The sequence below is a fragment of the Ursus arctos genome, unplaced genomic scaffold, assembly GCF_023065955.2.
Source record: "Ursus arctos isolate Adak ecotype North America unplaced genomic scaffold, UrsArc2.0 scaffold_15, whole genome shotgun sequence".
Taxonomy (NCBI): domain Eukaryota; kingdom Metazoa; phylum Chordata; class Mammalia; order Carnivora; family Ursidae; genus Ursus; species Ursus arctos.
The window spans coordinates 38,761,322-38,905,500 of record NW_026622819.1 but is presented as its reverse complement, the minus strand read 5'-3'; the positions used below and the strand labels follow the sequence as shown (position 1 = coordinate 38,905,500).

The window sequence follows — 144,179 nt, the reverse complement described above, 5'->3', positions numbered from 1 at the left end:
AGTTTGTGGTTCTTTGGCTGCAAGCAACACCCCAAAAACAGTGGAAAAACTGACTTCGGCCAACTTCAACATAAATATAATGTATTTGTAGGATGGGGGTGCCTCGCAAAATGGGACAACACCACCTGCTGAATCCATTGGTTTGGAGGATGCAGGGCAGCTGGGGAGGTGCAGGTGCCAGGAGCAAATAGACATTACACTGGAGTGCTGCTGGGACAAAGAGCCACAGTCATTTTGTTCATATCCCAGTGCTTCTCGATAGTTCCAAGCCTCTCTGAAACTCCTTTTTGGGGATGTTCGCCTCTGACCTTATGCCCATTGTAATGAATAGCTCCGTTGTGACCAACATTCTTCCTTTGTAGTGGATTTCATTTTTGGACGTAGCCAAAGCTGTTCAGAGCCCAGTCTAGCCAATAAGATGTTGATCAATTTGGGCAGTGCCCTTTTGGTGAAAAACAAGTTGCATAAGATATCAAGAAACAAGTAGGAGTAAAATTCGGGCAGGAAGGAGTACCCTTAGAGAACCAAGAAACTCACTCCATGGTCTTGGGGATTTAGGAAGTAGGGGCCCCCTGCAGGTCATTTGTGTTACTGGTGCTTTGGGGAGAAGCACCGAATGTGTTACTCAAGCGTTTTTGCAGGTTGGTTGAGGCTTCTTGGTGGATGGAGCAGAGGCACGGCTAGGTTCAGATGCCACAGGAAGGAGGCAAGGGCTATAGTGTTGATGGCAGGAGATCGTCACAGTTTGTGGCTCGCTTTACCTATGTCGTAATCTGAGCGATGATTACTTGCTTTTTTTTTCTTAAATGACTATTTGACAGCTAAGACAAAAACATTATTATTCACAGTCGCTTTAAGGCAAAATTGTCTTTTTAAAAACCCGGTTATTTAACATCAATGACTTTTTGTTCTTCATCTTGAAATATTACTTTTAAACACCTTCTTCCTTTTGATCCTACCCAATGGTTGCAATTTGTGCTCAAACAGGAAAAACGTACATGTACACATATCGAGAGAGAGAATGGGAACATTCGAGGAGTCTGGATGAAGGGTACGTGGGAATTTTTTCTCTTCTTCATTTTTTCCATAAATCTGAAATTAAGACAAAGTAAATGTTCAAAAAGGTGGTCAGTGATAGTTTGGTCAGCATTTCCAAGCTGCTTCCTTGACTGTCTTTTTTCGTTTTCTTTACAATGATTAGATCAACATAACACCTATTAAAAACCTTGAAAAGTTATCCACTCTTAGGAAATGTGCTCAGGGTGGTGACCACCCTCTTGCTTCCAAGGCCCTGAAAGGCACTACCTCTCTATCTCTGAGTCTGCAGGGGGCCATGACACCCCGAAGTAACAATAAAGACCAAGACTGCATCATCGGGGGACTAGAATACCTACTTTTTGCCGGCGGAGGGCAGGTAGGCCAGCGAGTCAAGACAGCTTCGACACCTGCGGCAAGGCAGTGATTAGAGGAGGTGTCCACACTCCAGTGAGACGATCGTTGGGGGCTGGGAGGTGCTAGGTTCCTCTTAACCCTATCTATGGTCATTGTCATTGTCAAGTACCACCCCTGGTCAACGTCGCCTTCTTTTATTTGTGCCGTTATTTGCCAGGCAATAAAGGATGTATGCATTCAGCAATCCCACTTCTGGGCATTCACCCAAAGAAAATGAAAACACTAACTCCAAAAGATACATGGACTCCCAGGTACACTGCAGTGTTATTTACAGTAGCCAAGACATGAAAACAGCGTAAGTGTTCCTGGATGGATGAGGAGATAAAGAAATCGCAATACACACACACACACACACAAATATTATTCAGTCAAAAAAGAAAATGTTGCCATTTGTAATAACATGGATTGCATGGATGGATCTTAAAGACATTATAGTAAGTGAAATAAGTCAGACAGAAAGACAAATACTAAATGATCCCACTTATTTGTGGAATTCCAAAAGGAAACAAAAACAAAAAAACCTAGCTCATAGATACAGAGAACAGATTGGTGGTTGCCGGAAGTGGAGGTGGGAAATGGGCAAAAGTATAACGGATATGTAAATGTAATATATAGAAGCGTATTCTATATATTATAAATATATAAATATATTTATATAATAAATATAAAGGATAAAGGTGGTCGAAAGGTATAAACTTCCAGTTGTAAATAAATAAGTCCTAGGGATAAACACACAGCGCGGTGACTTTAGCTAATAATGCTGGATCGCATCTTCGGAAGCTGCTAAGAAAGTAGATTTTAAAAGTTCTCGTCACAAGAAAAATAAACTTGTAACTAGATGTGGTGACAGATGTTAACTAAAGCTATTGTGGTGATCATATCGCCATGTATGCAAATATTAAATCATTAAGTTGTGCACCTGACACTAACATAATGGTATACGTCAATTACGCCTCATGAACTATGTTTATTTGTTCCTATTCTAGCAAGATTAATACTCCATTTTCAGAGATGAGGAGGTTTTAATAGATGGGGCGCTTACTGCTCTATTTACGTATTTCCATCTTTCTGGGTTGGTGGCTGTGCTGGCCCTGGGCTGGCACGTCAGGTCTATAATTCTGAAATTGTGACATTCAGGATAAACGCGAATTTTGACTGCTCAGGGGGTGAACACTCAGATGGGAAAAGCTGGATCAGATGTTTCCACCTCTTCCAGCGTGTTTTCTTTCCCTTGAGTGCTGCTCTCATGGAGTTTTTAGGTATTCTGAAGTAAAGAGAAAAGGGAGAGAGGGAGCCAGTGGCCTGGGGAAGAAAGCGTACAAGGGCACTGGGCGAAACCTTCTCAGACCCCATGTTTAGCTGTCTCCTGATGGACAAGGGGGCTGGAATGAGAGCGGCTTTGGGGTTTCTTCTTTGAGGACATTTTCTGAGTCTTTTGGAATGACACACCTTGGCTGTGATGAAGTGAACTCCACTCATCGCACTGTGGGAAAAGTTTTTCCTGTAATGACTCAAAAACATGGGCTTGTTATTCTGAAAAAGCAGAGCACATCCTCATTCCACACAAACAATGTGACACAGACCTGGAGCCAGGCCAAGGTTTTCTATGAATAGAACTTCGCAAAGAGAGTGTTAGAAACACTTTGGACTCGCATGCCAATCCTGGCTGCCTGATCCCAGCAAAGGAAAGGACAGGCCTGCTCTTCAAAGGTGGAAATTAAAAGGATTCCCTCTTGAACTCCCACACATCCCTGGACCGGGGCTTCCGGGTTAGTTCCTGTAGATGTCTATACCATTGGGACGATGCTGGTGCCCGCCATGACAGGCGTTTGCTTTTGAGTTGCATTTCGAGAAGACGGGTTTCAACAGAAAGAGCACACATAAACGAGATGGCCCGGGGGCAGTGGATGGTGTCAAACAGGGAAGGGCCATCTGGTCTGGCCAGCACTGTGCTCTGCAAAGTCTGTGTTTTTGTCTTGGCTTGTCTGATTACAAGAAACAGAAATCCAATCACAAGGTTCACGTTAAAGAAAGGGGGATCGTTATTTTAAGAATATAGAAATCTTATAAAATTAGCTGGCCCTGTGGGAATTGAGAAGGCATCTGGAGTAGAGACAACTCCTCTCTCTCTCTCTGTGGTCAGTATTCTCATGACTTCATTCCTAATCTTGTTTGACTCTTTATGGACCAGAATGTCTGGTCCGTTCTCCTTTCTGTCAGTTGGCTTCTTCTGGCTAACAATAATATTAATGATCATAACATAATACCAGTAGTGGCTAACACTTGTTGTGTGTTTATTCTGCACAAGCCATGTTCTAAGAGCTTTTCATGTATTAATTTGTGTAGTCTTCACAATAACGCATGAGGCAGATACTCCCTTTATACCCATTTTTCAGTTGAGTGCACTGAGGCATAGCAAGGCAGATAGCTTGCCTGGGATCACACAGTTGGTAGGGGCAGAGCTGGGTCTCAAACTCAGGCAGTCTGGCTCTATTCTCATTCCTCCATTACTTTGGCTTATACAAGGCATTACTATGTTTGGACAGTAATTCCTACTCCAGCCCTGCGTAAACTTTTTTAATTTCTAGAGCCCCAGCCCACTGGTTGACTACAGGACAGTCTTTGGGTGTTTTAGTACAAATTTGTGAGAGAAAAATTGTGCTTGGTCACAGGCCAACCAATTCACCTTTTCTAAAAAAATGTATCTATCATAGCTCTTTCACCATGGATTCAAGTCCTTTTTTGGTGGCAAGTGACAGAAACTCAGTATAAACTCATTTCAATTAAAAAAAAAAAAAAGGAGAGGTATTGTCTCTCCTAACTGGGCAACCCAGAAAGTGGGTCTTGCCAGCTTCAAGACTGGCTTAATCCAGGGGCTGCACTTGTATTGTCAGGATTCTGTCTCCCTCCCCATCTCTCAGGAGCAGGGGGTCTGGGGTTGCCCATTTAATGCGGTGGCTCCAGAAATTCCCCAATTAACTAGAGCAGAAAAGTCCCAGGAGGTGCCTTGGTGGGATAGTCTGAGTGACCGGGTCAGGGTTGGGAGTGTCCATGGAAGAATCTTCCACAGTCACAATGAGTTATACCTGCAGGTGAGACAGAGCATAGTTCACATGCTACCAAATGAATTTAGGACCTGAACAGCTGGAGGAAGTCTCTAGTAAGAGGGTATGGGCGGGGCAGTGTGGTGACACATGCCTCACACAGTTGGCATTGAGACAACCAAATAGTTGAGTTCTGGGCAGCTTATTGCAGCACCTGTCCTTAAGAGAAAGAAACACTTAAGTGCCAAGGACGTGACTCTGGTCCATGTTGCATGACTAACTAGGGGTATGGCATTCAGCGGGTAACTCATTTCTCTGGGCCACAGTCTCCTCATCTGTAAAATGAGAGTCTTCACTGATCGACCTCTAAGACCCCTTTCTATTATCCTATCTGAAAATCTTGAGTTAGACTTCAATCCTGGGGGCTGTGGCAATTCATCTCATTGCTTGAGAGAGAATCGAGAATAAAGTCTGAGTCCAGGGAGGATGTGTGTATGTGGGTAGATCTATGAGCATACTGCATGATTGGCTGTCCATATAACACAATCCGAAGACACCAGAATTGTCACGTGTCCTCAAATCTCTCCCGGTCTAGCAAAATGCCTGAAACTCCGGTACTGATATATTTTTAGGTTTGGGGTCAGAGACCCAAGTTACTTGCACTACGCCTGTCCAGCTCTCTCTAATCACACGGGCTTTGATGCGTCTTGTTCTCTTGCCCGTAATGTCCCTGACTCCCATCCTCTGCTGAGTTAACTCTTAGTCATTCCTCAAATTTCAACGCAATCATCCACTTTTGGGGGAAACATTCCCTGGATGCCTTGACATTTATCCTCTCGATATAAACCCTTAACACCAAGCATCATGTAGAATCCAAAGACTCTCTTAAGAGACCCCAAGTTCAACCCTCATTTGGCAAGATATGAAAACCAACTTGCCTCTCCTGGAGAAGGCTGAATTCACATACCCAGGTCATGTTCCTTGTTAACGAGTGTTCGGTGATCGAAGACAGAGCTGGTTGTTGCTAATAGCGGCAATGAGAAATGGAGCAGAGCTTTACTGTATGCCATACATCTCTTCACTGTGCAAGAAAGACTGTCACCTTCACGGATCCTCGGTACCTGGGCCGTGCCATCTGAAGACCAGACACAAAGGCAAAATAGGATGCTAACACTTGAGTTTGCCTCATTGCGTCCCATTCTCCTCAGGATCTAGGAGGACATCAGGTCTGACTGTGTGGTCCTGATGAATCTGCAGAGATCCTCATGGCTCTGGGAAGCAAAGAGAGTGCTAAAGTGGAGAGCATTGAGAGCCAGTGCAGAGGACCATCCGCAGCTAGGAAGGATGAATATGGTTGTGCAAGTCTTCGGTGGGAACTCCAGTGCTATCCAGAGACTCCTTCAGAAATGGAGGACCTACGGCCCATTTGCTGGGCAGATGCCCTCAGCTGTCAGCTTCTAGCTTCTAGCATTGCTTCTGCTGAAGAGAGTCTTTCTGAGGGGCTGTCTGCATCCACAGACTAACCAATATGGGTGTCTAAAGACCCAGTCCCAGTGCCCTACTTGCTATAACTCTTAATGGTATTTCAGCTTCAAAACTTCTAGCAGGGTTCCCTGAAGTTTCCGTGGAGACTCCGTGACAGCTCAGGTTTCCATCAGTCCAATTCTGTTCCCTTCCCCTTTCCTTCCTTTCCCTTCCCTTCCTTTCCCTTCCTTCCCCTTCCCTTCCCTTCCTTTTCCTTCCCTTCCCCTTCCCTCCCCCTTCCCTTCCCTTCCCTTCCCTTCCCTTCCCTCCCCTCCCCTCCCCTCCCCTCCCCTCCCCTCCATTCCCCCCCCCCCCCCGCCTGGTGTTGCTCCTAGAGTACTCCCTAACAAACCACCTGCACATTCATCTCCATCTCAGAGTTGGCTTTACAAGGAATTCAAGCAGGGACAAGGACCCAGCCTAGAGGGTTAGTGGGGGTTTCCACACAGACCCACGTTCGCTCACCAAGGTGCACGTGCTTTTTTGTGATCATTCAGCTTGTGGGAAACTTCTCTGGAACTCTTCTGCCTGAAGGGAGCACCTCTGTGTAATCCATCGGCTGGGAGGAGCCACCTTTAGAATTCATCTGCCTGGTTGGTCACCTTTCACAATTTTCATTAAACCACCAGAAAGTGTCTTTTGCCAACCCAAGCTTTGTATCACCAGAGTGCAGGCCTATTCTTTAAGTTCGGATAAACTACAAAAAAGATAAAAATATTTCTGGGGGGAAAAGAATCAAGGAGGAAGTGAAATATACTGTCTTGAATTTGAGGAAAAAACTAAAAGGAAATTCCACAGGTAGTTCTTCAGGGCTCAGGTCCTTGGGATTTTATTAATACGAAGGAGAAAAATGCAGAACGGAAATCACGCTTCAGATTTAAAGGCAACTCCTCAGGTGGCAGGAAAATGGCTGAGGAGCCACTGCTGTTTGCTATTTAGGCACAATCAAAACATATTTTCTCGTGTTGTGTGGCATCTCCTGGGTATTGCGATAGCTCACCACTATACCCATGGGCTCTTGGCAAACAATAGACAGGAACCAGAGAAAAGGCACAATTCCATCAGGACTACTTACATTTAATTTTAGGCCAAGTAAAAGAAACTCTAGATGAGACATCCAAAGTGACCACATAGTAAAAATAGACAAAATTCCTTTGTAAGTAGCACTTGGGACAATAAGTTAGGTTTGAAGATTTGCCTTGAATTGTTATTTGTATGTGTCACTACCCTGAGCAGAACGTAAGCTCCTTAAAGACAGGGGAGGTCATTTCGTATCCTTGATAAGCCTGGTCCAACATTTCACATATGTTAGAGGAGCAGTAAGCGCTTAGATGTGAGTGAATGGATGAATGAATGAATGAACCAGCCCCTACTGATCAGTCCTGGTCTTTCACAAGGTATGTTTTCACTAATTTATTCATTCAATAAATTTATTAGCTGCTCTCTATAAACTGGGTCCTGGATCTCCAAAAGAGCTCACAGTTCAGGAGAAGGACAGACTCTTTTACAGAGGGACGACACACCGGGCTAAGCTCCGAAGTAAGGTGTGTCCTGGTCTACCAGCGCCTCAGAAATATCTCAGGAAAGGTCAATTGAGATCTGTAGCGGCCCGCTGAAGAACAATGTAGGTCGAGGATGTTTCAGGCAGAGAGAACAGTGTATGCAAAGGGCTGGAGGTTTGTGAGATCATGACACATATGAGGAATTTTAAAGAATTCTGTGACTAATGTGTCTAGGGGATAGAGAAATTCAAGATGAAGCCGTCAGGGCAGCCTCCAGACAGGGAGAGCAAGGTCTTTAGCGCTGTACGTAGTGAGTCGATTTTCTCCGATTCTGTCCACAATTGTCTAATGATGAATCCAATTCTGTGTGTGCACCAGTGGGACAGACAGAGAACGACAGGTGCAGAAGTGTTCTCTTAGCTTTCTCAAGGTACATGCAGTCCAGCAATGAAACAATGAGGATGGTAAGTACCAAGAGCCGGAAACGACCTGTCAGGCTGTTTATGACGTGGCGGGATGACCTCACCTCCAGACCTGGATAAACACAAATAGTATCCTTGCATGGGTAGAGAATTCCCAGTCCTCAAACTCCTCTAAATATAACACCATGTGGATCCCTACCCTAGACTAGGAGATAGGCTGAGACAGCGCTATTCCAGACTCCCCAGGGGGAGTGAAATGGCAGATCTAAAAACACCAGTGGTTTATGGCAGATACCTTCTTTCTATAGAAACTTAGAGTTGCCGAAAGTGATCCGTTTACTGGAAAGGCAGAGATCTGCAGGTGGGCCTTTCCACACTGTTAGTTAATCATCTCTGTGGAAACTCAGACCTACTGAGGAACAAACCTAAGCAGGAGGTAGGGCCCGGTAAGGTGACCTTGAAGAGGAATGGGTGGGGCATGCTTTGTGATCGCTGATTTACCTGGTACCGATACTTAGTCATCTGCAGCCCATGTTCAGTTTTATTGCATCTGGCAAACTTGCACAGTCTTCTTTAGCAAGATTCCAGAATGGAGATGGAGAGCCAACAACAGTAAAGAAAGCAGTAATCCAGGGGAAGAATAAAATTCTTCATGAAAAAGGAAGTGAGTGCTATTGGCTCCAAATTCTGCTGTTATGTTTAGAGTTTGTTCGCTTGTTTTAGCACTTTGTACAAATGTGACGGTTAGCAAAGTAAAAAAAAAAAAAAAAAAAAAGTCAAAATTTTAAATATATTTGGGGTATTTATCCTAAATATTAGGATAAATAAAGACTCACATTGCTTTTGAGTGCTTTTTATTTTTATTTTTCAAATGGAGTGTTTGCCAAAGGAATGACTGCATTTTAAAAAGTTTGGCCCAAAGATCCATAGATAGACATATTTTGAATTTCCTATCATACAGTTTAAATGGAAAATCTTGCCATATATTTTTGTGGCTCTCCAAAGCAATCATTAGTTTTATACTTACTATGTTCAGCCTGGAATTTAGTTCATACAGAGTGTATTGCCAGGACAGTCCTTTATTTTATGCTGGATGTTTGTTTTTTTTGAAAATGGAATATATTTATGACTTAATAGTCAAGAACCAAAATTACTGTAAAACCACATTGCCACCAACATTTTAAAAATGTCTCCAGAAATAACAAAAGCTTAACTTCTCTTCTTAACAGAAGAAAGAAAACACATTGAAAATTTTAAATTACAAAGTTATCTTTTACAATTTAAAATGAGTTCCCATTTCATATTTTCTACCAGTAGAGCTAAGATTTAAAAGGAATGTGTTACTTTAAAAAAATTTTAAAAAGTAAAGACATTTTTCTTCTTTGTCCTTGAATAGCAAAAGTATTGAACGACTTCTGTCAAAATGTCTCAACAGTTCATGTTTGAGTAATGAAACACAGATACTGGGAAAATGAAAAAAACACAGCCAGATTAAAAGCAAGATAAATGCCCTCATGAACAATCCTCACGAAATGGAAGATGCTTGAATGTGGTGAGCAGGGCTAAAGCCACGAACCTGCCCAGCCGTATCTGGGTTGGCGCTGAGGGTTGCATTTCTGCAGGGGTGGTGGGGACAAGGAAGCATTTTAAAAGGCAGGCGAAGAGGACTCAGGCGCGCTTGAAATGACGAGACCAGGTAGGCTTCCACAGACGTGGAGGGATGTTGAAACCTCTGCCAGAAGCTGACTGAAGGAACATTCTGAACCGGGGAAAACCTGCCAATGTAGTTCTATAAGCCAAGATGCCCTTTGACTGGGAGGATGAATCTCTAGTCTCTCCGAAAACCGTACTACAGAAACTCCCTGGCCTGTTAGGTTACGAGCAGGCCAGTGGCGTCTGATAGAGTCAACTACAAAACCAAATAGGCATGGGAGCATGGAGGAGGAAGAGAAAGAGAAGAAAATCCCACAAAAACAAAATCCTAAAACTTTCCATTCAAAAATAGGCCTCGACTCCAGAATTCCAAAATACATGCAAAGAAATCAACAATTAGAGCATGAATTTTCCGAAAAGGAAATTAATTTTACAAGGCCTGAGGCCCTAAATATACATTTAAATTTTTACACAGACATACATACACGCATGCAAATAGAAAAGAAAGAAATGTATTAAGAATAGATGGCTTAAAAAAATCAGTTAGAAATCTTGGAAATACAAAATATATTTTACCCCAGAGGGTAAAAATAAAAATAAATAAATCCACACTGAGCTACAACTTAGTGAAATTGCAGAATATTAGGAATAAAGACCAAAAAAAAAAAAATCTGAAGTTTCCAGAGTGAAAAGAGAGATTACTTTAAAAAGAATAACAATTGGTCTGGAAGGGTCGTTGGTCTGGCAGGAATTTCCTAGTGGCAGCAATGGATGCCACTAGAAACTGGAATTACATGTTCAGGGTTTTAGGGAAAATGACTATCAGCGGAACTGTAACATCCAGATAAACTGTCACTCAAGGATGAGGGCAAAATAATGGTATTTTCTGACATACAAGACAGAAGGACTTTACCATCCATAGGCCTTTCGTGAAAGAAGAGCTCCTGTATCTATTTCAACAGAAGGAAATTTGCCGAAGAATAGGCATGGAATTAAAGACACCACTGTGAACACAGAAATAATTTTTTTAAGTCAGTAAGTTGAATTAAAAACTGACAGGGAAACGATCATTGTGTGTGTGTACATGTGTTCAAAAATAGGTAAAACTGAATTTTGACGATATGACAATAACAACGTTGAAAGAGTTCAGATCTTTCATTTGTTCAGGATATAATAACTTCAAACTGAGCAAGAAAAATTCAAGCCGTCCAAAAAGCATACATACTTAAGAGTAACCACAAAAAGTAAAACTAATAATTTCAAAACTCACTGAGGAAATAAGGAACAAATAAAGAAATCTTACAATCTTTTTTTTTATTGTTTCTGCCTTCCGTTGGATTTATGAGTACAAAAAACGTGTAAAGATAAAGGAAGAAATGAATTCAAATAAATGAGGAAGTTTAATAAAACGTAAGAGGATTGCCTCCCCCTCCATTAAGAAAACAGAAGTTAGGGGGCGCCTGGGTGGCACAGCGGTTAGGCGTCTGCCTTCGGCTCAGGGCGTGATCCCGGCGTTATGGGATCGAGCCCCACATCAGGCTCCTCCGCTATGAGCCTGCTTCTTCCTCTCCCACTCCCCCTGCTTGTGTTCCCTCTCTCGCTGGCTGTCTCTATCTCTGTCAAATAAATAAATAAAGTCTTTAAAAAAAAAAAAAAGAAAACAGAAGTTATTGGATTGGATAACAAAAAGCTGAGATCTATTTGCTTTCAAAAGTTGTACTTTGACACAAAGTGATATAAAAAGATTAATAATAAAGAAGTGGGAAAAATATATTTTAGGCAAATCTGGAAAGTAGTGCTTGCATATACATATACTTTAGGATTATTTTAAAACTTCAATGTGAAAATGAAAGTACTTCGATAACCGCCCCCCCATATCACCAATGATGGCTTCATGTATAAAAGAATGTGTTCTTGGATTCACCAGAAAGCCACACAGGCCCTAGCATACACCACACGATGCAATAATGGAGATGCAGTTTGTTCATACTGTCTCAGAATTGCTCAGTGTCTAACAGGGATTCTGAGAGCTAAGTTGGCAGCAGCCGTGCTGGGGTCTGAGGCCCCATCCGCGTGCCCCCACGCATCCACTCATTGAGAAAAACATCATCCATATGAAATCTTAATATTAGGAAGACAAAACACTTATCCTGAAAACAAAGGGTATCGGGCAGTGTTTTGCCTTATAGTAGATGTCTTTCCCCAAAAGCAGAGCCTGGGATAAAGTCTTCCATGTATGTTTAAGTACTCACAGGAAGTGGGAGAGAAGCGAAGAAAAGAAAACAGGGGAGCAGGGAAAGGCATTATTAGAAGGTGTTATCAAGCTGGTCAGTTGGGGGCAATTGGTCCTCCATCTATGGGCCTCGTTAGAAACTTCAGGAAATGTATCTCAGGACAGTAGTCCTGACAGGCGACAAGGTGAAGCATTCATGCCTCAGCTCCTATCTCCCATTAGTGAAGGGAGACCCCTAGGGGTAAACTCCCCGACATTTCTAGGTCCTGCTTATCCCCATTTGCATGGAACTTCAAGGAGAAGCCAGAAGCCACAGAGTGAGGGGTACTTAGCATGGATCTAAGGGAAGCGAAGAAAGTTGTGCCTCATGAAGTTTGTCAAAACCCCAGTAGAACACTTTGCGTTTCAGACAAGATATCCTCAAACCGTCTATGCAGCACGTGCAGGTTAACGGAGTGAAAATAGAGGACCATTTTGATGGCTGAGAGCATTAGATTATCTACCCAGAGTCTACAGCTAGACTCGGTTGCCCTCTATTTGAATAACGAGAGCCCACAGTGCTGCACACACTTTAAGTAAACAGAAAAACACAGTCTAGGAGGAGGTGGAAGATTCAGGTCAGGGGTAGGAAAGGAAAGCAATCAGGGTGGCTAGATTGTGCCAAAATTAGATTTAAACCGTTTCAGAACATTCACTCCCTTGGCCGATTCCAGCATTTGCTTGCCTCCCAAAAAGACTCAGTTGGGATACTGTGCCACCATTCAACACGCAGGGCCCTCGGTAGGCAGAATTAGCGCACACACACACACCCCAAGACTGGCTTTCTCCTGTCGCGCCCATTTGTCCTTGCCCTTCATCTGGCTCAGGCACTGAGCTCTGTTCAAATCAGCCGTGGCAACATTTCAGTAGCTGGCTTGGTCTCACTCAGTGGCAGTGGTAAAAATTATAGCTACTTGGGCAGAAAACTGCCATTTAGAGCCTCTTTCCCTAAACGGGATGGGGTAAGCGGTAGGCACGCCAAGGCTCTGTGACCTTCCCAGTATACTTTGGCTTCTCTCTCTAGCTCCTGACATGGCCAGAGCATACTGATTGCCCGCCCTGGCAGACTGTCCCCCGCTAACCCTGAAGGAAGCCTGACGGGGGTGAAAGTGTGATTAAGTAGGAAATAAGACTGGTGGCTATTGAAAATGTTACTAGTGTAACATCTGACACCAGAATTTCCCTAAGGGAAGAATCAATAGGTGGAAAAAAAAAAGGAGAGGGGGGGGTCTCCACTGCCTGGAAACTCTTAGGCAACAGTGAATTCCTCTGCAAGAAGGAAAGGAATTGATGTATTTCTCTAGAGGGGGGAAGACAGAGGGTCATTTGATTTCAGCTTCATGATCCTGGGCTACTTCTCTAATTGTCCCTGAGGTCTGCTACCTTCCATTTTGGAAATAGAGATGCTAGCAAGTCTATCTAAGCAATGAAGATAATATTCCATCTTTTTAGACCGGGTAGGGCTGGAGAGAGGAAAGAAAAGGAGAGAGAGGAGCCAATAAGATGGCAAGAGGCTGAGACCAGGTAAGAGGAAAGGGCATGAAGCTCAAAGTCGCTGCTGGGTGAGCTGGGGACCTTTCAGGGACGGCGATGTCTCTGATTTAACGTGCCATTGTTTTTGCTGCTTTGTTGTAAATGTGCTCTCCATCACCTGCCAACAAACCCAAAATCCTCAGGAGAGTCTACCACACTGTCGAATTGTTTTCTCCTTCCTCTGTGCTTCCTTAGAAGGTCGCTTGTGGTCGTCTTAGGTACTTGTCATATCTTTCCTTGTGTTACCGTTATTTGCATGCTCGCCTTATCACCCCTCCTCGAGTGTGAGCAGCTCAAGAGTGGAGACCATTTGGTTCACCTCTGCTTCCCTCCCGGCGCTGTCCGGGCCTCGCACATGGAGTAAGTGCGTGTTAAATGGAACTGACTATACAAATTCAAGAGGGAAGAGGAGATCAGCTTATATTGGCACATGTCTTCCGTGTGCTAAGCTCTGGGCTAGCACGTTAAGTGCGGTAATGTGTGCAGTCTTCCCAGTATCCCGGAAAGCCGGCAAGTTGCACGTGAAGAAACAGGGGAACAGCAAGGTTAATTACCTGCAAATGACAAATTTTATGCCGGGGAAAGAGAAACTGTTGAAACTACAGAGCCATATTCTGGATCGTCCGACAGAAAACTTGGCTCTGTAATGACATTTAACATCCCTCTGTCTGTCTGTCTGTCTGTGTAAATCTCCAGGCAGTGGGGAGGAACAGCAGCGGTGTGCTGGAAGCCTGGTCAGAGATTTGTTGCATAAATGCCTTGGCTGGTATCATCCTGGCAAGAATTCCATTTCATGAACTTAAAAATCAATCATTCTTTCATCAACAAGGAAATCCTTCTCCTTAGAATCAAATCTGAGATGACCAGGTACAAAAGGGATAGAACAAAAGTTATTTTTCTCTTTGCTTGGAAAAGAATCTTCTAGTGAAGTTTCGGTGGAAAAATAGAACCAACTGTGTATAAATTATAAATGTTCTATTTGGATAGATGTTTCCCCTCCCTTCTGTCTCATTACACTGTGATTTTGTTTATTCTGTGATGCTCATGTTTATGTTACTTCTTATTGAAGAGTTTTGAAAACAATACCCAGATTAGGCAAGTTAAGTAAGATCATATAAATTAGATGACCTTAGTTTCTCATAAGGAACTTCAGCGTACGATGTCCAGTGGCCCTGACTGGCCAAGATTTGTGGGGTCTTGGACGAGCATTTTAATGCTGAGCATTGATTTACTCATCTCTGTAACAAGGTGAAAAACGCTGATTGAGCATCTTAGAGTTGGCGATGAATTGACGTGTCCAGTTTTCCTGGGACTTTCTATACATTGAGAAAATCAGTGGTTCAGTTTTCTTTCCACGTGACTCCCAGATGCTGTGGCCTTCAGAATCTCACATAGGGCCAATGGTGTAAGATAACTAGCGTCGACAGCCCCTTGCATTCGTGGTGTGCTCTACGCTCACCTGCCGTCATCACACCTGCCATCCCACGCAGCCTTCACGGCAACCTGTGGAGAAGCCCTCCTTTTGTAGAAGTGAGAAGTCATGGCTCAGAAAGGAGAAGTCATTTGCCCAAGGTCATAAAGCTCAAGGTCAGTGGCAGATCCAGGACTGAAAATCTGAACTAGAGGCTTTTCCCTCATTCTTCTCTTTAGCAAAGTTAAGAAATCAACAGACTGGAGGTCTGTGGATGGGGAGATGGGCAATAAAATTTGAGAGACCCTAGATGGGAAGGGCTCCATGCAAAGGGCAAACAGATCATAAAGGTAATTTTCCAACAACTGGCTTTAATGTCCACCTAACTGTGCACTTGCGTTTCATGCTCAAAAGGAGGGGAGAAGAAAAATGAAGAAGCATCAGGCAGATTGTCAGGTGGCCACAGTAAGCACTCTTTCCCCAGGACACAATATTGCAGTCCTTTTTTTATATTCCTGGCTCATTTTTCAGGTTTACCAGATCTATATGCTTTATTAACTTGTTTTCAAAATGAAGGAAAACTGAGTGGGCCCAAGGAATGCAGAGAGACGTCGGGTTTAAAAGGCCACTTCAATCACTGGAAATATAAAAGCGGAAAGGCTTCAAGCCTAAGTTTGAGGTTTAGCTGCAGTTTCCCTTAGTAAATGTTCATCTCAAAAGGTAGTAACTCTCTCGTTACCAGATTTTAATGGCAGTTGAACCTTGCTGCCCAATGAGAGAAATGTTCAACAATGTATGCTTTCTAGAAGATAGCCTCTAGCTGCATGTAGCTATTGAGTGGCTGAAACATGGCTAGTGTGGCAAAGAAACTCGATTTTTAGTGTTTAATTCTGATTACCTTAAATTTAAGTAGCCACATGTGGCTAGTGGCCACGGTATTGGACAGTACAGTTCTGGAAAGTATTTGCTGATGTCAGTCTTCAGCTCCTGTTTTGTAAGCATCTTGATATAGAAAAGAGGATTTATAAAAACACCTGTATTTCCTGAATGTTTTTGATGATAAGGATTCTTGTTTTTCAATTAAAGTGGGCCCTGAAAATCACGATAAATATGTAGTTAAGTGACCATAAGAAAACTTTTGTTCTTATCAGATCATTCCAAGTTTTGTAAAGTCTCAACTCAGTAATTAAGTAATACAGGTTTTCTACTTTAATTGGCACAAATACTTCGGCTTGTGAGAGTTCTAATCTATACTGATTAGACTATTGTTATCGGGCAGGTGACAATTTGGATTCCTGTGTTTTAAAGCTCAGAAAAATCAATTACTTCTCATTGATAAGTTTTTTGAATTGTTTTCTATTTTAGTACGGGCTCTTTCTAGACTGTGGAAGTTCTCCTACATAATGTAATACACATTCACTGAGATAACTATCTGCAGCACGTGGGAAAGCGGAGAGAACAAATGAATGATAACCAATTGTCTGTCTATACAATTCCACAGCGTTGGCCTGGCCAGAGTGTCCAGCCCCTGATGAAAACACATTTGCGAGGTTCCCAGATGATATCCCATGACTGTGATAATTGTCACGTGCCTATTTATTTTTCCCTTGAGAAACTGAATGAGTAAAAAAAAAAAAAAAGATCACAACTAAACAAAAGTATATCAATAACAGGAAACTGTTGGTGAGAAATACCCTGATGTTCCTGTAAATTCACGTCACCAGATTCCCCAGGGACAAAGGTGCATGAACTGCATGGGTAAATAATTATGATTTAATACAGAGACCTTGCAATGCTGTTTACAGTAAAACAACAAAAAAGAATTGTTTCTGGAGGCGCAAATAAGCAAATAATAGAAACACATATCAATATAATCAGGAAGTGGTGATGTTATGTCTAGGTCAGCTACTGAAAACAATTTGTAATCTATCAAAGTATCTCCTTTGCAATTGCAAGCAGTACAAGGTGGGACCTTAAGAGGACGAATCATCCTCAGGGTGATTAAAAATGGTAGACAAAAATGGGAAATCCATCCTGGAGAATTTCTGAAAAGATTTCTGCATGGTGATACCTGTCTGTTTCTAGAGTTTTATTCTCATAGATGATAAGAGAGAGAATGAGCGAAGATTCTCCCTTCTTCTTTAAGAGGATTTCCAACCGGAGAGCAATGCGCGCCTGCGAGAGCGTGCCCACGGGTGCGTGTGTGTCACAGCTGAGAAAAGAAGTGGGTGGTGGGACTTCGACTGCTTGACTGTGTTCCTCTGTTTTTATTATAAATGATGTTTTCCTCGACAAAAATGGGAAACCCATAATTTTCCACTCTTCCTCAGAATTTACTTACTATAAAAAGCATGAAGTCATTTGTCTAGTAGCCTGAAGAGAAACTAATGTTTTACTGGGGAGTCTGGTTGGAGGCAAGAAGGGAAAGGGCCAGTAATCCACACCTGAAATCTCTCTGCTTTGCTTGGGTGATAGGATAAGACTGTGAGTCTCATTCTCAGGGTCTAAGAAATTTTTAAAATTTACCCAGCTATTCAGCCAAAGGTAATTTCATTGTGATGTACCCCACTACCATTTCTCCATTCTTAAAAGATTCTGTGGTGGGCAGGATAATAAAGCCCCAAAGATATTCACATGCTAATCTCTGGAATGTGTGAATATATTACCTTACACGACAGGATAGACTTTGCAGATGAGATTAAATTAAAGTCCTTAAGATGGGGGCGCCTGGGTGGCTGAGTGGGTTAAGCGCCTGCCTTCAGCTCAGGTCATGATCCCAGGGTCCTGGGATTGAGCCCCACATCAGGCTCCCCACATCAGGCTCTCCACTCAGCAGGGAGCCAGCTTCTCCCTCTCCTCTGCCCCTCCCCCTGCTCATGCTCTCTCTCTCTCTGTCAAATAAATAAATAAATAAAATCTTTAAAAAAAAAAAGACCTTGAGATGGAGAGATTATTCTGGATTATCAGGATGGGTCCAATATAATTATAAGGGTCCTTATAAGCATCTGAGAAGAAAATGTGACAGTGGAAGCAGAGAGAATAAGAGATTTTGCAGATATTGGTTTTGAAGATGGAGGAAGGGACCACAAGCCAAGGAATTCAGGTGGTTTCCAGATGCAGGAAAAGACAAACAGATTCTCCTTTAGGGCCTCCAGAAGAAATGCAGCCCTGCTAACACCTGGAGTTGGGTTCAGGAAGACCCATTTTGGACTTTTGATCTCCAAAACTGTAAGATGATAAACTTGTATTGCTTGAAATCACTAAATTTGTGGTAATTTATTACAGCGGTAATAGGAAATTAATATAGACTTAAACTGTGCTTTTTATGTTCAATGGCAGTATTAGGTCTGTGAAATTTTTATCCATTTTCTAGTTTTAATATTAGACTCTTAGGCTGCACATTGGAATCATTTTGAACACTTAAAAAATACGGAGGCCGGGGTTCCATCCACAGTAACTTAGATTTAGTACATCTGGAATGGAGGGGGCACACTGGTATTTTTCGGAGCTGGCAGATGATTCTGATGGTCAGCTAAGAATGAGAACACCATTGTTAGAGGACTACCTCCTTTGTATGATCTGTCGGCTGTTTAAGCTCAGGGAATAAGCCTTTCATCAGTATAAATGACAGCATCATTTTATTCCCGCCCGCACAGCAGAAAGTGTAGTCTAACTTCTTTGGTCTTGAACATTGCAGTTGTTTTTTGTCCCCATCTGAACATAGTGCACCCCCTGGGAGTAGATGTCTGAGAAGCAAAGCCCCCTCTGTCTCCACTTCTTCCATGTCCTCTGGGTCTCAGTTTCTATTCAGAAGCAGTAAAAAATGACTCCCCCAGCCAGGAGCCCTCCCTCACAGCAACAGTTCTGACATTTACGTAAAAGAGGTATTGAGTGGCCTGGAGTATGTGGCAGGGCTGGTGTCTCGGGATCGAGGGAGCGATACAGAGAAAGGAGCCCACTCTCCCCTGCACTTGTGTATTTCATGAGAGAAAGATGGCACTATGGCTTGGATATCCACCCTGGCCGCGTTTCCAGTGAACATCATAGTGGAGAGGAACTTGAACTGGTACCAGGCCAACTGTGCTCCAAACCTGGCACTGTCACTTACGTTAATAATACCAGCTCCTCCTCACTGGCTGCAGGCGCCGGACTGAGTATTTCACACAGGGTTGATCTCACGTGATCATCATCCATTCATATCTTCATTCATCCAGCAGACGCTGGACTCAGTATTTCACACAGGGTTGATCTCACGTGATCATCATCCATTCATATCTTCATTCGGGTGGTTCAGTCTTCAAAGAATGGTCACAAGTGGTCTCTGGGATCTCTGCATGTGTTGGTCATAAGTTGGAGCTGTAATTTCAGATAATGGAAAATGTACACGAGGAACTGTCTTAGTAGAATTTTCTATGCTTTGCCATCCTCTGGTTCTATACCAGTCACCTTCTGCCATCTCGTAACAGTAGCTGACTTCCGTTGGGTTTTGTAGTTGTTTGGGTCGAGGAAGTAGAAGAAGGAGTAGAAGCCGCTGGCCCATGATCCATCTTTCTCTACCCATTACTGCGGGGGGGGGAGGTGCCCCCAAGGGGAAGACAAGAAGGCAGGTGACCTTGTTGAATCTCTTTGTCAACATGATAACTGGACCTCTGGTAAATAGACTAATGATATTTTCTAGAAGGAGAGTCTTTTTCTGTGGATTGCTCTTAACAGGATGTCTTTGGTTTGTTTAGGGAAACATAGCTGGAGTCTATGGATTATGAAGCATTGTTCCCTGGAGAGTGTCTTACAAGCAATACAATTTTCTTGGTTATGAAATGCTCCCTGCTATGTAAGGTGACCTATGACTGTCAGTTAGAGACTTTATCTACACTGGCCAGAAAGCATCACATCTAGTGTGGGAGGAAGGACCTGGGGAGCCACATGGGATAATCCAGACCTCCCTCTGCTTTGTGCTTCCTGAACGTTTGTATCCTTGCATTGGGTAAGATGTCTGATTCATGTGAGTTTGATTGGAAGATCTAATTCTTTGTGTTATCTCACTCTCCTATTAGAATATGTTATCTCACTCTCCTTCATGGAAGGCCAGAACTATACACAACTGATCTTTGTGGGCATGGCATTGTGTCTTTAATATGGTAGCTGCTCAATAAATAAATACAAATCAATATATTAAAGAATTGATGGGTTATAAGAAATCCAGAAGGTGAAGAGCCAATGGAAGATGTAGGAATATAAATATATACGGAGCAAGGATGCCCTTGCCAGCACTCTTTTTTCGGACCATTCTCTCTCCTCCAGGCATAATGTCTTTTAAATGTAAATATAGTTTATTTCCACATTAAACTCAACATTTCTTTATGTGAGTGCAGTGAAAACTGTAAGATGATTTGGGTTTTTAAAAGTTTTTCCACTTAAATTGAATTATAGGGTTTGTAGACCTATTTTGAATGCTGCTTGACCATTTTGGTTCATAACAGCTCATCAATCAGTGGTTGTATCTAGTCGTGCCAAATTTGACTTCCCTCAGCTTTTACCACATTCATCATTTGCAGTTCAGATTGATCCCCATGGAGAAAAAGTAGTTTATAGCTTTCCCTACTGAACGAAGCAGCTTGTTCAGACCTAGGACCTCCACGTGTCCCACTGAGGTTGTAAGTGTAACTATGGGAGGGCACACGCTCCTCTTCACGTGGGGCAAAAGCCTGTACATAGGGGTTTACATGGGTGTCTGGGGTATTTATAGACGCTATATGCCTTACAGAGTCTGCACTGTGGACTACAACTGTGCCACAAATCACCAACCCTACTGTCACCCTTTTATACCAAGGGATTCTTCTTCATTTCTCTAGAAGGGGCATCTGCAATCACTCAAGTGTAATCTAAAAATGGCAACTTAAAAATACAATGACTTGTTGACAGATAGAGTAGGTGATATCTTTTTGGGGTTTCCCCCAAAGGCAGACACTTACACAAAGACTCCAGTGCAGCCGCTTTTCTGGGGAGTGACTCCAGGAAGGTGGGCCGAGAGAGGGGAGCCCAGCTGTCTCCACAGAAGCTCTTTACCTGCCTTCCACTTCCCCTCCCCTCACTTTTCTTACCTCCTCTCTACTCCATCAACAGATTAACCTTTTTCTAGCAGAATTCACATCATTCTGCTTTCCTGCTCAAAAATATTCAGTGGGTTTTTTTTTTTTTAGGGCAAACCAATCTCAGCTCAATTTCCAAGCCTAGAAATCAAGTTTTTTCATAATATGGCCCCAGCCCAACCGTATTATGTTTCCCATTATGTCTCACGGTTGCCGCCACATTAGATGTTCCAACAAGCCTGAGGGCTTTTGACTTACAGTCTGTAGACTTTGTTCAGTTTGTCTTCATTACTAATTTAAATCACTGATTAAGATTGTTAATTATCGCTAATTTAAATTACTGATTAAATTATTGCCTGCCTTAAATTACTAATTAGTTGTTCACATTTAGACATGGAGGCATTTCACGCACACAGAGATGTAGATTTCCAGCTTGTTCTGAAACATTGAAAGATGTGGTGATACTGGGTTCACATCTCTTCAAGGTCACCACCAGCTGGATCTTAGTAGCGGCTATCACTTTTAGATCACCACAAGAACCACAGTGTGCCCCAGTCCCCCACCCACTCATGTCCCTTATTTACATAACCTACTAAGCCTCTAAGGGTACTTGGGTCCCTAGCTCTAAACATGGTCCAGTTCCTGCCCAGCTGTTTAATTCCTTGTTCTCCAAGGAAGCCCTCCCTTTTTGAGCACCTGCTGTCAGCACTCAGCTGTATCCCCTTGACACTCATCGTTCGCTTAGATATCAGTGACTCTCTACCGGGCTCATTATGACTCTTCTGGAGGGATTCTCTGCTCAGGAGCACGATCAGCCTACACAGAGAGCCGGCAGAAAACCAGAGCTGATGCCGCTAAGAGCAGCTCACAAGCAATGACAAGGAAAAGCAAACGGAAAATACCCCAACTTCTTCTTCGCGCTGCAGCGAGTGAGCCTGTGTCCTGTGCTGTCTGCAGTTTGCGGTCTCGCAAGGCTCTCCGGAGGGATCAGCTGCCACCGAGGTGACCTGCTCATGGGACACACCTCAAGGGCTTCTTTCCCTCCCTCTCTCACTGCCCCTCTTTCTACTGAGCTTCTTGGGATCACCTTCTAAACTAACCATTCTATTCAAATCCTTGTCTGGGATCTGCTTCTTGGACAACCCAGCTAAGGTGCTTTTCTGCACTAAACCCCCATCACCCTTGTCCTAGCTAGAATGCCCCTCTGTTTTCCCTTGTCTTACAAACTCCACTCCATTTCCACACCCCGCCAGCACTCTGAGTTGGACTCAAATGTGTCCTCAGCCGTGAAAATTTCCCTGACCTCTCTCATTCCCAATTTACGATCCCACTTCCTTCTCTGAATCCCACAAAGCACTCGGCTTAATGTTTTCCTAATGGCTCTTATATTTTACAACTTTTTATCTATATCTTCATAACTTGTACCACTATCCTCTTTACCCTTTTTGTCAATCAGTCCTTGTACACCATTTCACATCCCCTCTTCCGTAACTGTCTCTTGGTCCAGTTTCCAGCAAGTAGTCAGCTCTGTGAGGGCTGGGAGCAGCTCCGTGAGGGCCGGGAGAGACTTTCATACGGGTGCACTGACTGGATCTTTCCTCATGCTCATTGCAATCTGCCCAGTCTTCTGCTGTGGGGTTTCCCTGTGGCTACTAAGCACGGAATGCTCATGAACTTTGCTTAGAAATGGTGCAGTCACAACCTAGAAGTGAGGAAAGCGAATCTTTGGCAAATGGAATACAAGAGTCAACTGCCTATCTTTCCTCCCTTGGATCAACTGTTCTGTGATATTATAAGGCTTCTCAGAGGATGATCCCGTGGGATTGCTCATCAGTCTCATTTAATAGCAGCTAATTCGATGACACGTATTGTGCATTGGCTCTTCTTTCTTCCCTGTGAGTGTCCCTTGTCCCTTACCACTGCCCCTGGACTTACATTCCCTAATACTGTAGTAACATATAAGCCTTTGCCTCAAGACTCTTGATTTCTGAGCCCCCAGGCAAAGACATCTACTATCTTGTTGATAAATACAGACAGCTCTTTGAGAGAAGGAAAAATGACCAAAGCTCAATAAGAAAACTGAGGTTTGTGGCATTTTTAACATACCCTATTCTCACGCCCTGTTCCCCCAACTCGGTGGCAGCCGGGAGAGTCACAGCCTGCATGCCTAGTGCCAGATAGAACAGAATAAAGCCTGAGCTCTTTCAAAGCCTCATTCTCAAAGAACTGCCACTCTTTGATCTGTCTGATGGTGCCCTTGGACACCCCAACCAAATGACTTCCTTTATTTGACCTGACTTGAGATCCTCCCCCAAGGCTAAAAACCTTTCCCCTGGATCCTTTGTTGACAGCATTTGTAGGTTAATTACAGCTATCTCACAGCTGCCCTGAGAGGATGGGTAACAGTTGGGACAAACAATAAACAAAAGCTTAAAAGGAAACAGTGAAGCACGAAGCATCCAAAGCATCCGTAGTTGCATTGAAATGCCCCAACATATTTCTGAAAACCTAGACGACCACGTGCATATGTAGGGCTGTGTGCATGCTCACGGCCCCAAGCTGTCACCTCTGGTTGACTTTAAAGCTCTGTGTATGTAGGAAGTGAAGGTTAAAGCGGAGTTGTAGACTGAATGTCGAAGGCATGGCCCAACATGCACCCAGAGCCCCACGGCAAAGGCTGCAAGATTCATTAGTTCCCGGCATTCAAGAAAATCTCTGATCATTAGCTGATTGTAAAGCCGAGTAGAGACTTCAGTGATAACACATGACAAAGAATATATATTTTACAGAATTAGTTAGGAAGAGTCACTGAATAAACAACTATAATGGGCAGCAGTAAATGGGGGAGGGCTGGGGGAAGAGGTGGATCTGATTTCCAGCGTTGGCACATTACATTTTCTGAAATGTACCGGTTTTAACAAAGTTTGTGAGACACACAGAGAAACAAGAAAGCCTCACCCATATACTGAGGGGGAAAAAAGCAATCAATTGAAACTCTCCTTTTGAAGGGGGAGAAAAGCCGGTTCCTCCCTGTCAATTTCAATCTTTTGAATGTAAACCAATTATCTCAGGAAGAGAAAGGGGAAAGTCCCTTCCCTGGAGTGCAAGCACGGGTTTGGTTCCTGGGGAGGTAAGTTTTATTACCCTATGAGTGGGGACGTGTGGTTTCAGATCTAATACCGTTTAATTTCCAAGGTTTGTCCTTTAACACAGGTTTTGCTTTTCTTTGCCTGGAAAGCCCTAACTGTGCAGAAAGAGGAAACTATTTTCTCTACCGTACCACAGTGAGGCTAAGATGAGGGCCACCAGAAGAATGCCTTAGGAGACATAATAACTGGATGATCTTACTTCTTGGCTTGCCTCAACAGCCCCAGTTTATGCCCATGGTAGCTCAGTTAATGCTTGTTAATGATTTGTTAGTGCCTACTTTCACTGGCAAAATCATCCCAGGGTGATGATTAGTTATGCCATCACCTGACCTAAAGCACCACTGGCGCCCTTTCCACATGGAAGGGTGGAGGAAAGCCAGAGGGAAGGGGATGGAGCCTGTGGGTCTTGACTAATTCGTCAGCTGAATGAGTCACACGTGCACAGAGGCTGATGTTTCATTTTATACCGCCAGTATTTCAAACTTGACCCCATACTTCCATGGCAATTAATAAAACGAGCTGTTCATGAAATAACCGTGCCATATTGAATTGAATAAGTCACCCAGTAGGGGAAGTCTAAAGTTCAGGAAATTATAGAAGGTAGATAAGCTTCAGCCAGAGACAATAACAAAGGAAATAGCACAAAATAGCATAGAAATGAGCCAGCCCTGAATCACAGGTAAAAAGAAAAAAATAGCCCTTGGTCCGTTTCAGAGATGTGAGACAGAGGAGAAAAAAAAAAAAAAAAAAAAGAAAGAGAAAGAAAGAAAGAAATGGTCCCAGAAGAGTTTGGCTTTCAGGGAAGCCCAAGAGTCAGTGAGTATCGACTCTGATCTGTATTTTTCCTCGGGAAACACTTTGATATTAATGATACAGTGGAGGTATATTAGATTCTTTGTATTATCTGAGCTAAGCTCCGGTGTTGCTGGATCCTCGGGGGTTCTGCTCCTGGGTAGTGGAAAGGTATGACATTGAGGAGCTTATCCCAAAGCTCTTTTGTCCATGGATTTCCTTCATAGATGCATAAAGGATTATTGGGGCAACATCTCTGTGAGGCTCTTACTAATCTCCTTTGCTTCTTGGCTTCCCAAGCATTTTACCCAGACATCTACTGCAGATTGATCACTTTTCATCGTTTATACATAGCATGCTCCACCATGAGGAGCCTCCCTGACCAATACACCCTGTACGAGATCTCCATTCTGTAGCTAGTTTTTTTCTGTGTGTCAGTGAGAACAGTTGTCATTGCCTCCAGGCTGACCTGATTCCAACAGAAAGAGAGATTCCTTCTCTCTTTGTCCACATATCAATGTGAAAACAGCTCCAATTATCACTGACCAGTGGCCCTATTCCTGGACCAATTACAGTTTCTAAGATGATGAAATGGTGTGACTTAATGGTTGAGTATGAATTCTCAAGCCAGACTGTCTGGATTCAAATCTAGGCTCTATCATTTTCTGCCTGGAATACTTTGGACTGGCCACTTACCTTCCCCATGCCTCCATTTATTCATTTGTCAAATGGGGATAATAACTAATACATTTTGCATTACTGTGAGGACCAAATGAGTTAATATATAGGGTTAGAACAGTGACTAGAAGAGTGACTTACACTTCAGTCCCCCTGGGTCATCTATGACTGTGGCTAAGAATGTCTACATGCTAGGAGATGTTGTAATTGAAGGAAATATCAGAAGTAGAAATGTTTTGCAGTTTGCAAATTACTTTTTATATCTATTTTCTCATTTGAATTCTTGCCTCAGTCCTGCAAGGTGGTCATAGAGGACACAGAGGCTCAACTAGCCCCAGACCACACAATTCGTAAACAGCAGTGGTGAATCTTGAACCCAGAACTTAGGAGCTTTCCAAGGTACGCTGAGTGGTATGGACAGAGAGGTGGTGAGTGCAGGCATGGGCTGGCCTGAGCAGCTGGATAATGCACTGGATAACACAACCCTTTGCTATCTGTGATTTGAAGTCATCCTCAGGAAGTGATTTACCCGATGCTGCAATGCAAGGAGCATTCTCTGTACTTCAGGGAGCTGACATCTAGGGGCATGAGGCACCATGTTCTGCTGCCATCTGTTGTGGTGCTCATGGGCTTGATGTTTGCTGTAGCCATGGTGTTTGATCTTTGGGGATATTGCTCAGTGTTCATAAGTCTACAAAAAGAGTCTCATTAACTCGGTAGCACGAACAGGTTGCAAATACAAAATGACCTGGGCATAGAACACAATCCCTAAGTCAAATTCACCTTTGTCATCTCTCTTTTTTTACGAATCTGAATGCAGCTCATTAATGTCATTTCATTTACACATAGTATCTGGAGTCTTTCAGCAAGCAGGTGTAACACAAGTTAGAGCCAAGAACTCAGGTACCTGACACAGATTTGGTGTTTGGTTTTTGTTTTGAGGACCAGATTGATTTTCCTTTAGGCCACATGAGGGCAAATAGACTTAAAACACCAAAGGCGGCTAATATGCCCTGATTGGGCCTTGAATTTGGGATGAGGAAAGGGGAAAGTTGCTTGTAGAGAAGGTCTGAAAGCTGCGTGCCAACAGGAAGTGTAGCAGAGTCTCCACATAGAGAAGCTGTCCTTCCTTCCTTCCCTGTTCACACATGCTGCTCCATCCACCGAGAGGTGGGGTCCATTTCCCTTCCACTTGAGTATGAGTCAGCCTTGTAACTTACTTTGGCCAATAGAATGGGCTAAAGAACACGTAGCCAATTCTAGACCTATCTTTAAGGAACTCAACATCTTTTACTTTCCCTCAGGAAGCCAGATGCCATGCTGTAAAGAAATGGTCTAGACCAGCACAGGAGGAGTGATTGTGGGGAAAGAAGCCACATGAAGGAGCACGGAGGTCTTCCAACGTTGTATGTGGTCGCCTGTCTTGTATGTGTGAGTGAAGCCCTCTCGGAAGCCCAACATGGCTGCCACCTAGAGGCAGCTGAGTCAGTGACAGAAGCCAATGCCTTGCGGAGTTGAGCGGCCCAAGCAAGTCCTAACTCAGTATCAGACTCACAGGATTGTGAGAAAGAATAAATAATTGTTGTTTTAGCCAGTGAGTGCGGAGGCGGTTTGTTACAAGGCAATAGATCTTCTTGAAACGTGAAGTATCCCTCAGTTGCCCCTGAAGGGAAGTCAACCTGGTCTATATACTTGACATGAATTCCAGAATGATGATGACACTGGAAAGTTAACCAACACAAGAAAACGTTACAGAAGGATAGGCATACTTTCAAAGATGGAGCCTTAAGGATAATAGCCTCTGTCCATGTTTCTCTTCTGAAATAGTATCTTCTGATGATTGGATAATGGCATTTGCTGAGTCTACTGAAGTGAATCCAAAATCTTCACTCAATTCCATTTAAAAAGTACTGTGAGCCCCTTCTTTGCAGCAGATTATCTCATGGGAGCTGGAGGCTCAGTACTGGACATGAGAGACAGAGCTTCTGCTCTGATGGAGCATAGATTCCACAGGGGAACCTGAGGAGAAATGACAAACACAGTGTCATAGAAGGTACAGGGAGAAAAAGTGGGAAGATTTCTGTGAGGAAGCCCAGTCTAGGTTGGTACTGGATGAGGAGTGGAATCTAGCCAGGTCCAAGGGCAAAGGGAGGTGAAGGGGCAGGGGAGGGCCAGGCAGGGGTAGCAAGAGCAACAGAGACTGTCACTCAGGTGAGAAAGAGTGGGGCCCGAATCTCCAGAGCAGAATCTGTTGTCACACAGACTCGCACAGGTTGGACTGCACTGGGCAGCCATTTCCAGGTACTTCTTGTTCTCACTCTCATTCCAGAATCAAGGCCCATTCAGGAGCTTGAAACAGTTGTGTGGCTGTTCCTTTCTTTCTAGTTCAGTCCTCTTTCCCTTCCAGATGTAGGTTCTGTTCTGCTTCTCTCATCTCAGGAGACTTGGTTTGTCCATTCAGGTGGTGTCCCATGGGCTCTGTCTGCAGCGACGCTATGAGCAGCTTATTCTTTGGCCCTGGTACTTAAACTTCCATTGTTTCCTTGAGCTCCTGAGCTCCGTCTCCTTCATGAATCAGCACAAATGGATTCATTCTCATTCTCTCTTTATCTCTCTCATTCCCTTCACACACACACACACACACACACACACACACACACACACACACACACTGGTCTCAGCAGTCTCTTTTCAAGTGAAGAGTTCATGCTCTCTCTTTTTCTTTGTAAACTGCTACAGTTCTCCTCTGGAAAGGTTACAGCGCTCTGGAATTTGTTTTCTCCCAGAGTCATCAAACATGGACTCTACCACTTATCCAAGATTATGAATCAATAGGTCACCTTTCTTATCTAAGATTCAGTTTCATCACCTAAAACTGGTAAAATAATAATAATAATAATAATAATAATACCTGCCCCTCAGAGATTTTGTGAGGAATAAATGGATTTATACTCATGAAAATAGTATTCATTACTCTTCCTGGGCAGGGAATCCAAAGTCGCCTGTGTCTGATGACAGCATGAATCATGATATTGGAAAGGTTAAAACAACAACTGCGAGAAAACACATCAGCCAAGTGGAAGCTGCTGGTCCCTGTGAAAGGCAGCTTCAGCCTTAGGCAACCATTCTAGATTACTTAGTGAGCATCTAAGTGATGGGACCACTGGCCAGTATGCTCACTGGGTGGTCAGAACAGCATTGCACAGACGGTGGGAACTTAACAAATCCATTCCGCGCCTGTGGCTGTTGATGATGGAGGCGATGATGATGGCCGTATCAAAGGTCAGCATGCGTAGGAAGATTGGTGCATGGAACTGCTGCTGACAATTGCAAAGATTTCCCCATTTTTGTAATGATGCTCTCTGAGGTCTTCTCATATCTAGATTCACTGATGACTGGGCAATTATTTTCCACAGATCTGGTTTTACCCTTTGGCTTTCCAATTTGCTGCCTGGCTGCAGAACTAATCAGCGGGTATTTGCAGTGGAGTCTTGCTGCTTGGCTGAACCCTGGGCCTGACAGCTGTGTCTGGGGGCCACGGGCAATTAACCACACAGCTTTCTTTCAATGAACCAATTTTCCAGGGACTCGTGATGGGCTGATGTCTTCTGAAATAATCTTGTGGGTTTGGACAGAGGACGATGGGCCACATTTCATGATTCAAGACACATGACCACCTTGACTGTACAGTCAAAGCTCCAGGCAATGATCAGAAGACTTTTGGGGGAAAGCTAGGGGAAACAGGATAGTCACCGCATCAAGTGATACAAACCTGCGGTCTTTTAGACATCTCTGGTGGCAGTTAAAGCTCCTGGAGAAAGTTTATTGAGCTTTCCATGCTGCCAGGGGACAATTTAGTAAGCTACTGCCATGTTTCAATAAATTAACTCACGTTCTGGTGACGATTCACATCTGGAAACCCGTTGGATTCCTGTCTTATTTTAAAGTAACCTGTACTGCCACAGACCGAAAAATTATCCTCTATTTTTTTTTCCTGGGCATCTGGGATCTGACATGTGATTCCCAGTGCTTAATACTGCCCCTCCCACCTCTTTCCCCCCTGTTGGGCTTTCCAGTCTCTGGGAGATGAAGCTGCTTGGTGTCTTGACCAACAGGGTGGTCTAGGAGTCAGAGGCAAGGCTTATGTTCCAGGTCCGCAGCGTTGCCTTGGGTGACTGCCCACCTGGCCCCTCTGTGCCCAAGGTTGGTTCAAAGTCCCCTTCTCTTACGCTGTATGTTAACTAGCTGGAATTTAAATAAAACCTTGAAAAGGGAAAAAACAAAACAAAACAAGGTCCCCTTCTCCTCTCTTGACTGCTTGCCCTTGGCAATCTCACAGCTAAAGCTATTAGTCTGCATCAATAATTCAACATGCCTTCAACTAATGTTTAGTGACTGCGCACCACGTGCCAGGCAGTGTTCTTAATGCTTGCCGAAACACACACACACAGCCTCTACTGTCAGGAGATGGACAATAAACAATTAACAGTAATTTAGTAAGCAGAGAAAATATGCAGAATGTCAGAGGGTGATAAGCCCTGGGGAGGAAAAAAAATAAAAAAACAGGGCAAGGAGAGTCGGTCAGGGGTGGGGTTACTGTCACTTGAAAGTGAGGGGTTGCAGGAGGCCTTACAGAGAAAATGATGTTTGAGCAGAGTCCTCCAGTAGAGAAGGGAGTGAACCACAGGGGTGAGTGGAACAGAGGCTCTCACAGGAGAAGCAGCCCGGGCAGAGGCCCAGGGTGCGGGTGGGACTTGCGGTGCAGGCTGGAGGCTGGTGTTGCTGGGGCTGGGTCAGCAAAGCAGGCGGCGGTGGAGGGTGAGGTCTGAGGATGCTGCCGGGGCTGCTACCCATCATGTGGGGCCCAGCAGGCTTCTGTGAGGACTTGGGCTTTTACTCAGAGTGTGGAGGGAGGCCATGGCCCGGCTTTTGCTGAGGAGCAAACCGAATGCCATGTTAGAAGGATGACGTTGCCTGCTGTGTTGAACACAGGTGGGGGGCAAGGGGGGGGGGCAAACACAGCAGCAGCCAAACCAGTTAAGAAGCAACCACGATAATCAGGACGGAAAGCATTGGTGGCTCGGACCAGGTGGTGTGGTATGAGAGGGAGTGAAATTCTGGATGATGTTTAGGTCACGGCCAACAGGATGGCCAGAACAATTTCCAAATACACATTTCCAGTTGGTGTGCCTCCCGGCCTCCAGTCCCGAGATTTTGAGCTGGGACTGGACAACTCCGTCTGGGTGTCGTTGTAGCGCTCCAAGTGTATCACGCCCCTCCCCCTCCCCCCCCCCCCCCCTAACCGCCTCGCCTCTGAACAGCTTTTTGCCCTGGACGTAGACTCTTAGAATCACGTGAAACTCTTCCCCACTCTCACATGTACTAGTTGAGAATTCTAGATTTTTTCGGCATTGCCATTTGAATCCACACTTCCCTTCCAGCCCTACTGCCATAACCGTAGGCAGACTTCCTATCTCCCTCTGGAAGGTATAATTCCACACATACTGAGTGCCAGTGATGGGCAAGGCCCTGCTGGAAATGCCGGGAGAAGTTGGATGTGATCCCAGCCCTCCAGGTGGCTGGCTGATAAAGAGAGGAGACCCCAGCGAGATGGGAAGCCTCCAGCTGGTCACGCAGCAGCACCGCAAGGCTTAGAGCCCAGGCCCCTGATAGAACAGGGGAGGGGCCGGTGCTCACACCACCCACGAAGCTGAGCTGGCAGAGGAGGGCTGGAGCCACGTCTCATCACTACTCTGCCCCAGCGCTGGCTGAGTGCTTGCTTGGCCTGCAGCTTCAAATCCCACAGACATTACCCCAGAAAGACAGGCCTCATTGTAGTGAAAGGAGCATAATCTTTGGATCACATACTCAGAGCTTGAATCTCAGTTCTACCACCCATTCGCTCCAGGCCTTCGATGAGTTGCTTAATTCTCTCCAAGCAAGATTCTTGGAGCTTAAAGATAATAAATATAAAGGGGCTTGCACAGAGTCAGCATCGGATAAACAATGACAAATATCAGATGCCAATTTTTCCCCCTTCTGATTAACCTTTACAATACTACTAGATTCATTTTCCTAAAACACAGCTCTTGGCTTGTTACATGGCTTGCAGGATCATTTACCTTTAAAAAAAAAAACAAACCCTGAGAGGGGTTTAATACGTGTGTATGTGTTTTAATATTTATTATTGGAGTATAGTTGACACACAATGTTGTATTAGTCTCAGGTGTACAACATGGGGATTTGCCCATCTGTACAGTACTCAGTGTCCCCAGGATAAGTATAGTCATCATCTGTCACCCTACAAATTATTACAATATTATCAACTATATTCCCTATGCTGTATTTTTCATCTTCGTGACTTTTTTATGGTACACACACGTACACACGCACAGTGGAATATTACTCAACCATAAAAATGAATGAAATTTTGCCATTTGCAACACCATGGATGGTTTCATGCTGAGGGTTTCATGCTGAATGAAATAAGTCAGTTAGAGAAAGACAAACACCATAAGATTTCACTGGTATGTGGAATCTAAAAAAAACCCAAAATAACAAACAAAAAACACGGACTCATAAATAGAGGATGGGGGACTGGGCAGACTAGGTGGAGATTAAGAAGGACAAATGTCCAGTATGGGCGTGTTTTTAAACTTGAATCCATATTTCAAGTCTTTGACATATGGAGAGGAGGAAGATGGCAGAGGAGTAGGGGACCCTATTTCAACCGGTCCCCTGGATTTAGCTGGATATCAACCAGACCATCCTGAACACCCACGAAATCAAGTCTGTGACATCCTCAAGCCTTTTCACTAATAGAAATCTCCTTCTTTTCCTTTAAAGACAAGCAAATGGAAGGAAACTTTCTTCATCTTCTTATTTCTCTTTAGACAACTCAGTAAATTTGGAAACATTAATTATGTGCCCAACATCTTCCTGGGCTGGGCAACAGAAATTCCAAAGATAGAATATTTGTTCCTTATTTTCAGGGGTCTTATAGTCCCGTGGGGAAAGCTGGATTTGTATATGAAACAATTAGAGCAATATAATGGCAGAAGAAAATTTAAGAAACGAAATGATCATTTGGAAAAATAAAAGAAAGCTCCATGGAAACCACGGACCTCACACTAGATTGGGCGAGTTGGAAGGTGGGGACAGGAAATTCCAATCGGGATCAATGCCCCTCTGTTCTGTTCTCTTTAACTCTCTGTCACGGTCTACTTCCCTACTGTATGTCTCATTCTGAAAATGCTGCGTGAACACTGATACAGTTTCTTGAATTTGAAAATCCACTCTAGAGCCTTCAGACACTCTCTCCTGCAGGACGCCTCCACGGCACCTCGTTCAGGAATCCTAGCCTTCTCTCGCATCTACTACTAGTCCCCGCTGAGATAGGACCAGCCTCGGGCAGACAAACCTGAGAAGGAAGCTGAGGTCACATAGCAGCTTTTCTTCTCTCTGGGAGTTTTCAAACCCCCAAGCAAAGAAAAGTTTTCCCCATGGAAACCGGACAGTTTCGATTTCCAGTTTAAAGTCAGAAGGCTCCTATTATGCAATTTGTTCCCACTATATTTCTCACTTGCCATTGGAATGTTGATCTTAAGCAACTGTCTCTTCTACAAAAATACACAGGACATCTTTTAACACAATATCTCTTTTTATTTCATTTGGCTGGGTAAAGGCAGCTTTGTAAAAGAGAATTTAGAACTTGTCAACTGAATCTTGGTTAATCCCACTTGAGTCTAAGGAGACTAGATTACAGTCTCCCTTCCGTTTCCTAGAAGTGAGACCTAAACTCAGTTTTATTTCATAGAACTCGTTGGACATAGATTGCGTCCGAAGACAGCACTTCAACGTAGCAGGAAGTTCTTTTCTTGAAACCTGATGGCGCCCTCAAGTGGCACATCCCATTTCAGGATCCTAAGTCTAACGACAGCCCTTTCGGAAGTTTTGTTTCTTAGAAATTGGAGAGATTATTTTTCTAGTGATCAAAGCTAACGGTTAGGTTTATTAACTTTTAAGATGACTATCCAAATTCTCCCTTATTAGCCTTTGATCCCTGGAGCACTTGAGATATGCCTCGCTACCTGCTGCCGTCAGAAAAAAACGTTTGGAGACATCCCCGGATGTTACAGAGCATGGCTGACGGGGCCGCTGAACATTCTCGTGGGAAGGGTGAATTTGCTCTTATAACTAGAGATTCATGCTGAGTTGATGTTTGAGTAACATATTTTACCCGAAAAAAATAAGTAAATGCTTTGAAACTGAGCATGGTGCGGACCTCTTCCTCCCACATGTCGAGTCTCCAGAAGCCACCGTGATTTATACTTGACAGGGTAGTAAACAGTGCTTCATTCTTTGGTTTCCTCAGAAGTATCAGTGGTCAAGTTACCGGTGGGATGAAGGAACCACTCTGGTCATTATTTTTTAAGGCTGACTGAACATAAAATCTTTGAAGAATTCGAAGTTGTTGGATTCCAAGCTTCCCCCAGGTTGGCAAACCGTTCACCAGACCTCTTCACAACCCCCGCACAGTAGGAATGCGGCAGCTGATATGAGACTCGGGAAGCCAAGGTCCGTGGCTGGACAGTTCAACTGCTGTTGCATGGGTGTTTTATTAGTCACTTGAATGAAACAATCAGCCCTCTAGAGGCTGGGAAGCACAGCACCCCGCCTCCCTCATTCTAGCAGGCTGAGTGGTTTGATCAGAGGTCCACCAGAAGCCTAGCTTGGCGTATTTGGACATGGTCTGGGTACTGGGAGAGCAAATTGCTTCACCCAACATCAGTCAGAAAAGAACCGAGCATGAGTCTCAGGCTTACACTTTCCCAATAATTTCGGCGTTTTATACAGACTTCACATAAGGATCAAAGTCATTATCTAAGAGCCTAAAAACTACAGAAATAAGAAAGAAAAGCTCTAATGATGTCCCTTCACTGTTTTGAGAATGGAGGGTCAATTTCAAGAGGGTGTCATAGAGATGTACTGGCAAGTAAGGAGGTTCGTTGGTTTCACAGACCCCAGAAGGAGGTTGCTGTTGTTGCTAAGCTCATTAACATTCCTAGGAGAGCAATGAAGGTACCACTCTTCTGGTTTGGGGAGTACAAGTCCCCACACTGACTTGGTATGTTTAGTTGGCACAAAAGAGAAAGAGTTCCCTGGTTGTCATGCTCCGTCTTCAGGAAAGGGAACCTTTGTATCTTTCTCTTGCCACACAAAGCTGTTCCCATAAAATTAACAAACTGGGGGATTAAAGGAGCCTCATGCCCCATGCTGTCACATAAATTTGTGTGCATGGGGGAGGGGACAGTACCTGTCCAGGGTAGGACACCCCTTGCGGCTCTTCCACTGGCGGTTGAGCAGACAGTGGGGAAAGGACTGAGACCTGGGGACACCCGTTGGATTTAGGATCCTGAGATTCACAATGGCCACTGGAGGGCGCCCCTGGGACTTAGTCTCAGGATGAATCCCTTCCCAGCAACGCCCACGGCACTTCTAACCATACAGGTGCAGCTCCAGATGTATTCACAGGGTTTCTCAGCATCAGCACTATTACTCTTTTGGACCGGATCACCTCTGTGGTGAGGGGGCTGCCCCAAGCAATTGTAGCATGCCTAGCAGCATATCTGGCCTCTAACCACAAAATGCTGGTAGACCCTGCCACCTCTCCCACCAGTCAAGGCAAAAAATTTCCCCAGACCTTGCCAAATGTGACCGGGAGACAAAATCACCCTCACCTGACAACCCTATGCGGATTGAATGTCGGGTCTAGGCATCAGTAGTCCATTGTTTTAAGGCTCAAATTCACTTTCCCCAAACTCTTATTTAGTCTGGGGTCAATGGACAACTCTGCATTAAAAAGACACAAAAGTTGTTTTGGTCCACATCCGCAGTCATTGCCCAGTTAAACCCCAGACGCGGAGCTCCCAGGCTGATATGACATAGGTGTTTATTCCACTTGCTGTCTCTGCACCTGCCTGTGCTCTCTCTTCAGAGCCTCTTCCTCCAGCTCTGCCAAAAAGCGCAGCCTTCCAGGAGGTGAGGCGTTTCGTACACTGAATTACACCAAGCTTTTTCTTCATCTGGACTACTTCATCACACTATCACACTGAGGAGCACGTGCGTCTAAACTGAGGGAATTGCCGGAAACAGGGTGGGGTTTAAATGATCTCTAAAAGCAGAATTCCAGGCACCATGGAATCTGTAAAACAGGGATATTAATAGTATTTATCTTATAAAGGTATAATGTGGATTAAATGAGTAAAACACTTACAGCAGTGTTTGTTAAAAAGCGAACACTCTCAAAATACTAATGTTTGTGGTTATGATTAGTAATTATTTTTATCAACCCAAAAGACATGTTGGGAAGAGAGGTAGAGTTTACAGCCTGAACCAACTTCCCATTAAACTATTCTTGTCTCCACGACCTGACCTGCATGCCTTTTCTAGACACCTGGAATAGACCCATGCAGATAGCAGAGCTCAATGTGGAAAAATTCATCCACCCTGAAATCACCCCCTTTGAAATCACTTTTTAATATTCCACCTGGAGTCCAGAAATCATTGAATAAGTGAGGGAGTAAACTATAGAGAGAATGGACACGAATATTTGTGAAGCGTCTACCCTGTGCGAGGTGCCGTGAGGCTATCTAAAATACTAGATCTACTCTAACTGTGCTTTATAATGACGATGCGGGCACTCAAGTCATCAGGACGCAACAGAGCTCAGGCCAGTGGGGGAGCGGGTAAGGTGTACGGTGTGGCGTGACGAGGAGGGACAGGTGACCCACACACAGCGGTTTGCTGGGAGGGCATGTGCCTGGGTGGGGGAGGAATGTTCTGAGCCTTTATTTTGGGGCCCTGCAGTGTGAGTGTGTTACCAGGAAGCCACTGCCCCTCAATCACAGAGTCTATGCTTGGCGCACGGGGCGGGGCGGGGGGGGGGTCACTCATGTGCCATTCGCAACGCAGCATTTGTGGGATCTGAAACCCCAAACTCACACAAAGAGCCTTTTCTGAACCTTCCAGTCATGCGGCCAGCACTCATGTTCTCTATGGTTTCTGGAAAATGCTCCGTGGAGAGTAAATGAACTAAGTCACGAGTTTTGCTGAGCCAGAGAAATAGGAGCCTCGCAAAAGTGCACACTTTGCCTAATTTCCTCTGTCCCTTCCCATTCAGGCCGAGAAGTGTGTGGAAGATCTGTGTGCGTGTGTGCGTGTGTGCATGCATGTGTGTGTATGAGAGAGAGAGACAGAGAGGGGAAGGGGAAGGAGGGAGTTATGAGTGCGAGGGAAATAGAAATAGAAACGGAGAAATTGATGGCTAGTGCTTTACACTGGAAGGAAGGTGAAAGCTACCCATGAGCGAAGGGCACTGGGGTTTCACTCCTGGCAAGTAGTGGCAGAGTCAATGATATATCGTCTTTAGATTAGTTTACTTTAAAATAATTTGTATGAACTATACTTTTAAAAAGATTTTTTATTTATTCATTTGAGAGACAGAGAGCGAGCAACAGCACAAGCAGGGGTCGGGGGTTAGAGGGAGAGGAAGAAGGAGACTCCCTGCTGAGCGGGGAACCCAACGCCGGGCCGATCTCAGGACCCTGGGATCGTGACCTGAGTTGGGGGAAGACACTGAACTGACTGAGCCATCCAGGAGCCCCTAAACTATAATTTTTGTGTACAAGTTCAGTCCACGCTTCCTCCTAGAGGTGGCGAGGAATTTTTGAAAACCACAGGGTTATTAGTTATGCAGAATGCTAAACAGAAATTTAAACCCCAGGAGTCGATTTCAGGGCACTTAAAATATTCTTATTGAAATAAAACCTAAAAGGAGCATGTTAATTAGTTTAAGGGATGTCAGATGATTGTAAGTATTCAGTTTGGTGGTGTGAGAGAGAGTTCGATTTCGATTCTCTGTAAGACTCACTGCCCTTGAATGAATGGTATTTAAAATTCTGCAAAGCCCAGGATTTTAATAATTGGTTTCCAGATCTAAAATCCCTTTGGACCTGCTTCTGCTGGCTACAAGGAGGACGTTAACACTGGGCTTAACTACGAAGATGGGCGCCCACTCACTCATGTGAAGCCAAGTGTGTGACATGGGCGGATATGGGGCCTCTTCTCCCCCACACAGGAGAGGGGACTGAAATGGGACTTCGGGTGGAATTTGTCCCTCTCATTGTTCCACCGCCTGGTAGTGGGTTATGGTGAAGGTGGTGTCTTCCAACCCTGCCCCCCACCCACTTCGAATCACCAAAAGATCAGTTCCAGTATTGACCAAAAAAGCACCGGACGTGTGCTGATGGTCAAAGAAACTTAGGCTGGTTTGCAACAGTGTAAGCAGACCTTTGACGGCAGTTCAGGGGACGGGGAGCTGGTCAAGACCTCTCACTTGAAAGTCTCTTTTGGGAAACCAGGCTTCGTGAAGAGGGGGAGACACAGGGTTCCCCCACGTTCTGTGGAATGAGTAATGGAGTGAGTCACCACCGGGAGGATCTCTCCAATCCCCAAAGTTTCAATGAGGAGGCACAGGGCAACAGTCCCCCAGAACACACACCGTGGCTGGGTCACAGTTGTTTCCTGAATACCGCTCCATCAGGCGACATTTTCCAAGCCCGTGCCTGCGGCCACTCTCACAAACTGCCTGGCTCGGTGCTGAGGGTATGGGAGCCAGGGTGGCATGGCACCTAAGGGCCTTGGCTTTAGAGAGACTTGGCTTTTGGTCCTGACTCTCTTACTGGTAGATGGGGAGGAGATTCATCACTCATCCCATGGGTTCTTTAGTCACATTTCCCTCTAGATATGTGTCTTTCTCTCTTGTGACGTAAAAACAGAAGCTGTCGCCCAGTTCCTTAATAGGAAGGAGAGATGGTGGGGTTAGAGGCTAGAGGGAATGCAGAGAAATGCAGATACATCGTGATGCTGTCACCTGGAATGCCACCTCTCGGTTTCAGCAACTCTTCGGGCAACTGTGAGGCCTACAAGGGACTTCTGGGCAGCTTGTGCTGAGGGGCTCACCGGGAATCTAATCGTGGGTAAAGGAAGAGTCTCCCACCGCCTTGAGTCTCCAGAGCTGACTCTGAGAGGAAACAGAAGAAGGTCCCCACGGGCCCCTATCTGTTTTCACCTTTCTTCCATCATTTTAAGGTCTGGCTCCCAAATGCTCTGGGAGAAGAGTCCTTGAAGTGGCCAACGGTGATTTCTACTTCCGGGTGGGAAATCTCGGCTCCTATCTTCAGCATCGGCTTTCATTAGGAGAAGTCATGAAGACAGCAGAGGAACAGAAAGGCCCCAGGGCAGCAAGGGCAGGGCTGGCAAAATGGCGTGTTAGGAGGTACACCTCACTGACGTCTAAGTTTTTTCCGGGGCCTCTAAATTCTGCTGCAGAAGGAATTCCTGGTTCTCAAGTATTCTCCCACGAAACAACAAACAACTGGCAACTTCAAGTTGAAAAAAAAAAATACTTCAAATTCATTCCTTCACCAAATATTGATAGAACACCTGCTATGTGTCAGCCACTGTTCCAGCCCCTAGGGGTATGTCGGCAGAGATGACGGTGACAAGCATGGGGGCAGCAGCAGAGATGGAGTGAGGCAGGCCGACTTGGGTCATGTTTAGGAGAGATGCCGAACTTGCGATGTGAGGAGAAGAGACGAATGAAGGTTGATTCCTAAGGTTGGACTTGAACCACGGGGTCCCCATGTGGTTTTAGACACAGAGATGAGGGAGGACCAGGCTGGGGGGGCAGAAATGAAGGGTTCTACTTTTGTCACATTAATTTTGAAATGTCTATTTGACCTCTGAGAGAGGAGGCAAGTAATCTTTTCTTAGGTAGCCCCGGGCTGCTCTCACAAGATACCATAGGCTGGGTGGGTTACATGACACACGTGTATTTCTCAGAGCTCCAAAGGCTGGGAAGTCCAAGTTCAAGGCACAAGCAGATCTGGAGCCTGGCGAGGGCTCGCTTTCTGGTTTACAGATAGCCCTCTTCTATCCTCACACGGCCGAGAGCAGAGACAGGAAGACGAGCTCTCAGGTCTCTTTCATAAGAGCACTAATCCCATCATAAGGGCTCTGCTCTCCTGACCTAATCACCTCCCAAAGGTCCCATCTCCTAACACCATCACGTTGGGGAGTAGGATTTCAACACACGGATTGGGGGGAGGTCACAAACATTCAGTCCTTGACAAGGCTTTTGGCAACACGAGTAAGGCTGAAACCCAGGGGGTACATCAGAACTAGAGATACGAATTTGGGAGTCATTTCCATGTACTACTTCAAACCAGGGGATGGGAAAGAGTTTGCAGACGGAGAAGAACGGAGGAGGCAGGACCGAGCTCTGGGGCTCTGCAGGGGGCAGAGATTGCTTGGAGCACCAGGAGCCAGCAAAGGAGCCGTGCAGGTGCAGGGACTGAGGCGGCCCCCAAGCCAGGAGCTTGTGCTGGATGGAAGCCAGGAAAGGTAAATGCTTCAAGGAGGGAGGAGTCAACTTGAACGCTATGGGTGGGATGTTATGAGAACAGAGACATGCCATCGGATGTGGTGACCAGAGACTGTGATGCAAACACATGTTGGGGAGTTGGGATGAGAGACCAGGGGAGAGTTGGCCATAAAGAGTTTCCTTTCTCTGTTATAGGAAGGAAGGTGTGTTCGGCTATAGAAACGTGATGAAATTTGCAGTCAGAAGACTGAACCCTAGGATTAAGACTCATCGGCTGGATGATTTTGAGCAAATACTGTTCCACATCTCAGCGTCGATCTGCAACGTCGGTTTGACAATAATGCCTGCTCCCCAGGGTTCTGGTTTTTGTTTTTAAATATTAATATAGTTTTTTATACCCTTGATCACAGAAACTGAGCATAGCTTTCCTGCCCAACAGATTTTCCGAGTGGGAAAGAGGCAACTCACCTACTCATATCTTAAGAATCAAGATTCAGTTACTCTCTTAGAATATCTCCCCAATTTGCCCATGAGAACTTATCAAAATTCCATGAAAACAGTCACTCTGTTAATATTCTTAGTAACCTATTCATTTATTTATTTATTCATTCATTCAACACATCGTCATTAAAAACCCATTATGGCCCAAGCATGGTTATAGATACTGGAGCGAGTGCAATGACCAAACCAAGTCCCTGCCCCATGGAGTCCACATTCTAGCGTGGGAACGCAGACAATAACTAAGCACGCGTGGACAGCAGGTGCAGTAATAGACGCTACGGAGGGAAGCAGAGCAGGTTAAGAGGAATGGGAGTTACTTTCCAAAGGTGACCAATTAAAGGACATTTCAGCAGAGACCGGTAGGCATGAGAATGCAGAAGTGTCACGAGCAGAGGAAACTGGGAGTATCAAGCCCCTGAGGAGGGAATGTACTAGTCAGGTGGTTGTGTAGTGTGGAGTCAGCCTTTCCTTATCACTCCGCTCCAGACATAGCTGGCGTCTTGCTGTTCCTTAGAGCTCTGGGTCTCACAAACTGCTACTTAGAGAAAGGAAATAACGTTTAGTAAAATGATAGGTTGCTGAGGTTTGACTAGGAAGCATTGTAATCTCTTTAAAAAGCACACAATTGCCACTCCTTCCATGTGGCCTTTTCATGTTTGCTAATTTAGGGCCTACTATATTGCCCATCCTCTGGCGATCCCTAGATTTCCCCTCTAGCCCAAGGTCCTGCCTAGCCCAAGGCCCCTCCGTCTCCGTCTGTGTATCACAGAAATCCCACACCCCTCCTTTGGCATAAGGCCGCTCTCGGGTGGTGGTAGTTGGGGTCTGTCTTCGGTTGTAAAACAGTCTGTAACTTTGATGTGTTAAGGATCTGGGCTGTGGTGTTCGCTGAACTTCTAGGCACTTCCCTCCTTCCTTCCCCTCAGTGCAGTCCTCACATAAATTCTGAGGCCATCTTCTTTGCCACAGGGGAATAAACAAGAGAGAAGGGTGGAGGGTCAGAGGTGAGCACAGGTCATATGGGCCTCAGAAGCCTTTGTAAGGATGCTGGCTTTTTCCCTGAGAAATCCCTAAAATCGTAAACTTTTCTTGTCTCCTTACCTGTAAGTCACAGAAGCAGCATTGATCGATGTTATTGTCCCCATGCTGCCCAATTGTCAGAACTTCCGGGTCTCATGAAAAGCCATCCTTCTACTCCACCTACCTAGAACAATGCCAACACTGGATCAACATTATACTTTACCTCCTCTGTGTCTGATGCAGGAGTCTGCACGACAGGAGAAAAGAACACGGTTGTCAGGCTAATGAAAGACCAATCTCTCTCTCTCTCAAATATACAGTCACCGTATACTTTACTGATCCAACTGGGACACTATAGAGATTGAATGCTTACTATGAATAATTACACCATGACAATAGACATAAACCAGTCCTGTCTTGGACACACCAGGAGTAATGTCAATGTGCATACAAATAATTTTACATAACCAAAGGGAGATAGGAAAGCTGAAGGGACTCCATTTTAGAAAGGCTCCACCTCTGCTATTTTCCTGCTAGACCCTATTTAGTCATGTTCTATATTTTTCCTTGCATCTGAGTAAAAACCACTATGTTCCCACTCAAAGGAGGAAGCAAGAAAGTGAATCATTCTCTGAGAGTCTCCGAGGCCCCAAACACCTAATAACATCTAAGAAGAGCTGGATCCCAAACATGTTCCAGAACATTCGCCTTGAACACACCCTGGCTGACACTGGCATCAGTGACTCCTACCTTCAATGATTTATAAAATAACACCTAGTGTGCACCTGTCACTCTCCCCTGATGAGACCCGACTCTGGATTTCTGAAGGAACATGTGCCCTGGACCCCTTTCCAATATAAACCTCTAGCCCCAAGCAATGAAGAGACTCTCCTTTCCTTTCCGAGTCTCCCAGGTACCCCGTGTGCTATTCTCTGTCTGTCACTCAAGCTATTTAATATACTGTGTTTTCACGTTTTTTTGCTCAAGTTTGATTTCTATCCTGTGCAAACCCAGGGAACCTCTTGGCTGGTCCTGTGGGAGCCCCCTCAGGGTCCTCGGCCCCAGCCTGCCTACATCAAAAGGAAGGGGAAGAAGGATCACACCAAGGATAATTCTAAGTCTTTCCGGCCCATGTGGACCCACCTATACTTAGCAGACACCTTTCATCCCATTTCATAGAGAAAACTGGGGCTCAATTCTCTGTGTTCTGACTTATACACTTGCTATATGTCCCAGTTCATCCTCCCCGCCTCTCCTCTTGTTCCAGACCAATGTGAACTTGTGTCTGGACCCCATTTCCTCCTGCCTCTTCCAGGGCCTACTTCTAGCATCCCTCTTCTAGGATGGTCCATCTCTCCTTCTTTCCCCACCTAAAAGCAAGCTTGAATTCTAAAACTCCCTTTCCTGATATTATGTCCCCCTTATTCTTCATCTCCCTTCATTCCTCCTCTTCGATCCAAACACTTGAAGCACCATCCACACATGATGTCCCTTCTTTGTGTCCCACCCACTTTCGGCACTAACATTGCTGTCTCCCACTAAGTTATTAGAGCTATGTGCATCAAAATTAGCTTTATCCAAGTGGCCAAAACCAGTGGACGGTTTTCATCTTTATCTTACTTGACTTTTTTTTTCTTTTTCGCTGCCTTTAGCCCAGTTGAGCATTTGTAATCAACACTCTGGATTTCTTCAACCCCCGTGCAACTAGAAACCCCCGGTCTCTTGGCCTCTCTCTCAGGCGGCTCCTATGTGGTCTCCTCCAGAGTCACCTTCACCAGTACCTTACCGATGAACTAATACCAGAGGAAGACAGAAAATACTTGGCCATTTCTACTTCCTGAAGGTGGCGCCAGAGACACAAGATCACAGGCAGGTGGGCTGAGACGGGGCTGTGCAAAAGTTGCTGCTGCTCCTTATTTCTGCCTTGAAAATACTCAATACTCAGGGCTCTCTATCTGGAGGAGCCGCGTGGCCGAGGGGTCTCCTTAGGGCATGTTTATCTTTCCAGGCTCACCAGTTGGGGGTGGAGGTGGGACTGAGTCATATGTATAACTTGCCTAAGGGGGAGGCCAAGCGCAGCAGTAAGTAGTCTTTGGAAAGCATAGTTCAACAATTTAAAAATCAATTTTTTTTGTCCTGAGATAGCCCAAAATGGTTGCTCGTGGTTTCTTATGTTTCTTTAACTAGGGTTACCAGAACCCAGCTTTGTATTAGAAATGCAAGCTTGGCAGAAATGTGTCTTCCCTAATGAGGCCTGGTGCCTACTGGTATTGCGTCTGAGTCCCTGGGGCTGGTCAGTGGGTGGTGGTGGCACTCTCTGATTTCCCAGTTGCTGAGAAGTCCACAGGCCTCCTGTGGACATACTAAGTGGCCATAAACTACCCCGGAGCTTGGGGACTCAGCACAGGGCTTCCACACGGGGCCTAACTCTACAGGGGCCCTGAGGGTGGGTTTGTGGGGAGAGATTCCCACTTAGAGCTGTCCACGGGGACCCCTTGTCACTCAGGGGGTGACTTTACATCAAAGCCTGTGGCCTGATGGAGCCTTGGTTCTGAATGAAGCCAGGCAGAAAATGGTACAGTTGGAAACGGAGGATTCACCACTTGTGGGAAGGTTACAAGAATTCCATTGTGGCTACAGATAAGAGCCAGCTTTGTGTGCTCTGTGCTGCTGAAAAGCCTCCGTAAGAGTGGATTTGTTCAAGGCAACATGGAATGTCCAAGCTGGCAGGGACCTCCCAGACCAGCTAACCCAACCTTCTCATTCTTTTAAATATGGGTTTCAAAATGCAGACTATGGTGGGACCCCCATCATGGCATCCAGTCACATGATCTCAAAAATTCTTTTTCCCATCCCTTCAATGTTAAGCTATTTGTTACCAACAGCAAAACAAACAAGGATAGTCAGGTAAAACATGGAGATTTTCGAAGCTAAATTCTTCACACTGACTGCTTCCGGGACGACCCTCATTTCTTTATCAACCCATGGCCAACTGACTTCTGCCCTCAGTCTCTATAAAAACAGTTCTCAAGGGCTTTGGGTCCCCCTTCCTCTTGGGTTCTTATGCCATTTCCACTGACCCATTCTTCAAAGTCTAGCTTGAACATTGAAGAGGGCCCCCGCGCCCCTCATATCCATCATATATAGTCTTTTGTTCTAGTTAAAACCCCCTTTGTGGGGTTCTATTCCTGGCAAGCAAACTAGTACGGGGGGGGGGGTAATATTTTTTAAATGAAACAAATCCCTGCATCCTTCCACACCCATCTATTTCCTTGTTCCCTTGATCTTCGCACATCTTTGAACAGAATCTTTCAAGGAAGGGATCACTCACTTTGCTTAAGGGCAGGGATAGTGAGCAGTCCAAAATGCTGCCTCCCACCCAGTGCCAAGCATATTATGTAGATGGCCTCATCTCACCTCAAAACATCCATACGGAGGTAGATAGGACACCATGTCCATTTTTCAGATGATAAAGCAGAGGCACGTAGGTTAAATAGCTTGCCTTACTGAGCACTGGAACTGGGATTCGAACCTCTCACCACTCACCCAGTCAGAGGCGATAGAGCCTACATGAAAAGCTGCCTCCACAAATCATGGGGCTGTTACCAAACTGCTGCTCAGCTGTGCTATCCCCCACCCTCCCCCTCCTTACAGTTACTACTTAAACTTGAGTCTGGGGGTTCTTTGACGTCCTGAGGAAAAGGGGGCTGAATGAGCCTAGGTTTCTGACAGACTGGACCAACTCCAGTCTCCCAGGTTCCAAGCCTCCCCCTGCCAACCACCCGCAAATATGCCTCAGCATCCACATTAATAGCTGTGGGTTCTCTTCTGATGTAGAATCTGCCAGAAAGTGTTTATCTTTCTACAATCAAGGAAGAGCAAAAAACATCTGCCTTTTCCCACTTGGAGAAATTTCCCCTTTTCTACTGAGAACAGCTATCTTGAAACAGTTAGCTCGGGCTAGGCTGAGCGCTCCCCTGGCCTGAGTGGAGACTGCGTGCGCTCCAGGCCACGGTGGTATGTGAGTGTGGCATTAGCTGTGTGGGTTTTGCAAGGTAAGAAGGAACCTCTTGGTTGTTGGAGATAGTTGGTTTGGCTGGAATCATTCTGCTCCCCCTGCTCAGTGGTTCTGCTCTTTGAGAAATTCAGAATCCTTGACAGAGGCCCTTACTTTCCTCAGGTAGCTTTCTAGAACTCAGAGAATGTAATCTCTGCAGCAAACTCCAACGAGGTTGCATTTGCCCTTTCTTCTTTTTTTCGGTTGACTTCCCAGGAGATTTCAAGCATCGAGAGCTGTTCTTTTGAAGACTGGTGTTTCCAAAGTTAGCACTGACTTCTCAGAGTTCGCCTCATTTCCAGATATCAACCCCGCTGAGGTCACAGCCATTGCCTCAAAGAAACTGGTACAAATTAATCACCTTTAAACTAATCTCAGAGTAGGTTAGGCTCCATGAGAGTTCTTAGCACTCCTGGACAGGCTCCTTGATATGGCAAATACAAATCCCAGTCTACACCTCAGATTTGCAAGAATGGTAACATTATTTTTCAATAATCAAACTCATGATTTCATATCCTATTCTGCTGAGTGGCTAAACGCCATCTTGGTCTATACAGTGCTCTTTCTCAACACCCAACTGGCTTAGAGGAATAGGGTTTCCTGCCTTGGGGGACAGGATGATCGGGGGGAACGGCCAGAACAGTGACATTAGTGGATCCCAAAGAAGGGCGGGGCCCCGTGGAAGCAGTGCAATCCCTACATGGAGATTTATGGGCCTCAGGAAGATGGTAAGACACCAGGAAAGAAAATGTCTGTGGTAAGTTTTGGCAGCCAAGGCCTTTACCCAGCCTCACAAAGAGTTCTACCCCAGATTGGCTGAGAACATTCCGAGTGGCTTGGAAGAAATAGAAAAGTTTCTGACAGAGCCATTCATGTGGGAATGAGATTGTCTCTGTGGAGTCTGTATGGACTGACATCCAAAGTCCACATGGGGTAAGGAATGTCTCAGAAGTCGCCCCCACAAGAGCACTAAGGAGCAGATAACCACCATGGCTCTTTTCTCAGTCTTCCCTGATGTCCTGGCACTACGTAAGTCCCACAGAGTGTCAACACAACGTGGGGAGGGCGATGCAGGAGCAAAAACCTCAGTTGACTGAGAAAATTTTGCATCCACCACAGCAAATTGGGAGGTCAAAACGGAAAGCAAGTTGAGTTTGGGAAAAATATAGAAAAATTATTATTCATGCACCCCTGAGTTCGTGAAGCTAGAGTTGTGTACTAGCTCTAGTAAAGTGTGGATTTATCAAAAGAGCTCTGAAGAATGTCATGGAAACAAAATTCCAGAGGTGTATCTGGGCTTTGAGAAAGCCACCAGCAGCTGCTGCCTGAGGCTCTGACTGTCCCTCACAACCAGTTTTTCTCTGGGACATGGTGCCAATCTCCTCTTGCAAAGACTGAGACGGAGGCAGGTGGTTTTCTTTCCTGACTCACAGTCCCTGTTCCTCCATAACGTTGGTGGACATGGGTCTTTGCTTGGTGCTCATGAAGAAGCCATCTCCACGTGACCTACTGGCCCCATGACTGCCACAAACTCATTGTGTTCTTAGTGCCTCTTGGTTGAAAGTTTTGAAAGGGTATCACCTTTGACATTCTTGTGTGCCCTTTAGATCAGGAACCCACCCTGGTTCCATTCTGTGGGGTCAGAGGGCGAGGAGTCAAGTAAATCAGACAGGACTGCTCAAACCAGTCATGTCATCAAGGTATATGGGTTAGAAACTTTAAGAGAACAGGATCTTGGGCCCAGAAGCCTGGCCCAGTCTCTAATTTACCTTTGTTAAAATTACTGCTACATGGGTCTTATACCCTTCTCTATGTTGTCACATCCTTGAAGGTAGAAGCTCGAATTCATTTCTGTAGGCACCGTGACATCTTCGTGTGCCTCTTGCATCTGGGAGAGAGAGTTCAGTGAATACTGCATGAGTGCACATCTCTCTACTCTTATCCCTTCATTTCTCTATATTCATTCTCTTTTCTTTATACCTTAATTTCTGAGCAAACAGTCTTCAAGTTAAAACCCAAATAGAATAATTCTTGCTGCTGAGGCATACCAGGTGAGTGCCAGCCACAATGACTGGATTCGAGTGTGACCCTCATGCAGGTGGATTTTCTGACCAGACACTAAAGAAACATCCCCAGCGTCACCATATTTACATCTGGGCTTTCCCTAACAACTGAGCATCTGAATTTCTCATTATTTTAGAGCTGTCTTAACTGCTATGGAAATTGGAGGGAGACCACATTCAATGTTTGAAGCATGTAAGTGATAGATTACAACTAATTTAAAGAAGAGGAGCAAGTGGCTCTACAGGAAGAGAGCTCCTACTCTCATCTTGACGCTTTGAGCGATTTTTCCAAATTAAAGCTTCAAGTTTATCAGCAACCATGGCCTTGGTTTGAATAACGAAATTCAAATATTTCAAGTTTCTCTGTGAGCTAATTAAAAGAGCTCTGTTTAAATGGCAGGGCTGTCCTGATGCCGATGATGACAAATGAGAATCATAAAATTTTGAGCCTGGAGGGAGCTTACAGATCATGGAATCCAATCCTCTCATTTAGTAGGGAAGGACAGAGAAGCAGCTGCAAGGTGTGTCATTCCTCACACTTCTAGAGCCAGAGCTACAACTCCCACCCACGGGGCCCAGGGTTCTTCTACCTCAAAAAAATCAGAACTACTATGGGCAGTGGGGTAGTGCTAGAAATTAGGAACATGGTATGATTTGTGATTTATAATAAGAAAGAAATACTTTGTCTTCATTTTTTGCTTGTCCTAAAACCCTTGGAAGTTCCTAGACTAGGAGAATGATAAAAAGTATCTTTTGTTATGTTAATGAGGTGATATCTGGAAAGCCCCAGGTAACCTAAAGATAGTGGCTGGTTGCCAGAGGAACCAATTATGTGATTAGAAGGTAGGAACTTTAAGTCCCATCCCCAGATCTCGAGGGAGGGAGAGGGGCTAGAGGTTGAGTTCAATCACTAATGGCCAATGATTTAATCAATCATGCTTATGTAATGAAGCCTCCATGGAAACCCAAATGGAAGGGTTTGGAGAGTTTCCAGGGTGGTGAACTGGAACGTTTCCATGTGCTACTGGGAGGTGGGGCCCTAAGCTCCACCAGGACAGAGAAGCCCCTTTGTTTTTGACCTTGCCCTATATATCCCTTCACCTGGGGCTTGATTCCTGTAACAGTTTCAAGTTCACGTTGATTCCTGTAACTGTTTCAAGTTCACGTTGATTCCTACAAGTTGATTCTTTCAAGTTCTCTCTATGTGGCTGGGGTACAGGGGTGCCAGACCAGGTTCAGCCACTCAAGGCTGACAAAATCTAGAAGGCAGAGAGATGAGTGGTGGTGAAACCAGAAAGTAATTTATTTCGGTGAGGCCAACACCGGAAAGACAGTGTCCCAAATTAGTGTCCCAAAGATGATCTCCAAGTGCTGAAAATACTTCCAGGTTTATGTGAGGAAAACATGGGACAAAGGTCGGGTGGGTTTGTGCAGGTGGGCGGTAAAGGTCAGGTCAATCATTGTCTTGGCATCAATCACAAGGAGTCTTGCTGGCTCAGGGCAGTCCTTACTGTGTGAGGGGGTAGTTTCGTTGCCATCAGGGGATACTTTGCCCACAGGGTCTTTGGAAAGGAGACCTTCATCAGTTAGAAAGTTTGAGGTCAAAATGGAGGTAGTTGAAGTCCTCTTTCATCTGCACTAATTAAAACAGCTCCTTCATATCCTTTAACGTCCTTTGTCATTGAACAGGTTCAGGACAGGCTCTTCTCTCCCCTCAACCCCCAGAATGTGCCATTTGGGCATGCGGATCATTTTGAATTGAAGGCACTTAAGATCCTGCAGGTTCAAGAGAAACTTCTGCCCCTCACTTAACCACACAGAAGAATTTAAGTTGGGGATTTAGATATTCAGAATACGAGTTACTAACAGATATAAATTTTACCCGAGTCACCCATCTGTACAGTAGGGCAAACATTTAATTACCAAACATCTGCTCTTCTTGTCACCTTGTGAAATGCATGCAATGCATTTGTTTCCTCCAAAATCCCAGATCCTCACCCCCTTCTCCTTAGTTCAGAATGACATATATAAACTTCATTTTGTCTGACTGTCTTTGAAATTTCTATGTCTATGTGGACCCCCATATTTATGCCTGCTAAATTTGAATTTCTCTTGTTAATCTGTCTCATGTCAATTTGATTCTTAGTCCAGTTAGAAGGACCTTTGAGGGAACAGAAATTCTCGCTCCCCAACATAATAAACCAGTATGTAGCGAGTAAACTGGTTTCCCGAGTCCTGTGAACCACTCTAGCAAATTAGCTGATCCCAAGTAGGGAGTCGTGGGAGCCTCTGATTTATACCCAGTCAGTCAGAAGGCCTCGTAGCAATCTGGACCTGTGATTAACATCTGCGGCGGGGGGCAGTCTTGTGTGACTGAGCCCTTAACCTGTGGAATCTCATGTGCCAGAACTGAGTCCAGTTGTACCCAGCTGGTGTCAGGGTATTGCTTGATGGTGGGAAAAAGCCACACATTGGAACTGGTATCAAAATCGTTATGTGGATAACATGAGTAGTCTTGAACGGTATATATGGCTAAGCTCATGGAAGGAAAATAAGACAGTCCTCCATCCTGAAGGAAAGATAAAAGATGACTCATTTTTAGGAGTCTGTGTCTCTCCAGGGATGCTCAGAAACCAGCCAGAGAAGCCCCACAGCCCCGACTGGAGTCCCAGATACAATGAGAGTGCCAGGGATTCCTTACCAGGTACCAGGCATCGTGCTCAACAAGCACTCCTCCTGAGCTAGCCGAACCACACAACCCACCTCTTGGGATCAGCGTTATCTTCATTTCTCAGAGGAGGAGCCTACAATTAAGACAAATGAGAGATGTGCTCAAGGTTACATACCAACGTCACTCACTAGTACCCAAGCTATCTGCACTCAGTTCTCTTAAAGTGCCAGGCCTGTGTTCTTAACCAGAGGTGACATGTGACTAAGCCTCCTTGGTGCACAGTGGGGCCTCTCTGGGGAATCCGGTTCTGCACCGCCCATATTTTCAATTTATGTGCGTACCTGAGGCTGCCAGGAGAAATTTCGCATGCCTGGACAAGTCTGAGCTAAACTGGCCTTCCGGCCCCAGGCGAACGTACATGACAAGCTGCATCCCCAACTCTTCTGTAGGACAGAGCCAGCCAGTGGTGGCGGGCAGGAAAGGGGCAAGAAGTGGGAGCAATTCCCCTAGGGAAGTAGGGTGACGCTGCCAGGGGGGCTGCTGAGCAGGTGACACATGTCCGCTCAAGAGTAAAACAAATTACAGATTGCTAACAAAAAGGCCAAAATTGGATTCTATGCTTAAAAAAAACCCCACAAAACTTTATTACAGAACTAAAAGAGGAAAGGAAGGGGATATGACATTATCCTTAATTTTATTAGGAACACAATGTCACTAGCATTGATTGCCCCTATAGCACATTCGTTAGCATTTTGTCAAACACCAATGTTGCAGAGAACACAGCCAGGGAAACTGACAGGAAAGAGAGGTTGAGCTGGAAGGCCCTTGGCTCTTACTGGTCAAATCCTGTCCTTGTCAGATCCTGGTCAAGTCCATTTTACTGGAACCCTCACACCTGGGTGGAGGCTCTTCTTCCCTAGGAGCATGTGGCCCAGATCTGAAGGTGAGTTTTTGCACACGACTCTTGGGCCTCGATTAATTCTCTGATAGCGGCTCCAAAAAATTCAATGGAAAAACTTGAGGGACGGTCCTTTAAATACAAATGAGGTTCACATTTAATAAGGAACGATTATGTCACCTTATTACCTCCCACTCTAAGTCACTCATCCGACACGCACTTGCTGGTGCCAACGCGCCAGGTATACAGTGGAGATACAGCAGTCCGCAGAACAGACCCCTGCGCTCCAGGAGCTCCGTCAGTCCGGGGGAGCTAGCCCACCTCCTCCATTAGTCCTTCCCCAGCCTCCCTTTGTCACCACCTCCTGCTAGCCCGTTTCACCCTACCACACCTGTCGCCCGGCTGGGCGGGGGGCCACGTACCCTCTGTCGTCGGCGCCTCTTTGGGCGCCGGGCCCCCTGCCGGCCCGGTTCGGTTTCGCCAGCGGCTTGGAGAAGGCCCCGGCCGGCGCTGGCGCTAGCGGCGCGCAGCAGCTGCAGGTCGCAAATGGCTCTCCCCGCCCCGGCCCAGCCCCCTCCCCCCCGCGCTGGCTGGGGGCGACGCCCCCTGGCCGGGCTGCGGGCCCCGGCCGCGGGGCGGAGAGGGGCCGGCGCAGGTAGCTGGGGCGCCGCCCGGGAGTGAGCGCGACCGCGGGGCCGCCGCGGCGGGATGGGGCGGCTTGGGGCCCGCCGCCTCGTCCTGTTCGCCGCCTGCCTGGGGCTCTGCGGGGCGCGCGGGGCGCTCGGAGGTACGCGCCTAACTTCCCCTCCCGGTCCCCTCCCCTGGCCGCGCCGCGCCCGCTAGCAGAGGGTGGGCGCGCAGGGACGGGGGCGCCGGCGGGGGCCCTCCCCGGACTCCGGGGGCCCCGGGAAACCGCGCGGCGACCCTGACTCGAGCTCTCGGGCTGGGTGTCCTGGGCTGGGCGGCGGGGAGGAGACTGCTCGGCCCTGCGCGGGGGTGTGGGCGCCGCCGCGGAAAACTTCCAACTCCCGCCTCCCCCCCGCCCGCGGCCCCCGCCTCGCGCGGCCCTGCCCGGCCAGTTCGGGGGAGCCCCAGGGTGGGGGTCCTTCCTGAGCTTCGCGGGGCCCTCGCCGCCGATCGGGGGTTTCAGAGTTGGACTCTCGGTTGCACTCGGAGGAGCAGAACGAACGAATCCTGCCGCCCTCCCTTCCGAGCCGTTGCAGCCCGGGTGAGCGGTACCAGACCCTCTGGCGCTTGGGGCCTTAAACTTTTCCCGAAATTCTGTGGTCGCTGGCCTGGCCTTTTGTTCTATAAGTACCTCCACAAGCCCACTTACATTTTCTGGACCTAATTCACTGGAAAAGCTTTGCACTCCCATGGCGCGTTCCAGAAGTCAAGGATTACTAATAAAAGCATAATTATTGGGACTTTTTACACAATGAGCCCCGCACTTGGGCCTTCTCGCCCTCCATGGCTTCTTGAAATTTAATTTAGTTCAATGAAAGGCTTCCTTTGAGACTTTTTAAGATAAAGCATTCTGAATCAACGGCCTTGTATCTCTTGGTAGGATTCGAATTAAATTCTGAACGCTTATTTACTTCATTTTGGGCATAGAATAGACAAATAGTGCCATTGGGCCTACACCGCCTCATGATTTCACGAGGAGCTTCGGAGTCAGGTTCCAGCCACGATGGCATCCGTAGTATGGACACTTCACTCTCACTCCGGTTGCTCAGGGTCTGACCGCACCCCCCCCCCAGCTCTGCTCCCACCCTACTGTATGTGGGCCCTTCCAAGCTCCTTCTCCCATCTTCTTCCCTCCTTCCTGATTCCTGCCTGGCCCGAGAGTGGATTGGGTCAAGAACTGGAGGTCTGGGGCTGTGGTCTGAAGCTTTGATGTGGCTTTGAGAGGGAAGGTTCCAGTTCCAGAACAGGGAGATCTGGGAGCGCAGTGAATGGTTCTGACTGGGTGGTGAGTCAGTGAGCCAGTGGTCAGTGTAGGGTGTTGGCAAGTCCATAACTTTGGAGTCAGATGGACTAGGGCTTCAACCTGAGTGCCATCCTATGTTCTCAGAGTGGCTTTGGGAAAGTGACTTTGCTTCTCTAGGTCTTAATTTTGCATCTGTAAATTTGAAATAATGACTTCTTCAGAGAGGCTTGATTAAATACTGTGTTAAGATTTCCTTACCACCAGACAACTGCTCAGTAATGCTCATTTCCCTCATTTTCTACTCATTACCCTCTTTCCTCCTCATCTGTGCAATTACCTTGGGTATAAGGCTGAGAGCCAATGGATTAGATAGCCATCAAGGGTTACAGAACATGGATAGGGAAGTTTTCTTGAATTCCATAGGATATACAGTAGTTCCCCCTTATCCAGAGGAGATACATTCCAAGACCCCCAGTTGATGCCTGAAATCATGGATAGTACTGAATCCTATATGTACTATGTTTTTTCCTATAATACATACCTATGATAAAGTCTAATTTGTAAATTAGGCATAGTCCATGATCAACAACAACTCACAATAAAATAGAACAATTGTAAAAAATATACTATATGAAAAGTTACATGAATGTGGTCTCACTCTCTCGAGATATCTTATTATACTGCATTCACCCTTCTTGGGATGCTGTGAGATGTCTGTGTGATGAGATGAGCCAGGTGGATGATGTAGGCGTTTTGACGTAGCTTTAGGCTGCTGCTATTGAACTTCTGAAGATAGGTCAGAGGGAGGATCATCTGCTTCTGGACCGTGACTGACCACGGGTAACTGAAATCGTAGATAGGGGAGTACTCCTGTACTTTTAACATATATACTGTTTCTCATCCGTGGTTCTAATGGCCACACACATATTGGATACTGCGGTCTTACCAAAGCTACTTTGGGGCACTTTGAAGAATATCTTCTTGAGTAGCTAGAAATCTGATTTAGGTTTCTTTCTGACTTCCTTGGATGATTCAGGCTGTGCTTTGAAGAAATTTAATTGTCAAATGTAGGTGAACTCTGCTGTCAGTGCTTGAGGGCCTGATGTGTCCTCAGCCTGGAGAGTCTCGCCACAGCAGGGAGCCACTTTGTCTGGGAAGCGGATACTGTCTCAGTAAGAATATCCCTCCGCTTGCCTCTCTTTGCAAATCAAATATCAATCCTACTATCACTAACTACTTTCTCACGGTATGACATGTACTTAGCGCTAGACTCATGTTGTCAATAGTTCAATAAATTTTGACTACCTTCTTATCGGATCTCATTAGAATATTAACGCTTTGACCTTGTACCAGCGATGATCAAGAGCTCCAACAGGAAGAGGAGAAATGCCAGCCCTTCCAATTCCTTGTGCATTTACTGGTCCTCGCATTGTTTCTCTATATTTTTAATCTATGGCTTATTTGCAGGAATTTTAAAAAACCACTGATCCTGTTAGTGAGGATTTGTTTAGTTACAGTGAGATAACACGGTTGTAAGGCCGGTTGTCCAGGCAGACTGCATGTGGTGCGTCCCTGACCGGGAGAGAGAGTGAGGGCATCAGCGTCCATCTTTCTGTCTTGCACAGTTCCCGCTGCTCCCTCAGGGAGACTTGCGTACCCAGCCGGTGAGACACATGGCTGGTCTCACCTGGGCAACAGAGGCAGGACACCCATCAATCTGTAAATTAGAGATGAATAAAGAATCCTGATTTTTTTAGATTAAGGCAGCCTGTGAATTCATAATATTTTCTTCTGGCTCCACGGTGCATATCTGGGCACCCCACTTTGCCGATTCTTTCTTTCTTTTTTTTTTCACCTTGCCATTTCTACCCGAGGCTGTGGTGTCTGAACCCAGATACTCACTGTGGTCAGCGTGTTACGGTCAGCCAGACACCAGCTTGTGTGGCAGGAGGTGACCCAGTGTGGTGGCCCCTGGAGCTGGCTCATCCAGCCCCACTCATGGGTGCTGTGCTGCAGGAGTGGGTAGGTCCCGGGGTGGCCTCATCAGCCGATGAGTTCAGGTGTTTGATGCAAATCTCTTTTATTTAATATATCTTAATATTTTAAAAAATAGAGCTGCACAGGCCATACAAAGCACAAACAAAACTCATAACCTCTGCTTCTGGGCCTTTCCCAACGCTCCTGCTTTATTCCCCTCTGTATTTCCTGCACTTAGTCCGGTACCTACAAATGACAGGTGCTCAACAAATCCGAACACCTGAATGACAGAATGCACCTGGGGACTGTGGAAGGCAGAGCGACAGCTCCCCAGGGAAGTTCGCATCTTAATGCCCAGAACAGAGAATATGTTGCTTTACAAGGCAAAAGGGGCTTCATAGCTGTGATCCAATTACGGATTTTGCAATGAGGAATTACCTCGGATTGTCTGTGTGGGCCCTAAGCAAACGCAGTGTTATAAGAAGGAGAAGGTGATATGTTGGAAGCAGAGGTGGGAGTGATGTGACTGCTGGCTGGGGCCACCAGCAAGAAATGGGGCAGTTTTCTAGAAGCTGCAAAAGGCCAGGAGACTGATTCTCCCCTCCAGCTGCCAGAAAAAATGCAGGCCTGCAGACACCTTGATTTTAGCTCAGTGAGACCTATGTTTGGACTGCTAGTCTCCAGAACTGTAAGCGAAGATGGTGTCATATTACGCCATTACGTTTGTGGTAATTTGTTGCGGCAGCAATAGGAAGTGGGGGCGGGGGAACCAACATAGCCCTGCACGAGGGCCACGTGCGGAACATGCAAGTTAGGACCCGGGCTCTATGTCACTAAAGAGGGAGCTGTCCGCTCAGCCAGCACCCAGCTAGGGGCCAGGACTGCCTCACCGCCTCATTGCTGCGGGGCTACGGGAAGCTATGGAGTCTACAGGAATAGCCACCCCCGCCCCCGGAGTGGTGTGGGGCCCTGTCTGTGTGACCCTCTGCAGCAGGTATAAGGTGGAGACTAACCCCTGGGAGGAGCTCAGGGCAGGGCAAGGGCTAGTTTTCTTTTTGCAATCTGAGCGGTTGGCATGGAGACTCATGTTTGGGGAAGGAATGAAAAGTGAGAACGTGGTGGGTCCTGTTCTGCAAGAAGAATTCCAGGGCCCCAGATTGCTCTGGCCTCACCTGCAAACCCAAGATCTGCATCTTCACGGTGGCCCCGGGCCTGCTACCCACTCCTTCCCTGCCCTCCTACAGGGCCGGCAACACGGCAACACGGTTGGCCGAGAGATGTGGGGCCAGAGGTCCCTGTCACCGCCACCCCCCGGCCAACTAAGCACCTGCCCGTCCATACCTCTTCTCTCGCTGACTCTCTTTCCCAAGCTCTATGTTAGTGGACCTGAGTTTTGTGGGAGAGACTCTTAGAGCTTCGCTTGTTGGGGTTTGCTTTTAGTGAACCAAGGAGGTTGGGCCTCTCAGGCATGTTACATGCTTGTACTAAGTTATTTCATACTTGGAAGTTTTCCTTTCCGCAGAGTGTTCTGGATGGTTAGTTATCTCTTGAATAAATATTCAGCTTCGGTTTGAGAAAGCGTGCAACATCAGTGCCACAGTAAAACCCTACAGACATTCCTCAGAGCAGATTTGTGAGGCAAAAATGTGGTTTTTCTTTCCAAGCGCAGTGACTCCCCTCACAGGGTCAATGTGAGGAAGAGCTGCTTCATAATGTTGGCCCTCGTCGGAGCACCTCGTCTTAGGACTTTGTATAATGCAAATGCTTTAGCGGAGAAGTTTGCTTTTGTGGTTTTGTATTTTAATTTTTTTAAAAAAGATTTTATTTATTTATTCGACAGAGATAGAGACAGCCAGCGAGAGAGGGAACACAAGCAGGGGGAGTAGGAGAGGAAGAAGCAGGCTCATAGCAGAGGAGCCTGATGTGGGGCTCGATCCCGGAACGCCGGGATCACGCCCTGAGCCGAAGGCAGACGCTTAACCGCTGTGCCACACAGGCGCCCCTGTATTTTATTTTTTAAATAAGCTTCTACGCTTATGCTATATCATCTATAGAATATATTTGGAAGAATGGCAATACATAAAAAGGTACAGTATAAAATTGTCGACAGTGTGATATTATGAAAAGGCAGCTCTTGTTTTCAGGGAAAGCACAGTTCTGAAATCTCTTTTTTGGGAATACTTTCCTAATTAGTTTCTATCTCACTCTGGCTTTGCCCTCATACCGTCTCCAGGCCGATGTTTTTAAAATCCAGAACTGATGTGTCTCCTTCCAGCTAAAAACCATATCTTCCCCATTGTGTGCAGAATAAGGTGCACCCTTCTTCAGATGGTTTGTAAGGCCCCTCCCCAACCCCGTCAGTGGGTCCCTGCCCATGGGACCCAGTTGGTCAGTCAGCCATTTGCTCCCCAAATGTTCATTGAGAATTTCTTGTCATATATGTGCCAACAAAACAAAGCAGAACAACACCGAAGCTTCCCTCCCAGGGTCCCCCTCTCAGGAAGTGGATACCCAGCCAGAAATCTGGAAATTCATCTAGATTGCCCCCCGTCCTCTCTCTTTCCCTTCTGGACAGTCCAGCTTTTAAAATATCTCTTGAACTCAGCCCCTTGTCCTCCTGCCTGCTTCCCTACTCCCTACCATCCCTTGGAGCCCATTTTCTGCCCTTCTGCCAGAGTCATCTGAATTGCAGTCTGGGCACAGCATTGTCCTGTTTGATCCCTTTATGGCTGTCTTCGAATGGAGTCTGAACTCTTACCTCGGCTTCCAAAGTTGTCATTTACTGAGGGCCTCCTATGTGCCGGGCACTGTTGTAGGCACTGAGGACGGAGCAGTGACCAAGACTAGCCAAGCCTCCTGCCCTCAAGTCCTCACATTCTGTTTGGGGTGGTGTGGGACTGCAGCTGGGTAATAACCCAGGAAATAAATAAAGAAGGTAACTAGTGCTTACGATAAGAGCCTTGAGAGGAGTCGCTACTTTAAACTGACGGTTCAGGGAAGGCCTTTCAGCCCTCTGACCCTGTGCCCCCTGACCCCTCATAGCCCTGGAGCGTCACCCCAGTTGCTCCCCCCTCACACTGTGCTCGGCCAGACTGGACCTTTGGCCCCTTACAGACACTGGCCTCTTTCTCTCTTATCTCTCCCTTCGTTTCTCTCCTCTTGCTCTCGCCCGTCCCTCACTAGGTCTTCCTGGAAGCCATTGTCTTGCCTGCCGGAAACACCCTCAGTCCATCCCCTTGACCACGCCGAGTGCTTCCGTTGTGGTCTCCGTTTCCCAGGTGCTGAGCCGCTCTAACTGTTTGATTGGCAGTCTGTGTCATTCACCTTTGAATCCCCATGTTTGTGGTTTATTTGATATATTTGTGGGCAGCATAAGTACAGGGAGGATGGGCCACTTCAATCTGTTATGGGCACAGTGCTCCTTCCTTCATACCCCAGCGGGGCCTTGAACACGTGGCTGTTGTACCAACTGTGTGCTATCGCCTGGATGGGATATACTCTTCTTTTTGAGCAGCTTTCTCTTCTGACAGATGCAAGCCTCCTTAGTCTCAGCAACTTCCTGCTTCCAACTCCTGATACCTGGCACGTAGTAGGGGCTCAATAAATAGTAAACCAAAATACCCCCAAACAAGCAAAACCAAAATCAGACAAAAAACAAAAAACCCAGGAAGATGTAGTTTGGAAAAAGAAATGGGAACCATTTCTAAGGTAGATAAAATGAATCGAATAATCACACACACACCCACACACCCCCCGGGGAGAAATTATAGACAAATAGAAATATTTACTTTCCCTGAAAAGTCTTTTACCCACCTTATTACCAAACTTTGGCTTCCATTCAACCATTTCACCTTTTACAAAAGCACATAAAACCAGGAAGTTGCTCTGATGTTTGTTCACCTTGACTTGCCCTACCCACAGAACACTGAAATCACACTGTTTCCTTCGCTGCAGGTGAAGATCACCTTTCTTTTTCTAGGACCCAGTTTTTGATTGGCTCGTTGCTGTTATTTTGAGGCACTCATCAGGAGCCACAAAAGTTGACTGAGGTCACTTCGGAGATCAGTGAGGACACGACTGGCTTCAGGCTGTCAAACCAAGGGTTTTAAACCTGCTTCCTTGTTTTTCCCCTGAGGCAATGGAAATTTCTAGCCATCAGCTGATCCTGGAATGGATTTAGTGCCAGGGAGGTGAACTGTGGGAAAATATAATATGACTTAGTCATTCTCAGCGGTAGGTTTTATGATTTAGAAAACATTTCCTGGTTTTGAGAGCTTAACAATACAGCCTCTACGTCTGTCAAAAATCAGAGTGAGGGGGATTCGGTAACCGGAAGGCCAGCACCATACACTCGGTAGGATAGCTAGTGGGTTTGTAAACGCTTGTTTCGTCTTTCTGACCTTATTGTTACATTCTTGTTTTCCTGAATTTAATTATTACTGGAGAAGAATGCTTATAGCTACCTGAGAAAGTTTGTAGACATCATATTCGTCTCTATATCCGCTTTGTATCTTGGTGAAAACACTGGATCAGAGGTGGGGAGTACTGGGTTTTTGTCTTAGCTCTGTTTTGACCCTACATAAATCCCTAACCTTCTCTGGGCCTGAGTTTACTCAACTATAGAATGAGGGTCTCCTAGGTTAGTGTAGTTTGGCTCAATAAATGCTTGCTTGCTACTTATCTGACCTTGGGTTCCCTAAAGACAGCAGCATAGGCAGGGATTCTTGTGCAAGTAAAATGCTGAGTGAGGGGACCAGGAGAGAGCTGTAAGGAAGGAGGGAAGTAGGATAGGGCAAGAGAAGAAAGCAAGCAAAGATCTGGGTGTAGCTGACCTAATCTCTGCCTGATCCCAGAGAGAGTTCTAGGATATGAATGGCAACACAGAGCTCTACATATTTTATACGTCTGTTTCAATCAGTCATTGTCTATAGGTCCCCCTCTAGGTCAGGGGGACTGAAATTTCTGGATAACACAGTGAAACACTAGAGGGTGGGTATAGCAGCTTGTTAAAGGGGATCTCAGGGGGCTGCCAACAGAACCTAGCATGCCACCTGTGGCCAGGCGCTATGCTAGGTATTGGAGAGGGAAAGATAAACAAAGAGGTGGTTCCTGATCATAGGAAACTCATGGACTATTCCAGGAGATAGATGAATAAGCAGGGGATTTCAGTACAACATGGTGAATGGTGGAATGCTGGAAGGAATATGCGGAGTGTTGTAGGAACACAGGAGGCGACATTGCAGATCGGGTCCCGCAGGAAGCAGAATCCAAGATGGAGATAATCATGCAGGAGCCTTACCGAGGCCTGTTCTTAGGGGTCAACATTTGTTCTCAGACCCATATATGGTACCTCCTGGAGACACAGCAGGAGGTGTTTAAAGATCTTTCATTAAAGTCTGGGACCCGCACTCCGATAGAGTGTTGCTTCTGAGCCGGCGATTCAGCTGTACCTTCATTAGATGGTTCCAACACTCTGTCAGGTCCTCAGCTTCCTCGTGTGACATACGGCAGGACCAGTGATCCTATGGCCTTAGGCCCATTACCACACCTTCCTCGGAGTAAAGGGTGTATCTTTGACTGCTGTGATGCTATTTGGCCTCCGCTGAGTGGAATAAACACTCCATGAGCCCTTCATATAGTGGTGCAGTCGGAGGCAAGAAAGGCAAATATACGCCCAGAATATGTGTCTATTTTATTTTTGGAAACAAATCACTGGCCACTCTAAAGAGAAAGGGTTTCATTGAGATCAGCTCAAAACCACGTAGACAGTTGATCTCTCTTCAAGGGATCGTAACATACTGGGGATTGGTGTTGGACCCCGTCGGAGGCATGTTGGGCATTCCAGTAGCAGTAGCTAGGGAAGCCTTGGTAAGAAGGAGCCCAGACTCCTGGGTGCTTGTGTAGACTCCACCCCTGCCACCGTGGCTCCCTGTTGTGCCAACATGGGGGGGCGGGGCAGATGCCAGAGGCTGGCTGAGGTCAACTGACCAAGTCACTCTGTCTGCCTGGTTGTCGAATGCACATTCTGTGTGGCTGTTTTCTGGTGGGCATTAACATGCAGTATACAGGTTTTCCCACTTCAAGCGTCAACCCCAGACCTCCTTGTTCCTACTCTTTCAGTCTTTTGCATCCTAGGCTCTTGATCATCTGGCCAGGCCAGTTGCCACTCTCTATCAGCCTTTATTTATTTGAATCTCAGTCCACGTCTCTCTGTGTGTAGGGTGGATGATTGCGTGTTCTACCAAAGTTCTATCCACTGGGAGGATTTTTTCTTACTAGTGTTTTTCATGGCTACCGCTAGGAGGCGCTATGGTGCAGTTGGAGTCTGTTTTCATCACGCAGCCACACGATGAAGCTGACTCATCTGTGCACCACGCCCAGGTGTTCTGTTTCTCCATCAGCTGGTACCACGGGATTCGCCCGTGCAGACGTCTGTGTGACCTGAGGAAAGGTGCCGGCGCAAGAATGGCGATGATGGAGCACTGGGCTACCATCCTGTGCACTCGCTTGTGCCTTCTGGTCTATTTATTCTCAATCTTGGACCAACCGTTTTCATCCCTTTCATCCATCTGTCATGGTAATTCTGTCCTGTCTCACAGCGGGTTGTTGCATTTTCTGTGCATCTAGGAGTCACTGTAGCAGTGAGTTCACACCATTTCTGGTAGTCTTTGCCAGGGTGTTATATCCTGTATCCTTGGAGAGTCCTCCCAAATCTATAAATTCTTCCTTCCCCAACTTGACGCTTTGCCCCCTTGATCAGGCACCCTCAGCGGTTTGTGTGTTCTGGCAGCTGCAGGTGGTAGAAGACCCCTGGAGAGGTCCTACAGCTACATCAGGGTCTAGTTCTCTTCCACCCGTGTCAAGCGCAGCATGCCCCCACACACGTTATGTTGTGACTTAACCTTTGTTTTGTTTTCGGTCTAGTGGCCAGGAGGGGAGATGGGAGTTTATCTTCAGAGGTCAAATGCTGCTTGTGGGGAGAAGCCTCTGCATCCTCTTTCAGCAAGGGGCATGCCAGCCTTAAAGGAGGAATAGGCCACTTCTGCAGGCTAAGACGGTTCAGAGACAATTAGGGACCCAAGGTATTTGAATGCATCCACCCAGATGTCTCCAGTTCCTTATGTCAAGGTTCTATTCTTTCCCAACCAGGATCTTAGCTTTGTCGGACCGAGCCTGTCATAGATGGGACTTTAACGCTATTTTCAGCTGGTTAGTCTGACGATTATTTCCTGGGTGGGTATCTTACCTTCCACTGGTCTCCTGCTGTAGGAAAGGAGGACTCTATATGCTACCACGGAACCCCTCTTGCTTTCACACTTAGCTTGTAATTTTCAACTGATCTCTCCTAGCGTTTCCTTATCTTTTTCCAAAGCTTTATTCAAATTAGCAATAGACACCCAATTCCATAGTCCTCATGGCTACTATTTGCCCTGTATCTTTCATGGCTTGAACTTTCATAGCTGGCTAATATGTTCCCTTCTGCTCTTACACCAGTTCACCACCAGTGGCTTGGGATTATCCCTGTGACAGGGAAGGAAGCAGGTTTGGGTACATGGAGAAATAGATTTGCAATTCAGTTTCAACAGAAGCCTCGACCACCCTTCTCGAGAGTTCTGAAGAGAGACTGACCCATCAGAGATGTTTGAGTTGGGGCAAGAGAACACTGAGCCTTTGTACCCCCACATCTGATCTGTGGGCTACCCCAGGAACCAGCTGTGGCCTTGGGCAAGGCAGCTTTCTTCAGCAGGGTCAGTGCCTGAAGGGAGATGGCACTCTAAAATGGAACTGTCATTGTGTAATAAATTTACTCATTTATACTCCTTTTAAAAATCTTTCCCTAGCATCTTTTTATGGTGAAAGCTATGTGGAGCTCAACATCATAGAAGTTTCATCTGAGTTATCTCTTCAACTAAGATTTCAAACCAGCAAACCACAGGGATTACTTTTTCTTGCAGCTGGGAAAAATGACTACTGTATAATAGAACTTCTATCAGGAAACATACGGGTAAGATTTTCTTAAATCTTTAAAAACGTGTAACTTTTCAATGACTGGAGGAAAAACTGTGGGAGAGAAAGAGAACAAAATAGCTATCCATTTGATTACTGTTATTTTACTAGAATAAAATCATGTGCCATTTGAAAAGTTAGGATATCCTCTGATTTTACCAGCATGCCTGAAATATTCTGACTCTGAAATTTTTAAACCTCATTGTGTAGTCCGTACATGTGGAAAGTGGTTTCAGGTCCAAGTTTCTCTCTCTCTCTTTCCTTGGATGGCCCTGTGTTCTCCATAAAACACTATGAGATGAGACAGATTAATTATGGTTCTTTCTCTTTCAGGTGAGGCTAAATTTGGGTGCAGGTGAACAAGTCCTCCTTTCTGAGCAAAGACTTCGTCTGGATGACCTGCTTTGGCATTCAGTGGAACTGTACTATGTTAAAAACAGTATCTCTCTGGTTATCGATGAACATTATGAGACAACAGGCCAAATCACTGGTGGGATGCACAATTTGCACTTTCAACATGGAATCTACATAGCAGGCCACGGCGGACTTACCGTCCCTTACCTAGAGGGAGAGCTCCCTAGTTTCCGTGGATGTATGGAGGATGTGGTATTTAATCAGAGGGAGATCCTCGCATCCCTTAGGTCTTACCCTGGTTTTAAGAAGGTTTATGAGGTGTCACTAGGATGCAATGATGAATTTTTTGCAGGGGAGGGTGAAGCTATCAATTTCTTCAGCTCCAGATCCTATGTCACTTTCCCAGAATGGAGGGTGCGAAGGGAAGGGTTGTTGGAATTTGCTTTGCAGACTGGAACTCAACAAGCTTTGCTTTTATTTCAGTCAGGTAGAGAAGGAAATTTTGTTGCTTTGGAAATAGTTAATGGTCTGTTGAAGGCTCATGTACGAAGGAGCAAAAGTAACACCCAGCTCTCTTCTTTTAGCTTAGTTAATGACAATAAGTGGCACATTATTCAACTCAAATTCACTGGAAGGTATCTGGACCTGATGGTGGATGAGCAAGGGGAAAGGACGTTGCTGCCTTTGCAAAGCAAACCATTTGTATCAGAAGGTCCCCTCTTCGTGGGAGGTCTTGATAACCGCAAGGGAGAAGAAGTTAAGAAGTTAGAACTTGCCTCTGTGCCCAGGAAATCTGCTCGAGGAATCTCTTTCAAAGGGTGCTTAAGAGGCTTGGAAGCCAACTCAGAAAAGAGAGCATTAAAGAACGCCCTTGTGTCCAAAGACGTAGCTGCCGGGTGTAAATTGCAGAGTAGTGATGATGAGAACCCTTTCATAGCGACAACAGAAAGCCTGCTTCGGTCAGAAGGTCCCCTTTCCACTAGCGGCCCTGAGGCGGGCAAGCCTTTTCCTCACCATGCGAGTAGCTATTTCCTGAGTCTGAATAACTTGGTGGTCCAGGAAGGTGGGCGGGCCGTACTGGAACAAAGGCATATGAACATGGCTGTAGCATCTGAAGATCTGGGTATCCATCCTTCTCAAATATTATTTAACATAGAGGAAATGCCCCTTCATGGGTTCCTTCGAATCGATGTCACCCCTGCACAGGAAAGGGGGGAGGCTTTCACTATGTTAGATTTGGGGCAAGGGAAAGTTTGGTATGTCCACGATGGTTCAGAAGAACCTAGGGATTTTTTCACATTTTCAGTCTCATCCAAGAGCAAGAAGGAAATGCCATTATATCTGCAAGGACATGTTCCATATGTGTTTAACATTACTGTCCTTCTGGTAAATGATCCCCCAGTCCTTAAGCTCCCCGAAGGAAACTTGCTTCTCCTGTTTGAGAATTCTAAGAAACGACTGACTCCAAATATAATACACGTGTCAGACCCTGACACAGATTCCTTGAGTCTTAGTTTCTCAGTACTTGGCAACTTCAATTCAGATGCTGGGTTTTTAGAAAACACCAATGGTCCTGGGAAAGCCATTACTGGTTTTACACATGGGGATTTAAGAGATGGCAACATTTTCTATGTGCACAGAGGTCATCGGAACTCCCGGATCCTTCTGAGAGCAAGCGATGGAGAGCTGGTTAGCAATACGGTAGTGTTACGGGTCATGGCTGTTCCTTGGGACTTTGAAGTGGCTGTTAGAACCGGGGTAGTCGTCCAGCAGGGTGGCACGGTTCTGATTACACAGAGCAACTTGTCAGTGGAGGTTAACGGTGAACCCCATGAGATGGAGACCCGCTATGCTATCACTCATCCACCCCAGTTTGGCCAGATTCAACGGCAGGGGTCAAGGGGCGAATGGAAACAAGTTAGTTCCTTTTCTCAGCGTTCCATTGATCGGGGTCGGGTCCGGTACCATAGTACATTTCAAGAATTACAGCTAGAAAATGTTACAGATCACTTTAAATTTAAAGTTAACGTAGAAGGAAAAATCAGTGAAGAGCTGATGTTTCCTATTACTGTACGCTGGCTAAAGTTTATACTTCTGAAAAATGTGCCTCTCGAGGTCAGTGAAATAAGCAGACAAGTATTAAACTCTGAACATTTGCAGGCTGTGACAGAGGGTGTGGATGTAACTCAGAGAGAACTGCATTTTAAGTTACTGACCCCACCTAAGAAAGGAAAATTGCTAGTTGGCAATAAAGTTCTAAAAACAAATTCCATCTTCAGCCAACAAAACGTTGCAGACTCTAAGCTAAGTTATGAGCCACAGGAGAGGCCCAGGGAAGATACACATGATACCTTTAGGTTCCTGATTGCCGCAAAGCACATAGAATCAAAAGATTATACTTTCAGAATAAACTTTGAAGGAGATAAGACACGCATTATTGTAACTAACAGAGGATTACTTGTAAAAGAAGGAGAAGGGAAATTAATTACGAAATCGGAATTATTTGCTCAAACGCTGGACAATCAGACCTTCCAATATAAAATCACCGAGAGTCCTCAGCACGGGAAACTGAAGCTGGTTGACTTTGCAGATCCTCTGGGAAGTCGTGACAATATCACCACGTTCACTGATCAAGACATACTGGGTGAGCGGCTGATGTATGTCCACGATGACTCGGAGACCCAGCAGGATAAATTCCTCCTTGTGGCCTCCGCCACAGGACCAGGCCCAGTGGTCAGGCATCTCGACATGGAACATTTATCCACAGAAATTCAAGTTGCCGTTTCTGTAGAGTTAAAGAATGATGAGAAACCAGTGCGTGTGGTAGATAAGGCCTTTCATGTTGTGAGGAATGGCCAGCGCCTACTGACCCTGGCAGATCTCTGTTACCATGACCCCGACTCAGATTTTGATGATGGGCAGTTGCTCTACACCCGGCGGGGCATCCCAAATGGGGACTTGGTGAGAGCCAGTGATCTCACTCAGAAACTCTACCAGTTCAGGCAGGATGACCTGCGGGAGGGGCGAGTGCTCTTCCGGCATCGGGGTGTGGACTCCGCCCGCTTTGTGCTGTTTGTGACAGATGGTGTCCATTACACATCATCCCTTCTTGAGGTCAGTGTGTCAGACCCTTACGTCCAGATAGCCAACAACACGGGGCTGGTTGTACAAAGAGGAGAGGACAGCAGCCTCACAGCCTCTAACCTCAGTGTCACCACAAACCAAGATGTCAGAACAGACCACGAGATCGAATTCCACATGCTGCAGCCCCCAAAGCATGGCAGAGTGCTGGTCAACCATTCAGTGTCCCACTCATTTTCCCAGCATGACTTGAAACAAGGACGTGTGATTTATAGGCATGATGGCAGTGGCAACTCTGATGTGTTCAACCTGACAGTGAAAGTTAAAGAGATACATGTAGACGTGAGCATCTATGTACGAGTGTACTCAGAAGACCACCAACATCACACCCAAATTCTGCTCATCAAGACCCTTGTAGTTGAAGAAGGAAAACCAGTAAAACTGAGTAGAGGAAGACCCCAGGTAGGTAGTTGTCCTACCACCAAGCATTCTCTCTCTCCCAGAGTAATCTACTTCTAAGGCTATTTTTGTGTTGATTTCTCCGTGGTATTCAGAATGACTTTTTTCTAAATGTAAATGCCATTGAAAAGCAAAGCTGGAAAGTCTCATGATTTGACACTACTGATTTTCCTATGGTTGGAAATGGAATATAAGTGATAATAAGCCTTATGGTAAAGCCAAGTGCACACCAGCACACAAGTATGTGTGTTTGTTTACTGTACAATGAACAGGTAATGAGGAGATGATGTGTGTATTATAGTAAATTAAGAGATCTTTACTTTTTTCATTTTTTATAGAAACACTGCCAATATTTCATTTGATCTGCGTTATATTTGTGATGTAATGAAGCAGGCATAAAAATTTAGAGCAACTTAAACATGAAAAGGATTCCTAAAACAGCAGAGGATGCTGTCTTATGCAGTTAGTTTCCTTGGCTCCGAAGGTGGCCTCATTTCGTTTCCTGAAATTGATGGATAAAATTGGCACAGGCTAGTGGAATGCCAGGGGTGAGACCTTATACCAGAAGCTACCAGGTTTCCTGGGTCTCCTACTTAGAAACTCCCAGCAGGCAAAGCTCTGTTGATCAGAGTTAGGAGAGAGTGTTCGTTTTAGGGTAATCCTGCACGGGGCTTGTGAACTGTGACTTAATGACAGCTGACCATAAATACAGGCTATTCTGAATCTACCCTCAGGACTGCAAAGGAGTTTCCTTGTTTGCTAAATGCAGCCAATAACATCAAGGAGAAATGAACTCAAATCAGAAGCAGTTTACTAAATGTGTTTGCTTAGGGAAATATGGGGCTCACCAGCATTTCTCGATTCTTTTTTAGGGTCTTGGCGAGTTTATGTTTTACCACCAGGGGGCATGTGTAGTTCAGTGACTATAACTCAGTTACAATGAGTTTTGAGGTGGATTTTGCTGAATCAATAAATTAAATCTATATTGAAAACGCTGAGCTAGTTAAAATGGAAGAGAAAACTTTCCTTTACAGTCTTGCAATTTAAGTGATTCAACTTCTGCTTCTTCAACCATCTTTTATTTCTTCTCCTTATACCATCTTATTTCTTTCACCTCAACTTGCTGAGTCCTGGGTGTCTTGCTGCTGTGAATGATGCCTTGTTAATGCATTAGTAGCTAGTCAGATGTTGTCGACAATTATTTTTCTTTGCAACCACGGCTAAATGCAAATATTGACGTGGTCACCAGAACAGACCCAGGCTTAAACTCTGTATCAACCCCGATAGTAACTTAAGCCATTTGTAGACGTTAATAGAGAACAATTGGGTTCATCAAGGGTCTTGACTCTGATGAGTATTGACGTGTTTTTCTTTTTGTGTCTGTGTGCTGTATATACGGACTCAAGGCTGTCCGTGAAGATAGTATTCCTTCAGAGGCAACGTTCACCGTCAGAATTCCGCCAATGCACGGACACCTCCGGAAATCTTTCCCAGAAGGCAGCTTGGGTGCAGATGCCAAGTCCCCTCTGATTTTCACACAACAGGATATTGATGACGGGGCTATTCTTTATGTGCAGACAGCTCCTGACCAACAACAGGACCGTTTTTTACTGGATGTGGTGACTGGTTTCCAAGCTGTGAATGGAATTGAAATCTTAGTGGATATCGTCCCTAAGCGGATTCCTCTGGAGGTACAAAATTTCACAGTCCGAGAAGGTGGTTCCAAAGTACTTCTCGAAGACTATCTCAAAATTCCCAACAAATATTTTGAGGGAGTTGACTGTGAATTTGTTCTACTCAAACCACCGAAACATGGTTATGTTGGAAATTCTCATTTTCCAAGAGTAAAGCTAATGAAGTTTACCAGGAAACAGGTAATCATTCTCAGTTAATACATTTGGGTATGTGGGATAAGAGAAAAATACTGCTATTTATTATTTAGATGAATGGATTCTCAGGGGTGATGAGACTTGAAAGGGTATCTAGTTTAACCTCCTAAGAGATGCTAGAAGCCCCTTTCATGGTAACCCCATAAAGAGGTCATCTAGCCATTGCTTAAATATATTCAGTGATGGAGAACTCACTAGTTCATGCAATGGGCACTTCCAGTTTAAAAATACTTCAGAATTGTTAGAAAGCTCTTTCCAGGGGGGTGCCTGGGTGGCACAGCGGTTAAGCGTCTGCCTTCGGCTCAGGGCGTGATCCTGGCGTTATGCGATCGAGCCCCACATCAGGCTCTTCCGCTATGAGCCTGCTTCTTCCTCTCCCACTCCCCCTGCTTGTGTTCCCTCTCTCGCTGGCTGTCTCTATCTCTGTCAAATAAATAAATAAAATCTTTAAAAAAAAAAAAAAAGAAAGAAAGCTCTTTCCACTGACCTGAAGTCTGCCACTTAGACACTTCTTCAAAGTCCTGGTTCTGATAGCTCATAGCACAAGTCATACCTCCTTTCCTGAAAGCTCTTTAAATATTTGAACGAAAAAGTTATCGAGTTCCCTTGGATTTTATCTTCTTTAAGTTAAACATCTCTAGGTTCTCCCACTTTGGCTCATAAGTCATGTGTTCTAGCCCCTGTGCCATCCTGGCTGCCCATTTCTAGAGGAGCTCCACACTGCCGCTGTCCCACTCAAAGTGTTACATCTAGATAGCTAACACAGACATGCTTTAGTCATTAGTGGGTTTACTCATTTATTCATTCCATTGTTCAGTCAACAGATGCTGACAGAGTGCGTACTGTGCCATGTCCTGTGTAAGCACAGTGATATCAATGGCTAAATGGCCCAGTCAATGGCCCACAATCAAGCAGCTGGACACAACTTCTCATCTAGTGTTCAGCATGAAATAATCACTCAACTCAGAGCTGCTATCATGTTTCTTTGCTTTGGGCTAGGTTGGTATTCCTGTGAGACTTGGCTTTCTTATCAAGAATAAAAGAATGATTTCCATTATTTTCTAAGTATTGAAAGGAGCTTGCCACCATCTTCTTCATTAGCTCCTAGGAATACATACTCTTCAAGTTGGAAGCTCTTAGCAACCACCTGGCATGTCTGGGTATCTTTGTCCAGTTAGCTGCAAAGCCATGTGGGCTGCTTTATTTTGCTTCTAAGGATTTCATCTTATCAACGGACTTGAATTGATTTGCTAACCCCTTCCTCTTCAAGTTACTGTGCAAGGTTGCCATGATAAGGAGCCATATTCCTTGCCCTCAGGAGATGCTGGGGGGGCGGGGAATAGGCACACAAGCTTTCATGTAAGTACACCCTTCCGATGCTTCGCAGAGCATTCTCACAGTGGTGCTAAGGAAGGGCAGAGTCGGCACATCTGACTCTGATAGAAGAGAATAGGGAAGACTTCACAGAGGGAGTAGCGTTTAAGCAAGACTTGAGGAAAGGAAGAAAGAGCAGGGAGGTAACAGGAGAAACAGAAAAAAAAAAAAAAAAAGCAACTGAGCAAAGGGAACAGTGTGGCCAAGGATATGGAGGCATTGAAGTGAATGTGTTCTGGGGCCTGGGACATAGCCCACAAGACTTGCAGGTGGGCTCAGGAGGAGCAGAGAGAACTGAGGCCAGACTGGGGAGAGTCTTGAATTATATGTCAAGAGGATCAGACTGAACCAGGAGGCATCAGGGAGCCATGTGAAGAAGCAGAGAATCCTGAGGGCTGGAAACGACCTTGGAAATCAGTGCTTCTCTGCTGGGGACCCTGGGAAGGTGATCCTTTAGTGACTTCCTATAGACATCTCTTCATCATGGCTTCCTTCTCAAAGGCTGGACAAACCATCCAAGACGACCAGTTGCTCTGGTGCAAGTTGAATTTAGTACTGTTTACCTCAGGGACGCTAGGGGAGAGACTGAGCACTAAATTTTAGTCCTGTCTTGGTCAATTCATTATTGATGGTGCTTTGTAAGAAGTGTGCTTTTAGAATGGTTGGTTGACATCTGAAAGTCAAGTATGTGTGTCCCTTCTAGGGTCTATGTTATCGTGTAGCCTTGTTCACAGTCAGGGTCATGTGTCCCTGCTCTTCCAGATGACCCCTTGGTACTTTCTCTTCCTGTATGACTCCAAGGTCTCCAGGTTTTGAGACGTTGTTTTCATGTAAAGTGGCACTAACTCCTAACAACAGGTGGCTACCGTGTTTAGTGGCTTGGAGGAGCCCATGGCCATGTTTGCCCTTCATTCATTCAGCAGATCGTTTTTGAGTATCTTTCATGTGTCAGGCATGCCAGTTTTAGATAGTGGGGATACAGCAGTGAACAAAGCCAGCAACAAGCCGTGCCCTGATGCCCTGGTAGGGGAAAGAAGCGGCAGAGAGAGACTGCAGATAAAATAAATGAAATAAATGGCATGTTGAGTGAAGATTAGTGTTGTGGAGAAAAACCAAGCAGGAAAGGGAGCTGGAAAGTGCTGGAGCCTTCTGTGGTGTGTATGTGCGTGTTCAGTTTCAAATCAAGTGCTCAGGGGAGGTCCCATTGAGGAAGTGGCATCTGAGCAAACACCTGGAGGGGGCGATGGATGGGTGAACCAGGGGGACATGGAGGGAGAACATTCAGGCAGAGGGAAGAGCAAGTGAACAACTGTGTGGAGAGCAGCAAGGGGTTTGGTGGGACTGGGACGCGTGCCATGGGAGGAGAGCTGTGAATGAGGTTACGGCGGTCCAGCATGGGAGGGCCTTCTACCCCCTTCAACCCTGAGGGAGATGGAGGGCAAGGGGGAAGGGAGGCGAGCAGAGGCATGACACAGTATGTCCTGAACATGATTGGTGACAGGGGACTGAATACTTCTCAAACTTTTAAGATTCTCTACAAGTGTGTTCTGCCTTTTCATTTCAGGTCAACAGACATTTTTCTAGTGTTAGAAGTCGAGGAATAGGCAAACCCCCACCAAATCTTCTCTTTGCTTTTACATTAGTACATATTAAATGGCATGTAATTTGGGGGAGTGCCACTCCTTTGAAGAAATGCTATATTTCTCCAGGAAAGATACCGAGGAGGCAACTTGTGTTAACTACGATGTTCCTGAAGCATTTTAGGTACAAATTTTCTCACATTCGGATCAATGCCATCTTCTGTGTTTATTTTCAAGTAGCTTAAAACAGCATGTTTCAGAACTTGGGGTCAGGCCTATGGTCTGGGACTTCTCTGCCCACAGAACTCCAAAGAAATTCTCATAGAACCTGTGTACAAACGGCCACAACTTTCCCTTGAGACGCTTCCTGAACTTTTCAACTCTTGTCAGAAACACCTCTGAGAGATCAAAAGTATTTGCTCAAGGGAAGTGCACTATAGGAACAGGCAAAGTTGAACTGCTAAAATTTTTGGCAGTATTTTATCAAAACAAACACAACCCCAGAGACTTTTCTAGAAGTTCAGCTACTCCTGTTGGGCTTCAGAAGTTGTCTGCCATTTTATATTTGGGTCACAGGCTCACTGAAGCCAAGTTTCCTTCTAATTTTAAAATTCTCTTCAACTCTAATTATGATCCTGTGCTCTTCAGCATTTTCCATCAGAGCCTTAAAGACATGAAAGGCATTCTGATCAAATGTGTGGTATTACAAATCCAACAGGAATAATTAATTCATTTGATGGCCGTTTCAGAATAAAACTTAGAAAATGAAATCTAACAGGGATAAAAGTGAGTGTTTGCATTTGTGGTGTTACAGTAAGGGAAATCTGCCTTGATAGAAATTTTTCGATATATTTCATTATGTTCTGTCCCCAGGAGATGTTGGGCAGCTAGTTATGGGTAGCATCTGCTGAGAGAGGCACCAGAAAATGATTGTGTTCTGAGGGAGGACCAGGATGAGGAGGTAGCATGTATAGTCTCTCATACAAAGAATAGTTAAAGGAAGAATGCATGCTTAGTTCGGAAAAGAGAAGTCTGGGGAAACTTAATAGTTGCCCTGGTCCAGATGTCTCCAAACAACAGAAATCCAGCAAGTAGATAGACGGTGGAAGCTTCAGGGCTTACACCTAACATTCTGAATTGTCTAACGAAGTAATCCACAACTTCAAAAATTAGTCACTGGAAGGAAATGAGTAGCGTCTGAATTTTACTGCATATTGCTCCTTTGAAAGAACAGTGGAATTGTGTCGCTTACCTATAGCAGTGTTAGAAATGGCCTGTAGGGGCTCCTGGGTGGCTCAGTCGTTAAGCGTCTGCTTTCGGCTCAGGGCGTGATCCCAGTATTCTGGGATCGAGCCCTACATCAGGCTCCTCCGCTGGAAGCCTGCTTCTTCCTCTCCCATTCCCCCTGCTTGTGTTCCCTTTCTAGCTGGCTGTCTCTATCTCTGTCAAATGAATAAATAAAATCTTAAAAAAAAAAAAAAAAAGAAAAGAAATGGCCTGTAGGGGCTCCTGGGTGGCTCAGTTGGTTAAGCATCTGCCTTGGCTCAAGTCATGATCCCCGGGTCCCGGGATGGAGCCCCATGTCAGGCTCTCTGCTCAGCAGGGAGCCTGCTTCTCACTCCCTGCTCATGATCTCTCTTGCTATCTCTCTCAAATAAATAAATACAAATCTTAAAAAAAAAAAGGAAGAAATAGCCTTTGACTCAGGTCTCCTGATGACCAGTCCAGGGTTCTCTTTCCTACCCTATGTGCTACATCGCTCCATTCCTCCTTAAACGTATTCCTAAGATGTGGCGTCATTTCATAAAAACTATCCCATCCATCATAATTTCCACTCTGAGCGCCAGAATCAGACCTCATAGGATGAACACATGCTTCTGTGTTTTAGAGAGACATAAAAATTAGGATTATAGAAACGTATTCATGTTTTTAAATCATGTTTCAGTCAGTTGGTGATTTTCGTTGGTGGTGGTTACAGGTGGAAAATGAATTGATTTACTACGTGCATGATGATAGCGAGGAGCTCCTTGACAATTTCACCATCTTTGCAAATAGCTCAGAGCTTGGAAAACAGAGTTTGCCCCGAACTCTTTTTGTAACTGTGGAATCCGTAAATGATGAGGTTCCAGTAATAACGGCCAACAAAATCCTGCAGGTAAGTGCTCCGTGCTTTTTCATTTATCATAATAACGTTACGGCTACCAATCTGATTTTTTGTATTATTTCTAATGTTAAATAGTAAGACATATGACGATGTATGTACGGTTAACATATTCCTACTGGTTTTAAATAAATGTTAGCTGTTACCAGGACATTCTGCTGGGTAACTGTTGGGAGTTGATGAATCCCAATGAGTAACTGTCTTGTTGTATTTCTTGAGTGGGTGTCATTCACACTGTATTCCCGGAGGCATCGCCTTTTCCAGTTAGGGTGGGAAGGTGAGAATCAGCTCCCCGGTATTGAATGTGTGACCTTGGGCAAGTTATTTAGTCCTTCAGTGTGCTCTCATCCAGGGGGTAGGAAATGGAGAGTTGTGAGGAGCAAGAGATAAAATGATGTAAAACTCTCCCACAATTCCTGACATGTTGTTGGGACTCAATAAATGGTAGCATTATTACTGAAAACCTCCAAGGCTATACCAGTATTAGAATAAAAAAGCCAATGTACTGTCATGTGATGGTATTTTGCTGTTTCTGGAAACTTCCGTCACCCTTCACTTTTTCTGAGAATCCCCTGGGGGTGCTTCTTAGGCACTCACAGATAAACATGTTTTGGCTATCACATGGTGTCCACTATTTGGCTCCTGTCCTGATTTGGGGCCCTGAAGCAATGTCATGGCTTCTACTGGCCACACAAAGGGCTTGACGCTCAGGAGTCCCTCTGGCTCTGAGGGCGCCATTTCCTCCCACACCAGCACTACCCATGTCAATGCTGATGAACCCATTTGTGCCAGTTTACACTCAAGGATCCCAAAGCTTTCACTCAGTAGATTTTCTTGGTCTTAAATCACTCCTTCTTACTGTCCCTTCTTCTAAGGACTTGGGCATGAATTTGCTATTCTGGCTTGGAGAAGAGTTATAGCTATTATAATAGTAAATGTTCAAAAAAAATTGTTAGCTATTATTACGTACCAGGTATCCCTCTAAGGGCTTATAGCTCACTGAGAGATGTGCTGTCATTTCCCTCATCGGACAGATGAGGAAATTGCATGACAGCTGAATGACAGGCTGAGGACAGAGTGACAGAACAGGGGCCTGATGACCTGTTCATGCCTCTTTTCAGGCTCTCTGGCAATGACTGACACATAGTAAAGAAGAAATATTTGTTGAAGGGATGAGTAAATGAAAATATAAACTGTCAATTTCTGCCCCACATTGGCTCATGTTTCAGAGAGTGGGCTTTTGCCTTGGCTCTTTCTTCTTTTAGTCCAGCTGCATTTCTGGAAGAACCCTTGGCCCCTTGCACATTTCAGCCTCTAGGGGACACATTCATCAGGTATGCCCAGACGTGGGAATCTGAAGGCGTTTACTTTGAAATTTGACAGAGACACATCTTCCACATAAGTTTTTGACAACTTCAGCCTCATTTATACCACTCATAAGACTAAATAGTTAATAATGGAGTCTTTAGAAGTCCAGGGGAAATTGGGTAGTCAGAAGAGATGCAGAAGAGATGGACGCGAATAGAGCTCCCTGGGGGCTGATCTAACTAGAAAATTTTATGTTGTTAAACATGCCTACAGGCTGGGGTTTTTAAAATCTGTTTTTATTTGCTCAAAACAATTGGATTTAGGAATAGGCTCTTTAGTGCTTTTAGTTATTTTAAGGCTTGGTTCATTATTCAGCCTCTATATTTTAAGTGAAAAGCTAAAGGTGTTTATACCTTCGGAATGTGTCGCTTTATCTTTAGTTTACTCCACACAGTCATTGTCCAGACCGCCTGGGAATGGGACGTTCCAGCTGGTCACATCTGTAGGCCTACCTCTGTTTTCACAGGGTCTTGCGGTGTTACTATCTACTGAACGCCTTCTCAGCAAAGCGATCTAAGAGTTGCGTTGTTGGCTCGAGGGAGGGATCGTAGGTGTCAATGATTACGAAGCACAGTTATAAAAGTTGACATTTATTATGTGCTTACGGAGTACAGTACTGAACAGCTTCCAGAAGTGGTGTCATTTTCACAACCCTACAGAGCGACTGCTGTTACTGATGTCCTCATGGTAAGGCCCAGAGCGGCACCAAGGGAAGGTGTGGAAAGTCTGACTGGGTCACCACCATGCTGTGCCGCTTTGCCCACTACCCGTGACTGCCTCAAGCTCTCTCAGTGCAGCCACGTGATCGAGGGCTGTCTTCATTAGGAAGAAAAAAGCCCCAAAGCCGTGATGCGTCTTGCTCCTGCTCACGTGGACTTCCTGGAATAGGTTCACTGCAGTTGTATTGACACACGTGTTCACCCAGGAAACCTCAGCAGGATATTTGGGCATTTTGCTGTGTGGTGCGAAAGACCCAGGGGAGGGCCCTAAAATCTGGACACATAGGGGAGAAGAGCTGGAGCTGGCTGAGCAAGAGGAAGACCAAGGAATAAAGTCGTGAACTCTTGGGCTTCCTTCTGAAAAGGAACTGAAGCCCTATTGTGGGTTTGGCTTTCAGTCCTGAGGTGCCGTTAGTTATAAGATGCACCATCAACTCAATAATAGCTTTATTATATTGAAATAGTCCTGTCAATGTAAGATCTTCAGAACATTAAATTGTGAGAGGAAAAAGTGCATGTGCTAGCCTTTGTCTCTGTTTTCCCTTTAAATTAGGGAAATATAGTCTCTGCCAAGAACCTAGAGCTTGCTCAGGCAGTTTGCCCGCACCCCTCCCCTATCCTTGATTCCAGAGTGTGTCTCTCAAGAAAAAAGGAAGAGTTGCTGGGGGCAAGGGCCATTTCCTTTATTCTTACCTTCTTCCCTGGAGAGCCTGGATCCAGGCCAGGCTGCGACTTCCCGGTTTCAGTGGATGTGGTCATTTGACTCTGGCTCTTTCTGAGTTTATTCATTTATTTATCTGGTAAGAATCTCATCCTCTGCCTTAAAAGTTCTGGATTAAAGTTAGAAGACCAGAGTTCAAGATTCGTGAACTGCTCAATTTAAGCAAAATTTCTCTGAGCCTCGTCTTCCTGGGCAGCAAAACCACGATTCAGTTGTGGGTTGGTGTGTGTGTGTGTGTGTGTGTAAAGACATATATAAATACCTGGATTTATATGAGGAATTGGCTTATGTGATTATGGAGGTGGGCAAGTTCCAAGATCTGTAGGGTCAGTCAGTAGGCTAGAGACGAGACCCAGGAGAGCCAATGGTTTGGTTCTTGTATGAAGGTCAACAAGAAGAGCTGATGTCCCAGTTCAAAGGTAGTCAGAGAGAAAAGAATTCTCTTTACTCACAGGAGGATTAGTTTAGTTTAGTTTTGTTTTTTCTACTTGGGCATTCAACTGATTGTATGAGCCTTACTTATGTGAGGGAAAGTCATTCTGCTTTACTCAGTCAACTGATTTAAATGTTAATCTCATCCAAAAACATTCTCATAGAAACACCCAGAATAATGTTTAACCAAATATCTGGGCACCCCATGGCCTCGTCAACTTGACACATAAAATTAACTATCATAGGCTTGAGATTCTATGCTGTCTTTGACTTTTCAAATAGAACTTTCTCAAGACCTTCAGATTATCCCATATGACCACCCACACTCCTCACTTGTCATCAGAGCTTGGAGCAAGTGGCAAAAAGTGTTATTTGCAGTCTACTTGGGAAAAGGAAGTGGAAGCCTAGGGAGTAGACCAGCTGATAGCATCTCAGACTCTGGATAGGAGTTCAAAGACAGAATTCTGAATGTTAATCATTCTATCCTAGCATAGGATATACTTCTTTCTCCTGAAGTACTTTATTTTTTTTTTCTTTTCCTTTCTTCCTTCCTTTCTTTTTTTTTTTTTTTTAAAGATTTTATTTATGTATTTGACACAGAGAGAGAGACAGCCAGCAAGAGAAGGAACACAGGCAGGGGGAGTGGGAGAGGAAGAAGCAGGCTCCCAATGGATGAGCCTGATGTGGGGCTCGATCCCAGGACTCCAGAATCATGCCCTGAGCCGAAGGCAGACGCTTAACGACTGAGCCACCCAGGCACCCCTTTCCTGAAGTACTTTAAACAACATTTCATTAGCCACAGAACTTGTGACTGGCTGGTCTCCAAAGTCATTCAGTGGTGCAGGAAATCATTTCCTTCATGACAAACTGGAATTAGGAATTGGGGTTAGACCTGCTCCATGAATCCTTTGCATTTTGCTATGAAATATATTCTACTGAGTACTTTTGTATTCAAGCACCACCAGAAATGTTGGTGCATAGCTGATCAAATGTATTTGTGTCCACAAGGGGGCTTCATTTTCCTGTTTTTCAACTTTGGCTTTCAATACTGTACATTTTGTTTTGTTGTTGTCTTTTACACCAAAAATAGAATCATTTGTTTATTTCTGAGAAGCACTTGTCATCACTAAGAAGAGTGTCGGAAGCTAGGAACAGTGGAAGAATTTAGGCAGCAAAGCCTGAGATTTTGACGGAAGGCTTAGAAGGGTCAGACAGTGGGATAGTAACTTTATAAACATTTTACATCCCTCATATGAAACTCAAAACTAAGGTCTGGGTTTCTAAACATTAGAATCATAATTAGGATTGTATTCGATTATAGTTAGGTTTCTAGATCCCACTGACCTTCTGTTTAAGTTAAAGATGAATTTTTAAAAATGTGTTCCAATTAGTGTGCTAATATGTTTTCAGATATGTATTCCTTAAACCATTATTTCTTGGGCTTTGGATCACGTGGAATACTGCACCCAAGTTTGCGACCTTTGTTTTTCTTCTCTCCATCTACCTGAAGTTGCCATGGCCAATGCCCGGGCACGAAATCAAGCCTCACCCAAAGCAGTGGGGCTGTTAGTGGAACTAAATTTGGTTTGAGTGGAAATAAAGATCAGAAGTTACCAGCTCTTGTTTTGAGTGGCAGGTTTTCCACTTGTTTGAAAGATGGTATATTCCAGAGGCAAGAGGGGGCAAAAGCAGAGTTGCACGGAAGAGTAGCTGCAGTGGAAAACATGCTTCCTCCAGCTTTTGTGCACGGTGCTGGAAAAAATGAGTATCTACGAGTCATGGGAAGAGAATGGCAGTACATTTCTAAATCAGCTTGAGTTCTTAAAGAAAGGAAAATAAGATGGATTTAAAATGTAAAACGTGAAAAAGTAGAACCAGTGGCCTTGGAATTTTGTCAAGTAGTCCAATCGTGTATTTTATAAACACTGTAGCCTTTCCATGGATTAACGGAAGGCCAAAACCCTATCATTTAAACATTAGGTTGGTGAGCATTTCTGGTAGCTATTAAAAAACTGATGTCTAAATTTTAACTGATTTAAGAGTAGGTACCAGTGTTACACACTTTTTATAAAAAAAATAAAAATAAATTTTAACTGATTTAAAAAACTGATGTCCTTAGAGTTTAGGGCTGAAAAGTCCTCAGTGGCCATATTCCAAAAGCCAAGACATAGGAGCATCCGTCAACGATACGATCATGAAACAGATGAGCTATCTCACCCCAAAGTATGGAGAGATGCTGTGGGATTAAACAAAACCCACAGTACATGCTATAGAATGGCTCCAGTCATCGTAATCATGACACTCCAAATGACTTTTAAGTATTGTTGAAAAAATCATATTTATCTTTAGAACTGAATCTGATGAAGAAGATGGATGACATAGATCTAATGTTTTCTGAATTCTTCCTATCTGCCAGGTGAAGCTTGCTCTAAGTACTTTACATATCTTAAATCACTCATTATGCATAATAATTCTATCATTCCTGGTTTACTAATGACGAAATTAAGGCACGGGGAAACGAAGAAATATGCCCAAGGTTACATAGCTAACATGGAGTATCATGCCTCCTATGAAAATGTAGGAATCTTATATATTTTCTGATACTCCTTTCTCAAATTCTGTTTAAATAGTTATTAGATAATGAGTGAGCATGATTTAAGGTGTTTCATAAACTCCCTATGTTACCAAGGAAAATAGCCTCTTAGACCAGAGAGATAGCTATTAAATCACTCAGAATTGAATTTTTAAACAAGTTGGTAACAAGCATAGAAGAAGATAAAGGTTCTAGTTAGAGAGCAAAGAATGACATAAGCTTGAAAATATGCATGGTGTTTCTGTAGGGAAGACATTTATAAATACAGATAGAAATGTGAAAATTTAGTGAGTGATAATGCCACCCATTTTTAGTGTTCGTGAAATACCATGTGACTGTATGATTATAGAAACTCAAAACAGCCTCATTCCTTCAAAGGGGAGTTGATGTCTAAGTACACGTTTTCAGCTCAACATGTTCACAACTGAACTCCTGATCTTACTTCCTGAATCCACTCCCTCTGCAGCTCTCCTCATTTCAGTTGATGGTAACTCTGGCCTTCTAGGTGTTGAGGTCCCAACCACGGAGTCATTTTCAGCCTTTCCGTCTTCCACACCTCACCACGTCCGATTCGTCAGACACCCTGTTGACTTCACCTTCAACACACACCCAGAATTTGACCACTTCCTACCACCTCAACAACTTCCGGCCACTCTCTCCTCGCATCTCTCTCTAGGATTACAGTAGTCACTTCCTAACTGGTCTGCCTGCTTCTACCCTGGCCTTCCCATGGTCTGTTCTTAACACAGAAGCCACGGTGTTCTGTTAAGACCAACTTACTCCTCACCTAAAGTCCTGTGATGATTCCCCATTGCGCTCAAGTAAAAGCCAAAGTTCTTACAGTGGCCATCAAGATCCTGCAGGATTTGGCCTTCCATCACATTCCATACTCCTCTTCTTGTCCTCCTTATCACACTTGCTCTGCTCCTGCCATACTGACCTCCTTGCTGCCCCTCAAACAGACGAGGCTTGCTCCCACCTTAGGGCTGTTCCCTCTGCCTGCAGGTTCTTTCTCCAGATATCCATGTGGCTCCACCTTCACCTCCTTTCAGCTCTTCTCAAATGAGCCTCTGATTTAACATTCTCCCACTCCTCAGCCCTTTATTTAGCTTTATTTTAATTTTTTTCATAGTGCCCGTGAACTTCTAAGAGACTCTATAGTTCATTTCTTTAGTGTGCCTGTCATTTCTTCCCTACACTCCTTCATCCCCTCCTGCGGGAACATAGGCTCCATGAGGATAGGACTGTGTTTTGTTCACTGAGGCATTGTAGGCACCCAGAACATTGCCTGGAACATAGTAGATGCTCAGTAAATGATGAATTGTGGAACTAGGCTATTTAGGCAAGGTAAACAGATTTTAAATGTAATTGGAAAATAGAGACTATTACTCAGCAATAATTATAGATGAGCTATCAGCACAGCAGACATTGCTAAGGACACAGGGGCCAGCTACGTGTTTTCCTGCAGGACAGGTAAAATAAAGGGCAATTTTTAAAATATGCGATGTGTGTTTTCCCTCAAATATTTAAGAGCTAATGAAATCATTCCCTTCTTAAAACGGTGACTAGAAATCCTTAAATCAGCCCTATGAGGTAGGCTCTACAATGATCCGAGGTTCCCTGTAAAATCTTAACCTACGCTTCCCTATTTAGCATACGTCAGGCATACAGAAGGTGCTCAGTTACCATCAGCTTTTATTGTTATTATACTTTATATAAATAAATATTCACATTAAACAAAAATTTTGAATAATTATGAATACTGTTTTTATTGGGACCTTATAAGCATCACAAATTAAACAAACATTACAGCATGCCCTGAATTTCATCTGGTATTTAATTATATGTTTTGAATTAAGAATCTTCATGCTTTAGGGGCGCCTGGGTGGCTCAGTCGGTTGAGTGCCTGCCTTCAGCTCAGGTCGTGATCCCAGGGTTCTGGGACCGAGTCCCAGGTCGCGGGCTCCCTGCTCAGCAGGGAGTTTGCTTCTCCCCCTGCTCATGGTCTCTCTCTCTCTCTCAAATGAATAAATAAAATCTTAAAAAAAAAAAAGAATCTTCATCCTTTAAGAGCTCTAGTGAATCACTTTAGTTTCTAAACATTGTGCAAGAGGCCAGAGTAGCACATCACATACTTACGTGATATGATTGGAATTGGTCTTTGCAAGATCTGTGCCCCTCTTGTTTTTAAGGTATGGGCGAATTCTGTCACTGGGATTACCAGGGGTGACCTCTGTGCAGAAGATGAGGACTCCTCCCCACAGGACCTCACCTACTGGGTCACTCCACCCAGCAACGGACATTTGGCTCTCCAGTCCTTTCCTGACCGAAGCATCCAGAATTTCACCCAGGCTCAGATCAACGAGGGCCAGCTAGTGTTTGTACACACCGGTATGTCATAGAGAAAAGTAATGCGAAACTAAAATGTGTTTCAATCAGAGGTTAGCATGATAGTCGAACCCTGTAGTTGCTGACTGAAAACCACAAGCCATCTGAAAACTTGCTGGGGTCTGTAATTTTTTTTAAGTGGCACGTTGTAGTGAGGCTGATGATAGCAAACATCAGAGAGTGCCTGTAACTCACACATGGTTTATTCCCCTGGTCGTGTAAGGTCTACGCTCAAATATAACATTCCCAGAGAGCCTTTTCCTGACCACCCGTTAAAACAGCATCTCCTCTCTGTCCCTCTCCATCCCTTCCTGACTTCCTGCCCTTGTAGTAAAGCTTGCTTCGTTTGCTTGTGTGTTGGCTGTCTTCCTGCTGGAGCGTACAAGGGCAGGATCTTTGTTTTGTTTGCTCTGATATCCTCAGCACCTCAAAGAGTGACGGAAACAAGTAGGTGCTTAATAAAAATGTTGAAATGAAATAATGAAATGAAATAAAAATGAAATAATATTGAATACCTTCTATGTGCCGGGTCACGTTCCAGATGCTAGGGATGCCTTAGCGAACAAAACAACCATATTTGTTAAATAAATGAACACATGGATAAACTAATGAGTGAGCATAGCTGTAATTCTAAGCGACTCGGACATTAAAAGGCTTTTTTTCTTCCTTCTGTTAATCAGTAAGCCAAATAGCTCCTGTAAATCTGGGGAAGGGGTGATCTAGTCTGGCTTTGTTTCCAGGCTGCCCCTGTCACCGGACCGAGAGGGAAGTGAGCCCACTCCCAGGCTGCAGGAGCGAAGGGGGTGGGGGTGGGGGGTGCGTGAGCCAGGGGGCATGATGGGAAAGCTAGCAGTCATAGCTGGTCAGCCATTTTTATTAACTTCTTTGAAAATATAGTCAAGAAAATAAAGACAAAAAGTCTTCTAAATTCAAATGGAGTAATTTCCTGATTTTCTTTGCAGTTAATGCAAAGAATCCGCAGATAATCTGAAAATAATTTACTGTAGAATGCTGTCAACTAGTGGTTCCACACCTGTAGCCTGGGGACCTGGAGGGTTAATTTTTATTGCAACAGAGATACTAAATCTACTCACATATGTACCAAAGCCTTGTTTCTAGACTGGATGATCTTTTCCATGTATGTATGTTCTCATTTTTTAAATGTGTACAGAGGTGCTGATTAATAAAACAGGATTCATTTAAAGAGGTACTGAAGTAATAGGAAATTTCTCCAATTTTGTGTGGTTTTGATTATTAGATACCAACAATCCAAGTATTATTAGATGAGGGCCTAGAAAGGTGGTTTTCTTGAAAGGATCTTCATATTTGCAAAATGGAGAGCACTGCTCTGGAGACTCCCCCAAGGAAAGTTTCGGATTTCTACAACGATGTGGTTTGCAAGGAAGAGGCCTCATTGACTCTCTGGCCCATGCGGGCACCAGAGGATGTGCTTACGTGACCCATTTCATTTCCTCTGCACAAGTCCTCTGAGCCATGTGGAGCAGTCCCCCCATTTTGGAGATGAAGAAACTGAGGCTCAGAACGACGTAAGCTGAGCAGCCCCTAAAGCTGGACTGTCTCTGCTGGCTGCCACCCGTGGAAGGACAGAGCGGGTGAGAGAACCACACTTAACTATTTGCAGGACTAAAATGAACATTAGCTCTCAGGATGTATTTATTAGTCAACTACCAGATCCATGTTCACTTTTGGCTGGTAGAGGAAATAATTTCTCCTAAAAAAAAAAAAGCAGGAAGGAGAGTTAAAGGCGAGCTCTTTGAGAATCAATCCATTGCATTTTCTAAGTGGCTGTGGAGGCAGTAATGGCCCACAGAGTGGCCGGAGCCCCCCCCTCCCCCAAGGCTGTTGTGGAGACCAGCTGGTTCTCCTGCTACATCTGTCCATCATCAGCCCCAAACAAAGGCTTAGGTTTAATTAGTCTCTCTTAGCATTTATATTTGCAAAGTGCTCTACCATTAATCTAATTCATTTTTCACATAACAACCGAAGTAGGTTGATAAAGCCAAGATGTGGGAGGCTGTGTGATTTAAGACCGCACTTTGCAAAGCAGTGTCGGAAAGATCTGAGGTCGTGCAACAGAAAATCTACAGGTCTCCTCTCCCTTCATGTTTCCCTCCTTTCCTCTCTTTGGTCGTAGTTGGTGTGATAAGTTAGGGCATTCCCAGGACACTATTCTAATATGTATTTTGATAGGATTCCTTTTGATTCTTTTCCATGTTGTTTCTGGATTCATGAAATGTGGAAAGTGCCTGGTGGCAGAAAGCGTTCTCTCCCTCTTTTCATGTTTCATTAAATGCAACCTCAGAGTGCTCTTTCTAGTAAAAAAACAAGCAAGGAAACAATCAAAATTTGATTGTGGGCCCCTGTTCGAAATTAGGCAGACTCAGAATTTTCTCTCTCTCTCTCTCTTTTTAAAAACGATGACTCTTGAGTGTGTTGGGACCTTTTTTAAAGTCTGTAACCTTTTTTGTGAGGACTGGGAACTCTGGGTTTGCATAGATAACGGAAACTCAAGAGGCTGTCAAGCCATCGACCAGCCCTTTATTAAATCGTGTTATTAAGGGAGTACTTGTATGTAATTGCAGAGTCTGACCCTGCCTTCTTTGTTCCTTGCCACATGTCCCGGAGGGGAGGGCAACAAAGAGGACATTTCTACCCATTACATGATGCAAAGACCTGTAGGCCTCCAGATTTACCGCTGGTTTAACATTTTCAAAGGGGGATGGGGATGCGAGCATCAGGCTCTCCGCTTTGTGAGTCAGACTGGTAAAGCACTCCTGGGAACGGGATCGATAGGGGCCCGTCTCAATTTCTCTTACACACATAAGTTAATTTATAACTTTATTGATATCACTAATCCTTTGACAGTAGTATGGGAGTACAATTCTCTTCCAGCAGGAACTTAACAAAAGCCGGCCTGGATCTTTCCCCACTCTTTACCAGCTTAGCAGAAATCAGCTAGTTCAGTGAATAATCACAAATTATTTGGAGGGAGGGGCTGAGTGTTATTTACTTCCCCCTAGTTTGGATTTTCGACATTATTAAGTCAGCATTATCAATATTTCAGAAATTGCTTGTCTGTACGTATGTGTGTGTGCCGTGCACACGACATGCATGCATTCCTTTTGCTCGTGTAAAGTGATTCCAAAATATTAAAATGCAGGTGATGAATATGTTTAAAATGATTTTTTAAAAATTTCTTGGAGGTAACACCTTTGCTTTCTTCTATTAGGTCACGGGGAGGAGGGAACGGAGGGGAGGATGCATTTTAGACCTTTATTAATGTTCTTTTAACTTCCCATTATGTCAATGTTTGGTTTGGTGAGTTCAGTGACTCTATTAACACATTCTCCAGTTGATAGGGGTTGCTTTGCGGGGGAGGGGGGGAGGAGGTTAGGTGGGAGGGAGAGCGAAAGTGGGTGGCTTTTGCCAAACAGCCAAAGTGACCAGAGTATAATTCTTCTTTTGAAGGAGCCATGTCAGGAGGCTTTAATTTTCAGGTTACTGATGGTTTGAACTTTGCACCACGACAAATTTTTAGCATCACCGCTCGAACCCTGACCCTTCGCTTAGAAGTAAACCGAGGACTGAGCATCTTTCCGGGTAAGATTTTACTTGAGTGCATTTGGGGTGAAGTGGTGTTCAATTTATTTAGAAAGCTCTACCTGCGTGGTGAAAAGCGTCATTGTTTACCCTAGAGTGATACCAACAACAGTCACAAAGTCCCAGAGAGAACCCTCTGTTTGCAGGATTTAGCGAAAGTAAGGCTGTCTCTGTCCACCTGCTCTCTCTTGCTCCTCCCTTGTTTGGCAGAGAGGGTGTGCTGGTGAAGGGCCATGGGAGAGGAGGCCTGATCCACGTGCACGCTTCCCCTACTCTCTCCATACGGTCCAGGCTCCGCAGTGACCATCGAGATCTTGCATATTCTTTTTCTAAATATAGAAACCCTGTGCATCCGGGGGCCTTGAGGGATTTCACTGAGCACTGGCTTCAGGGCCCTGAAGCCTCTGGACTGTTGTTTGCCCAGAACCTCAGCTTAGTGAGATGGAAAAATCAAAGTGAACTTCCCTGAGTCAGTACCGTCATGGCAGGGATAGGGAAAGATTTACCCCATGGTGGGGGTAATAAAGAAGAAGAACAAACCTACCAGAAAACAATAAAATGTATATTACAGTTAAAAAAAAAAAAAAGCCCTTACACAGTGACTCGTTTACTTGATACGTGTTACCGGTCAAACAGAGATGGAGAAAGATAGTAATCACTTTATTAGTTATGGTTATAATATGGTCACTCTAAGCCAGTTCTCAACCAGGAAGCTTCTAAAAATAGCTGCGTCTGGGCCTCACCTTACCCCAGCTGAACAGGGAGTCTCTGCCGTACGGCTTGGCCATCATTATATTTTTTTAAGTTCCAGGTGGTTCTGAAGGACGGCCAGGATTGAGATTCATGGGGCTGGGTACGGTACTAGTCTTTTACGCTTTACACGCATGTGAGGTAGTTGACATATTTACAGGAAGCTGGCGGGATTTGTGGTTTAGAGAGATGATGTAATTTGGCTGTGTGACCGGTAAATGGTGAATAAAGCTCACATCCTTCTAAGGTAGACCGAGAGAAAAATCACTGTAACTTTAACAGACACACAATTTTTGAGGAGAAATGTTACGATTTTTAGTTGCCTTAAGCACTTGAGCTCATGAAAAGAAATCTTATTAAAATCTAATTAAAGATACGTTAACCCAGATTCTTCCATTCCAAAGCCTTTTTATATTCCATATTTTTTCTCTGGGAATAACTGTGATGTGTCTATCAATTTTTTTCAAGGAGATGAGGGTGCCATTTAGTGTTTAAAAATAAGCAGACTACTACGCCCTAGTGATCTGAAAAATGTAGCAATCTACCGGGAAAAAGTGTTCTAAAGTCAGAGTAAATCTGGCTGCTGCCAAAGATGAGACACTTGTCATCTATTCTGGCTCAACTCTGGTTTAGTAATTGATGAGAGTTGTGTCAGATTAAAGGGGGCATAGAACACTACAGCTTAGAAAGCCTTGTGTTTCTGGCCCCTGTTTTACTGAATATTAGTTTAGCAAGAAAAATATATGAAAGTGGTCCAAATTCCCTTGTCACCTTTGTGGAACTATGCAAAACATAGAGTTCTCGTAGCCCTCCGTCTACTATTTGGACCCAGCCCCAAGTGAGCGTCTCCTTTCTCCAAGCTTCCCCCTAGCTAGCCCCTGAGGTCTATTGTTCTTGGTTTCCACATTGCCCTCCATTTCCAGCTCCAGCTCCTGGCCGGGGGAAGGAGGATGGATTTTCGTGTCCATTTCCAGTAGGTGGCTGTTACATTTGATAAAATCTCCATTGGAGCGGGTGTGGGAATGACTACTGCAGAGTCACAGATTTTTAGAGTTGGGATGGACCCTATGGGTCACTCGGTCCAGTTGTCCTTGCCGTTTCTCCTATCCTCATGTCCCAGGTGGTGGGGGTCCACTCCGTTCTGCATCGGAAGTCCCTGCCAAGGGTGTGGTTCCGATGACTGCATCCCCTCCTCTCTCCAGGGACACATGTGAGCCTTGCTCAGCGGCATCCACAGTGGCCACCCGAGGATGTCGGTCCCCGCTGCTGTGTGAAGTTGTAGGGGGGTGATGACAGATACCCCACTCTCCCTCTTCCCTCAGGACTGCCCCCCCCCCAGCATGACAGGTCCTGCAGGGAGCAGGCTCTGAGTGACCTCTGCCTCCCTCATCTGTTAGGCGGTACTTTGGCTGAGAGGGAAGGGGATCATTGTACCCCTCCTCCCTGTGTGAGTCCAGGTGTCAGCTGTCAGCTACTGCTCTTGTCAGACTCCAGTTGACCTATATGTTCTGAAATATCAGGGAAATCGTATTCCTTTTTATAGAACAATAGATTTTATAGAACCATAATAGCAGGAAATCTATTCCTGTTCTAGAATGGACATCCAGATACTATTAATACCTGTGCTTTTGTTGTGCTTTACATTTGCGTCTACTGCACTGGATTGTTTGAAGGAGTTCAGTGAAAGAACGTACAGAAAAGTAAGTGGCATCATCCCTGTTGGAGCATGATGCAATGTTGATAGAAAACACGGGGGCTCAGGCACTTTCAAGGTCATATAACTAACAGGAATCATAAGCCTCAAGAGCCAGTGCCAACTCCAACCCCAAATCTTATGCTGGAAGCATGGCAGCTTCTCTCCTTTCTGGGCGTGCCCGTGTTCCAGGCCCGGCTCAGTTTTTAGAATAGCAGTTCTCTGAGAATGCAGTCATCATGGAGGCTCCTTATTTTGTCTCCTTGATATTATTGATGGATTGACATACACCATCAGGAAAATATGCATAGCGATTTCATAAACAGCAAAGATGTAGACATTTTGTGTATTTCATTCTCTTGGAGTAGGAAAATCTTGCAACCCAGCATCAGTCAACATTTGTTTTCACTCGCACTGATCCCATACCATTTGGACTCTCCCCAGCAGCCTGGCAGACTTTGGCCGGGCTGCTTTGCCTTCCTTGTGGACTTAGTCTTAAAAAGTGGCCCTGACTTGAGACCTGTAAGAATTTGTAGGGTGAGCCAAAATACTTGTAAGAATACTTAATGGGTGAATATTTTAAGGTTAACCATAGCTTCTGTGCCCTGCCAAATTTGAAAGTCATTTTTTAACTCAGTTATTTTAAGGTATGAAGGACTGCAGTTCTAAATGAACTCTTTTTGTGTATGAACGAAGGAAAAAATGTCTACTCAATGTATATTTTCATTTTGTTATTTTGTGTATGTATATGTATACATAAATACACATACACACATGTGTGCGCACACACACACATGCACCTTCTACTTCTTCCTGCAAAATTTATTCCCCAGAAAATTTTATAACCAATTGTACACCTTGAATGCTCCCACGCAATGCATTTGTTTATCTTCAGTTGTGACATGTTAGAACATGTTGTGGCCTTAGGACCTGGTTTTCCTGCGTATCCAAATGGTACTTGGCTCTTTTACAAAGAGTGTTGAGGAGGGGTTGACCTTGAGACTTTTGTCAAACTGGTCTAGAATATAAGCTTACACAGTAGCTGATGAGTGAAGGGTATTCATAGCAGACTGTGTCACTTCAATACCCTGGGGGTTTGGTCATGCTATAGAGGGAATCACATCTCACTGATGGGCCATCTGTCCCTTGTGGTGGGAATAGAGGGAGAGAAGAAAGCAGGAGGAAATCACAGTGTGTTGCTAGAGTTTAGAGCAGAGATCTGTCGGCTAGTCTTGTAACACTGATTTGAATATTGCAAGACGTAGTGGGAGATAATCAAGGACTATAAGAAAAGATTGTCAGTCCTTAAGGAAAAAAATTAAAGGCTTACTAATTGGGGAAATAGGAGACCTACCCTCACGAGTACACTAACCATGTGAAACCTATGCTAAGGGTCCAGTGAGTGGTATAGATTAGGAGAGTGACACGAGTTCAGGGGAGGGAAATTTCCCATCGACTGGAATAGTCAGGGAGGGCTTGTTGGCAAGACAGGTCCTCAGCTACCTGTGCAGAGCGAGTGGCATTTCGATGAATGGCAGCAAAGAGGGGCGAGCATACCAGAGAGCACAGTATGGCTGCAGAGGTGAGGACCAGACAAGAAGGCTGGCAGTGTGTTCGGAAGGTGGAGAGGAGAATCTGTTGGATTTGTTGAAGGATTCATCACATTTCCTAACTCAGTAATCATTCCAGCACTGAGCTTAAAGTAGTACGGTGTAGACAATATAGTGTCAACTTGAAAAATACTCATTTTGGAGTCCATAAGACCTACATTTGACCATTAGTTAAATAGCTTATCCTCTCTGAGACTTGTTATCCCTTCTTAGTGAGGATACAAATCTGTCTTCCTTAGGGTGATCATGGTATCCAAAAGGAATGGCAGGACCATGTCTGTGCTGTTTCCTAGCATACCTCTACTCCTGATTAGGGCTTGTCACGTATGAGGCCCTTGATAATGTCTGTTGAAGAAATGAGCAAGGCCGCCTAGCCTGGTGGCCATGAAACTCTTGCTGGTGTGGAGGTGGTTGTTTGTCATGAAACAAACACAACAGGAGAGAAGTATGTTAGAGAAATGCTGTATTTAAAAGAAAAATAAAGTAGATTTCTGTACTCCAAGACTTAGAGTCTTTAACATGCTGATTTGCTTTCAGATCTCTAAGAAGTGGATGTGGAGTGAGGGCTTGCCAAACAGATACAGTTATGAGCTCTTGTATTATCACCCTTCTTGTAGGACGGTTACTGTTTGCAATCTACAGTTAGGGGGCACCTTAGAGAAATCCTTCCCATGTTAAGTGCCTGGAGCTTAACCGATGAAACTATCAATGCTTGGATGAAATGAGGTGCGTGGGGGGTGGGAAACGATGTTTGGCTTTCTGTGAATTGGGCTGAACGAGAAAAGATACTCATCAGGCCGTGACAACATGTTGCTGGCTAGTCTTGCTGACTGAGCATGCCCAGATGACTGCGGACTAGGAATTAAACCCTAGACACCCTTCTGGGTTAGACAGCTGGACAAGGGAATGAGGGATTGATGTACCCTGGCTGAGAAAAAAAGCACTCTTGGCCTGGAACACCTCTGGTGGGTCCTCTCCCCCGAACAGCTAAGACAAATTAAATGATATTGTCTTAAAGAAAGAGTCCCTCCCATCCCCCACCTGCCAAAGGTAGCCCTGGACAGGGAGGAATAAGTGAAAAGTTAGAGTCCTTTAGAAGAAGGAGATTATGAAGAAGGCACAGTGGAGGAAAGGTCTAAAAAAAGCTGAAGGTAGAGAAGTTTGGGTGTCCAAAGACTGCACACATAAAAACACGGTCCACCTGACAGATGAGGGAAGCCTACGGTGGCAGGTAACAAAGAATGGGCCTTAGTTTTGACTTCATATTAACACTGACTGCAGGTACAGAATAATTCCTCTCAGCCTCCCCGGGTGGCCTGAGACCCCAGGCCCCCAGCACTGGAAGCTAGAAGAGGGCAGTGTCTGCAAAAATGTCAGCAGCAAAGGAGTAAGAGAAATGTGGGAGGCACTTCCAAGCATCACGTGAGGACTTCTGTGTAACAGCCAAAACGGTGCCAAGACAGCCCTGAACCTGGGGCCCAACTGTGTTCCTGAGGCTGACGTCGCCAGGCACTCCTGCCTCACCCCCGGAGCCCCAGGACCCAGTGTCCATCCCAGGGGCGCAGACATTTTGTTTTGTTTTGTTCTTCCGATTTACAGAGGTATACACTTAACAAAATGTGAAGCTATTCACAGTATACAAAATGATGATTTGATATAGCTATACATTATGAAAGGATTATTCCCCCATCAAGTTAATTAACACATCCGTCACCTCGTATTCTTACCTTGTGTGTGAGAGAACATTTAAGTTCTACTGTCTTAGCAAATTTCGATTATACAGTATAGTGCTATCAACTGTAGTTACCATGTCAGACCTTAGCTCCTCAGACAGTACTCATTTCATAACTGAGAATTTGTACCTGTTACCAACCTCCTCTTATCTCCCCCATCCCCTGGCAAACACTTCTCCACACTCCATTTCTATGAGTTCAACTGGGTTTTTTTTTTTAGATTTTTTTTTTTTTTTTTTTTTAAGTAAGTGATCCCATGCAGTATTTGTCTTTCTCTGTCTGGCTTGTTTCACTTAGCATAACGCCCTCCAGTGACACCCATGTTGTTGCAAATGACAGAATTTCATTCTTTTTAAAGCCTGAATAATATATATTATATATGTATTTACACATATAATTATTTTCTTCAAGAAAATGGTTTTGTTTCCTTTGGATACATACCCAGACATGGGATTGCTGGATCGTGCGGTAGTTCTGTTTTTCATATTTTGGGGAACCTCCGTGCTGTTTTCAGAGTAGCTGCACCGATTTGCATTCCCACCACCGGGGCACAAGGGTTTTCGCTTCTGCACATCCCTCGTCAGCATCTGTTCTCTTGTCTTTTTGATAATGGCCATCCTAACAGGTGTGAGTGATCGCTCATGGAGGTTTTGATTCGCCTTTCCCTGACGATGAGCCCTTTTTCATGTGTCTGTTGGCCATTTCTCTGTCTTCTTTAGAAAATAGTTATTCGGGTCCTTGGCTTATTTTTAAATTGGGCTATTTGGCTTTTTTGCTATTGAATTGTGTGAGAGCTTGTGTGTTTTGAGTGTTAAGCCCTTACCAGCTTCGTGGCTTCACATGTTTTCTCCCATTCCATGTGTTGCTTTTTCACTTGGGGGATGGTTTCCTTTGCTGAGCAGACCCTTTTCAGTTTGATGTAGTGCCGCCTGCTCATTTTTGGGTTTGTTGCTCAGCATCTTAGACGCAGCCTCCATACCGAAGGCTCAGAACAATCCCTGCACGTCTGAAACTCTTACCCAAAGCTGGCTTGCCCTTGTGTCAGCTGTAGTCGGGTCCCACTTCTAAGAGCCCGGTACGGTTACACACTATAATTGGCGGCCCTCGCTTTCTGAGGCCACGACGCGCAGTAAGTGAACCAAAACAAATGTCGTTCACGAGGCTTCGTTACGATTGGGTGGTTGACTCCACTTCCTAAGCAATTCATCGGGTCCGACTCCAAGGGCTACCCTGTGCGAGGCACAAGGCTAGAGCCCTTCCTTAGCCAGGGCTAAAACGGAAGAGATGCGGTGAGATTCTGGGCCAGGAGGACGATGAGAATCTCTTCCAGACCTGCCACCCTGTATGGCTGGGGACGTTCCCCAAATCCTTGCAAACGAAAGGGATACGTGCTCCAACTCTGTGCCCCCGAACTGTGGTCTGCGGGTCTTCTGGTCCATGAACTGGTAAGAATAGAAAGCATTTAGAATTGCTCATACCAATCTGACATTGCTGCGGCGTTTTATTGTATTTTATAAAATTAGCGGTCCACAGAGGCTTGGGGGAGGGGAAAACACCGACCCTTCACCACGGACCGTCGGAGAAGCACTGCTCTCACCCACATGGCCCTGAGCCTCTCTAGCTTAGAGTTGCCGCATTTGGTCTCACTAGCACGCAAACTCGCCTGTGCCTGGTTCTTCTGCCCTTGGCATTTGCACAGCCCCTTCCCTCCCCACAGTGTCCTCGCAACCTGCCTGTCTGCGGTCCTCTGGAGATGTCTCACGTTTGTTCAAGAGCCAGCTTCTCCCCCAGATGTGCACAAATGGACGCTCCATTAAGCACCTGCAGCCACCATCAGGCCAGGGCACGTCTGTCCTCCCAGGGGAGGGCGCTGTGTCCCGTTCTCTCAGGGCGCCCAGCCGACTCCCCTTCCTGCACCTGGAGCCAAGCCCCCACACACTGGCATTGCCTCTTTTCTCTGGGGATCAGTAAGCCATGCAGGACTGGTGGAGACTGAGGAGCACATCTCATCTGATTTTCCTCCTTCATCTCCAGCCCCAGGAGCAAATCACATCCTTAAAATAGATGCCTCGAGGATTACTAGCCCCTCACAGCACAATTTCGTGCTAGCCAGTCCCCGCATGTAACCATGTGTCTTCCAGAATTTTCAGGGGTCTATAAAGATCCTTTTGTTAACTGGCAGCCTTCATATGCTTCATACGTAAGTGCATGTTTTCATCTTCGCTTAGGTTCTGTGAAGCCCCTTTCATCCCGTGACCTGAGAGCTGTGACCAATGACGCGGACAGCACGGGAAACAGAACTGTGACATTTACGGTTGTAAGTTCCCCTAGACTCGGGAGGCTGGTGCGAGTCAGTTCTGACAACAGCACAGAGGATGTTTCCGTGTTTACACAGACTCTGGTGAGTCCTGGCGTCCGTGCGTGTCGCTGGGCAGGGCTGGCTGGCTGTGCCGGGTGGCCCCTAGCTTGTCTTCACCCTGTCAAGCCCGGCCGACGCGCCCCTTTGCCCAGGCAGTGACCACTTCGGCTGCGCTGGTTTTCAAACCAAACGCTCTGTAGCGGGCACAGCTTGATGCAGTTGTTAGAAAACTCTAAGCAGCCTCAAACTCTGTGTCTAAGGAGTGAAAAGGAATCCTTTTATTACAAAGACAGGTTTAAAGGAAACCCAAAGCAGAGGGGCAGGTGTAAATCCTGCAGGGTGTGTCTGGGTACGTCTAGATTTAATATGTAAAATTGTATACGTTATTTAGCGTAGTGTAGTTATACGTATGTACATAAATCTTTATGTGTGTGTATTTAACCTGTATCCAGAACCACGTGTTTTACATTTCACTAGTGTTTTACCACAACCACCATCCACCTTATCCATTTAAATGGATAAGGCTTCAAGCCTTTGATATAGTTTTTTTCTTTTGCATCCTAGGAATGTGACTGGCTATGTTTGCTAATATATGACTTCATTTTCTAAAAGTCTATGTTCCCAAATCATCTTCTTGAATATAACTAATGCTTGCTTGCCATTCAGTCTTCTTTTTCCATTCTTAAGCAGTGTGTACGTGGATTCGATTGATGATTTGGCTGTGGCTTTACATTCTAAGGAATAAAAACACTCCAAAGTCAAGTTTAGAAGAAATAGCAAGAGTGAACTGCCTGTCCGCCTTTAACCTTCGAGCCATTTCTCTCCTGTGTGATGTAGTGAAGTTGAATTTGGCTTTTCCTTGCAGTTGCCTTTGTCTCGGATGCATTTAAGGAGCAGATCATGAGGCGAGCAAAAGCTCTGAGTGTAACACTGAAAGGAAGAAGTATGAATTCTCTAGTTTATAGATGCGCTCTGGAGGACGCAAAAATAAATTAGGTCGAAAACTAAATTCTGTGAGGAGCTTAATGTGCCCAAAGGCATCAAAACGTGCCCAGGGTCAGGTTGCCTTTTGAATAATGACAAGAATGATATCAGCCCTATAAAGACGCCTTGGCTCTAACCCTTGTTCTTTAAAAACAAAACAAAACGAAACCCACTTTCTAGATGGTGATCATTTCAAGCATTAGTTTCCACTAGTTTTCATGGAAAATATATACTATTTTAGATGACTATGGTCTAACTAACCGCAGTGAATATGGCAGCCAGGCCCCACTAGTTACTTTGCAATTACAAAGTAACTCCCAAATCTCAATGACTTACAATAACAAAGTCGATTTCTCACTTATACTGTATATGGGCTGAGGGCTGGCTGTGGGTCTGCTCTCCATCTCTCCTTCATTCCAGGACCCAAGGTCAAAGGGCAGCCCCTCTCTTGGGCACCGGGCTGTATTTGCAGCAGAAAAAGAAGTGAGGGTAGAACCACACAATGACTCTTTAAATTGTGCTCAGATGTGCCATGTATCACTTACACTCACATCTCACTGACTAAAGAAAGTTGCATGAGCAAACCTGATGTCGGGGGGGTGGGGGGTGGGGAAGGACAGTCAGTCATCTCACAGAAAGGAGGCCCTGACTGATTGGGGCAACAACCAATCTACCACAGCAGGCTAGCCTGGTAATCTGAACACTGTTTGTAATACATTTTCCTATGAAAACAAACCGCTTTTATAATACGACACAATTATAAACAGGAATTAAAACCCCAAACTAGTTATAAGGCTCTGGGGCAGGCAATAAAAGTCTAGATTGATTAAAATCCAATTATTTTAAGGTTTCATTTTTCCTCTCATTGTTCCTTCCACTTTAAGAACCAAGAGGCGGTGTCAAGGAAATATATTAGCAATGGCAGCTGTTGGCCGGGGCAAGTGAGGTGTTAGGTTGGGGCTCAGGGCTGGAAGGAACCTGCAAAGGGGTGTCTGGGACCAGGAGCCTTGGGCCCAACTGTTGGTCTTTCCTGTGGAGACAGGAGCAGGCTGGTCTGGAAGCACAGCCTGGGCAGTGCCACAAGTCAGGTGTGGTGAGAGAGGAGTTTCATTCTTCTTGAATGGACCAGGTGTGTGGCTTTTCTCAACACACAAGACTTTATCCTCTCCAGGGCAAACACCCACCATGCCAGAAGCCCAGCCTATGCTTTTGTCTCGGGGGACAAAGGCAAGCTCCTTTTATCGTACACAAGGCACCAGACGGTGTATCAGGTCTTTTACGCAAGTATACTCCTGGGCGTGACAATTCCTGTGTCATAAAACAGCATCTAAGATATGTTTAGAGGCTGTAGAAATTCAGCTCAGCGGCCCTCACTCTCTGGGCCTGTGGTGTGTGAGTGTGGAGCAAACACCTCACTGAGGAATCGGGCGTCCTGCTGTTGCTCCCTGATCTCCTGCTCTCTGCTCCTGGCTGAGGACAAGTCCCTTGACCTCTAAAATCAGACCTGGATTAGCTCTGCGAATTCAAGCAAATTACCTATCTTTCCAGCCCCAGTTTCCTCATCTGGAAAATGAGGAAAACAGTAGTAATGATAATTGAAGCCATTTTGAACATTCATCGTGTCCCAGGTGCAGTCCTAAACTTTCTTCCTTACTACTCATCATCTCACCTTGAAGTCTGGGAGCCTCAAGCACAGGGAAGTTCTGCAGCCTGCCCACAGTTACACAGCTCAGGGGCAGCAGGACTTGGATTTGAACCCAGGGCCTCTGACGCTGGGTCATGCCCCCACCTACCAGGCTGCCCTTTCTTCTAGAAGCTTGTGTGTGGATTAGCATGGATCATGGGTACGAAATGCCCAGAACACTGCTCCTCATGCAGCAGACATGAGCTACCTGCTAGCTAAGGCTGCTGGTACTACCTTTTTGTTCGTGGAAATGTGAGACGTCCTTTGCCTCTCCCAGTAGCGGGAAGACTGGTTTCACAGGAGAAGGCCATTTTTCTGGGACACCAGAATTGGCTGCCGTGTTTATCCTAATGTGCTACAGTGATTTAATGAATGGAAATGAGGTCATTAGAAGAGAATGACATTTGCCTGTCACCCCATAACCCAATTACCGTTTCCCTTTGGGGAAGAGCCCCTGGTGTTCTAGAACACACTTCCCTGAGTGATGATGAGAGCAGGGGACTGAGGAGATCTCAGGTCCTCATGCCTGGATGGAACACTTCCACCGCGGGCCCAGCCTAGGCTGGAAGGCAGAATGAGGCCCCCAGGGTGGGGGGCAGGGTCCAAAGATTGCACCCCAATGGCCAGAGCGAGCAGGACCCAGTGGAAGGACTCCTCCCCAGAGCAGCTGCTGCGGCAAAGTTGAGGTGGGTGAGGCAGGATATGTTTGACTAAGTGTCTATGAATAAATGTCATTGAAATACCCTAACTACTCTTACGCTTCAATAGTCACAAAACACATCAATAATGTGGGGAGAGGAGGGCGTATGCTGAGGAAACTCTGTAAAGCTAGAAACCCAAGTGCTAACTCTGACTCCTTCCGTGTGTGTGTATGTTTCTGAGTATGAAAATAACACATGCTTGTTGTCAAAATAAAATTAGAACACATTAAAGCAGTGCATTAATATTGGGGGGAAAAAGCAGGGCATCGTCAATAAATTCAGTAGAAGTGATATTAATCTGAAGGCATTCTGATAGAAAAATGCAGTTTTATTTGTGCCTTGGGAAGAGGAAGTAACTCACTGTTTATCTTCCTGGCTTTCCCATTTCCAGATCCTCTCTCTTTTTTCATGTGCAAATGGAATGTAAATCTTTTTCTAAAATGTGCAATTTTATGGCTCTGTCGAATAGGACCCTGGTTGACTCTCAGCCATTCATCATGGCTCAGATTTACTCGGCAGCTCCAGAACAATTTGGGACATAAAAAAAGTGGTAGAGGCAGGCTTTGGAGGTGATGAGGATAATCACAAGCTTTTCTTTGAAATTACTTAATGGAGACATTTATTGAGCATGTATTTCGTGCTTTGATCAGCCCTCTTCACTCTGGTTGGTTAAAAGAGATATGACTCAGGCAGGCATCAAGTTCAATTGTAGAAAGAGTTCAGAACTATTCAGCCATGTTCATGTAATCAAACGGCTTTGATTGCTTTTTGCCATTCTTTACCAGTTTTCCTAATTTCAAATTTTCTCATTTCAGTTGGCCAATGACCTCAGTGTCCAATTGAGAGAATGTTGTAGGCAGTTGATGGTTGAGTTTGTTTTCACACCTTTACCTTAAAGGACGAAAGTGTTTCCAGCCCTCTGCCACCCTCAGCTGGGGAGGCAAAGCCATTGTATCATTTTGCACACAAAACCCACACGCTTTCTTGCTTTTTTGATGGATAAACAAAAATGACCATTTTAATCAGTGACTCTGGGCGGTTACAGATTGTGAAAGAAATCTAGACACTCCATCATGCTTAATACCATACACTGGATGTAGGAATAATTGTACGAATACATTTGTTATGTTATAGCTCAAAATATTTTCTTATCCCAGAATAAATTCACTATTTTTTAAGCCATACCATGTCAACCTACCAAGATAATCAAGTAACAGGCTTGTTTTTCACCATCATATCCCATCTGCCTAAATGGGAAAAGCTAAATCACGAAACTTGGGCTGAAAATCTTATATCCTGAAAAAATAAACACACAGACACAGAGAAGGTGAATCATCAAATTTTATGAAATGAAAACTTTTTATAATTTTAGAAATTTAGCGTTCATGTCAAATAATGTGTGAACAAAGTACGAATTGAATTCTATAAAGCACTCCTAGTAGAGCAGAGGGCTAATTGAGTGATTTTCTTTCCAGTGCCTGTTTAGATCATTTGGAATCATTAAAAAGCAAAGTGTTCTGGTTTTGGGGTTTCTGATGTCTGGCCTTTTTTCTTTTCCGTAAAGCCAGTAATTGCATTGAAGCCACGGTGCCGTTGAGGAGGGAAGGTCATCCATCTTCGTCAACGTTGCTGAAATACAATAAACACAGCCTTCCAGGGCCACACTTAGAAAATAATACAATGCATTCTGCGTTGTGAATTTTGTCCAATTACCTCTTCTCCCGGAGTCTGAGTTTGTTGCTCCAGATAACACTGATGTTTTAAGAAATTGCGAGCACATTTTCCATAGGATAGAAATTAATTTATTACCACCTAATGCAGAGCACAGTGGGATCATTAAACTTGGGCCCTTTCATTTTCTTTTCTTTTTTTTTTTTTTTTAAAGATTATTTATTTATTTATTTGACAGAGATAGAGACAGCCAGCGAGGGAGGGAACACAGGCAGGGGGAGTGGGAGAGGAAGAAGCAGGCTCACAGCGGAGGAGCCTGATGTGGGGCTCGATCCCATAACGCTGGGATCACGCCCTGAGCCGAAGGCAGACGCTTAACTGCTGTGCCACCCAGGCGCCCCTCCTTTCATTTTCTGAACAGAGAAGGGTCAGTGTCTCTGTGTTAATGATCACTCCAGTTTCTTGGGGTCTCTTCAGTAGCAAGCTCCACAGCGACTAGGCTCAGTGGTCATGTTGGACATTTCCCACCAGTGTTTCATTTTGGCAATTTTGGTTTTGCCATCACAGTTAACTGAATTATGTGCCAGCATATTTTCCACCTGTAGAAATATTCAGTTGTCACTTGCTCGCCTATTCATTGTTCAAACTGGAACTTGGCTCGTGGGTCCTGGCTCAATGGCTTTGAATAACCAGAAATGTTTCTTTTTCTTAGAACTTTTGGCTCTTCAGAACTCATTCCCATTTCAGTGAGAGGGGTTTATCTTTTCTCCTTGTATTAATTTCCTATGGCTGCTCTTATGAATTGCCACAAACTTGGCAGCTTAAAACAGCAGAAATGTATTACCTCACAATTCTGGTGGCCGGAAGTTGAGACTCCATTTCACTGCGTTGAAATAAACGTGTCAGCGGGTTGTTCTCCCTCTGGAGGCTCTAATGGGGAATTCCTTCCTTGCCTTTTGAAGCTTCTGGTAGCTGCCAGCATTTCTTGGTGTGTGGCTTTATCATTCCAATTTCTGCCTCCATTGGTCACTTTCCTCTCTCCTCTTTCATCTGAGTCAGATATCCCTCTGCCTCCCTCTGTATGTGATTGCAGTTAGGGCCCACCTCGATAGTCCAGGGCAATTTCCAATCTCAGGATCCTTGTTCACATCTGCCAAGTCTTTGCTAAAGAAGTTAATATTCAGGGAGCCTGGTCACTCAGTCAGTTAAGCGTCTGCCTTCTGCTCAGGTCCTGATCTCAGGATCCTGGGATCAAGCCTGTGTTGGGCGGGCTCCCTGCTCAGTGAGGAAGGCTGCTTCTCCCTCTCCCTCTTCCATTACCCTTGCTTCTGCTCTCTCACTTGTGCTCTCTCGCCCTCTCTCTCTCAAATAAATAAACAAAATCATTTCTTAAAAAAGGTCATATTCACAGGTTCAAGGGATTTGGATCTGATATTTGTGTGGGGGGGTGCATTTTTAGCCTGTTGCACTCATCTGTAAAAAAGCAAGATGTCCCATACTACCTTCTGTTGTTTCCTAATGAATCACCTTTTCTGTGATCTCGTTTGGTAGTTTTATTAAAGGTTTCCATTGCTTGTAATGGCATAAAGCCCGTGAGAATCAATGTTCACTTCTATATAAATGTGGATTTGGACCTTTCTGCCGAGTAGGGCTACAGATGGCTCTATTGCGAGGCTCCTTGAAAAGCTTTCCGATCTAGCATTTTTTATGTGGAGATTGGCTCTATCATGGAGGGATATGGGTAATTATTTGCACCCGGTTTTCAGTTGCCCATTTCTAGCTGGAGATTTCCAGACGGCACCATTTAGGAATTTAGGTCTTCTATCCATTAAGGAGAATCACTTCTAAGACTTAACCCAGTTCCACTTTCTTTAGCATGGTACCTGGGCACCCTCCGAGCTGCCACTCTCTGGGCTGCCCCAGACTTCTGACCTCTTCTGGGAACCTTAAGCCCTCCAGACCCGACTGCTGTCTACACACATGGAAGGCACATGAAGAGGTGTCCTTTGTCTGAGCTCATCCTTCGGGAGCACAGGACCTTGTTGTCTTCCAAATCTTAGCTTATAGGACTTTTTGGTTAACCCTTATGGAACCTTAGAGACCTTACCTTTCTGAAGTGTTTGGCTTTCTGCAGTCTCCCTTCTCCGTGAAGATCTGCCCAAGATAGAGACTTTTTGGCCAGTTCTGTTTACCTTGCTTCTTCTGGACAACAATTATCCTGTCTAGAGACTGGGACCTTTGTGTTGTGGAGAATCAAGTGAAGGGACTGCATGTCTTCCTTTCTTCCTCTCCCTTTTCCCAGCTGACTCCAAGATAATTTGGTTACTCTCTTCTCCATCGGGAATTTCAAAGCTGAGCTTGACTTTTAAGCCCCACCATGGGAGAGATCAGTATAAAAAACTAATGCTCTGATGTTCTTATCAGGACCATAGGGAACTGGATTTATAAAGACCCTCAGAATGAAGAGATGCTCCAGAACATTCTAGCCTGTGTTTGGCCGAGTCTGACAGTTTTATTCTCTAAACACTCTGTCCTGTCCGCAGGTACTTTTGTGGATCTACAGAATGTACACACGATTTTAGGGAAAAAATTGTCAGATTCTGTCTCATGGTTGACTCCACCAAGCATGGTGTATCAAAGCTCCCCTCCAACCCTGGGTTCATCCGAGGCACTCATGACCCTTTGTAATATTTGAATGTTTAAGAATTATATCTTGCCCCAAAAAACAAAAACAGACAAACAAACAAACAAAACAACTATATCCTGCCCACCCACACACAAAAATCTGAACGCTGAGGTTTGTGTAAAATCATGTGGTCACACAATGAGGAACTATACAAAATGCCTTTGGGTTTAAAGAGCTTAGCCTGAAGAACATAGATGTCTGCCAGTCACCTTGGGTCCAGAAAGGAATTGCCCTCAGTCTTGATCCAGGTAGAAACTCTTTTCCCCTCAATCCACCTTCTTTCCTGTAAGGTCCTATGAGAAAGCTTATACCCGACATACAATGGCAGTAGTATAAAAGAAAATATAAAATACAGTTTTTCTTTAACTTTCCTTTTGTAATAAATACAGTATATAGAATGAGCTATTTCTTTGAATCCTCACAAGTTCTGGCCAATAGTGATTATGTCCTAGCCAGGCCGGGCCACAAAATGGCATTTGTCTGCCTTGGCCATATCTCCTAACCGACTTTTTACATTACTAAATTCCTTAAATTTGGAGTGCATCTCTTGTGAGTCTCTTAGTGGCCTAGAATCTCATTGAGCTTTCCATGGTGAAGGAGCAGGGCAGTGGAAAAAAATGTGAATTCTGGAGTCACATGGGACTAGATTAAAAACTGGGCTTTCCCACTTGTTGACTGTGAGTGAATTATTTAAATTTTCTGAGCCTCAGGTTTTTTTTAATCTGTCAAGTGGATATAATAAGGGCCCGAAAACAAAATTAAATAAAATGAGTTACATAAGATGCCTTGCAGAGTGTCTGGCACATATTTAGGGCTCAGTAAAAGGTACTGTTTGTGTTTTTGTTAAATGGGTAAGAAATGTCTTGGATGGCTTTATTTCTATGGCTCCATGATATAAACATACTTATAATTAAATTTTGTAAAGCGCTTTTTAAGTAGCTTATTCATTAAACAAATATTTATTGAAATGTCAAGTATAGGATGGTGAACTACTGCTTATTTACAAAGCAACTGGAAGTAAGCTTCTGGTGTATGTGCCAAAATTCCAGTTTAACTATTTTTTTGTTTTATGAGAAAAGATTTATTTTATTAGGCTTGTTTTAGAAATTTCTAATTGCTTAATATTTTCATGCCATGGTTCTTTATAAAAAATAAGTATAGGCTTCCACCGTAACCAGAACCCTCTGATGTCCTAGTAAGGAACTGCTTAGTGAGGACTTAGACGCTTTCCTGAAAGACTGAGAAATGCCCAGGGCATGCCTTTTTGAACGTTAATACGGCAAAAGACTAACTAGGTTAGATACATATTTACAAGTGAGATGTTATTCCATATTTTAATGCAGAAATGAGGTTCAGAGAGATTAAATGACCTAAATAAAAGCCACAGAGCTGAACGTTGAAAGCATTTATATTTGAATGTACATCTGATCAACTCACAGTTCGAATTCTACTACACTCCTCTGCTTCCATTTTTATATTAATGTGTGTCCTTTTCTTCCTTGGAGGAAGAAGAGTAATCATTCAGGCAGTTGGAGCCAAACAGTCTCCAATAAAGTGCTTTAGGAGAAAGGGTTCTTATCTACAAGTGTGGAGATCTGGCTTCTGGTCTCAGCTCTGCCCCCAACTAGGCCAGTGACTGGGGGGATTCCTACCCTCTTGGAGCTTCTCAGCAGCCTCTCAGCTGTTAACTTTAACCCATCATAGAAAAGTCAGTAGGGCCCTGGCCTTCTTGGAGCCAAATCTGTCTCTTTGGCCTCTGACAAATATTTTTCTTTGTGGTTCTGTAGGAATCAAGGGTATGAAATCCAGAAAGTTTAGATCTCAGGGATCCAAGGGGTGTTATCATATTGTCATTTCAAATAAAAGGACTACTCAGGTCTAGGATTTTGACCTGCATATTCACCCACTCATAGGTTAGGGAAGAGTACAGCCTGGTTAAGGTACTAGAGAAACAGACCAAGTTGGAGGGGGGTGGGGGGGACTATGTTGGGATAGGAAATGAGTACTTCTTGATGTCAGAGTGCCTGAGACATGCAAAGGTTCTCCCCCTCTTCCCCATTCTGCACGTATTTGGTCATCAGAGAAAAGAAACTGTTGGTCCCTTCCTGAAGTTGATATAGTAAAACACTATGGGATTTACTTTTTAGAATTATTTTTTTTATTTTGAGGTAATTTCAGACTTACAGAACAATTGCAAAAGAGTACAAAGTATACTATTCATCCATATTCCCCAATGTTAGCTTTTAACTGTCTGCTTTATCACACCTCTTCACATGCATGCGTGCACACACACACACACACACACACACACACACTTCTAAAATTTTAAGAGCCAGTTGCGGACATGACGTACCTTTACCTTTAAATACTTCAGTGTACACTTCCTAAAAACAAGGCCTTTCTTGTATAACCACATTATAATTTTTAAAATCATGAAATTAGCATTGATACAATGCTATTATGTAATCTATAGACCTTATTCAAATTTCACAAGTTGTTCAATGCATGTCCTCTAGAAAAAAGAATATCCTAGAATACCCTGAAGAAAAAAAATCCACAGCATAAAATGTAGCGTTGAGTAGTCATGTGTCCTTGTTCTGCTTTAATCTGAAAGCATTCTGCAGTTATGCTGATTTTTGTGGCAAGGTCATTTTTTTAAGGAGAACAGGCCAGTTATTTGTAGCATGTCCTCGGTTTGGTTTTATCGGATGTTCCTTCACAGTCTGATTCAGGATGTGCGTTTTGGCGGGAATGGCATGAGAGAAGCTGAGGTCTCCTCCGGCCTCACATCAGGAAGCACCAACGCCCACTCTGTCATGTTACTGATGATGGTCGCCACTCAGTCAGCTGCTATCTTTCAGGTTTCTCCTTGGTGAACTTACTATTTCCCTTTTTGTTATTGAGTATTTTGTGAGGGACTACTTTGGAACTATTTAAATACCCTGTTTCTCATCACAACTTAGCTTGCTAGTGTAAGCAATCATTTTAGGATTCTTACCTGTGAAATATTTATTACTGTGGTGATTGCCAAATGGTGATTTTGCTCATTCTGTGTTTCCTTCCACATTTACTAGTTGGAATTCTACAAAATTTCATTTCTAATGACATTCCAGAAAGGCTTCATCTGTAAAAGAGAAAATATCCGGACTAATCTAAATCCATGGGAAATAAAAACCTTCCCTCTCTTTTCTCCTTAATCTCAGAGCCCAGGTATTCAGCTAAGTGGCTTTTCTATCTATATTTAATACCGCAGAAATATGCAGAGCTGTTGGAAGTTGTCCCGAAGGCCACTTTCTATTTGAGGTAACGAAATTCCTGATCATGTCTGAGATCCTTCTCTCTTGAGCTTTACCTTATACTTTTTCCCATAAAATCTTGGTTTTGTTCTCCCTTTTCCAGCTCTCTCCACCACACACACACACACACACACACACACACACATACACACACACACACGCACACCTTAGACACTGTTTCTTATGTATATATTTTTAAAGTAGGCTCCATGCCCAGTGTGGAGCCCGACACGGGGCTGGAACTCACGACCCTGAGATCAAGACCTGAGCTGAGATCAGGAATCAGATGCTCAACTGACTGAGCCACCCAGGCACCCCTAGAATCTGACTCTTAAAGCTCCCTGTCTTCTAAATATTAAAGACTCTGCTCACCTCAAAGCTCCTTCAGGGCATGACTGCCAAGTTGACACCCCACAGGCACACTCATTCCCTTTGGCCTCTAGCTCAGCACTTTCAGTTCCCTGCGGTTCGGTCTTGAAGCTCCGACAGTCGAGATTAATCTAATTCGATTCTCTCACACTCCAGCATCAAATGAGTCAATAAGTTATTCACAATTTCTCACTTTTGGAATGACTTTTCAAAAACAGAACCGATAGCAGACGTCTCCTCCCGGAGTCTTCCAAAGTACACAGCTATGGTTAGGGCTCCTCTCCAATTAATTTCCCTTAGATTTTTGACCTTCATATCAACTGTTCTCATCTTTGAGAACCATTCTTTCCCTGGGACAATCACTCTTCATTCTGTAGACATCAGAAGACCCTTAGATTATTCCACTAACTTATTATATATTTTTCAGGGAAGTTAATTTTTACTTAAACCAAAGAAGCAAAGGACGAGATCGACTAGCTTCCAACAAAATTTTTCCTCCTGGTCAGTAGACTGTTACTTCTAATATTAAGAAGCTGGATATCTCTTGTCTTAGAATACTGTGCCCCTCTTAAGCAGAATGGGAACTTTAGGAAGCATTCACCAGTCCCAAATCCATGGCACAGTCACTTGTTTCTAGGAAAAGGAATACATTTACGATGAATATTTTATCGTAAATCTTTAGCTAAGAATAGAAATAGTAGAACTGCTAAATAAAACTGATTTATTTCCCAGACTTCTAGGGAATCGAGTCAGTAATCAGTACCAGAAATTCTCTTTGGGGAAACCAATTTTTCATGAGTGACCTTGCTTCTTGATGAGGAAATGTTGAGAAACAATACTTTCTTCTCCCCATTTAATATCCCCAAATGACAGCATTTCCTTGCCTTACCCTTAAATACGAAAGGAACAAAAAACTCACCAACAGTTTTCGGACACTCTGGAAACAGGAAGCTCACATTTTGTGGAAACTCACTAGAGCAGAAGCCTTTCTAGAACTCTGATTCTAGATGCATCGTTTGCACCTGTGTTAAGCCGGAGCAATACACCACCAAACTTCTGTTAATGAATACAGTATTTCCAAATACTGACTGATGAAATAGACTCAACTGCTCTGTAAATTATGTGATAGTTTATCCTAGGCACCTTCGACGTGGACATAAATACCTTGAAAAAACCTACCTGTACGTTCAGATACTATAATAGAAGGCAGGTCAGAAAAAGATGTGACCTATAGGAATGAAAGGGTGAGACATTTTATGTCTAGCCTTCCCTTCTGGGGTTTGAGATTTAGAACCTTCAGTCACTGTTGTTAGGGGAAGGATTACCCACACGGGATGTGGCCAACGAAACACTGGCTGGGGCCCAGCTCCATCAGTTGAGCTAGAAAGGACATTGATAGGCAACAGCCATCAGGGACTTAGATTAAATCTTGAGAAATACCCTAAGCAAGGTGGGAAAATTTGAACATCAAGGAGAATAAGAACTGCAATGGAATGAAATACATTATATATTAAAACTCTTGAGTTTATAGTGATTCCAAAACAAAACAAAAACCACTGGGTATTTTTGGATATTGGAGCCAGGGGACTCATTTTTCTGAAAATTGGTATAAAGGGAAAAAATCAAATACTTACCCTGTCTTTCCTGCATACACTGTACCTCAGTGTAGCCAAATAGCTGATGAGGAAAAGTTCTTCTTTACAGAAGAATTCCAGATAAGAGTGAAGGAGGAGTGATTAAAAATATCCATACCTTGCCATTGCAAAATAAGGGACTTAAGCAATCATATCAATGACTCTGTAAAACTATCAGGTGACAAGGCTGATGGGGAACGTTAAAAAAGAGATCAACCTGGCAGCACTAGAATTCATCTGTTAATCCTAATGTATCCAAAAGAGAAGCAACCTTGTAATGAGATGCAGGGGAAATATACAATACAACCTGTAAAACATTCTTAACAAAAACTTAAATCTGAGTCTTACTGCATTTCTAGATTTAACTACTAGTGTGTTGGAAACATAGGGGACAGAGGACACGTTAAACAATACCACTGGGACACAAGCAACAAAATCTAGACTATAGGAAGCTCTGTAAGACAAACAAGCCAATCTCTTTAATAAATAAATTACAAGAAAAAAAATTAGAGAAGGGGAACCTTAGACTAAGAGACACCTATGAGAAGCATCAAACAAATGTGATGTGGGGACTTCTAAGGGTCCTGACTCAGATAAAGCAACTGTGTTAAAATGACAAACAAAAAAGATATGTACTGGATCATCAGATACATTTGAACACTAATTGGATATTTGATGATATTAAGTAACTATTAATAATATTTAGATGTGATAATGGTATTGTGATTATGTTTTTAAATGAGCCATCTTTGTCAATATTTACTACAGTATTTATAGATAAAATGGTGTTTGGGGTTGGCTTCAAAATAAGCTATTGAGCAGAATGTGGGTAGGAGTATTATATGAAATAGGATTGGTTATGAGTAGATAGTTTTTAAAATTACCATTCAGGCAAATGAAGGTTCATTATATGCTTTCTATAATACACAAAGCATTGCTTTAGTCATCTCAAAATCAATGTGCTTTTGTTTCTCTGATAAATAAACGATTTTTGCAGCAGAACACTGAGGTTTGACATATAAGTTACCACGTGGTTAGTGCTCTTGTGTTTGCATAGATATGTGCGTAATTTGAGCATGAGAATAAACCCTGAAAAACCTTGTATCTCCTTCAGTTAGGATATGTGTTAGTCCTCATATTATCCCTGAAGCCAGGGGCTGATTTTTCTTCCTGTCTGGACAGGTCAGTGAACGGCTGATATTATACCAGCATGTGGACCATGAGAACACTGGCTGGACTGCAGAAGACTCTTTCACATTTACGACATCCTCCCCACCAGCAGCTCTAGGCCCTGAGGAGTTTCATATTACTATTTCATATGAAATTACTGAACCTGGTCGGCAGAGTCGTCTGCTTGCAAATACAGGTAAAGCCACCAAGAGATATGGTCAGTGGCTTATCTATAGTTATTAAAGTAGGGACAATTTGGAAATAAATATTCCCCTTATTAATTGGAAATGCCATGAAATCATATCAATACCATGATATCAACCTTTGAAATAAAACATACATGGTTATAAAAATTTATTTCTTTATGGTCTTTCTCTGGGCCTCTTCTTTTTCCTCTCATAAACTTTACTAGTCGTACTTGGGGGGAAGATGGAAAATTAATTCTAAAGAATTTTATTTGTACCTCCAAATAGGGACTTTACCATGCCTACGACTGAAAACAGGAAAGGGGTATTGAAAGCTGCACCTGTTTCCATGGCAAGAGAAAGTCCAGTAGTAGATAAGTTAGGAACTTAGCATTCTGTAAGTGACTCTCAAGATTTAAGAACTCTCTTGCCTGAAATACTGACTTAATCGTTAGATATGTATACTTAAAACACAATTTGTTACATGCCTTAGGTAACAATGCTGATTCAGGTCCTTGAGCAACCCATGGGTTTAGAATAATCCACTGGTATATGGAAATTTGAGACAGAAAGAGCTTTACAGGTGTCATCCAAAAGTTCTAATGAAATACCACTTTGATCTTTACATTTATATTTTCACAGGAGCTGCTGTCAAGGAGGGAGACAAAGTTCTCATTGACCAATCTAATTTAGATGCTTCCAACCTCTTACTGAAGTTGCCCAAATCTCAGCGATCTTCCTATGAAATCTGGTTCCAGGTTATGTCTCTTCCTCACCATGGAACCATTATGGTTGGAGAGACGAATATTACCAAAGGAAAACCCAATTTCTCCCAGTATATAGTTAATAAATTTGGAATCATATACATTCATGATGACTCTGAATCACTGGCTGATAATTTTACCTTTGCTGTTTGGCCAAAACAAAAGAGCAAGTCCACCACCAAGCCAGAGGCTGACTTCCTTGAAGAAATGTTTAACATCACCGTCTCTCCTGTTAACGACCAGGCGCCAGAATTAAAGACAGAAGGGCTTCGGTTGAAAGTCCTGCAGGGAAATAGGCTGGTCGTGGGACCTGAAAACCTAAGAGTGGAAGACTTAGACAGTCCTCCAGAGGAGATCAGCTACAGGATCATCCGCCATCCTAATAATGGCTTTTTGGCAATGGCGCACCATCCAGACATACCTGTTCACCATTTCACGCAAGCCGACATTGATAACTACCAGGTATGGTTTGTACAGGATGGAAGCCCATCTTCAGGTGTGTTTTACTTCAGTGTGACTGATGGCCAACACCGCCCACTCTATAAGCTCTTCCACCTGGATGTCATCCCCATCTCCATCACCCTCGTGAACCTCATGGACCTACTTCTCCCGCAAGGGCAGACATCTGTCCCCATCACCAATACTCACTTGTCAGCAACGACCAATGGGAGAAGCCCCGAAATCACTTACAGGATGACAAGGCCCCTCCGACATGGGCATCTGCTCATTAAAAACCAGGTGGTTGTCAGCTTTGGGCAGGAAGATCTGCATTCAGGAAGACTCTTTTACCATATGACAAATCTCACAGCCTCAGAGGACCAGCTATATTTCTCACTATTTACACCAGAAAGCAACCTGACAGGACAAATGCTGAACATCAGAGTGCAGCCTTTACTGCGGGTTATGTCAAACCTGACAGTCGCCAACACGGTGGCTTATCAGCTGAGGAGAAAGGACCTTGATGCTACTGAGCTTGCTAATAGGACTAACAGTGATCCCAATTTTGAAGTGACTGAACCCCCTGTCCATGGAAGACTCGTGCGGAGAGTGGGCCGAGGCACAGCAATAGAAAACGCTACTCTATTCACTCAGAGGGACATTGACCAAGGGTTGTTGATGCTTCATCCACAGGCCAACCTAACAGGCATCAATAAGCTGAATGACTCCTTCACCTTCTTGCTCAGGGCAGACCAAGTACAGCCAGCAATAGGTCATCTCCCCTTCACCATAGTGCCACCTGACCCCTTATGTTTGCAAACCTTTACCCCTGATGTTTCTTTATTAGTCACTGCAGATAACCTTGTGACTTCAGCTCTCTCTCAGGAGAAGCCTGTATTTTCCTCAGGACCCACGGCAAAGACAGAAACTCTGGGGAAGCTGACCCAGACCAGGCAGCAGGAAGCAAATCCCTGGGGACGACGCCATGGTGAAGAGCCTACTCTGGATGGCAAGGCCTCTCCAACCAGGGTCACTTGGCCACCAGACACCACCGACGCCAATCCTGGGGCACCCACCCAGCCCAGAGAGAGCAGTTATCCTTTGATGGTCATTGTACCCTTGGCTGTGGTGGTCTTCCTGCTGATAGTAACGGCAGTGGCCTTGTGCATCTGGCTGCTGGGCCGGAAAGCAGAAAAGACAAATCCTCTTATCAAGCTCCAGACTAATCTGGAACCTACAACCCCCAGTCCTAGGCCAGAAAGGAGCATAACTGTTCCCACTGTCACAGTGACGCCCCTTCTAAAAAGCTCCAGCAGTCCCCCAGTCAGTCTTTTCAGGGACCCACAAAGAGAGCAAATGGCTTCTCCAGCCACTGAACCAGTGGAGAAATGTGCTCCTTGGGAGACATGGATGAATCTGGATCCTGATATGGTCAAGCTCTGCCGACAAACCAACCCAACACTGAAGCACAACCAGTATTGGGTGTAGACTGAGTGCTTTTGTTCCTGATTGACCACCTACTGTACTGGGATAGGCACTGGAATATAAAGGCAAAGACATGTTGGTTAGATCAACTGAGAAGAGCCTGGCCCTCCCAGTCACTCGGTGCTCAGTTATGGCCCCATGGTTAGATGTGGGCGAGTGTTTATTGTAACTTATACAACACTCATCTGATGGGCTCTCCACAAAGAGCTTTGTCTGCCTTCTTCTGGACCTGACTCTGAGTATAAGATGTTGTCAATTATTTCAATCCTTTATCAAGGTGCTACCAAACATGCTGGTCCGACTGGGAACAGCAGTATTAACTTGGGTGCTAGAGTTAATGGAGGAAGACTTTGGATATTTTTCACTAAGGATTCATTCTCTCTAAGTGAGTCAGCAAAGAAATGCAGGAACTGTTTCAGCAAGCAGAAAAGGTAATTTGTCAAATCAGTGAGTTTGTTTCTAGTGTATTTCTGTAATGTCTTTTCCTCCTTGGGGTCCCCAGCTTTGACTTCCTAGGACAGGAAATGCCTTGGTGTTCCAGACGGTAGGACAGTCTGACCCCCTTCGAAGGTATTCACTGAGCCTATTGTGTTTCATCAAGAGGCTTTATCTGTTCAGATTTATAAAATCAAGCCTGTGGTACAAATATGATTTGAAGCCCTAAGAAATGGAAAAGTCTGTTAAATGTTTTACGATGCCTCAATTTGGCTTAACTTTACAACGAACTGAAGTAATGGCAAATTTGTATTTGACTTGCTTGGTTGAGCCTTCCATTGGCAGTTTCAAGCTTCCATTTCTGTAATTGTGAAATGAAGATATCAGTCCTTGTTTTAGTTAAGAATGCTTTGGGTTGCAAATCACAAGAAATTAGCTATGAGTGCTTGAGATTGGTGATTGGCAAACTTTATCGACACAGGGCCACGTAGCAAATATTTAAGACTTTGTGGGGCCCCTATGGCTGTTTATTTTTAACAACCTTTGTTTCTTAACAACCTTTTAAAACTGTCAAAACAATTCTTAGTTCCTGCATTTGACCTACAAATCGTAGTTTGCCAACTATTGATTTGGCTAAGCAGTAAAAGTGTTGAATATTTCAACCAGCAAGCAGCCTGAGATGGACATTCCAAGGCTTTTCAGTGGTTCAAAGATACCTTCAAGGACTGAAGCTCTTTTGTTCTTTCTGCCATACCTTCCTCAAGCTGTTGGCATTTCATGTTTTTGCTTGGTTCCTTGTGATCGTGACGGACTGCTCATATTCCAAGCAGTACAGTCACGTTCAAATACAGACATTCTAGTGGGGGAATAAACAGATATGGCAAAAAGATCTTTTTTTTCTTTTAGAGAGGATCTTATTTATAATTATCACTATTTTTAATCCCGTAAGGGGAGGCCTTCTCAAACATTTTCCCCCTTTTATGTCTCAGTCTAGAACTGAGAAATGGGCAAAAGGGAAAGGAATTCTCATGGCTAACAATCTCTCCTGGGGCTGGGAGAGGATTCTGCCCTGTCAGAGATCAGTGGATGAGTCTACCACGTAATTAGGGGAGGCTAAGCAGTGAATAGGATCTGCTAAAATATTCTTCAAGTATGAAATAATTGGGAAATAAGCATTTTGATCTTTCATAGGGAGGTCTACTTGAATATCTCCTTTTCATATGTCAATGATTTCCTTAAAACCAGTGGCTGGTGTTTCTAGGGTGGAAGGAAGAATGGCCCCTGGAAGGGGGGCATTTGGCAGGGTCTGGAGACATTTTTGGTTTTCACAACAGGTGCTATTGGCACCTATTGGGTGTAAGCCAAGGATGCCGCCGAATATCCAACAGTGCACAGAACAGCCCCAACAAAGAATCTTCCAGTCCCAAACTTCAGCCATGCCAAGGTTGAGAAACCCTGGTTAATGCCATAATGAAGAATCTTCTTGTCTACCCAATGATCAATTAATAAACCCATTACCAAGTCTAAGCAGCAGCTATATTCTAGAAACAGAATGAAAGGGTGAAAATTCCATTGTATGGTTGAAACTCTGGTTGGCAAATGTGTTTAAAAGAGAATGTATTAAAAACCAAACAAAACTTGTGGGAAGACTCATTTCTTTAGATTCCTTGATAAAGGAGAAGATTTTACCTGATATTAGCAGGTGGGACATAACAGGAGGAAATTTTTTTAGAAAGTGATGTAGGATATTTACAAAGGTAACAATGAGGTCTAAGTGGCCCCAGAAGTCTAACGGCTCTGATGTGTTCCATGTGGACAAGACTTTTTTCTCATCCTTTCCCTTTTCTGCTTCTCTAGGTTGCTTTTCTGTCCCAACCCAATTTTAACTGCTCTTTGTGGAAACAGACTTCATAATCTACAGAATAAATGGAAGCAGAGTGTATTTAGACCTAGAAATAACTACCCGTGTCTTAAATCCCTGAATCTAATGCTATGACAGCTGGTACTGAAGAAAACTTCTCTACTCTTCTTCCTAAAGTGATTCTCCCCTACCTTTCTCTATTCCTGAATTATATGTAGCCCCTTTCAAGTGTTTTTGTACTTGATCCTTTTAGAAAGGAGGAGGACTGAGTGTCTTAACCCAAGGTTGGTTTGATCACTAGGCAGCTCAGAATTAGTCTTAAGCTTGTTCTAAGTAGCCAGGCACTCAGACGGAACGGAATGGCAGTGCGTGCTGGAGCCTGCACGCAGAAAGGGAAGGCTGAGGAACATCTTTGCATCCAGTTAGTGGGTTTTGTTTTCTCTCTCCGCTGGGCAGGGAGAGAGCTGCCTGTTCTTTGTGGAAGAGCCAGATGTAGTTGGCTCTATGACCATGTTGGCCTCTTCCTTGCTTCGACCACAAGATCTGTGAAGTTAGGATTACCAACCTGGCCAAACAAAAAAGCGTGATTTCCCTCCTCTTTTCCTGTTAACTCTGTAACTTCATACAAATAGAATTAGTGTCTGTATTGGGATGAAACAGATATCGAAGCTCTGAAATGATAATGCACATTGTTTGTGAGTGTGCCTGCTGGGGCAGGAACATCAGCATGAGGTCCAGATGTCAAGAGTCGGTAATTAATATAGAGCTTGGAAAGTTTTCTTCCAGAGCATCTAGAATATTCTTCTGATTTACAGATGGATCCAATTAAAAGAAAAATAAATGCCTACCATTTGGTGCTGGCTCAAATAAAAAATGAAATAAAAGTTTTGGCAAATCCTTGTTTAGTGTTGAAAATTAAAGTTTTGGGAATTGAAAATCAGTTTGAAATGGTTTCTCCCATACACAGAGCTACAATTGCATAGTCTCTGTCATAATTAATTCTCTCCCTCTTAACAAATGACTGGAGAATTAATAAATAGATGCCAAAGTTTAATATCAGAAGAATGGCTGACTATTGCTTAAAAGAAGGTATACTTTGGGGTGGGCTGGGAGTGAAAGGTCTAACATTTTTCCGTATCTGGAGGCATTGACAAATTCTAATCTTTCAGGGACCCTGATCCAACACGTACGTGCACTTCCTAGACTCCTGCATTAGTTAGGTGGTATGGGACAGGTGCTCTCCTTACTCACTGGTTTTTCAGATTTCCAGGACTGTAGTAGACACATCCGGAGTGTGGATGGAAGGTAATGGAAGATGATGGCACATATCAGATGACATTCTCTGAGTTTGAAAATGGAACTGTGCTACATACCTCCTACATCTTTTAGAAGCATTGTAATTAATAATGAGTTTGAGGCTGGCCATGTGTAGGGAGAGATGTGGGGTTGAAAGTGGGCATGGAGCCCCCTGTGGGGCATGCTCAGCGATGGAGCCTTTGGCTAGGGTGCTCAAGAACACCACTGGCTGCTTGACAGAGACCTGGAAGAGGCTGACTTCTCATAATGATTGCCAAACATTTATTAGGCACCTACTGTATGTGAGATACTAAATATTAGATCCTGCTCCTAGATATTGCAGATGCAAGACGTTGTCCTGAAAGGATCTTTCTGGTTTGTTTCCTCTAGTAGTTTCTTCCAGAATCACACAAGGAGTGCCAGGAGAGAGGAAGGTATGGAAAAGAAGGACAAAGAGAAATAGAGATTAAGAAAGGGCTTCGTGTTTTCACTTGAAGCGCTTTTAAGCTAGTATTGCCCATCCAGCAGTACTGTGAGAATGAGGAGCTCACTGGCCCGCTGAACACATCAGCCCAATCTTGCACCACCGGTCCCTCGAGGTGCCCCACTGCGCCTCGTGACACCATCTGCATCTGTTTTGACCCTGGCTGTCCTCTTCCAAGCAGTGTGGCTTTGAGTAACTTACACAGCCTCTCTGAATTTCACTTTCCTCAGCCAAAAATTGGGGATAATATTAGCACCTACCTTTTTGGGTTTTGTTAGGATTTAGTGATATTAATATTCTCATCATTATCATCCTCATGATCTTTGTACAACATTTTCAGTGCGGCAGGCACTAGGCTAACTGCCACAGAAACATTTTCTTACCTACAGTTTTAACGCATTTCAAAAGAACTGATGCAGAGCGCCTGGGTCGCGCAGTCTGTCAGGCCTCGGACTCTCGGTTTCCAATCAGGTCGTGATCTGTGTGTAGGGCTCCATGCTCAGTGCGGAGTCTGCTTGTCCCTCTCCCTCTGCCCCCCCGCTCATGCTCTCTCTCTCTCAAATAAATAAATAAATAAATAAATAAATCTTTAAAAAATAATAAATAAAATAATAAATTAATATAAATAAAAAATCATAAATAAAAAATAAAATAAATAAAATAAATTTTAAAAATAATAAACAATTAAGAACTGATGCGTTCACTTAAGTAAACCAGAGGCTCACCTTCTGCCTCAGCAGCACATTGCTGGTAGTGGAATTTCAGTGGGTGAGTTGAGGGGAGGTGACGTATTCTTAAGAGGAGCTCGCGCAGCGCTCAGGTTCCACTGGGCAGGCAGCGCTTTCCCCTTCATCTGTGGACGGAGCCTTGGCCAGAAACTGGATGAAAGAAAGAACACACCAGGAACATTCATAAGGGCCAGCCTGGAGCTCAGGGGTTTTGACAGTTCTCTGTCTTGTAAGGGGTGCTGAACCTTTGATGAAACACCCTGCTTTGTTCCCTTCCTGTCCCAGCAGGATCAAATCGCTACATCCACCAGGCCTTTGATTTTAAACCCGTACCCCCTTCTCCCACCTCCCGTCTGTTATTCTCAGGCATTCACAGGCTAGGAATTTTCTTTCTAAGTCCAGGATTGGCCAAGGACTGCCACTTAAAAAAAATAAAATTAATATCAGACCTTACCAAAATAAAAAGTGCTATTTACCTTCACCATCATTTCATTTCTTAAGTAAGGACAAAATCTTATAATAAAGAACTTTATGGGGAAAAAAACTAAGCGGCTTTACGAAAACTTCACCCCTTTGCCCAGATTTGACCATGGCCGGGAAAAACCTCAGCACACACCGGCCGGGTCAGGAACCCCGTGGAGGCCGAGCTTACGGTTGCGCCAGAGCTGAGAGAGACAGAGACAGGGAAGAGAGAAGTCAGCTCCTCAATGTCTGTGTTCCTTACGAAGATGTGGTCAGGCGTCCCTGGTGTGTGTGTGTGTGTGTGTGTGTGTGTGTGTGTGTGTGTGTGTGTGTGTGAGGTGTGGGGATGACGGGTAATCTGCTATTTAAGAGTCCAGACAAGGCCAGCTCCAGGGGCACAGGCAACCGGTGCAGCCACACGGGTCTCAGGAGGACCCTGGGCTTGGCTTAACGCTCTGCTGAAACCATCTTAAAATTCCAATAGTTTTTGAGCGAAGCGTTCACACTTCATGCCTCCCTGGGCGCTGCTGATTCTGTGGCTGATCCTGAGACCTCACAGGACTCAGTGGCTGGTTGCCTCCGCACCTCCGCATGGCTTCACGTTCTCTCCACTTGGCTACTTCCTGCCGCTGTGCCCCTTGCCGGCGTAGAGCTGTCAGCGAGCGCACCGTGTTCCCGCACCCCTCTGTCTCCACAGCATGCCTGCCGGAACCTGTGCTGGCACAAGCCAGAAGTGGGAGGGTTAGCCCCCCACAGAACAGCCCTTACCCAGTGGCAAAGAAGAGCTGAGCAATCAATACTTCTTCTTGTCATCCTGCAGGTGAACACTTCTAAGATGTGTTCTGTGAGGCTTCTCAGAATGGCCTGCAGATTGAAGACGAATCATATGGGTGTGTGGACTGTCTTCCTGCCCTGAGTACTAACCCTGCCCTGGCTCCTCCTCCCGCTCACAGATGAGCCAGGCTAGGACAATAGGCTAAGGCACAGTTCTCCCTTTATCATGTGCCCTGGGACTCGGAACCCTGCTGCTAGGGGTCCCCTGCCTCACGGATCTCACAGGACCCTTAGAACAGTTAATTCCGGGTTACTTACCTTGAGGGCCTGCACCCTGCAGGACCTCTTATCTCAGGCAGCCCAGGTCTGCTGGGACAGTGCCGTCTGCCTGCAGCTGAGAGCCAGGAGGCCTTGTAGTCCTTGCAGACCCTAACCCGAGGCTCTGTTTTGGAATCAGCCAGGGAGGAGTTGGGACTTGACAAACCCCATCTAGTGAAAAATCTCAGTGTTCAGTGCAGTTTCTCTGCTGGTTGTGTTGCGTTTAAGAAACAATAACTCATTAACCACAACTTTTAACAAGACCAAGATTTACTGCATTTTGTAATATTTTAGAAACGCTCTTCTGCATTTCATTTCTCAAAGTAAAGACTACCTCAGCATTTGTTTAAGTAACAGCTTTACTGAGATATGATTTACATACCAAATAATCCACTCAGGGAATACAATTCAATAGTTTTCAGTATTTTCATGGGGCTATGCACTCATGCACTTGGCTGTTTGTAGATCTTCTTTAAAGAAATGTCTTTTGAGGGCACCTGGGTGGCTCAGTCGGCTAAGCGTCTGCCTTCGGCTCAGGTCATGATCCCAGGGTCCCACGTCGGGCTCCCTGCTCAGTGGGGAGCCTGCTTCTCCCTCTGCCTCTGCCTCTCCTCCCTGCTCTTGAGCACGCGCTCTCTCTCTCAAATAAATAAATAAAACCTTAAAAAAAAAATGTGTGTTGAGATCCTTTGTCCATTGTAAAAATTGGGTTATTTGTTCTTATTCTTGAGTTGTAAGAGTTATTTACACATCATGGATAGTAACCCTTATCAGATAGTAACCCTTATCAGATATCAGATCAAACGTTTTCTCCCATTTTTCACTTCTTTGATGATGTCCTATAAAACACAGAGGATTTTAATTGTGATATCTAATTTAACTATTTTTTTCTCTTGTTGCTTATATTTTCGGTCTTGTATCTAAGAAACCATATCCTAATCCAAAGTCTTAAAAATGTAGGTCTCTGCTTTTTTTTTTTAAGACTTTATGGTTTTAGGTCTTAAAATTATGTCTTTGATTTATTTTGAGTTAATTTTAATATATGGTGTCTATGGTATGAAGTAGGGTCGAACTTCATGTGGGGATAACCAGTCCCAGCATTGTTTGTTGAAAGGATTGTTCTTTCTCCCATTTAACTGTCTTTACTCCCATGTCAAAAATGAGTTGACCATGAATGTGAGAGATTATTTCTGTACTCTCGATTGTATTCCATTGATTGATATATAGATAATCAATATATATCATCTCAATATAGTCATACCAGTACCACTTTGTTTTGATTACTGTAACTTCACAGTAACTTTTGAAATTGGGAAGTGAGTTCTCCAGCTTTGTTCTTCTTTTTCAAGATAGCTTTGGCTGTTCTGGTCTTCTCTAATTTCCATATGAACTTTAGAATCAGCTTGTCAATTTCTGCAAGGAAGGCGGCAAAGATTTTGATAGAGATTGCACTGAATTTGTAGATAAATTTGGAAACTACTGTATCTTTTTAAAAAAATTATTTTAATTCCAGTATAGTTAACATACAGTGTTATATTAGTGTCAGGTGTACGATACAGTGATTCAACAATTCTATACATTAGTCAGTGCTCATCATGGTAAGTGTGCTCTTTAATCCCCACCATCTATTTCATCTATCCCTCTACCCACTTTCCCTCTGGCAACCACCAGTTGTCTCTGTATTTACGGTTTATTTTTTGTCTCTTTTTCCCTTTGGTCATTTGTTTTGTTTCTTAAATTCCACATATGAGTAAAATCACGTGGCATTTGTCTTTCTCTGAATGACTTATTTCACTTAGCATTATACCCTCTAAATCCATCCATGTTGTTGCAAATGATGAGATTTCATTCTTTCACTATTTTTGAGTAATAGTGAGTCTTCTGACCCATGAATATCGGATGTGATATCTTTCCATTTATTCAGGCCTTTTTTTAATTTTATTTTTTCCCTAATAATGTTTTGTTGTTTTCAATGTACAAGTCTTGCACTTCTTTGGTTAAATTTATTTCTAAGTATTTTATTCTTTGTGATACTATTATAAATTGAATTCTTTTGTTAATTTAATTTTTGTTTTGTTTATTGCTAGTGTACAGAAATACAACTGATCTTTGTATATTGATTTTGTAAACTGCAAGTTTGTTGCAGTATTTTTATTTTGATTGTTTTGTTTTTTACCATTTACCATTTCCTTAGGATTTTCTATATACAAGATTATTTCACTTGCAAATACAGATAGTTTTATTTCCTTCTTTCTAAAGTAGGTACTTTTTATTTAATTTTCTTTCCTAATTACCCTTGCTAGAATTTCCAGCACAATGTTGAATAGGAGTGGTAAGAGTGGACCATCCTTGTCTTGTTCTTGATCTTAGGGAGGAAGTTTCACTCTCTTGTCACTAGGTATATTGCTAACTGTAGGGGTTTTGTAGATGCTTTTTACTAGGTCAAGGAAGTCCCCTTCCATTCTTAGTTTTTGAGAGTTTTTATCAGGAAGGATGTTAAGTTTTATCACATTTTTTTCCCTGAATCTATTGAGATGATCATATGGTTTTGTCCTTTATTCTACTGGTATGATGTATTACATTAATTGATTTTTTAGAGATTTAACCAACCAATCCCGCTTGGTCATGGTGTATGATCTTTTATATATAGTGCTGGATTCAGTTTGCTAGTGTTTTTTTAAGATTTTTGCATTCTGTTAGCACTCTTGCTATAAGCTTCCCGTTTTAAGGGCATGAGCTCAAACAGAAGAATGTACACTGAATGGAAATCAAACAAGTTTTATCCAGGAAGGTTGGTTTTATTACGGAATAGAAATAGAATGAATTTGGGCATTTGAAATGTTTTTTTTTTTTAAAGATTTTATTTATTAATTCGACAAGATAGAGACAGCCAGCTAGAGAGGGAACACAAGCAGGGGGAGTGGGAGAGGAAGAAGCAGGCTCATACCGGAGGAGCCTGATGTGGGGCTCGATCCCATAATGCCGGGATCACGCCCTGAGCCGAAGGCAGACGCTTAACCGCTGTGCCACCCAGGCGCCCCTGAAATGTTTGAATCTGTGAAGAAGCAGCAGAAATATTTTGTCTTTGTTTAGTGTACAGATCATATTTGGAAAGATAGCTGACATTTGACTAGGCCTCTAGGACAAGAGAATCCATCAGAACTACACTGGAGAAGTTGACCATATATTGTTCCACCTTCGGGGGCTGTATCTGCTGCTGTCCCTACCCCAGCTCACCCCAAGATGATTGTTGAAGTTTATGTTGTTCTAGCAAGTAGGAAGAACCAAGAGGGATCATATAAGCTTTGTTTGCTTTGAAGATGGATATCCAAGCATCACAGGATGTTAAAAGGGAAGATTGAGCTAAAACACCAAGCCAAGAAATACCACAGCTAAAAGTTAAAGGCTTTGCCATGTTGAAATATTTTCAAAAGAAATGACAGAAAACAGGCTAGATGACTCTTAAACTCCTCCTCCACGTTTTGGGTGGAAAAAGAGTCAGGAATTAGAAATAGGTGAAGAAGAATTTTAGAGTTGGCTTTTTTGTCATGAGTCCCACCCCCTCAAGAAGAGGGATTGGAGTGTCTAAACTTTTAACTTAAGGTTAGGGAAAAGGGTTTCAAGAGATTAATGTTGAGCTTAATATATGTTCCCTGCACCTGAGGAGCACAGAATAGTCTAAAGTGTGAGAGAGAGACTTACTGTTTGCTTTGATGGTGCTACCTTGGAGAGGTGCCCATGATAAGAGGGAGGTCAGCCCTTCCAGAGTCTGTCAGGTCAATGGGTGAATACATGAGTGTTTCTTGTAGACTAGAAGTGGTCCAGAGAGCAAGCTGGCATGGGGTCATCTTAGGTCCTTTCAAAGAAGATGGCCTAGAGACCTAAGACTTGAGCAGAGAGAAGCTGTGGAATTCCTAGATTCCTAGAAAATGAAGGAGAAAGGCAGTGACCAGCCAGAGAAGACTTGCATTTGCCCTACCAAGGAACTGCAGATAAGAGATCTCCAAAAGTCTCTGAAGAACCTTGTCAAAGCTCATGAGAAAAGTCACTTTGAACCTGTGCAAAAACAGAGATTACAAATTCTAACTTTACAGGTAAGCAGAAACTTTTCTGCTCCCTTGACCTAGTACCCTTACAGTGCTTCAACCCTAGAGAGGTTGAAACATGATTAGTCAGAAGAGCAGATATGAGAGAAAAGTGACCCTTTCCTTCCTTGACTTCAGGCCCAAACCAGAGGAGGGGAAGAAGGCTCAACTGAGAAGCAAATTTGAATTTTGACTATTACATAAGGCTGACATTTCAATGCTAATCTGAAATTGTAATTTGTGACTTGAAATGACCCTTAGAATTTTGTGTATTACTCAAGAGTGACTAGAAAATTCTTGAGAACTTCTCCTACTCCTGACTGAAAAAACAGTAGACATGGCCCCACTGAGTTGATTGGAAGGGTCAGTAGAAGACAAAAATAGAGTGGTTTTCTTCTTACACTTTATGTACTGCTTGTTCAACGTAACTGTGTGAGAATGATGCATTTCTATTTATCAGAATCTCACCTCTGCTACAGGGTTGAGTGCCAAATGCTGTTTAGTTTTATTCCAAATCTGATTTCACTACAACACTGCCCTATCTACATTCTAATTCCTCCAACGGGGCCTTGTTTGACCACTCCAGTTAGATGATCTCAATCACCACCATGGACATTATCCTTCTTTCCGGCCAGTAAGCATACTTATGTCTGGGAAATCTCCTATTTTATGAACTAGAGCTCCTTTCCAGAGATAGAACTGAAATGTCAAATACTCAAGTCCCAACCTCCCTGCAGCTAGTGTGTATAGCCAGCAATGGGAGGAAGCAGGGGCTGTCCCAACTCCATTCTGGTGACAGATGGTGGTAGCAGAAGTGACATCCAGTTTCTAGAGGCAGCAATGACACATAAGCGCCCAGTTTTGTGGTGTTGGTGGTGAAGCCTGTAGTGTCTGTGCCCAGCATGGGCTATGTAGTCTTTGTTGGTCCAGTTTTTGGGCCAAACACTGTGGCTTTGGCAACAGTTCCTGGCTCTGTAGCCACCACAACTGGTCCTCTGGTGCTCCTGGAGATTCATTGAACTTCTCAGTAGGGTTTGGGTTTTTTTTCCTGAAATAATTATAGATTTACAAAAAAGTTACAGAGATAGTATACAGAGTCCTCATATACCCTCAACCAGCTTCTCCAATGTTAATATCTTATATAACCATGGTACATTTATCAAAACTAAGAAACTAATGGTGGTATGATGCTATCATCTGAGCTACATACTTTATTTGGATTTCACCAGCTTTTCCACTAATGCCTCCTCTCTCTTCCAGGATACAAATCAGGAAACCACCTTCCCTTTGGTTGTCATGTCTCTTCTGCCTCCTCTCATCTGTGACAGGGGCTTCTAAGACTTTCCTTGTTTTCTAAGAGGACTGGTCAGTTATTTTGTAGAATGTCCCTCAAGTTGGACTTATCTGATAATTTTTTCATTATTTGATAGGAGTTATGAATTTTAAAGCAAAAATACCACAGAAGTGAAGCGCCTTTTCCCTTCAAGGGGTAAATAACAGGGGGTATGTGAAATTTACATGACTTGTCACTGCCGAGATTCACCTTGATCAACGGTTATGGTGGCATCTGCAAGGTTTCTTCACTATAAAGTCACTATTTTTCCTTTTTGTACTCTATTTGTTAGAAGGGAGTCACCAAGTCCAGCCCACACTTAAAAGGAGGGGAGTTAAGTTCCATTGACTGAAGGAGGAATATCTTCATATGTCATGTGGAATTCTTCTGCAAGGAAGATTTGTCCTTTCTCCTCCATCTAGTTATTTATTCATTTCTCAATCAAGCAGAATAGGGCATTTGTTAGTAAATTTCAGGGAAATCTCTTCGAGTCCAACAGCAGGAAAAAGAGCCAGCATGCCAGAGTTTGCACAGGTAGTAAAAGCCGAGACAAGAGACCACATGGAGAAAACAAGAAAGATGCTCTCTGCGGCCTGCTCTGTACTGTTGGCAGTGAACTGGCTTCTGCCACAAGGGGCTTAGTTTCACTTTCCTCGTGGCTTCAACTAGCTGAAGCCTCTAGAAGGCCTAAGCCTCTCCCTTATACCTGTGCCACGTGACTGTTGCTCTACGGCATAACATCATTTGACGACAACTGGAGGTCACATGGCTCAAATTCTCAAGAGAAAGCAGCTCGTTTTCTCAGCCGAGCCTATGCATGCATTTCTCCTGGGCCAGGTGTCTGCTTGAACCATTTAGCTGTGGCCAGTGATGGGGTGGGACTGCAACTATGGTGCCCCCTCTGCATTAGCGCTCTAAGAACTAGTCGCTTCTAAAAGGAAGGAAGGTGGCAGTCAGGCAATGCAAAATGCTCCCATTGTACTTTCCTTCCACTCTTCCTGGAATACACGTTCTTCTACTAAAATGGCACCATGTCTTGTGTTCATTTCCAGTGTCCGCACCAGCTTTTCTGCTCAACACACCATGCTCTCTGGCAATCATCTCCGTTCTTTGATATTTTGTTGTTTCTGCTGAAAATTGTGTTAAGCGGATAAAACAGAGCTACCGTCATTGAAGCATGGGTGGGGGTTTATCGTGTTGCCCTCCACCCTCTCCATCCTCCCTCCAGTGGCTGCCAGAACGCAGTTTAAGGGAGGTAGACCCAATAAGTGATCTCTGGACCCCAGTTTTCAAGTTCAAGAATGGAAAGTCACTGCTTTCATTGAACATTCTCCTCCCTGAGACTATATGGAGGGGTCCTGGGAGATGCAGAGTCCCTACCCCTAATAACACCATGAAGCTGAACTGGGTGATAGAGCCTTCAGGGTCCCAGAAGACACACCCAAACTATGGCACTGAGAAGTCTCATCATGGACTCTATAGAGATGTGGGCAGGACGCAGGAAAAAAACAAGTATGGCTCAATACCCTCAGGGCTTGCAACGTTAGAGAGCCATCACTACCCCTCTGAAAGAAAGGACAAAAGAAAGGAGTGGTTCCAGGGGTTGGAGAACACGGCTGTCTGGCTGTGGCTTCCAGTGGACGGAAGCAGCCAACCTTCTAGAGTCAGGGGAAAAGCTGGGGAACCAATGACCAGTCCACCTCTTCCCTCTGATCTCCTACCATCAACTGACCCCAACCAGAAGTTAGAGTGTCTCGTTGCTTTTGGTTCAGCCCTTAGGGAGCAGCCTGTCAAGACAGACAGCAGGGTGGAGAGGGTGGGCAATGGATCTGAAAGAAACACAAGGAAGTTCTCCAGCACAAGCCAGACAGATGGTTTGTGGCTGAGGCTGGCCTCGACCTCCTTTCCTGACTTACATCGTCATTCTCCCTCCATCCCATCACTCATCTTCTCATTGTCTCCTGTGAATCGGCACTCTGGCCAGTTAGTTCCAAGCTTCTTTTCATGTCACAGATGAAGGAGCAGCTTAGTTTTGAAGACTGTAAGGTCTCGTTTGGCCTGCATTTCACACACGCTTCAGCAGTGAAAGACCTGGGCCTTCACTCCTGCTTCTCTTGGGTTTCCACCCGGCTCTGGAGGCCGCAAGTCTATGTGATGGCCCCTTCATCCTGACCTCTGATGGACTTACTTCTACACAGAGTGTTTGCTGAGAAACCTCTCCTTATGAGCACAGGAAAGCCCCTAGTGATTGTTGTTGTGCGATGGAAAAAGAAGCCTCAAATTACTTTCTGAGTAAGTGAGGTTTGCATTCTTCCTGGAAAGAGTTTTCTTCTCTGAGGCCGCTATTGCCACGGTCAATTGAAAACTAGGAAGCTGCTTTCAGAAATGCTCACCCAGGCTTTGGAATGTAATTGAAAACAACTGTTCTTACTGAAATATGTAGGGAACTGGAACCAACCCTAGCGACTAGTCAAGGAGTGGGTGGGGACAGCATGGTCCTGAGGAAGGGAGGGGGAAGATAGTGGTTGGGTCAGGGCAGCAAGAGAAAAGTGCCTTACTGGTTAGAAGAAAGGAAAATAATTTGAGGTTTCTATGTAGAATAAATTTCCATCTGACCTTCCCTGATGACAAAATAGGTTGAGGACAAGAAACGTTGGGTGGCTTTCTAGAGTGACACCATAGCTTCCGGTCTAGGCCATCAGAAGACCAGTCTAGAGCGAAAGTCTGCAACTCTAGTCTCTTTAGAGAGCAAGTCAGTTGGAGACAGGCATTTCTACCCCCCACTTTAAAGAAAAGACACGGAGGCTAGTTCACAAAACTACAGGGGGTAGTTCGCAGAAGACACAGAGATATCCTCTGAGCTTTCAGAAGGAAAGTTCCCATTAACTTTTCAGGGATTGTCTCATTTCAACAAAGAACACTAAAACATTTACCCCAACATATCCTTTGCCTTGTGTTTCCCGCAGGCCCCATATTCTCTAGCCTCAGGCTTTCTGCATGAATCATAATTGTCTTCCTAAGAAAACAGCCCATACCAAATACAGATGCTGGCTGAGTCTCTGCCAACTAGGTCCACACATGGAATAAATCCCTCCCTGAGCAATGTACCTTCCAGTCCTGCAGAAATAGGGCCTGGGGCTTTCTCTGGGAGGTCTGACATACAGTCTTCCAGTGCCTTGAAGAATACAGAGAATGTGGGAGCTAAGTTCAGAGCAGAGTGCTCTTAAATGTCTTGCCTTACAAGAGAACATTTTCCCCATTATATCGGAGAGAGATCAGAGCTGATTACATTCAGAAGCATTAACAAAGACATTTTAAGGCAAAATCACAACAGTTTCTTCCTAGAGCCTTTTGTGGTTGTAACATTAGGAATGAAGGTCAACTGGTTTGAAGTCCTTCATGCTAGGCATTTTGCCTGGGAATCTGGGCCTCTGAGAGTCAACAGGCCAGTCATGGATAGGTTTATGAGGGGCGTCTCCTTCTTTTCTGGTCTCCTATAAGGCTCCCATTAAGGCTTTCTAGATGTGGAATCTTTGGTGAAAGGCTGAGAGATCATCCGTGTGTTTCCCATAGAATTGCATCTTTTTGACCCAAAAAGAACCTTGGTCAGGAAACCCCACTTTATCCTCTACAGACGAGGACACTGAAGTATGGAGAAGCAAAGGGTTAACTGGTGGCAGAAATAGCGCTGGAATCTTGTACATGGACAGCCACTCAAAGGCTCTTTCTGTGCTTCTGTTCTTCCATTTGGAAATCTCCTGGGACATTCCCAATATTGTAAGTGTGCCGTAGATGTGCCATAGATGACTGTGATTATTCCATGTATTCCTCTAACAACCACCAGCCTCCTTTACATTTAGGTTAGAATCACATGACCATCTAGCATTTAACTGTGAGTAAAAGTGGAGTATGTGCCTATTCTTGTAAATTCAGATCAATATTCCTTCTCCATCCTTCACATGCTCTGCAGAGGAGAACTTGGAGATCAGATGAAACATACGACAAAAGGTACAAGATGGAGGAAGGCCTCCCAACTCATATGCGATGTTACATGAGCATGAAATAAGCCACTGCTCTCTGAAGAAACTGAGATTCCAGGAGTCTGGCATCTGAAACAGCTAGCATCTACTACTCCGAGTCCATGGGATTCTATTTTAGCCAGTATGCCTGAAAAAGACATAATGAGCAAGGTTTGACAATGACAGCCCACCATTTGGAAAAAGTCAACAGGAATGTGACACTTATCACTTGAACACTCATTGCTCAACTCAGAGGCAGAAGGTCTGAGAGAAGGCAGGAGTTCCAAGGTGGAGAGAAAAAAGTTAGTGGCTAGGTGAATACACCTTCCCACTCTTCAGGAAATCAAGCTTCCACAATTGTAGAAAAGGCTGAGTTAGACAGTTTTGGTGTGTTCTACCTTGGTTCTCTTTCTACACCCAAGGGTGGGTTGTGGCCACATTGTCAGTTTAGCCTGAACCCAGCTGCATTCCCTCTCACAAGTATGCTAGGAACTTACAGGAGGAACTGAGTCAAGGCAACTTCTCTGCGAAAGTGCTGCTGCAGACCCCACTTCGTGTCCCCACCTGCAGTGGGCCTCTCAGGACGGGGCTCTGACCTGGGAGCTCATACCACTTCCCCTGAGAGGCACAGTGGGACTCCAGACAAAACCCTGCTGACTTGCTGGTCTTACAGCTATCACTGGAGACTTGTGGCTCTGGGACCTCAAGTTTAAAAGTGGATCGTTGGCCTGTGTTGAGTTCTGTTCAACTGGCCTTGTAGTCTCTGCATTTCCTGCCACCAAGCCTGGCACACCCGCAGCGGTGAGGGAGGCCTGGGTTGTCTGTGCCATTCTTCATCCACAGCAGGCGTCTTATTTCGGAGTGAGTCCACATTGGAGGGTCATGACCACACATCCTGGTGCCAGCAGGTGCAAGGCCAGCCTTTCATACCCTCACTTCACGTAGCTTCAGATGAGGCTGGCTGTTTGAAGTCATAGATCTGTTTCTTTGATCTCTTTTTTTAGATGTCATTCTAATCCAGAGTGTTTTAATTACTGTGGCTTTAAAGCATGTTTTGATATCTGGGAGGGCAGATCTCTGCTCATTAATCTTCTCACACAGTTACTCTTCCAAATGAAAGTTAGCACCAATGTAGTTTCCCTACAACAAAAAAAAGAGAGAAAAATTGCTCTTAAGACTTTATTAGATTGTGTTACATTTATAGACTCACTTGGAAAGAATTGAAATTTATATGAGATGGACTCTTCCTAAGCAGAAATGCAATATAAAAATCCATTTATTTAAGTCCTTCATGTCTTTCATGGAAGTCTTAAAAAAATATAATTCTAAAAAGATCCCATTAACAATAGCATAAGACTATTGTTGGAACTTTGTAAAATATGTAGGAATATCTAAAATATTTCTGTTATAGGCATAACTGTTACATAATTAAATATTTATCTTTTATCTGAACATCTTCCTAAACTCTCTTAGTTCTGGTTTTGAGGTACAATCCAATTGCAAATAATGACCCCCTGTCTCTTCCTTTCTGATATTTTAGCCTGTCTTATTGAATTGGTGGGCACCTTCCCCAAAATGTTAGATAATAGCGTAAAGTTGGTCGTGTTTGTGTTATTTCTGATAGAATTTATAACAGTAGAATTAGCTCCATTTGGTACGTGTACTATCTGTTTGACAAAAGCTCCTTGCCAAATACAGGACATGTCCTTCCTTATCAGGTTTACGCGTTGAGATATACTTGCATGCATGAGTGCGAGGGCAGAGCTTGAGGGTAAGGGACAAGTGTCACGTTATGTCACTTGAACGCGGCGTTTACTTCCATCTCCTTTCCTCGTTTCACTAAAAATAATACAGTATTTTTAAAAAATGTGTTTAATGAGACAGTAAAAGTCAAGATAGTTTCTCCTTCTTTTTCCCCCCCGTGTCTGTCTCTTCTACGTGCAAACCACCTCTGTAAGACTGTGTCTCTGTCCGTGCCTGCGTTAGCTTGTTTGCCTGAAGTGAGTTCAACGATATTTTTTAAAACTACGTCAACCGGTTTTTCTTTATTAATTTTTAATGGTGCAGAGAAAGTTTACCTTCCTCTTCAAATCCTTTGATTAGCTACGTTTATGATTTCTCCATCCTATCCAATTATTATTCCAATAATTCAGGACTTTCCCCTCTTTGTCTACATCCTGAAGAACGTCTCGGGATTATCCTTGCCACTGTGGAAAGGGCTGTATTTCATCTGTTTTCAACCTCAGTTGGCATCTCCTTTCTTGTCTCTGTTCCCTCCCTTACCAACACTGTTTCCCCACCCACCTTTTCAACCTTTTGAATGCCATATTTGAACACTAATCAGGAATGGAAGGAAGGGAATTTTGTGAAGGAGGGGCTGCAAAGAAGAGCTCCAGGGTGAGGAGCTGAGATGTAGGTGAGGTTAACCTATTTGACTAAAATGTCACGAGTCACTTACAAAGGCCCTTTTCAGCTTGGATACTTTGATTCTACAATTCTTCTTTACCTGTTTGTTTTTTGACTCAAAACTCTCTCTTCCCGTGACATCTTGTAAGTAGAGCAAATTAAGAAAAATGAGGGGTTTTTATTGACAACCAACACAGAGTGCAGATTCTCGCATGCTGGGGCTCTCCTTACCCCAAGCCCCCCCTTCCCTTACACTGTGACCTCGGGGAGGCACTACACTGTATAACTCCCGACAATGTGCAGAATACAGTCAAAAAGCCATTGGACCAGGGAGGCTCTGAGCGCTCTCCCTGCTCTGAAACCCTATATACCTGCCCTTACCTGTCCTCCCCACCTATCCAAACCATACCACCTTTCGAAGCCTGCCTTCTCCAGCCCTCACCCCTGACCTCACATGGATATTTTATCTTCCCCCCTCTGTGCTCTTGCCATGCTGTTCCCTCTACTCCTACTTCCCTTCCCACCTTTCTTGGTCCTGTAAAAATATCGAATGTTCAAGTAATACATTGTATTGCAGTTTGGGGCACAGGACTTTTGAGGGAAAATGATAAGAAAACTGGGTCCAGATCATAGAAGGTCATACCTGCCTATGGTAGCCACTTTGGTCAATGAGCCGCATACACAAATATCAACCACTTGGTGGATCAAACGACTCCATGGTTCCTTTCCAGTCCAGCAGCCCTGACTTTAATGATGAGGGAAGCCAGTAGGTCTGACAGCAGGGCATGGGCAGACTGGAGCCGGCCGGGCCAGGGCTAGCACCAGGTGTTCTACTCCTTGGCCTGTGAGCTGCATAGGGTAGAAGCCACAAAGAGCCAATGTCCACGTGAGCATCTTTCCTTTATTGCTTTGTGATGAGTCTCAGTGCGTCTTCTCTCCACAAGACTGGGGACTCTGAAATCACCAAGCGTAAGCACTTAGGTGGCAGATGGGGCTTTTGAACTCCTGGCCTCTCCATTTCTCTCTCTCTGCACAGGTGTAGACATTACCTAGCATCGGTAACTTCTTCTTTTTTTTTTTAAGATTTTATTTATTTATTCGACAGAGATAGAGACAGCCAGCAAGAGAGGGAACACAAGCAGGGGGAGTGGGAGAGGAAGAAGCAGGCTCATAGCGGAGGAGCCTGATGTGGGGCTCAATCCCAGAACTCCGGGATCACGCCCTGAGCCGAAGGCAGCCGCTCAACCGCTGTGCCACCCAGGCGCCCCGCATCTGTAAATTCTTGAAAGCACTTCCATATCCACAATGTCATTTTATATTTATAGCAATTTAGTAACAGAAGAAATTATCTTCATTTTACAAAGAAGGAAATGGAGTCCCTCGCAGGTTAAACAATTGGCGAAGATCAGACACAGTAACAGACATTCATGGCCAAACTGCAACAGAAAAGTGACGCACTGGGAGCCCAGGGGCCAGGGAGACACGTGCACACTCCTGGTGCCAAGATGATTCTGCGGGAAGGGGCTCCTCCCTGCCACCGTGCCCACTGCCACGTTGGAGCGACACGAGCTCCGTGAAGTCACAGTCCACTCCGTGTGAAGATCTCCACCTGAAAGAACATGTTTTTGGACCAATGATCTTTGCTTTTCAAGATGTGGGTTTGGGGGAAAATTCGACATTTGGGACGGTTCAGGAGCCGGCGCCATCAGGACAAGGGAGGCTTTCAAAACTGGTCGGAGGCGAGTAGGCCAAGAGAATATGGTAACCAGATTTTGCACATCTAAACTACATTCCTATTTAAGAAAGAGAGACTTTCTAAATCAGCTTAAAGCAGTACAAGATGGAAATGAAGGTCCTATGCCAAAAGTCCAGCCACCACACGGTCTGTCCGGTCCCCTCAAAGTCGGCTGTGCCGCGTGACAGGCTGTCTCCCACCCCTGTCCTGCTGCTGCTCCCCACTCTGCCAAACTCTGGGTCCTCGTTCACAGGCGGGGCTCTGGCACCTTCAGAAGCTCCACGTTTGCAAGGGAAAGCCAGGGCGTGGTGGGGGGGCTCCGTGAGTCCTGGGACAGGGTGTGGGACCTGGGCTGTGGGCCCTGAGGCCCCGCTGACGTCATCCGCTCGCCTCCCTCTGGCTCACACTGCAGCAAGCCCACGAACACTCCCTTTTGCAGCTGTGCAAACTCTTCTCGCTGAAGTACAATATGCCCACTGCTCCCTGCAGCTCTTCCAAACCTCCAGTTTCCCTGGCCATATTCAGAGGGAAATAAAAAACCTATTTCCCAGTTGGCCCCTTTTCAGTCAGACGAAATTAAAATAAAGCTTGAAGATGAAATGCAAGGTTCTTCCAGTTTATGCTCCGGAGTTTCCATGCTCCTTCCCTGGTTAGGGCAGAGCTGGCCAGCTGAAGGCTTTTCTTCCAGTGTTTGCTAAGGAACATCCTGGAAAGTTGGCTCTAAGGCTGCATTTCTGTCTAATATGCTTCTGCTTCAGGCTTCAGAAGTGCCTCCTTCCCTTCTAGTGGAATGTGGAACAGTAGGAATCTATTCTAAAGGCAGGCCCCGTAGAGGGAAGGGAGGAGGGCCCATCAGATGTGTCCTAGGTCTTATGAGAGCTCGTTGTCCCCAACGCTCAGGCATTACACAAACTGCCCAGGACTCTGTCTCCCTCTCTGAGGGTCCCCAGTGAAGAAGGAAGGCCATTTTCCTTGGTGGGAATGAATGTTGGAATCTGTACCTTTCATTGGAAGCTCAGGTCAAAAGGGATAAAGCATCGCTTCCAAGACCTTCTGAATTGTGCTCTTAGAGTTTAACATCAAGAGCGGTGTTAGGGGTGTCTGGGTGGCTCAGCTGGTGAAGCGTCTGCCTTTGGCTCAGGTCATGATCCCCAGGTCCCGGGATCAAGCCCCGTGTCAGGCACCTGCTCAGCAGGGAGTCTGCTTCTCCCTGTCCCTCTGAACCTCCCTGCTGCTTATCCTCCTGCTTGCTCTCTCTCTCTCTCAAATGAGTAAATAAAAAATCTTTAAAAGAAAAAAAAGTGGTGTTAGAGGTTTGGGAGCAGGGGAAATGTGGCACTCTCTCAGTTCCTTCTACTCTCAAGTACCCTGTAAATCCCAGTAGTCTGGGGGCATGTATTGGAAACACCTATGGAGCTTTCTAGAAATAGAATTACTATGCTTCAAACCCAGATAGTCTTAATTTTTTTAAGATTGATTTATTTATTTGAGAGAGAGAGAGCATAAGCAGGAGAGGCAGAGGGAGAGGAAGAGAGAATCTCAAGCAGACTCCACACTGAGCATGGATCCCAATATGGGGCTCAATCTCAGGATCCTGAGTTCAGGACCTGAGCCAAAACCAAGAGTCAGACGCTTAACCAACTGCACCAACCAGGCGCCCCACAGATATTCCCAGTAGGAAGGAGCGCTGCAGGGCCTTAGCATTTATGTAGTTCGAAAAGGTTTACGGTAATTCTTCTGCAGGGGGTTTCATATATTTGCCAATTTCCTCAGCTTGGATATGTATCAAAACCTCCCCTAAGGGTAGAATTCTAAAATCACTAGGGAAAAAAATCTTTTAAGTAGAGATCTGCAGAACACCGGAAAGAGATCGCCTTTTTTAAAAGACTGGAGCATATAAAACCAGGCAGAGTTAGTGTATAGAATAAATGTCTCGTTTGTGTACAAATGGAGTAAGGCCGCTCCCCCACAGCAATAATCAATGGATAAAATTAATTGTACCCTAGCTGCAGAGATAGAACTCAGCCGGGGGTGGGACAGAATAAGAAATATCATCTCTGGAGGTCAGGTAGACAGGTGACATTAGACCCAGCCCCGTAGTCAAGAAGCAGAGATATATGGGGACAAGCACAACATGGCTCTGGGAAGGAACGTGGGCACGTAAGCACCAATATTTTGATCTCTCCTTTCTACTGGTATAAGACACCTTGGATATGTTCCAATTATTAGGATTTTCATTTATTCCTTCACTAAATATTATTGACCACCTGCTATTTTCCAGTCATTGGAGCAGGACTCTGGAAGGACCGTGGTAATGCCACCAGAACTCTTCTTTTTTCTTTCTTTCTTTTTTTTTTTTAAGATTTTATTTCTTTATTTGACAGAGACAGCCAGTGAGAGAGGGAACACAAGCAGGGGGAGTGGGAGAGGAAGAAGCAGGCTCCCAGCGGAAGAGCCTGATGTGGGGCTTGATCCCAGAATGCCAGGATCATGCCCTGAGCCAAAGGCAGACACTCAATGACTGCGCCACCCAGGCGCCCCCAGAACTCTTTTTATGATCATTTCTCTTCTTGCTTTATTTTTACTTGGCCTTAGATTTTCATTTCGAAAAACTGTCTACATGGTAGAGAATTTGCTTTCTGCAGCCACTGATTTACACCCTTCAGCTTAGAGAAACTCCAAGAAAAGACGTAACTCCTTTCTTTTGGCAGCTATTGTAGCAGCCCAGGGCAGGCTGCCCCAAAATGGGCCACTTTGGCCTGAACATGATTTTCAGTTAAAAGTAAACAAAACCCAGCAGATGCAGAAAAAGCTCTCTTCTTGGTCCCTGACTGCGGAAATTTACATGGGAAAGGAGAAACTGAACCAGGAAGAGAACTATTAACAGAGACTGGCCTTTCCTTAAAAGACTCTTCTGAATAATAGGGCAACTTTTGCTTTCCAAAACATCTCCTTTAACCTTCCTGCTACTGGCCTGTCTTGGCCCTCCTCCTCTCCTTAGCTCAGACAAGCTTCCTAATGCCTCCTTGTCTTTGGAATTCCATGTCTTTGTGGGGTCACCCACAAAGGGACACCATTATATCTGATTCTCTCTTCATCTGTTTCATGTCAATTTGATTCTAAGTCCAGCTAGAAGGACGTCGAAGGGAAGAGGAAGGTCTTGCTCCCCTGTACTATCAATCCTTCTAAGGCAATACTTGGGTCAGCTCTGATACTTAGATCCCCCAGCTGATGAGGGAACAGAAGGCAAGCTGAGGACAAAGCAGGATCCGACACCCTGCAACATCCCCTCACACCACCACCAACCCCCCTCCTGGGTGGGATTTGTGATGTTCTCCAGGAAGTTCCCAACCATCTTAATGCTAATGCCTTGCTACAGGGAAAAACAACCTTAACTTGACAATGGCAAGGCCTCTGGTATCTTGTGAGTCTTCTTTAACATATGAAAGTCCTCTCTCAACCTCCCTTTTTCCTTACCTCCCCCAACCCCATGGTAGATAATCAGCCATCCCTCACAACCGGGGCAGCAGCTCTTTCTGCCCAGGGGTCCCTTCCCCGTGCTTTAGTAAACCACCATTTTGCACCAAAGACACCTCAAGAATTCTTTCTTGGTCGTCGGCTCCGGACGAACCTCACTTTTATTCCACTGAACCTCACTTTTATTCCAAAACTACATCACAACCACTAGTTCAACCATGACAGACAATATTTTCCGTGTATGGCGGCTCCTTAAAGACCACCGCAGACCCTCCTTGTTAAGACAGCTTCCAAGGTCAGCCTCCTTACATAGCTGAAATTCAACTTATGCCCAAACTTTCCTCGTAACACTTCTGAAGTCTCATTTCTCAGACCTTGCTGCATTGAAAACTGTTGCCCAAGCAATAAATCTGAGAAAATAGACGTATATTACCTAGGTCATGCTAGACTACTCACGGCGTGGCAAATGGAATTCTAGAGTGAAACCCAGATCTGTTTTTTCATTTACTGTTGGTGATATGACTCTGGCTTCAACTGTTCACTTGTATATTCATTTATATTATATATATGATAAAATAAATATTATTATATTTTATGTTATAAATATAAAATTGCACACCTTTCCTTGGCGACAGTCATGGGAACTCCTCCCGGGGTGATTGCTGTGGGTTGTGGGATCTCTCTAGCTTGTCTGCCTAGCTACCTTTCACATCTCTTCAGGAACACATTTGCTCCCCTGCTTCCAGAACTCCATCTGCCAGGCAGCAGAGACTGACTTCGGATCTGCAGCAGATCAAAGGGAATTTGCATAACTTCAGGCTGCACCTGAATTCCTCATTAGCAAGAGAAAATATGCTTTCTGGATCTTTCCAACATAAGTTGTTTTTTTGTTTTTTTTTAGTTTTGCTTTATTTTTTTTTAAGAGAGTCTACCAAAATATATTCTCAAACTTTATTGTGTGTAGTTATTTTCCGATAAAACTTCCCATATCCAGACCCATTTTAAAAGCTCAAAACACAAGAGAAGGCTGGGGCGCCTGGGTTCACAGCGGTTGAGCGGCTGCCTTCGGCTCAGGGCGTGATCCCGGCGTTATGGGATCGAGCCCCACATCAGGCTCTTCCGCTATGAGCCTGCTTCTTCCTCTCCCACTCCCCCTGCTTGTGTTCCCTCTCTCGCTGGCTGTCTCTCTCTCTGTCAAATAAATAAATAAAATCTTAAAAAAAAACAAAACACAAGAGATGGAAACTATAAATTAAGCAGTATCTAAAATATGCTCTTTCTCGCACACACACACACACACACAGTTAACTCTGTGGTCAATTTAAATATAAATTTAAATTTATTTTTATATTTTTATATTTATTTTATTTTTTTAAAGATTTTATTTATTTATTTGACAGAGAGACAGCCAGCGAGAGGGGGAACACAAGCAGGGGGAGCGGGAGAGGAAGAAGCAGGCTCCCAGTGGAGAGGCCAGCAACTGGGCTTCAGGATTAGGGGCTGAGATAGGGAATAATGACACTGCATTGAGGCTCACCTATAAAGAAGAAACCCAAAACAAGCAGCATTGCGATGTTGTGTTTGTGAGAAAGGCAAGCTTTGGGAAAGAGGGAAAAGGTGAAGTTCCTTGACCGCATCTCCCTGGTGGGACGGTGGTCACAGAATAGAATGTATCCTCTGGCCCATTTTCTTTTCAAACACAGAGATCGCCAGGAAAAAGACTACATTTTGCCTCTCGACCCCTCACGTTAAGCTCCTCATCTAAACTGATGTTGGAACAGGAGAGATGCAGACCACTTCGCAACTGAGCAGGATTGGATCCTGCTTTCTGAGCTAGGATGAGAGTGCTCATGGATGTGAATCTTAGCCAGGCTTTTAAGAATTCGATTTTTTATCACCATAACATTTACACAGCAAAACACGTACCATTTTAACCATTTTTAAGTGTACATTTCAGTAGCTTCACCCTGAACACTCAACTCTTGTGCACCCGTCACCACCGTCGCGGTCTCCAGAACTTTTTCTTCTTCCCCAAACTGAGGCTCCTGACACCCTAACTGCCCAAGTCCCGCCCCCAGCCCCTGGCAACCGCCCTTGGACTTTCTGCCCCTCTGAAGTTGCCTACTCTAATTAAAAATCACACTTATTTGTTACTTTGTGGCTGTCTGATTTCACTTAGCATTTTCATATTCAAGCATAAGTCAGAATTTCTTCTTAAAGGCTGAATAACAGTCCATGGTATGGAGGCTCTCCATTTAGTGAGTTTTGAAGAGGATGGATCATTTTCGGGACAGCCTTTGCGGTTTCTGTTGTCTTCTCAACATTAAACATTTGTTTAAAGATGACTTGATTCTTCTGAGTTGTAAAAATTATATCTGGGTTTGTTTGTTTGTTTTCTTTCTTATCTCCTCTCTTTCCTTCCTCCCTTTCTGTGTCTCTTCCTCTCTTTCTCTCTCTCCTTTGTAATAGCAGGTGACATGGACTGCTTGTATCCTGACTATATAAATACTTATCTCTCCTACCAAACTGTCAGTTTCTTGAGAGCAGGAACCAAATCCTACCTCATGAGAGGCCCTGAGCAGAGCTGAGTCGATGTTCAGGAGACAAAAGTTGAGTTTGACTCTGATACGCAGAGCAGACAGCTAATTAATGATCCCATCTACAGATTTCTTAAAATCAGGTAAGCAAAACACAGATCCTTATGTCTACCCACGTATTCATTCTCTATGGCTGCCATAACAAATTCCCACTAATTCAGTGGCTGAAAACAACACAGATTTATTATCTCACAGTTCTGGAGGTCAGAGGTTCAGTATGGGTCTCCCTGGACTAAAATCAAGGTGTCGGTGGGCTACATTCCTTCCTGGAGGCTCTAGAGAACTGTAAGTTTCCTTCCTTGTGCAGCTTTTGGGAGAATTCGGTTCCATGTGGCTGTAGGATGGAAGGCTCTATGTCTTTGCTGGCTATCAGCTCGGGGCTGACCTCAGCTCCAAGAGGCTTTTTCCTGTCTTTGTACATGGCTCCTTATACTCAGAACCAGCAACAGAACATCAAATCCTTCTTGGGCTGCCATCTCTCCAACACTTCCTGGACTGTTGTGTCTCTCTCGCTACAGCCTGTAAAGATTCTATGCTTTTAAGGACTCGTGTGATTAGATTGGGCCCACCTAAAAAATCAGACTCAAGGACCATAACCTTAGTCACATCTGCCAAGTCCCTTTTGCCATGTGAGGTGACACATCCCCAGGTTCGGGGGATGAGAGTATGGACGTCTTTGGAGGCCATTATTCTGCTTACCACAATCTGCAAGTATCTACTCCAGAACCCCTTGTTCCTGGTCTTCTAATCTCTCTCTAGGGCCTTGCCTAGTTGGCCAAGTCATTCACCAGTCTCCACGGGTCCATGTATATTCCAACCTCAAGTCATTTCTTCTGTACAAAGTGGACAGTCAGTTGCACCATCCAAATCTCTGCCCATTGGGATGATTTCGCCTCCTCACTGTCTTTCAGAGCAGCCCTGAATGGGGCTGTAATGCAGCCACAATTCATTTCCAGTGCGCACACACACTGACCTGACCCTTTGAGAACCAAGCTCAGGCTTTTTCGTCTTCCATTAGCGGGTCCGAAAGGATCCCACATGCGGCCACAGGTGTGAGCTGAAGGACAGGTTCTAGAATAAGAGTAATGGCTGACATGGTGAGCTGGGCTACCCACCCATATAGCTGGCTTGCGTCCTAGTGCTACCCGCGAGCTGTCCTGGATGCAGCACTTCTATTGTGTGATGGATTGCTGCTGCCTCCATCTGACTTTAGGACTTGGTGGCCTCGATGGTGTGGTCCAAGCACTGTAGCCTGGACCTACCACAAACCCTTTCCTTCTGGACCCAACACAGAGCTGGCAGCCCTTCATGTCACCCAGTCTACCAGTCACAGCAATACTTCCCAGTGAGGACTATTCTGTCTCCAGAGTCTGAAGTGGTCTATCAGTTGTTATACTTACTTTTGAATGGCAGGAGGTACAGAAGGTATTTTGTTTGTTTATTTATTTGTTTGCTTATTTGTTTTGCTTTGGAGAGTATGTCCTCGCTGTCCTCTGGTTTTGGGGCAGCTAAAAATTTTACTGTTGTAACATACCCTAGAATCTTCAAAGGATTTCTCTTACATTCTCTAGAGTGCATGAGTCTCACCAGAGCCTCCAACGAACTGGCCACTTCATGCTCATCTTGTTTGATTAATATGACACCATCCATAGAGGAACCAGTGTGAGGCTCTAGGGGACGTCCAGGTCTTTCAGACTATTTGAAGAGAGAATGAGAGAGTTCACATAGACCTGGAGCAGGAGAGTGAACACGTACCATTGTACATTCCAAATGTACAAGTAGGAAGCATCAAACTCTCTTTTCGAGAAGATTGTAAAAGAATATATGACCCATACTGTGAGCCCAGGACAGTATTGATCTGCTCTAGCTATTGCAGCAGCGGCAATTGGGGCCACTGCTCTGTAGAGTTTGTGCCCATCCACTGTCATCCTTCAGGATCCATCTGGTTTCTGCAGGAGGCCGACTGGTGAATTAAATGGAGATAAGATGACTGTCACCTCTATAAGGGGGAAATAGAAAGGTGGGTGAGGGAGGATTGATTGATTTGGGAGCTCTCTCCTAGAATATAGAACTAAATGACCTGGAGAAGGCCCCAGGAGATGTTTTTAGCATAATGCTAGGAAGGCCCAACCGAATGAGGCAGAGGCCGGATATTGCCAAGGCATACTGTGGAAGGGAAATTAAAAGGCTCAGAGAAGAGGGCATGCTACAGTGAATATACTATGTAAAACCAAAAAACCTGATTGTGTTATGATTTAACCCTATTTATTGATCTAGTGGTCAGGAGGGAAGTAGGAGCAGATTCTGGGGTGAGAAGTTGCATGTTGCCTTACAGGAAAGAGACCTCTGCATCTTCTTCAAGAAAGGCAGGCATATTATCCCTTAGTAGGAAGCAGTGGTGCCACTTTCGCAGGCTCAGAAGGTTAGGAGAAATCTGGGGAGTCCATACTGGGTGGGGAAGGGATCAATCCAGATGTCTCTATCCCATGTAACCAAGTCCCATTCTTTTTCAACCAGTGCCCTGTCTTGGTTGGGAGTTTAACTTTCCTTGAAACTAAACTACTATGTCAGATTCCTGGGCTGCTTCCCAGCTTTCTCAGCCCTCCAACCGTAGGAGATAATCCCTCTTTACATGCTTCCAAGAGGGTCGCTCCAACATTCACTGTTAGGTTATAATTGTCAGTTAATCAGACTCAGCTTTTCGTTATCTTTTTCCAGATCACTGAGCCTACAAATAGCCATCCAGTTTTGTTGTCCTTAAAAATATTATTTCCCTCATATTTCTCAAATACCTGACAGATAGCACAAGCTAATGAATTCCTTTCCACCAGTATATCATCCCAATTCATCATTGGCTGAAAGTCTTAACAATTGCATTGCTACCTAGTACCAGGGTTTACCTGTGGTTCACCTACCACCAGCAGTGGGGTCCCCTTTGCCGTGTAGGTGCTGGAGAATTCATCTCAGTGCTTGACACTGAGGGCTTCTAACTACAGCACTTTCAGTGGCTGGGGGAGTAAAATGCTTCATTCCTGAAGATGGCTGGTATATCACAGTGTCTATCAAGTAAACGTAAACCTTACTTACAAATCAAAACACTTGGATCCAACTTCAGAAGAGCCTATTTCAGACAAAATCCTTCCCCTGGAAGGCTCTCAAGAAACAAAAGAATGAGAAGGCTCTTGTGAAATTATAAAATAATCTTGTGGATCCTTGACCCTCATTTCCTTGGAAAAGCAGAACCCTTTGGAAGATTATAGCTCAGAGGCAAGTAATCAGTTCATGGTGCTTATTAGTTGGCTACTATGTTCTCTGTCACTCTACTCACCACAAAGGGAGAAAAAAGAAAATCTTACAAGTTTCTAAATGTGTCTTCAAAGAAACCATGTGATTTTTCATCACTGTTGCCAATATTTAGGTTGAGTTTTGAAGTAGTAATCCCACTGCTGTTAAAGATTAAAGAATGGGTTTTGTTTGTTTGTTTGTTTGTTTATTTGTTTGTTTGGTTTGGTTTGGTTCCTAAAGGATGCTGCTTAATTCTGGCAAAATTTCCAAATACTCTGGGGTTCATACTGGTAGGTACTCTTGGGCAGGCCAAAGTGTGGATCAAGTGTACACTGGCCAACAGTGGGTCCTGGAGAACATCAGGGACACCATCCGTCTTGATTCCTCTGTCTTCTGAGAAAAGTAGGGAGTGTGTATGTGTGATAGAACTGCTTCCTAGGGACTTTCAAAGAGCCAGATGTCAAGTCTAGTGATGCCCTCCTCTCCTTCCATTTGTTCTATTGTTTTCTGATGCATCTTATGGCCACACCACCTTGCACCCTGAGACACAGTGGCCTGCCTGATGACCTGGGACAGGAACGTAGGCAATCTCCTCCAGGGCCGCTTGCAGATACCATGACCACACCAATAGATAGCAACCACCCAGACAAGGCTTGGGAGCTCCTCTCTTCTAAGGATGTTATGGTTTCCACCAGGTAAATTTGCTCCAACTGGGGAAGGAGTTCTGGAGTGAGGAATATTCGTTCTCTATCAAATTGTCATTTGGCCATATAGTTAAGTTAACCTGTCTGCTTTTGGTCAAATTATTTTTGACCCATTGTTTTAGCTGGATAAGCTTCTCCTAAATAACTTGGACCCACTTCCCCTTGGCTTCCCCATTGCCTAATTATACAAAAACATAGAAAAAATAATTGTCAAGTCATCCATAAAAATATCGAATAAGACAAAGATCTCTCTATCCCCACTTCCACTCTTATGTATTTCCCATCATCTGATATTACTCAGAACATTCTTGCTAAGAAACAAAGTACTTTATGGAAATATCCAAATTCTAGCTATAGAGTTATCATGGGTGGAGGAGCTTAAGAAGAGAATGAAGAAAAAACTGACCATATCTGTTTTTTATTTGGGATAACCTCTGCATAAAATGAGTTAATACATGGAAACACACTTAAATGGCACGTGTTGAATGCCCCTTATGTACTAGAAACCATTCTATTATTATTTTACATATTGAAACTATGGCTACTGGCATATTATCATTTCCACTCTAAGTATATTAAATGTACCAAGTAATAAATAGGTTGTTTAAAATTCAGTTAATTATAACATAAGTGTTTTTATTTACTTAGATGTCAATTTGATGCTTTAGCTTCTTGTTGCCTGAAGAGAATGACATTATATTGTGAAAAAAAATCTAGAAAATTTTTGATGAATTACATGTGCTTAGAAAGTATGCCTAGAAAGAATGTCTAGCCATAATGCCCATCCCTTGGGATTTCCTAGTTCTGGGAAAGAATACGTTACTTACTATAGTTTACTGCCCTATAGGTATTTGCAACTTGGAGCTAACATCCCTCTCCCAGAGGGTCCAGCTTATACACAAAAACCATTTTTGTCAGACCAGCTATGGGGGAGAGTCTGAAAGTGGAACAAAAAAGCTGGATGGACCTGTCTATGATCTATCGCCTATAAACCATGAGATCGTGCCATTCTACCTGAACTCTGAGCCTTGGTTTATTCATCCATGAAATGAAAATGAAAATACTTACCTCCCAGGGTCCTTGTGAGGATTCAGAGGGAACACTGTATGTAAAGCATGTAACAATAGCATCTTTACTGCTATTGCTGTTACCATTAGTTGGGATTTTTAGGAGACGTACCAGTAGCAGTGATTTCTCTTCTAGTAAACTGAGCACCTCTGTGGTATCTGATTCCTTATAGATAAAATGTGAATAATAATGGCATCTATTCCAATGCTTATCATAAGAATTAACAAATTAATACATGTAATCCCTTAGAATAGTGCCTAGCACATGGTAAGCCCACTATTTAAGTTCATGTGCTTTCAATTTAAGCTAAATTTCTTCAACTAACTCATAAAGTTGTAAACTAGTTTTTCTTCAAAGGAAAATTTGATTTAGTCAAAAGCATTATATCATCTTTTCCTACTCATTGGCCACAGGTTTTATTCTTTATGAAAAACTTTCCTTATTAGCTGGAAGAAATCAGGTATGCTCATTTTATGAAAAAAGCACCAGGCTTTACTAGGGAGTGGTGGAAGGCTGGACCCATGTGGCCTTGGGCAAGTCATGCTCTGAGCTTTGGTTTCCTCATCTGACAAATGGGAATAACATTCCTGCCCTGAGCACTTCCCTGGGTGGTTTAGAATCACCTGGGATAATAGCTATGAGGAGACTCTTGTCTCTTATGTATGGTATTATTAATGTTTGAGAATAATGCTTGGCTCATCTCAGTCCACATAGGTGACTCTCAGGCTTCTTACTTGACTGTTGGATTGGATGTAAATGAGGTAGCAATTTGAGGTGTTCTTGAGGTTCACTAAGGGTGATAACTCTGGAAGATAGTTCAAGTCACTTAATCGTAACATACAAAATCTTCAAAAAGTACCATTGAAGGATGAGTTAACCACCTATTGTAGAAATATTGGACACTGAAGCTTAATAATGCAAAGGATTTTAGTGATTTTGTCTGTAACGGGCTGAATTGTGTCCCCTAATATTTGTATGTTGATATGTTAACCTCAAATACATATGAGGTCATTAGGGTGGGCTCTAATCCAATATGATTTATGTCCTTATAAGAGAAAATTTGGGAAGAGACACATACAGAGGGAGGACACAGGGAGTGTGAAGATAGCCACCTACAAGCCAAAGAAATCCAAGGACTGTCAGCAACACCAGAAGGTAGAAACAGACAAGGAAGGATCTTCCCCTTAGAGCTTCAGAGAGAGCATGGTCCTGCCTGTACCTTGATTTTGGACTTCTAGCCTCCAAAACTGTGCAAGATTCCATTTCTGTTGTTTCCGCCTTCTAGCGTGTGGTACCTTGTTGTGGCACTCTGGTAGACTAATACACAGCGTATCACTAATGTCCTTCTAAGAAGCTCTACATCTGTGGAGACTGGGGTTGACAAGAAGGGGTGGGGATTGAAGAGGAGAAAGTAGGACTCCACTCTTCTCTTCCTCAACCAATGCAACTCTGTTTGTCAACATTATATATCGAACTTCCAAGAAGAGGTTTTTTCCTAGTAAAGATTTGGAGTGAAAAAGAAGTTTGGAAACTCGTGCTCTAATGTAACAGAATTTGTCAATACTCCACTTCCACCTCAACGATCCTTCACTGTTTTCCTGTCCAGGGATTCCTGGATGCTTTCACTCCCAACAGCCTGCATCTGGGTCTTTGGCTGAAGGCCTCTCTCACACTGGAGCCAAAGCTCACTTTGCCTGCACATAGAGAACCAGAACAGAGGCAGTCCATAATCAGTGACTGACCTATGGGGGTATAAATACTGCAGCCCCCTTGCCTCTGACCAGGACAAGTCTGAGGTGGGAACTGTGCTGCCTTCAGAGTTTCCCCACCGGCTATGGCCTGGTGCCTCACCCTTGTCTGGCCTTCTACCCTTCGCTCTCCTCTCCCTTCTCCTCTACAGATTTTCCCCAGGAACACTTCCTAGTAAATCACTTCAACACAGGATTTCTCAACCTCAGCACTGTTGACACTTTGAACTGGATAATTTTTTGCTGTAGGGGCTGCTTAGTGTATTGTAGGACGTTGAGCAGCAACCCTAGGCTCCCGGCAGCACATCTCCCATTCTCCCC

General features: G+C 44.4%; 1 protein-coding gene and 1 long non-coding RNA gene across 13 annotated transcripts; one reads left to right on the top strand and one right to left on the bottom strand.

Annotated features, from left to right (window-relative positions):
• Positions 1 to 26,714: 26,714 nt before the first annotated feature.
• Positions 26,715 to 51,778, bottom strand: LOC123001689 (uncharacterized). 8 transcript variants are annotated; one of them, XR_006410860.3, is made up of 6 exons: positions 51,600 to 51,778; positions 51,116 to 51,309; positions 50,310 to 50,412; positions 47,315 to 47,433; positions 41,570 to 41,672; positions 40,542 to 41,003 (listed from the first exon to the last, which is right to left on the bottom strand). It is a non-coding gene; the product is annotated as an uncharacterized LOC123001689 (long non-coding RNA). The 8 variants fall into 8 exon arrangements; XR_006410864.3 differs by lacking the exons at positions 40,542 to 41,003; positions 47,315 to 47,433 and adding an exon at positions 26,715 to 27,540; XR_006410861.3 differs by lacking the exons at positions 40,542 to 41,003; positions 47,315 to 47,433 and adding an exon at positions 32,244 to 35,725.
• A 19-nt stretch (positions 51,779 to 51,797) lies between these two features.
• On the top strand, positions 51,798 to 114,239 carry LOC113263919 (chondroitin sulfate proteoglycan 4-like). 5 transcript variants are annotated; one of them, XR_006410857.3, is made up of 11 exons: positions 51,798 to 51,964; positions 62,926 to 63,089; positions 63,425 to 66,988; positions 68,392 to 68,859; positions 73,807 to 73,983; positions 82,015 to 82,213; positions 85,700 to 85,831; positions 93,846 to 94,018; positions 108,184 to 108,367; positions 108,999 to 111,474; positions 113,336 to 114,239. XR_006410857.3 is itself a non-coding variant. In XM_026510695.4 (10 exons), the coding sequence occupies exons 1-10, from the start codon at positions 51,886 to 51,888 to the stop codon at positions 111,044 to 111,046; spliced, it is 7,188 nt and encodes a 2,395-aa protein (XP_026366480.2). In that variant the 5' UTR covers positions 51,798 to 51,885; the 3' UTR covers positions 111,047 to 113,115. The 5 variants fall into 5 exon arrangements, 4 of the variants coding, with proteins under 4 accessions (XP_026366480.2, XP_026366483.1, XP_044244440.1 ...); XM_026510695.4 differs by lacking the exon at positions 113,336 to 114,239 and having other exon boundaries at positions 108,999 to 113,115; XM_026510698.4 differs by lacking the exons at positions 51,798 to 51,964; positions 113,336 to 114,239 and adding an exon at positions 52,162 to 52,405 and having other exon boundaries at positions 108,999 to 113,115.
• Positions 114,240 to 144,179: the final 29,940 nt, after the last annotated feature.

Excerpts from the sequence above, each read along its gene's own strand:
- LOC113263919 (XM_026510695.4), top strand. The coding sequence starts at position 51,886 with ATGGGGCGGCTTGGGGCCCGCCGCCTCGTCCTGTTCGCCGCCTGCCTG. Across the intron at positions 51,965-62,925 it reads GGCGCGCGGGGCGCTCGGAG|CATCTTTTTATGGTGAAAGC; the intron begins GTACGCGCCTAA and ends ATCTTTCCCTAG. Across the intron at positions 63,090-63,424 it reads TTCTATCAGGAAACATACGG|GTGAGGCTAAATTTGGGTGC; the intron begins GTAAGATTTTCT and ends TTTCTCTTTCAG.